At 49.8% G+C, this 112,888-nt stretch overlaps 3 protein-coding genes across 3 annotated transcripts in view; 2 read left to right on the top strand and 1 right to left on the bottom strand.

Annotated features, from left to right (window-relative positions):
- Positions 1-7,082: 7,082 nt before the first annotated feature.
- LOC137309261 (anion exchange protein 2-like) lies at positions 7,083-68,273 on the top strand. Its single transcript, XM_067977527.1, is given in 20 exon segments — positions 7,083-7,283; positions 17,591-17,727; positions 18,918-19,098; positions 20,117-20,252; positions 24,086-24,111; positions 24,114-24,160; positions 24,162-24,269; positions 26,745-26,850; positions 29,017-29,201; positions 31,458-31,674; positions 36,847-37,053; positions 39,378-39,526; positions 42,944-43,138; positions 43,945-44,169; positions 45,721-45,810; positions 46,925-47,091; positions 49,954-50,207; positions 52,426-52,595; positions 53,652-53,825; positions 57,855-68,273. Coding segments are annotated over 20 exon segments (3,054 nt in total). The 5' UTR covers positions 7,083-7,084; the 3' UTR covers positions 57,936-68,273.
- A 13,343-nt stretch (positions 68,274-81,616) lies between these two features.
- ubtfl (upstream binding transcription factor, like) overlaps positions 81,617-112,888 on the top strand; it is a 105,862-nt gene continuing 74,590 nt past the window's right edge. Inside the window, 7 exon segments of the mRNA XM_067977515.1 lie at positions 81,617-81,775; positions 83,012-83,170; positions 86,651-86,826; positions 88,984-89,067; positions 103,481-103,636; positions 105,136-105,200; positions 106,844-106,964. Of these exon segments, the coding sequence (XP_067833616.1) occupies positions 83,104-83,170; positions 86,651-86,826; positions 88,984-89,067; positions 103,481-103,636; positions 105,136-105,200; positions 106,844-106,964 (669 nt within the window). The 5' untranslated portion in view covers positions 81,617-81,775; positions 83,012-83,103.
- On the bottom strand, positions 81,736-83,105 carry LOC137305795 (proline-rich protein HaeIII subfamily 1-like). Its single transcript, XM_067974738.1, has 2 exons — positions 83,006-83,105; positions 81,736-82,889 (listed from the first exon to the last, which is right to left on the bottom strand). The coding sequence occupies exons 1-2, from the start codon at positions 83,103-83,105 to the stop codon at positions 81,736-81,738; spliced, it is 1,254 nt and encodes a 417-aa protein (XP_067830839.1).

Below are 112,888 nucleotides of genomic sequence, written 5' to 3'. Positions count from 1 at the left end.
TAGGGTGGGGGCCAGGGGTGGCGACGGCCGGTTGCAGCCTTTCCGGCTGGTGTTGGAGTGGTGCCCACTCCCGCAGCCTGTTTGTTGTGCGTGGGCCTGGACTCGGTGCTGTTCATACCGGAACACACGCCAGCTCCGTTTCTCATAAAGCACGCTCTCTTTCCCCCCCCCCCACAACTACCCCCCCCCTGATCCCCCAGGTGAAGCGATAAGACCACCGGTATCCCTCTGACTCTCTCTCTCTCTCTCTCTCTCTCTCTCTCTCTCTCTTTCCCTCTCCTCTTTGTCAATTATTCGCCCTTATGTACTATTGGTGCTCCCTTTATGTTGTTTAACCCCCTGGTTTTTGCCCCTTGCCCCTCATTCTGTGGTACGATAATTGACGTCTATCTGCCACCCTGTCTGAGAGGGTGTAGAACCCGGGGCAGTGCGATTTGTGCGTTGCTGGTATGTACAGGGGTGGTTCATGTAGAGCCTGGATAGAGAGGGGGTACCACAGCTGGATATGCTCGCCTCCCATCCGAGCACAAGTCACTGGGCAGGACCCTGACTCATTTCAGCTGAGGAGAGGGAGGGGCCCGTGGACAGGCGGGAGTCGGAGGAGAGGGAGGGGCCCGTGGACAGGCGGGAGTCGGAGGAGAGGGAGGGGCCCGTGAACAGGCGGGAGTCGGAGGAGAGGGAGGGGCCGGGCCCGTGGACAGGCGGGAGTCGGAGGAGAGGGAGGGGCCCGCGGACAGGCGGGAGTCAGAGGAGAGGGAGGGGCCCGCGGACAGGCGGGAGTCGGAGGAGAGGGAGGGGCCCATGAACAGGCGGGAGTCGGAGGAGAGGGAGGGGCCCGTGGACAGGCGGGAGTCGGAGGAGAGGGAGGGGCCCGTGAACAGGCGGGAGTCGGAGGAGAGGGAGGGGCCCGTGAACAGGCGGGAGTCGGAGGAGAGGGAGGGGCCCGTGAACAGGCGGGAGTCGGAGGAGAGGGAGGGGCCCGTGAACAGGCGGGAGTCGGAGGAGAGGGAGGGGCCTGTGAACAGGCGGGAGTCGGAGGAGAGGGAGGGGCCCGTGAACAGGCGGGAGTCGGAGGAGAGGGAGGGGCCTGTGAACAGGCGGGAGTCGAAGGAGAGGGAGGGGCCTGTGAACAGGCGGGAGTCGGAGGAGAGGGAGGGGCCCATGAACAGGCGGGAGTCGGAGGAGAGGGAGGGGCCCGTGAACAGGCGGGAGTCGGAGGAGAGGGAGGGGCCTGTGAACAGGCGGGAGTCGAAGGAGAGGGAGGGGCCTGTGAACAGGCGGGAGTCGGAGGAGAGGGAGGGGCCCATGAACAGGCGGGAGTCGGAGGAGAGGGAGGGGCCCGTGAACAGGCGGGAGTCGGAGGAGAGGGAGGGGCCCGTGAACAGGCGGGAGTCGGAGCGCGAGCGTCCGCAAGAGAGGAAAAAAAGCAAAGTGGGGTCAGCACAAGGGAAGGAGCTGATTGTTTTTTTTCAGGTCTTTAAGTTTATATGTATAAGGTTTATTTAATAATATAATAAATTGAGACATGGCAAGGAACCTCACTCCCGTGGAATGCATATCTTGTGCCATGTGGGAACTCCATGATGCTTCTCGTGTCCTGGACGGCCACAGGTGCAGGAGCTCGAGCTCTGGGTTTCGGAGCTGGAGCAGCGGCTGGCATCCCTGCAGTGCATCCGCGAGGCTGAGATCTACGTGGATCGCACGTTTCAGGGGGTGGTCACCCCACAGCTTAAGAGAGTGCAGGCAGAGAGGGACTGGTTGACTGCCAGACAGACAAGGAGGACCAGGCAGATAGTGCAGGAGTCCCCTGAGGGCATCTTGCTCTCTAACTGGTGAGGGAGAGGGTTCCCCTGGAGGATTCAGCCAGAGCCAAGACCATAGCACCATGGGTGGCTCAGCTGTACGGGGGGGGGGGGGGGGGGGAGGAGAAAGGTCAGGAGAGCAATAGTGATAGGGCATTCTTTAGACAGGTGTTTCTTCGGCCGCGGATGTGATTCCAGGATGGTATGTTGCCTCCCCGGTGCCAGGGTCAAGGATGTCACTGAGCAGCTGCAGAACATTCTGGAGGGGGAGGGTGAACAGCCAGAGGTCGTGGTCCATACCAATGACATAGTTAGAAAAAAGGATGAGGTCTTGCAGGCAGATTTTAAGGAGCTAGGAAAAGAATTAATAAGCAGGACCTCAAAGGTAGTAATCTCTGGATTACTGCCGGTGCCACGTGCTAGTGAGTATAGAAATAGGAGGATAGAACAGATAAATGCGTGGCTGGAGAGATGGTGCAGGAGGGAGGGCTTTAGATTCCTGGGGCATTGGGACTGGTTCTGGGGGAGGAGGGACCTGTACAGGCCGGACGGGTTGCACCTCAACAGGGCCGGGACCAATATCCTCACAGGGAGGTTTGCTAGTGCTGTTGGGGAGGGTTTAAACTCGCTTGGCAGGGGGATGGGACCCTGAGTGTAGATTCGGATGGGACAGAATCAGAACTGGAAATGGAAGGCAGAAAATTAGTAAGTGAGTTTGGAAGGCAGAGGAAAGAAAGGTTAAAAACTAGACAGTGTAGGAGTTTAGCAGTGCTTAATGGTATATACTTCAATGCAAGGAGTATAGTGAATAAGGCAGATAAGCTGAGGGCACAGATAGACACGTGGCAGTATGATATCTTTATTACAGAAACATGGCTTAAAGAGGGGCAGGAATGGCAGCTCAATGTTCCTGGGAACAGGGTTTTCGGACGAGATAGAGAGGGTGATAAAAAAGGAGGGGGGTGACAATATTGGTTAAAGAAACAATTACAGCTGTGAGGAGGGGATGATATGTTAGAAGGATCATCAAATGAGGCCATATGGGTTGAGCTAAAGAACAAAAAAGGGGCAGTCACACTACTGGGAGTGTACTATAGACCCCCAAACAGTCAGAGGGAGATAGAAGAACAAATATGTAGGCACATTTCTGAGAAGTGCAAAAACAATAGGACAGTAATAGGGGATTTCAACTACCCTAATATTAACTGGGATACAAACAGTGTGAAGGGTATAGAGGGCGCAGAATTCTTAAATTGCATTCAGAAGAACTTTTTTAGCCAGTATGTAGCAAGCCCAACAAGAGAGGGGGCAGCTCTGGATTTAGTTTTAGGGAATGAAGTTGGGCAGGTGGAAGGAGTATCAGTGGGAGAGCATTTTGGTGGTAGTGATCATAATTCAGTTAGATGTAGCATAGTTATGGAAAAGGACAAAGATAGAGCAGGAGTTAAAGTTCTCAATTGGGGAAAGGCCAATTTTACTGAGCTGAGAAATGATTTAGCAAAAGTGGACTGGAAACAGCTACTTGAAGGTAAATCAGTGTCAGAGCAGTGGGAGACATTCAAGGGGGAGATTCAAGGGGTTCAGAGTAAACATGTTCCCACAAAGAAAAAGGGTGGGACTGCCAAATCTAGAGACCCCTGGATGACAAGCAGCGTTCAGGGTAAGATAAGGCAAAAAAGGAAAGCTTATGTCAGACACCGAGAACTCAATACTACAGAAAGCTGAGAGGAGCATAGAAAGTGCAGGGGGGAAATTAAAAAGGAAATTAGGAAAGCAAAGAGAGGGCATGAAAAAATACTGACAAGTAAAATTAAGGGAAACTCAAAAATGTTTTATAAATACATAAAGAGCAAGAGGATAACTGAGGAAAGAGAAGGGCCTATTAGAGACCAAAAAGGTAACCTATGTGTGGAGGCGGAAGATGTGGGTCTGGTTCTTAATGAATACTTTGCGTCTGTCTTCACAAAAGAGGGGGACGATGCAGAGATTGTAGTTAAGGAGGAGGAGTGTGAAATATTGGATGGGATAAACATAGTGAGAGGGGAAGTATTAAGGGGATTAGCATTTTTGAAAGTAGGTAACTCACCAGGCCCAGACGAAATGTATCCCAGGCTGTTGAGAAGCAAGGGAGGAAATAGCGGAGGCTCTGACGTTGTATCGTTGTTTAAAAGGGGAGCGAGGGATAGACAGTAAGTATAGGCCAGTCAATCTAACCTAGGAGGGACAGTATTAATCGTTATTTAGAAAGGCACAGAGTAATCAAGGACGGTCAGCATGGATTTGTTAACTGACTAACTTGATGTGTCTGAGTAACTTGATTGAATTTTTTGAGGAGGTAACAAGGAGGGTCGATGAGGTTAGTGCATTTGATGTAGTGTACATGGATTTTAGCAAGGGTTTTGACAAGGTCCCACGTGGCAGACTGGTCAAAAAAGTAAAAGCCCATGGGATCCAAGGGAAAGTGGCAACTTGGATCCAACATTGGCTCAGTGGCAGGAAGCAAAGGGTAATGGTTGACGGGTGTTTTTGCGACTGGAAGGCTGTTTCCAGTGGGGTTCCGCAAGGATCAGTACTAGGTCCCTTGCTTTTCCTGGTATATACTAATGATTTGGACTTGAATGTGGGAGGCTTGATCAAGAAGTTTGCAGATTATGAAAAAATTGGACGTGTGGTTGATAGTGAGGAGGAAAGCTGCAGGAAGATTTCAAAGGACTGGTCAGGTGGGCAGAAAAGTGGCAAATAGAATTGAAGAGAAATTAAAGATAGTATTAAATCAAAGAAAGAGGCATATGAAGTTGCCAGAAAAAGCAGTAAGCCTGAGGATAGAAACAGAGAAAATAGGAGTAGGAGTGGGCCATTCGGCCCTTCGAGCCTGCTCCGTCATTCAATATGATCATGGCTGATCCTCCATCTCAATACCATATTCCCGCTCTCTCCCCATACCCCTTGATGCCTTTTGTGTCTCGAAATATATCGATCTCCTTCTTAAATATATTCAGTGACTTGACCTCCACTGCCTTCTGTGGTAGAGAATTCCACAGGTTCACCACCCTCTGAGTGAAGAAATTTCTCCTCAGCTCAGTCCTAAATGTCCTACCCTGTATCCTGAGACTGTGACCTCTCGTTCTGGATCCCCCACCCAGCCTCCCTGCATCCAGCCTGTCTAGCCCTGTTAAAATTTTATATGTTTCAATGAAATTCCCTCTCATTCTTCTAAACTCGAGTGAATACAGGCCGAGTCGACCCAATCTCTCCTCATACAACAGTCCTGCCATCCCAGGAATCAGTCTGGTCAACCTTCACTGCTCTCCCTCTATGGCAAGGATATCCTTTCTTAGGTAAGGAGACCAAAACTGCACACAATACTCCAGGTGTGGTCTCCCCAAGGCCCTGTATAACTGCAGTAAGACATCCTTGCTCCTGTACTCAAATCCTCTTGCAATGAAGGCCAACATACCATTTGCCTTCCTAACTGTTTGCTGCACCTGCATGTTTGCTTTCATTTACTGGTGTACAAGGACATCCAGGTCCCTTTGTACATCAACATTTCCCAATCTATCACCATTTAAATAATACTCTGCCTTTCTGTTTTTCCTTCCGAAGTGGATAACTTCACATTTATCCACATTATACTGCATCTGCCATGTATTTGCCCACTCACTCAACTTGTCTAAATCGCCTTGAAGCCTCTTTGCATCCTCCTCACAACTCACGATCCCACCTAGTTTTGTGTCATCAGCAAACTTGGAAATGTTACATTCTGTTCCCTCATCCAAATCATTGATGTATATTGTGAATAGCTGGGGCCCAAGCACTGATCCCTGCGGTACCCCACTAGTCGCTGCCTGCCACCCTGATCTCAGTCCTAAATGGCCGACCCCTTATTTTGAGACTGTGACCCCTGGTTCTAGACTCACCAGCCAGGGGAAACATCTACCCTGACGAGCACTGTAAGAATTTTGTATGTTTCAATGAGATCATCTCATTCTTCTAAACTCCAGAGAATACAGGCCTAGTCTACTCAATCTCTCCTCATACGACAATCCCGCCATACCAGGAATCAGTCTGGTGAACCTTCGTTGGGCTCCCTCTATGGCAAGTATATCCTCTCTTAGCCGCTTTATCCTTTACCCGCCTTGGTTCTGTAACCTTTAATACCCTTGCCTCACAAAAATCTTATCGATCTCCGTTTTGAAATTTTCAGTTGACCCCCAGCCTTAACAGCCTTTTGGGGAAGAAAGTTCCAGATTTCCATTACCCTTTGTGTGAATAAGTGCTTCCTGATTTCACTCCTAAACGGCCTAGCTCTAATTTTAAGGTTATGGCCTCCTTGCTCAGGACTCCCCCACCAGAGAAAATAGTTTCTCTCCATCTATCGTGACTTGGAGGGGAATTTGGAGGTGGTGGTGTTCCCATGCGTCCGCTGTTCTTGTTCTTCTAGGTGGTGGAGGTCGTGGGGTTTGCGGGGTGATGTGGGGTTTGGGAGGTGATGGCGGGGTGATGGGTTTGGGGGGTGATGTGGGGTTTGGGGGGTGATGTGGGGTTTGGGGGGTGATGTGGGGTTTGGGGGGTGATGTGGGGTTTGGGGGGTGATGTGGGGTTTGGGGGGGTGATATGGGGTTTGGGGGGTGATGTGGGGTTGGCGGGGTGATGTGGGGTTTGGGGGGTGATGTGGGGTTTGGGGGGTGATGTGGGGTTTGGGGGGTGATGTGGGGTTGGCGGGGTGATGTGGGGTTTGGGGGGTGATGTGGGGTTTGGGGGGTGATGGGGTTTGGGGGGTGATGTGGGGTTGGCGGGGTGATGTGGGGTTTGGGGGGTGATGGGGTTTGGGGGTGATGTGGGGTTTGGGGGGTGATGTGGGGTTTGGGGGGTGATGTGGGGTTTGGGGGTGATGTGGGGTTTGGGGGTGATGTGGGGGGTGGTTTGGGGGGTGATGGGGTTTGGGGGTGAAGGCGGGGTGACGGTGGGGTTTGGGGGGTGATGGGTTTGGGGGGTGATGGGGTTTGGGGGTGAAGGCGGGGTGACGGTGGGGTTTGAGGGGTGATGTGATGTCAAAGTGCTGTTAATGACGATGGGTGATGTTTGGGGGGTGATGGGTTTGGGGGGTGATGGGTTTGCGGGGTGATGGGGGGGTGATGTGGAGTTTGGAGGGTGATGGGGGGTTTGGGGGTGGTCTGGACACCTTGTGCTTCCAAGTGGTCAGCACATGGAAGGGGCCGTTTCAACGTTTGAAGTCGCTTCAGTGCTCTCTCTCTCTCTCTCCGTGTGTTTCCAGGGATGCGATGGCTGAAGCACCGAGCGCGTTGGAGGAGAACCGCGCCCTCCTAAAGACACCACTGGCGCATCGGAGCAGTTATGACCTGAAGGAGCGGCGGCGGATCGGGAGCCAGACCACGGTGAACGAGGCCAAGTTCCAAAAGATACCAACCGATGAGCTGGAGGCAGAAATGCTGGCAGTGGCCGACCTGGACTATATGAAAAGTAAGTGGTGGTGGCAGAGAGAGGCATTTAGACCAGGGATTGGAGGGCACGGAGTGGGGGGCACGGAGTGGCATTTACACCAGGGAGTTACAACAGGGAGTGGCATTTACACCAGGGAGTTACAACAGGGAGTGGCATTTACACCAGGGAGTTACAACAGGGAGTGGCATTTACACCAGGGAGTTGCAGCATGGAGTGGCATTTACACCAGGGAGTTGCAGCAGGGAGTGGCATTTACACCAGGGAGTTACAGCAGGGAGTGGCATTTACACCAGGGAGTTGCAGCAGGGAGTGGCATTTACACCAGGGAGTTACAGCATGGAGTGGCATTTACACCAGGGAGTTGCAGCAGGGAGTGGCATTTACACCAGGGAGTTACAGCAGGGAGTGGCATTTACAGTACTCAAGGTGGGTCTGACCAGAACTGGACTCAGTGCTCAAGCTTTTTAAAAAAATTTTATTTCAAAATATACTTTATTCCATAAAATTCAAGGATGCACACAGTTTACACACAGTTCAAATAAAGGACACAAAATGCAGCAAAGTAGTTCAAAGCAATCCAGTGCTGATTGTATACACTATCAACTCATTATTTTAATTTTAAAGCACCGTTTCGTGTTGACCACTGTCTGACGGCCTTGTGGTCAAAGGGGTTCCTCCTCAGGAACTTCTCCACCTGGGACAGGTTGGGTCGGGGGGAACGTTCCAGCTGGTTATGGGACGTCTTGCGCCTGCTCGGCCAGCGTGGCCAGACACAGCCTCCTCTGTGTCGGACAGGTAGAAACCCAGCACGTAGTGACACTTGGTGTTTGCGTACTGGGGCTCGACACACATCCTGAGGCAACCACACACAAAGATGGCCATCAGGATCAGAGCGGAGTTGGGGACGCTGTTCCCCCTCCCCCCTTTGTCTGGGGCTTGTACACGGTGACCCCGCGGACAGGTTCTACCTTGGACCTCCAGACAAAGTGGAAGATAGCTCGGGCGACTATGATGGCGGAGTTATGGGAAATGGCCAGACCCTAGCCATGTAGAGCAACACCGCGAGCACCTCGCACCTTATCACCAGGCTCCTGGAGAGGGAGCGCCCCACCCACATACCAAGCTTCTGCTTGGCCTTGGCGATCCGCTCCTCCCAGTTCTTTGTGCAGGCCAGGGGGCCGCCCGAACCAGATCTCCAGCACCTTCAGGTAGTCGGACCTGACGGTGAAGGGGACAAAGAACCAGATCTAACACCTGCCAAAGAACTTGGTCTCACTTTTACTTCGGTTTACTCTGACCCCCGAGGCCAGCTCGAAGCAGCCCCTCCAGCACCTTCAGTGCTCAAGGTTTTTTTTATTTCAAAATATACTTTATTTCATTGAACTGTGTGTATCCTTAAATTCTATGTAAATATCACAATTCAAAACCCAGTACAATTCAAACCAAAACACTACAGATCGTACACAAAGCGATCTCATTATTACAATTCAATCTACCCGACAATGTGGAAAATTGCCCAGGTATGTCCTGTCCACAAAAAGCAGGACAAATCCAATCCGGCCAATTACCGCCCCATCAGTCTACTCTCAATCATCAGCAAAGTGATGGAAGGTGTTGTCGACAGTCCTGTCAAGCGGCACTTACTCACCAATAACCTGCTCACCGATGCTCAGTTTGGGTTCCGCCAGGACCACTCGGCTCCAGACCTCATTACAGCCTTGGTCCAAACATGGACAAAAGAGCGGATTCCAGAGGTGAGGAGAGAGTGACTGCCCTTGACATCAGGGCAGCATTTGATCAAGTGTGGCACCAAGGAGCCCGAGTAAAATTGAAGTCAATGGGAATCAGGGGGAAAACTCTCCAGTGGCTGGAGTCATACCTAGCACAAAGGAAGATGGTAGTGGTTGTTGGAGGCCAATCATCTCAGCCCCAGGACATTGCTGCAGGAGTTTCTCAGGGCAGTGTCCTAGGCCCAACCAGCTTCAGCTGCTTCATCAATGACCTTCCCTCCATCATAAGGTCAAAAATGGGGATGTTCGCTGATGATTGCATAGTGTTCAGTTCCATTCGCAACCCCTCAGATAATGAAGCAGTCCGTGTCCGCATGCAGCAAGACCTGGACAACATCCAGGCTTGGGCCGATAAGTGGCAAGTAACATTCGCACCAGACAAGTGCCAGGCAATGACCATCTCCCACAAGAGAGAGTCTAACCACCTCCCCTTGACATTCAACCACATTACCATTGCCGAATCCCGCACCATCAATATCCTGGGGTCACCATTGACCAGAAACTTAACTGGACCAGCCATATAAATACTGTGGCTGCAAGAGCAGGTCAGAGGCTGGGTATTCTGCGGCGAGTGACTCACCTCCTGACTCCCCAAAGCCTTTCCACCATCTACAAAGCACAAGTCAGGAGTGTGATGGAATACTCTCCACTTGCTTGGATGAGTGCAGCTCCAACAACACTCAAGAAGCTCGACACCATCCAGGACAAAGCAGCCCGCTTGATTGGCACCCCATCCACCACCCTAAACATTCACTCCCTTCACCACCGACGCACAGTGGCTGCAGTGTGTACCATCCACAGGATGCACTGCAGCAACTCGCCAAGGCTTCTTCGACAGCACCTCCCAAACCCGCGACCTCTACCACCTAGAAGGACAAGAGCAGCAGGCACATGGGAACAACACCACCTGCACGTTCCCCTCCAAGTCACATAATATCCCACAACACCAGGTTATAGTCCACAGTTTTATTGGATATATATAAAACTGTTGGACTATAACCTGGTGTTGTAAGATTCCTTACATTTGTCCACCCCAGTCCATCACCGGCATCTCCACAACATAATATCCCGACTTGGAAATATATCGCCGTTCCTTCATTGTCGCTGGGTCAAAATCCTGGAACTCCCTTCCTAACAGCACTGTGGGAGAACCTTCACCACACGGACTGCAGTGGTTCAAGAAGGCGGCTCACCACCACCTTCTCAAGGGCAATTAGGGGATGGGCAATAAATGCCAGCCTCACCAGCGACGCCCACATCCCATGAACGAATAAAAAAAATCACAGTATTTCTTATGACGCATGGTGTACAATACAAGGTGGGATGGCCCTTTCCCCATAGATCCTTTGCGTAGGCCGCACCTCGCACACCTGGACCTTGGGGTGTGCCAGTCGGCAACACTCGGTCGTGGACAGCTCCTTCAGCTGGAAGACCAGCACGTTTCGGGCGGACCAAAGGGCCTCCCTCACCAAGTTTTTTTTTTCATAAGTTGATGGTCTGCGTCTGCTCAGCCAGCGTGGCCAGACCCAGCCTCCTCTTCAGTGCTTCAAGGTAGGTCGTGACCTCCTCCGACTTGTATCGTACCGTTTTAGCTCAGTGTAGCTGAGTATGTTTGAGTGTGCTTGCACACGCTGTGGGGCTCAGTTTGAGAGCAGATGTAGTCGATGATTTGACTGGGCTGCCCGGCAGTGAAGGGATCAGAGAGTTTTCACATTCTTGGCTGCTTTGTATTAGCACCGGAGCATCGTGGGTCATGTATAAAGTTTAAATCCCTGCTCCCATTAATTTGCATATATCCACAGTTACTGATACTGACACATCTTGATGTCTGATTTAGGGTTTATCGACCTACAAGGTACTGTCCCTAAAAACAGCCATCCCCAAACCTTCAGGCCTTTGACACTGAAACAGGACAGACCAGTAAAATCAGTAACCCACGCACCAATAGGCTGTGTGCTCCCTGCCTGAAAAATGAAAGACCTGCATTTACAAAGCACTTTTCATGACCTCAGGACGTCCCAAAGCGCTTCACAGCCAATTAAGTACTTTTGAAGCACAGTCATTGTTGTGGTGTAGGAATTTTGCACATAGCAAGGTTCCACAAACAGCTCAACTCCATTTACCCGCCTTTGCTCCATATCCCTGGATACCCTTACCCAACAAAAATCCATCGATCGCAGTCTTGAAAGCTCCAATTGACCCCCAGCATCCACATATTCGGGGGGTGGGGGGGCAGGGAGGGAGTTCCAGATTTCCACAACCCTTTGTGTGAAGAAATGCTTCCTGATTTCACCCCTGAACGGCCCAGTTCTAATTTTAAGGTTATGCCCCTTTGTTCTGGACTCCCCACCAGGGGAAATAGTTTCTATCTATCCTATCAACTCCTTTAATCACCTTAAACCTCTCAATTAGATCACTCAATCTTCTAAACTCAAGAGAATACAAGCTTAATCTATGTTCATAATTTCAGGGAGGGAGTTCCAGGGTTTTGAACCAGCGACAATGAAGGAACTGTGTCCAAGGAAATAGTTTCTATCCACCCCATCAAACCCTTTAATCATCTTAAACATCTCATTTAGATCACCCCTCAGCCTCCTAAACTCAAGGGAATACAAGCCAAGTTTATCCTACCTGGCTTCATAATTTAAACCTTTAAGCCCTCGTGAAATTGGCTTCAATAAATCTGGTCATTTGTGACACTCTTAATACACTTGGGGCCTCCATCCTGAGGGACCTACATTGGCTCCCGGTCCAGGATTTTAAAATTCTAATCCTTGTTTTCAAATTCCTCCATGGCCTCGCCCCTCCCTATCTCTGTAACCTCCTCCAGCCCTACAACCCTCCGAGATCTCTGCGTTCCTCCAATTCTGGTCTCATGCGCATCCCCGATTTTCATCACTCCACCATTGGCGGCCGTGCCTTCAGCTGCCTAGGCCCTAAGCTCTGGAATTCTCTCCCTAAACCTCTCCACCTCTCTCTCTCTTCCTTTAAGACGCTCCTTAAACCTACCTCTTTGACCAAGCTTTTGGTCACCTGTCCTAATATCTCCTTATGTGGCTCAGTGTCAAATTTTTGTTTGATATTCACTCCTGTGAAGCGCCTTGGGACGTTTTACTACGTTAAAGGTGCTATATAAATGCAAGTTGTAGTATTAAATATGGTGTTTGCCTTGCTGATTTTGGCGCGGTCAGAATGTGCTGAGGAATGTTCCCGGAGAAGGAACAGGGAGAAACTGGACACACCAGACATGGTCATTACAATGACAACAGCCTCGGGTGTCTGAACTGCAGCTGGGTGCTGTCCTCATCTTATCTCTAGTTAATTGGTGGCTTGTTACTGTGATGGTAATGTGCAAAGTCACAGTAAATCACAGGCACACTGATGCAATGGGCTCCTGTTGGAAGCAGTGCTGTAAGAGCGATTCCCATTGCCAGGCCTCTGAGGTGAGAGGAAACACGGTGGGCACTCTGGCGTATCAGCCTGGAGGTGACCTTATAGAGGGATACAAGATATGGTACACGCAAGGTAAACCTGGAATATTACTTTCAATTAAACCGCAGGAGTAGAACCAGTAAAAGGTCACTTTAGGACTGGTATCAGGAAGTTCTTCACATAGAGAGAGATCAAAGTGTGGAATAAACTCCCTGATAGAGGTGTGTGATCGGTCCAGTAGCCTGGAACCATGAAGGGATTTGATAGAGCAGGGACAGACTATTTCCTCTGGTCGGGGAATTGGTGATGAGGAGCCATCAATTTAAGATTGTCACTGAGAGTGAGGAGAGAGGTTAAGAGAGATTTCTTTCCACAGAGGGTTGTTGGAGCTCGGAATAATTTACCACAGGGAGAGACCATTGCATCTTTTAAGGGAAAACTGGGTAAATATTTAAAGCAGAGCGAGGAAGATAGAGGGCTATGGGGAGAGAGTGGGGCAGTGAGTGTAGTTGGGGATTGATACAGGACTATGGGGAGAGAGTGGGGCAGTGGGATTAGTTTGGGATTGATACAGTTCTATGGGGAGAGAGCGGGGCAGTGGGATTAGTTTGGGATTGATACAGGGCTATGGGGAGAGAGCAGGGCAGTGGGATTAGTTTGGGATTGATACAGGGTTATGGGGAGAGAGCGGGGCAGTGGGATTAGTTTGGGATTGATACAGGGCTATGGGGAGAGAGCGGGGCAGTGGGATTAGTTTGGGGATTGATACAGGGTTATGGGGAGAGAGTGGGGCAGTGGGATTAGTTTGGGATTGATACAGGGTTATGGGGAGAGAGTGGGGCAGTGGGATTAGTTTGGGATTGATACAGGGTTATGGGGAGAGAGTGGGGCAGTGGGATTAGTTTGGGATTGATACAGGACCGTGGGGCAGTGGGATTAGTTTGGGATTGATACAGGACCGTGGGGCAGTGGGATTAGTTTGGGATTGCTCTAGCGAGTGTCAGGTATGGCTCAGCGGGTAACACTCTGGCCTCTGAGTCAGAAGTCTGTGGATTCAGGTTCCATTTTAGTGATCTGAACCCATAATCCAGGCTGACACTCTGGTGCAGTACTGAGGGAGTGCTGCACTGTCGGAGGTGCCGTCTTTTGGACGAGACCTTAAACCGAGGTCGCATCTGCCCACTATTCGGAGAAGAGCAGGGGCGTTCTCCCCTGTGTCCTGGCCTATATTTATCCCTCAACCAACGTCACTAAAAGAAACCACATTATCTTGTCATTATCACATTGCTCTTTGTGGGATCTTGCTCTATGCTAATTGGCTGCCGGGTTTCCTACATTACAGCAGTGACTGTGCTTCAGAAGTACTGCATTGGCTGTAAAGCACTTTGGGACATCCCGAGGTCATGAAAGGTGCGATAGAAATACAAGTCCTTTTCCCTTTCAGATGGTCTCGTCCTGTGCTGTAACCTTCTCTGCTCCTGTAGGAGTGGGAAAGCCTGGATGATTTGATGTCGACCATAATACGGAATTGCTCCCAGGCCGATTCTACCAGGGTCCAGCCTTATAGTTTAACTGTTTGCCGCCGGCTGGTGTATTTACCATTAACCCCCCAGAGACCATTTCTTCAGCTGTGTCCAACTTGTCTCTTCCTTTAACCGCGCCCCACACCTTCCCCATTCTCCATCAGACCCTGGTTCTAACGACAGGTCATTGACCTGTCACATTAACTCGGTTTCTCTCTCCACAGGCGCTGCCTGACCTGCTGAATGTTTTTCCAGCATTTTCTCTTTTTTTTCCCCGTCCGATCCTTATTCTACCGCCTGACCTGCTCTCCCTCCCTTGCTGATTCAGCTCGCTGGTAGATGCATTTTAAATATGCTGCCATTCTCTCTCACTCAGTGCATTCCCCTCTCCCTCATTTAACAGTCTCTCTGGCTTGTTAACCAGTCCGACCTGTCTAACCTGATACCAGAATTGAGAGGTTATACCTATCAGGAAAGATTGAACAGGCTGGGGCTCTTTTCTTCAGAAAGGACAGACTGAGGGGTGACCTGATCGAGGTCTTTAGGATTATGAAAGTGTTTGATAGGATAGACGTAGAGAAGATGTTTCCACTTGTGGGGGAGACCAGAACTCGGGGCAATAAATATAAGATAGTCACTAATAAATCCAATAGGGAATTCAGGAGAAACTTCTTTACCCAGAGAGTGGTGAGAATGTGGAACTCGCTCCCACAAGGAGTAGTTGAGGCGAATAGTGTAGATACATTTAAGGGGAAGCTGGATAAACACATGAGGGAGAAAGGAATAGAAGGATATGCTGATAGGTGAGATGAAGAAGGGAGGGAGGAGGCTCGAGTGGAGCATAAACACCGGCATAGACCAGTTGGGCCGAATGGCCTGTTTCTGTGCTGTAAATTCTGTGTAATTCTTTGTAACTCCCCCCACATAACTCTACAGTGACTGCAGCAGATGATTTTATCTCCTGATTTATGCTGGTTTTGCATTTATTTAAGAGACTTGTAAGCTAGAAACTGTGTTGCATTGAAATTGGAGACCTACCGGTCAGACGTACTCGGATTGTCCTTTTTGTTATGAATAAAAGGAGGAGGGGTATGTGTATTGTGGGTTGGATCATTCTCAAAGTGTTAAGTACTTTGGGTTGTTGCAGTCTCCAGTGCGGGTCCGCTATCATTCAGTTATCACTTAACCCGGAGCTATCCATATCAAGGGGCTCCTGGACTGACCACACTCTGTGTGTCCGTGTTTCTGGACTGACCACGCTGTCTGTGTGTCCGTGTTTCTGGACTGACCACGCTCTGCGTGTTTGTGTTTCTGGACTCACCGCACTCTGTGTGTCCGTGTTTCTGGACTGACCACGCTGTCTGTGTGTCCGTGTTTCTGGACTGACCACGCTGTCTGTGTGTCCGTGTTTCTGGACTGACCACGCTCTGCGTGTTTGTGTTTCTGGACTCACCGCACTCTGTGTGTCCGTGTTCCTGGACTCACCGCACTCTGTGTGTTCCTGCTGCTTGCCGATTTCGACTGGACAGTTTGGGCTTTACTTCCTTGCTGCTGATTTGTCCTGGCTGTTTCCCTGTAGCCTGTGTGTCTCTGTCTCGCGATCAGTGTTTCTGCTGAGAAAGCAGGTGAGCAACTTCCTGCTCACATGGCACAGCATGTTCGGTTTGCTGTTTCCAGCTTGGTAGATTGCAGGTTGCTGCTCCTCTTGGGTGCAGTATTTTAAATGGAGATTTTAAAAACTGTTTTTGTTTTTAAGTGGACCTCTCACTGGCCTGTGGCTCTGTGAGCCCCCGATGCCCTTGTACATTACTCCATCTGAGCCCCGAACCCCAGCCTCTCCTCTCCCATAACGCACACGTACCCTCTCCAACAGATGCAGGAATCCAAGTCGAATATCCCCCTCCCCTAACCCAGGGGAAGCAACCACATTTGTACTACAGTGTCAGCTTGGCTCAGTGGGTAACATTCTCGCCTCTGAGTCAGAAGGTTGTGGGTTATATAACGCCCCACTCCAGAGAGTTAAGCCTATAATCCAGGCCGATACTCCCGGTGCAGTACTGAGGGAGTGCTGCACTGTCAGTAGGGCAAACTTTCAGATGAGATGTTAAACGGAGACCCTGTCTGTCTGATTAGGTAGAAGTTAAAAATCCCACGGCCACTATTTGAAAAAGAGCAGGGGAGTTCTCGGTGCCCAGGCCAATATTTATCTGATTTTTTGATTGTCTGTAAATTGCGTACATTACAACAGTGACTACACTTCAAAAGTACTTCATTGACTGTGAAGCACTTTGGGACGTCCTGAGGTCATGAAAGGTGCTTAACCCAGCATTTTAGTTTAAACTAAACTGTGGGAGTAGAACCAGGGGATGTAATTCAAACTTGTAGCTTTAGGACTGATATCAGAAGGTTCCTCTTCACGCAGAGAGAGTGATCAATGTGTGGAATAAATTCCCAGGTAGAGGAGGGGAGAGAAAAACCCTGGAATCATTTAAAAAAACAATTGTATGTTGCAATGGAGGGAGGCGGGGAGTTACGGGGTCTCTGGATGGCCGAACGTCCTTCCCCATCCAGAACTATCCCGCTGTATTTCCCTCCTTTCCAAGTTCAGCCTGATGACAAACATGGCCCCCTAGGGGAGAATGACTGATACCGATCACTGCCTGCAAACTGGTCAGCACTTTCCAATTGGAAACTGATTTCAACAGATTTTCTGTAAGTTTACAATACTGAATAGTTTCTGAGTAAAAGTCAAACTGTAAAGAATTAACAGTGTTGAGCATCATGTTCTAAATAAGCAATTGTAAACAGGAGTGTTATACCCAGTAACACAGTATGTTATTATATAATATATCCAGGAGTGTTATACCCAGTAACACAGTGTGTTATTGTATAATATATATACAGGAGTGTTATACCCAGTAACGCACGGTGTGTTATTGTATAATATATATATAGGAGTGTTATACCCAGTAACGCACGGTGTGTTATTGTATAGTATATGTACAGGAGTGTTATACCCAGTAACACAGTGTGTTATTATATAATATATATACAGGAGTGTTATACCCAGTAACACAGTGTGTTATTATATAATATATATACAGGAGTGTTATACCCAGTAACGCACGGTGTGTTATTGTATAGTATATGTACAGGAGTGTTATACCCAGTAACACACGGTGTGTTATTATATTATATAATATATATATATATATATATATATATAGCAGTGTTATACCCACGGTGTGTTACCTACAGGGAACCAGCCAGTAATGGCCCGTCTCTTGTCAATGTGTGACCGTACAGCTAGTTCGGATTTACTGACTAGGAAGGGCCTATCACTGGTCAGTAAGTGACCGTAAAACTAGTTCTGGATTACTGATCAGACAGGGCTTGTCAATGGTCGGTAAGTGACTGTATTACTAGTTCTGGATTACTAACTAGGAATTGGCCTGTCACAGGTCAGTCAGCAACTAATACTAGTTCTGGATTGCTGATCAGACATGTTAAGAGATTCCCTGACTGGTCAGCTAATGAAGAGGTTGGAAATTCCAGGTCTGACTCTTGCTTCTCTCCACAGGTCACCGGTTTGAGGACGTTCCCGGGGTCCGACGACACTTGGTCAGAAAAAGCACGAAGGGCACAATTGTACATGTGGGGAAGGACCAATCTGAGCTCTACCCCAGGGCCAAGAAGGCCGACCGCCAGCCACATGAGGTACGTTCCGATGCTTTTTATTTTCTCTCACAGTTTCGTTGCCCTCCTCTCCTGAAGGCGTTGCCCTCTTGCTTGGGGTACGATGCCAGGGCCCCCTCTCACCCTCTGCAGTCTCGCCCAAGCAGCATTCATTCATGTGTGATTGAGTTAGTGAGTATCAGTTGGCTATTTAGTCATGGGGGTAGGGAAATTGCTGCTGGGCCCAAACCTATCATCGTGCAGACTCCACCCACATGCAGTTTTCAATAGTGATTGGTTTAAAGCAATCAGGCGTGGAGCCCTGGCTGATCTTCCCTTACCTAAACCAAAGGTGCTGCACTGGAGATCAGCTAACTCTGCTCAGACCAGGGATCCAACCTGGGACTCCGCTGCTGCCTGTTGCTCAGCTACTTCCCGAGCTCAGTGACCCAACAGGGGACTTCAACCAGTTTCACTTAAAATGACAGCAGCTGAGCAGGCGGTGACGTTTGACTTGCAGTATCTGGTGGTGAGTTTATCGTGCAGGAGTAAACTCGCAATCCACTCCATTTATATTGAGGGGCAGAATCCAGAGCACTGACCAACGCACGTGCAAACCTGCACACGTGGACGACGCTTTGCAGTTGTAGCTTTTCATTTTCTGATCACTGATCAGCCCCGTGTCTGGTGACGGGCTGTACAGCAGGCTCAGCTCTCGGCCAGTCTCTGCCTGGTAAAATGGCGATATACAGTGTCCAGCCTCGTCAGCGTCGGCCACTGCGCCTTGAGGTGTATGGGACTGGTAAATGGTGGCTTCAGAGCAGACTCGATACAGTGGCAGTGCTCTCGTATAAATTCAGCATTAGGCTGTCACGATGGGGTAATGGGCTGTACACTTTAGCTGGGAGTGTACTGAGTTGTGTGCTTGAGTCGCTGACTGTGGGGTTGTGTCTTTGTATAGTTAACTGTGTGGTGTTGAGTTGTGTCTCTGGGTAACTGACAGGTGTTGAGTTGTGTCTTTGGGTAACTAATGGGGTGGGTATTGTGTCTTTGGGTAACTAATGGGGTGGGTATTGTGTCTGGGTAACTGACGGGAGGTATTGAGTTGCGATTTTGATAACTGATGGGGTGGCATTGTGTCTCTGGGTGATTATGGAGGTGTTGGATTGTGTTTTTGAGAGTAGGTGTGTGGTGACTGGGGTGTAATGGTTTCTCGCTGTATTTTTGCTCAGGTGTTTGTTGAACTGAACGAGTTGACAATGGACAAGAATCACGAGATGCAGTGGAAGGAGACGGCCAGGTGGATCAAGTTCGAGGAGGATGTGGAAGAGGAAACAGATCGCTGGGGAAAGCCGCATGTGGCTTCACTCAGCTTCCGCAGTTTGCTGGAGCTCAGGAAGACGCTGGCCCACGGTAAACACTCAGGGTCGACCCGATTAAACGGGAATTAAAAATGGAAAGTGCGGGGTCGATCGGCACCTGAATACCAAAGGTCAACACTTCGAGTGTAACCTTCGGGCCGTTTGTTTAAACAGGGAGATTCCCCCGATGGCTCAGGGAGTTTATCCAGTGAGTCGCTGTGTCACACAGACCAGGAACGGCTGGTTTAACACACTGTGTTGGGTTCTCTGCTCTCAGACGCAGTGATTGAGATCTCTGCACTTACCTCAACAACAGAATCCACTGACACTTGTAGGGGTGTCACGGAGTAAACCATCTCTCAGCTACAACTGGAGGGTGAGGTGGGGCAGTCTGCGACTAATTACTGATCCCAGCAGTGTGAGGGGGCTGGGTGAGGAGCTACAGGCAGCAGTATTGGGGTGCTGGTTGGGATTGATGGCACAGGTTGTATTGATGGAATTGTTTAGCATTAATGCCCAGCTCGGCTGCTGACACCTTAATAATTTGAACAGAAAAGGCAGGTGTTAAAATCTAACTAGTTAGAAGCTGAGCCCGGGGTGGGGGAGGGAAGAATGAAGATTATCTGTGCAGTTTAAGTATGGCCCAGAGCAAACTGCCTCATAATGAAACAGTTAGCACATTGGCCCAGGGGCAGCTGTGTTATTCAGACTGAGGGACCTGTCAGTGTGTGTCGGTCACTGTGTGTATTGTGCGTGAGGCTAGGCAGTGAGTGTTGGCCAGCTGTTCAACAAAGGAGGGCATCACAACCGAGCCTGCTCTTGCCTTTGCATTACATCTATATACAAACACACCTGTGCGGAGGCGCACAGCGCCATGATCGGGAGCAGGACCCCCTGCCGATTTTCCCCCTCTAGCCCAGGAGCACTATCCCATCTCTGGGTGAGATCACCCATCTCGGCACAGACTCGGGGATCAAGCGTGGCTCAGTACCGCAGTGGGCTTACCCACTCGAACTACCGGGGGGAAGCTGGAGCCCTCGCCGATCTAACTCTCGGTTGTCTCTGTGCAGGCACGGTACTCTTGGACTTAGACCAGAAGAGCTTGCCGGGAATAGCGCACCAAGTGGTCGAACAGATGATCATCTCCGACCAGATCAAAGCCGAGGACCGCGCCAACGTACTGCGGGCACTGCTCCTTAAACACAGGTACGGCGAGGGAGGTCCGCGGGAAAAGAACCGGGCAAGATGAGAATTGTTTTTTACGCAGCGAGTTGTTCTGATCTGGAATGCGCTGCCTGAAAGGCCGGTGGAAGCAGATTCAGTAATAACTTTCAAAAGGGAATTGGATAAATACTTGAAGGGGAAAAATTACAGGGCTCTGGGGAAAGGGCAGGGGAGTGGGACTAATCGGAGAGCTCTTTCAAAGAGCCAGCACAGGCTCGATTGGATGAATGGCCTCCTCCTGTGCTGTATGATTCTATGAAATCGGTGCCTACGCTTCGAGAGAGACCAACTTCACTTCCTTCACATATTTTGTAACAAAGAAATGTTTTAATGGTTTACAGATCAAGGCCGGCACTGGTATAAAAATTCCAAAAGGGAGGGGAGGGAAGAGGAGCAGACCCCAAGGTGGAGTTGGGAGAGAAGAGTTAGAAGAGGGGATTGAACATGGGGGACAGGAGCTGAGCTTGGAAGAGAGATCTTTAAAGTCCCCGAGGTGGCCAGATCTCCGGCTCTTCGTTAGGTGTCGCAAAATAAAGAAACCTTTCTTTTTGAATGTGACCTTGCCCCTCTCCTTATCTCTGTGACCTCCTCCAGCCCTAGAAACACCCCTCCTCCCCCCCCACCTCGAATTCTCCGATCCTCTGACCCGCCCTCTCGTACATTCCATCTCCATTCACTCCACCTACCAGTCATCTAGGCTCTGGAATTCCCTCCCGAGACCCCTCCACCTCCCACTCAACAACAACTTGCATTTATATAGCGCCTTTAATGTAATAACTTCGTACCACTCTCCTCTGGGTCAGAATGTCGTGGGTTCAAGTCCCACTCCAGAGTCTTGAGCTCAAAATCCAGGCCAACACTGCGGTGCAGTACTGAGGGAGTGCTGCACAGTCGGATGTGTACCGTCTTTCTGATGAGATGTTAAACCAAGGCCCCTTCTGCTCTTTCAGGTGGCCGTAAAAGATCCCATGGCACTATTTGAAGAAGAGCAAGGGAGTTCTCCCCTGGTGTGTTACTGAGCAGCACAGAGCAGGCAAACGCCTGCTTCAGTCCCGGCTCTGGAGTGAGTTTGGCTGACCGCGGTCTGGGCAATGCTCGGAACACTGGGTTCACTGGGCTAAGGGAGAAGATCACTGACACGGAATTATACGGCACAGAATGAGGTCACAGAGCCAATCGTGCCTGTGCCGGCTCTGTGAAAGAGCTATCCGATTAGTCCCGTTCCCCTGCTCTTTCCCCATAGTCCTGTAAATTTTTCCCCTTCAAGTATTTATCCAATTCCTTTTTGAAAGTTACTGTCGAATCTGCTTCCACCGCCCTTTCAGCCAGCTCATTCCAGATCAGAACAACTCACTGCCTGAAAAAAATTCTCCTCATCTCCGCCCTGTTTTTTTTTTTTTGCCAATGACCTTAATTCTGCGTCCTCCGGTTACCGAGCCGGTGAGACCTGCTGGAGAGGGTGGGCGTGGACATTCGGGTGGAGAGGGGGTCAGGCTCAGCTGCGATGCCCCACATGGTCAAATGGTCTTCAGACATACGCTGTGCGGGTTCATCTGATAAGTATGCCAGAGGGGGTTCGTAGGAACACAGGAGGAGGCCATTCAGCCCCTCGAGCCTGTTCCGCCTTTCAATTAGATCATGGCTGATCTGTATCTTAACTCCATTTACCCGCGTGGTTCCTAACCCTTAACACCCTGACCCAACAAAAAACCATCAATCTCAGTTTTGAATTTTTCAGTTGACCCCCAGCCTCGACAGCTTTTTGGGGGGAGAGAGTTCCAGATTCCCACTCCCCTTTGTGTGAAGAAGTGCTTCCTGACATTAGCAGGGCTATGGGGATAGGGCGGGGGAGTGGGTCTAGCTGGATTGCTCTTGCATAGAGCCGGCGCGGACTCGATGGGCCGAATGGTCTCCTTCCGTGCTGTAACCTTTCTATGATTCTATGACATCACCCCTGAACGGCCTGGCTCTAATTTTAAGGTCATGCCCCCTTGTTCTGGACTCGCCTACCAGAGGAAATAGTTTCTCTCTATCTCCCCTATCAAATCCTTCAATCACTAGATCACCCCTTAATCTTCTACACTCGAGGGAATACAAGCCCAGTCTATGCAACCTGTCCTCGTAATTTAACCCTTTAAGCCCCGGTATCATTCCGGTGAATCTGCACTGCACCCCCTCCAAGGCCAATCTGTCCTTCCTGAGGTGCGGGGCCCAGAACTGTCTCCAGATGTGGTCTGACCAGAGCTCTGGACAACTGGACCATCACTTCCTCCCCTTTGTATTCCAGCCCCCGAGATAAAGGCCAACATCCCATTCACCTTTCTAATTATTCTTTGTACCTGCCCACTAGTTTTTAGTGATTTCTGGACCCCTAAATCTCTCTGCTCCTCCACAGTTCCTGCTTCTCACCATTTAGAGAATATTCTGATTTGTCTTTCTTCGGTCCAAACTGGGTGACCTCACACTTTCCCCACATTAAACTCCATCTGCCCCAGTTTTCCCCACTCACTGAATCTATCGATGTCCCTTTGAAAGTTTCTGCTCCCATCTACACTGTTTACTGTGCCACCTAACTTAGTGTCGTCAGTAAACTGAGATACACCACTCTCTATTCCTTCATCCAAGTCACTTATCAATATAGTGAAAAGCTGTGGCCCCAGGACAGATCGCTGAGGGACGCCACTAGTCACATCCGGCCAATCAGAGTCTATCCCCACTCTCTGTCACCTACTAACCAATTCCCTCTCCAAGCCAACAGGTTGCCTCCAATTCCATCAGCTCTCATTTTTGTTAAGAGTCTCTTATGTGGAACTTTGTCAGATGTCTTCTGGAAGTCCATATAAATAACACCCAGAGACACTCCCTTATCAACCACGTTTGTGACCTCAAAAATTCAACTAAGTTTGTGAGAATGATTCACCCTTTACAAATCCATGCTGGCTCTCTCTGATTAGAGCTTATTTGTCCAAATGCTCATCTTTGCCAGTGCCCCAGCAGGATTCAGGTGTGATGGGGAGGGATATTGGAGACTATTCCAATGTTTTCCTGGCCAGCCCCTCATCTTCCACCTCCATAAACTTCAGCTCATGCAAAGCTTGCTGCCTGTATCCTAACTCGCACCAAGTCCCGCTCACCCTGTGCTCCCTGATCTTCATCAGCTCCTGGCCCAGGAATGCCTTGATTTTAAAAGTCTCTTTATGTTGTCAAATCCCTCCATGGCCTCGCCCCCCTCCCTATCTCTGTAATCTCCTCCAGCCCTACAACCCTCCGAGATCTCTGTGTTCCTCCATTTTACGGCCTCTTGCGCACTCCCCACTTACTGCGCTCCACCGTTGGCGGCCGTGCCTTCAGCTGCCTGGGCCCTAAGCTCTGGAATTCCCTCCCTAAACCTCTCCGCCTCTCTCTCCTCCTTGAAGACGCGCCTTAAAACCTGCCTCTTTGACCCCACCTGTCCTAATATCTCCTTTCGTGGTTTGGTGTCAAAGTCTGAGTGATAATCACTCCTGTGAAGCATCTTGGGGACTTTTCACTACGTAAAAGGCGCTATATAAATGCAAGTAGTTGTTGAAGGGAGAGTTGGGGTAACCTTTTCAACTGTGACAGTGTGTTAGTGTTGCACATGTGCTGGGCAGAATGAACTGACTTCAGTTCACCAGAAGAGCCGGGGAAGCTGTGGAGCCCTGCTCTCGACTATCCACTGGGAACATCCTCGTCGAGAAAGACAAGTGACTTTAAAACAGGGAGGGGGAGGCAGGGGGTGAGAAGGGGAGAAACCGAATGAAAAGACAAACTCTTCTCTTCTCTTGATTTTAAAGCCACCCCAATAAAGAAAAGGATTTCACGTTTCACGCAACATCTCGACAGCGAGTTTGGGCTCACTGCTGCCCCCACCATCACAGCCAGAACCATATTGCTCCGTCCTCCGAACCCTCGCTGACCCAGCCACTGATGGGGGAGAATCCTGATACCGAGACCAAAGTGACAGTGGACAGTGTCGAGGTCAGTAGGGGGTCACTGTTGCCTGGGTTGGCGCTTTTTTGGACTGCTCGTTGCTGTATCGAGGACTGATATTTCACGGGTTTAAGCTTGTGGTTAGTGGGACCACAGGGATTGAGAGGCGTCCTCGTATGGTCCAGAGATACCAGCTGGTGTGGCACTGAGCCCAGGGTTCATATCTTGGTCTGTGGCTCAATGCATCGACGTGGAGGCTGCGGTAAAGTCGATGGATAAAGGCTGCGACCCCTGGAGTGCAACGGGTCCGAACAGCTCCAGACTGGTCTCCCTCTCCCTCTCCCCCTCCTCTCACTCTCCCTCTCCGACCCGAAACGCAACGAGCACCGACCGAGAAAACGCATCAGCAATAGCCCAACGAACCCCCTCCAGAAACAGACACCAGCCCTCCGCTCTCGCCACGAAGCTCCACTCCCTCTCCCTCTCCCTCCTTCCCCCTCCGCGAAACAGCCACACAGAAAGCCCTCTCCCTCTCCCTCCCTCTCCCCCTCCACCTCCCTCTCCCAGCTCACCCCTCCCTCTCCCCTCCTCTCCCCTCCCTCTAACCCCTCCCTCTCCCCCTCCGCTCCCCCTCCCCTCCACTCCCTCTCCCCCTCCCTCTCCCTCCCTCCCTCTCCTCCTCCCTCTCCCCCTCCCCTCCCCCTCCCCTCCCCCTCCCCCTCCACCTCCTCCCCCTCCCTCTCCCCCTCTCCCCTCCCTCCCCTCCCCTCTCCCCTCCCTCCCTCCCTCCCTCCCTCCCTCTCCCCTCCCTCCCTCCCTCTCCCCTCCCTCCCTCCCTCTCCCCTCCCTCCCTCTCCCCTCCCTCCCCTCCTCCCTCTCCCCTCCCTCCCTCTCCCCTCCCCCTCCCCCTCCCTCTCCCTCCCTCTCCCCCTCCCCTCCCCCTCCCTCTCCCTCCCTCCCTCCCTCCTCTCCCTCCTCCCTCCCTCCCTCTCCCTCCCTCCCTCTCCCTCTCCCTCTCCCTCCCTCCCTCCTCCCCCTCCCTCCCTCTCCCCCTCCCTCTCTCCTCTCCCCTCCCTCCTTCCCTCTCCCCCTCCCTCTCTCCCTCTCCCCCTCCCTCCCTCCCTCTCCCCCTCCCTCTCCCCCTCCCTCTCCCCCTCCCTCCCTCCCTCTCCCTCTCCCCCTCCCTCCCTCTCCTCTCCCCCTCCCTCCCTCTCCCCTCTCCCCCTCCCCCTCCCTCTCCCCCTCCCTCTCTCCCTCTCCCCTCCCTCTCCCCCTCCCTCTCCCCCTCCCTCTCCCCCTCCCCCTCCCTCCCTCTCCCCCTCCCTCCCCCTCTCCCTCCCCCCCTCCCTCTCCCCCTCCTCCCTCTCCCCCTCCCCCTCCCTCCCTCTCCCCCTCCCTCCCTCCCTCAGCCTCCCCTGATAACCCATCAGTCTCTAACTGCTCTCCCTCCCTCAATCCCTCCCACCCACCCACCCTCCCTCCCTCCCTCCCACCCACCCTCCCTCCCTCCCTCTCCCCTCCCTCGCTCCCCCTCCCCTCCCTCGCTCCCCCTCCCCTCCCTCGCTCCCCCTCCCCTCCCTCGCTCCCCCCTCCCCTCCCTCGCTCCCCCTCCCCTCCCTCGCTCCCCCTCCCCTCCCTCGCTCCCCCTCCCCTCCCTCGCTCCCCCTCCCTCTCCCTCCTCTCTCTCCCTCCCTCCCCTCCCTCCCTCCCTCCCCCTCCCTCCCTCTCCCTCTCCCTCCCCCTCCCTCCCTCTCCCTCCCCCTCCCTCCCTCTCCCTCCCCCTCCCTCCCTCCCTCCCTCTCCCTCTCCCTCCCTCTCCCCCCCTCCCCTCCCCCTCCCTCCCCTCCCCTCCCCCTCCCCCCCTCTCCCCCTCCCCCTCCCCTCCCTCCCTCCTGATAATGTGTCGGTCTCTCTCTAACTCTCTCCCTTTGTCCATCTTCCACCCTCCTATCTCTTTCTCTCATGATAACATGTCAGTCTCTAACTGTAAATGGTCTCTCTCTCTCCCTCTCTCTCTCTCTCTCTCTCTCTCTCTCCCTCTCTCCGCCTACCCATTCTGTCTCCATCCCCTTCCCCCCCTCTATCTCCCCCTCTCCCAACACTCTCACCCCTCTCTCAACCCTCTCACTCCCTCCCTCTTTTCCCCCCTCCTTTTCCCCCCTCCCTTCATCCCTCTCTCACCCCTCCCTCCCCCTCTCTCACCCCTCCCTCCCCCTCTCTCACCCCTCCCTCCCCCTCTCTCACCCCTCTCTCACCCCTCCCTCCCCCTCTCTCACCCCTCCCTCCCCCTCTCCTCCCCTCTCCCTCCCCCTCTCCCTCCCCTCCCCTCTCCCTCCCCCTCCCCCTCTCCCCCCTCTCCCTCCCTCATCCCACTCTCCCCTCCCTCATCCCACTCTCCCCCCTCCCTCATCCCACTCTCCCCCCTCCCTCATCCCACTCTCCCCCTCCCCCCCCGGCGCGGGCCCTCGCCCTCCCGATTATCCATCGGTCTCTGCCTGTAACCCCTTTCTCCATCTCTTACAGAAAGAATGTCCACTGTCCACCGAGATGACCAGATCGAGGTCCAAACATGAGCTCAAACTCCTGGAGAAAATCCCGTGTAACGCAGAGGCCACGGTCGTCCTCGTAGGTGAGGAACACTGAACTTTCCAGCTTCCGTTTCTGACCATCTCTCTCTCTGACACTGCCTGGACTGCTGGCTTTTTCCAGCAACAGTGGTTTCGTGTTTTTAGTGAACATCCTTTGTTAGACGCCTTGGTCTGGAGCCACTGCCGATCGAAGCCACCGACCACAATCTTAACCTTCCGCTCCCATCACTTACATCACCTCTCGGGAGAGACTTTCAAAACTCTGGCTCTGGCAATATCTGCAAAGTGCACTGCGTAAAAACCTTGCCTGAGCGAGACTCAACCACACACACTGGGAACATAAGAGGACGCGTTTATACAACAGCGTTCACATCGCACAGTACTACCGACCAACCCTGACTACCGACTGACCGACCCTACCAACCAACCAACCCTGACTACCGACGGACCCTGACTACCGACGGACCCTGACTACCGACGGACCCTGACTACCGACGGACCCTGACTACCGACGGACCCTGACTACCGACGGACCCTGACTACCGACGGACCGACCGACCCTGACTACCGACGGACCGACCGACCCTGACTACCGACGGACCGACCGACCCTGACTACCGACCGACCCTACCGACCGACCGACCCTGCCTACTGACCGACCGACCCTGACTACCGACTGACCGACCGACCCTGACTACTGACCGACCGACCCTACCAACCAACCCTGACTACCGACCGACCCTACCGACCGACACCGACTACCGACTGACCGACCCTGACTACCGACTGACCCTGACTACCGACTGACTGACCGACCCTACCAACCAACCTTGACTACCGACTGACCCTGACTACCGACTGACTGACCCACCCTACCAACCAACCCTGACTACCGACCGACCCTACCAACCAACCCTGACTACCGACCGACCAACACTGACTACCGACTGACCGACCCTACCTACCGACCGACCCTGACTACCGACTGACCGACCGACCCTGACTACGAACCGACCCTGACTACCGACCGACCCTGTCTACTGACCGACCGACCCTGACTACTGACCGACCGACCCTACCAACCAACCCTGACTACCGACCGACCCTACCGACCGACACCGACTACCGACTGACCGACCCTGACTACCGACTGACCCTGACTACCGACTGACTGACCGACCCTACCAACCAACCTTGACTACCGACTGACCCTGACTACCGACTGACCGACCCTACCTACCGACCGACCCTGACTACCGATTGACCGACCGACCCTGACTACCGACCGACCCTGACTACCGACCGACCCTGACTACCGACCGACTGACCCTGCCTATCGACCGACCGACCCTGTCTACTGACCGACCGACCCTGCCGACCGACTGACACTGCCTATCAACCGACTGAGCGACCGACCTTGCCTACCTACTGACTGACCCTACCTACCGAGTGACTCTACTGACTGACCGGCCGACCCCATGCACCCACCGAACCTGCCCTGGGAGTGTTTGACGGGACAGTGTAGAGGGAGCTTTACTCTGTATCTACCCCTGTACCTGCCCTGGGAGTGTTTGATGGGACAGTGTAGAGGGAGCTTTACTCTGTATCTAATCCTGTACCTTTCCTGGGAGTGTTTGATGGGACAGTGTAGAGGGAGCTTTACTCTGTATCTAACCCTGTACCTGCCCTGGGAGTGTTTGATGGGACAGTGTAGAGGGAGCTTTACTCTGTATCTAACCTTGTACCTGCCCTGGGAGTGTTTGATGGGACAGTGTAGAGGGAGCTTTACTCTGTATCTAACCCTGTACCTGCCCTGTGAGTGTTTGATGGGACAGTGTAGAGGGAGCTTTACTCTGTATCTAACCCATGCTGTACCTGCCCTGGGAGTGTTTGATGGGACAGTGTAGAGGGAGCTTTACTCTGTATCTAACCCTGTACCTGCCCCTGGGAGTGTTTGATGGGACAGTGTAGAGGGAGCTTTACTCTGTATCTAACCCTGTACCTGCCCTGGGAGTGTTTGATGGGACAGTGTAGAGGGAGCTTTACTCTGTATCTAACCCATGCTGTACCTGCCCTGGGAGTGTTTGATGGGACAGTGTAGAGGGAGCTTTACTCTGTATCTAACCCGTTTCCTTTGCGCGTGTTGCTTTCCTGAACCCTTGAGGCACGTTGTGACAGTGAGAACGTCTCCTCTCCTTTCCCACCAGGCTGTGTCGAGTTCCTGGAACATCCGACCATAGCCTACGTGCGACTGCAGACGGCTGTGGAGCTGGAGTCGGTGCTGGAGGTTCCCGTCCCTGTCCGATTCCTCTTCATTCTGCTGGGACCGAGCACGAGCAACATGGACTACCACGAGATCGGGCGCTCCATCTCCACCCTCATGTCGGACAGGGTGAGGGCTTTGGCCAGTCCTGGGGAAGTCACAAGATTGAGGGAGGCCATTCACCCTGTCTTAATTCATCCGTTCAGAAAGATGCTGAAGTCTCCCCATTGCATGTTTAATGGTTCCAGGGATATAAGAGGCACTGGAGAAAGTTCAAAAATGATTTTCAAGGATGATACCAGAACTGAGAGGTTACACCGATCAGGAAAGATTGAACAGGCTGAGGGGTGACCTGATAGAGGTCTTGAAGATTATGAAAGGGTTTGATAGGGTAGACGTAGAGAAGATGTTTCCACTTGTGGGGGAGACCAGAACTCGGGGCATAAATATCAGATAATCACTAATAAATCCAATAGGGAATTCAGGAGAAACTTCTTTACCCAGAGAGTGGTGAGAATGTGGAACTCGCTCCCACAAGGAGTAGTTGAGGCGAATAGTGTAGATACATTTAAGGGGAAGCTGGATAAACACATGAGGGAGAAAGGAATAGAAGGATATGGTGATAGGGTGAGATGGAGTAGGGAGGGAGGAGGCTCGTGTGGAGCATAAACACCGGGATAGACCTGTTGGGCCGAATGGCCTGTTTCTGTGCTGTGCATTCGATGTAATTGTATGAGTTTATTCCACATGTCAATCGCTGTCTGTGTGAACAACGTTTTATTTGTTAGGATTGGGGTGACACTGGGAAACCCGCATCTATTGCCCATCCCCAGTTACCCCGAGGGCATTCGGAGCCTCCCACCCAGAGTGTGGGGCTGGGGTGAGGTGTGGGCCCAGACCGGGTCAGGGCGGCAGGTTCCCGTCCCCGGAGGACATTAGTGCCCCCCCCCCCCGCTATCTCCTCCTCCCCCCCCCCCCCCCCCCCCGCGCGCTCTCTCCTCCCCCCCCCCCCCCCCCCGTGCGCTCTCTCCTCCTTCCCCCCCCCCCCCCCCCCGTGCGCTCTCTCCTTCCCCCCCCCCCCCCCGCGCGCTCTCTCCTTCCCCCCCTCCCGAGTGCCTTCAGTCGGGGCAAAACCGGTGGGAGGTGCAGTCTGAACGAACGCGACTACAACTTCCACAGCTCACATCCCAGTCCAGTTTACTAATAAAATCAAATATACACCAGGTAAAAAGACAAACCACAGAACTGGAATCAGATAAAAGACACAACAGCTGGAAATACTCAGCAAGTCTGTCAGCATCTTAAAGGGAGACATAGCGGAGGGCCCTTCATCATTTAACATATGTCTCTGTCTCCTTATCTCTATCATTTTCTCTTTCTTTCCCATCCTTTCCCTCTCCTTCATCTCTACCTCTCCCTTTCTATATCTCTCTTTCTCTCTCTGTCTCTCTCATCTCTCTCTCTTCGTCTGTTAGGCTCTTCCTTTCTATCTACCTGTCTCTCTTTCTCTGTCTTTATCTCTCTCCTCATCAGTCTTTTTCTCTCTCCGTCTCTTGTTTCTTTCGTCTGCTTTTCATCCCCTGTCTGTCTCTTCCGCGCTCTCGCTCTCTCTTTCTCTCTCTGTCTCTCTCATCTGTCTCCCTTCCTCTGTCTGTTTTTTATTCGTTCATGGGATGTGGGCATCAGTGGCGAGGCCAACATTTATTGCTCATCCCTAATTGCCCTTGAGAAGGTGGTGGTGAGCTGCCTTAACATAAGAACATAAGAAATAGGAGCAGGAGTAGGCCAATCGGCCCCTCGAGCCTGCTCCGCCATTCAATAAGATCATGGCTGATCTGATCCTAACCTCAAATCTAAATTCATGTCCAATTTCCTGCCCGCTCCCCGTAACCCCTAATTCCCTTTACTTCTAGGAAACTGTCTATTTCTGTTTTAAATTTATTTAATGATGTAGCTTCCACAGCTTCCTGGGGCAGCAAATTCCACAGACCTACTACCCTCTGAGTGAAGAAGTTTCTCCTCATCTCAGTTTTGAAAGAGCAGCCCCTTATTCTAAGATTATGCCCCCTCGTTCTAGTTTCAACCGCTGCAGTCCGTGTGGTGACGGTTCTCCCTCAGTGCTGTTAGGAAGGGAGTTCCAGGATTTTGACCCAGCGACGATGAAGCAACGGCGATATATTTCCCTCCCTCTCTATCTACCGGTCTCTCTCTGCATCACAGTCTTTTTCTCTCTCCGTCTCTTGTTTCTCTCGTCTGTCTTTTTTCCTCTGTCTGTCTCTTCCACACTCTCGTGCTCTCTCTCGCTCTCTCACTCCCCGCCTCTATCCCCCTCCCTCCCCAATCCTTGTTTGTTTCTGCGAGCCTCACTCAGCTCTTGTTTTACAGAATTTTCACCGAGCTGCTTACCAGGCAGACGATCGTAGCGATTTGCTGAGTGCGATCAACGAGTTTCTGGACAGCAGTATAGTGGTCCCTCCATCTGACGTCCCTGGGGAAGAGCTGCTGCTGTCGGTCGCCCAGTTCCAGCGCAAGATGCTGAAGAAGAGACAGGCAAAAGAGGACAAGGTGCTGGCCAAGGAGATCAAGAGTCAAGAGGAGCGAGGTAGGCAGCCTGATGAAATTCATTAGCTGGACCGCTGAATGAAATCGCCCTTTAGTCAGGCGGGTAAGTCTCATTCACTTTCCTCAACAGCTTTCTCCCTTCCGGTGATCGAGACACTGACTCCTCACTGAGGTATCCATTCCCTGGGACCCTCACTGCCTCACTGGGATATCGATTCCCTGGGACCCTCAGTGCCTCACTGGGATATCCATTCCCTGGGATCCTCAGTGCCTCACTGGGACCCTCAATACCTCACTGGGATATCCATTCCCTGGGACCCTCACTGCCTCACTGGGATATCCATTCCCTGGGACCCTCAGTGCCTCACCGAGGTATCCATTCCCTGGGCCCCTCAGTGCCTCACCGAGGTATCCATTCCCTGGGCCTCTCAGTGCCTCACCGAGGTATCCATTCCCTGGGATCCTCAGTGCCTCACCGAGGTATCCATTCCCTGGGACCCTCAGTATCTCACTGGGACCCTCAGTATCTTACTGGGACCCTCAGTATCTCACTGGGACCCTCAGTACCTCACTGGGATATCCATTCCCTGGGACCCTCAGTACCTCACTGGGACCCTCACTGCCTCACTGAGATATCGATTCCCTGGGACCCTCAGTATCTCACTGGGATATCGGTTCCCTGGGATCCTCAGTATCTCACTGGGATCTCGATTCCCTGGGATCCTCAGTATCTCACTGGGATCTCGATTCCCTGGGATCCTCAGTATCTCACTGGGATATCGGTTCCCTGGGATCCTCAGTATCTCACTGGGATCCTCAGTATCTCACTGGGATCCTCAGTATCTCACTGGGATATCGGTTCCCTGGGATCCTCAGTATCTCACTGGGATATCGGTTCCCTGGGATCCTCAGTATCTCACTGGGATCCTCAGTATCTCACTGGGATATCGGTTCCCTGGGATCCTCAGTATCTCACTGGGATATCGGTTCCCTGGGAACCTCAGTGCCTCACTGGGATCTCGATTCCCTGGGAACCTCAGTATCTCACTGGGATATCGGTTCCCTGGGATCCTCAGTATCTCACTGGGATCTCGATTCCCTGGGATCCTCAGTATCTCACTGGGATCTCGGTTCCCTGGGATCCTCAGTATCTCACTGGGATCTCGATTCCCTGGGATCCTCAGTGCCTCACTGCCTCACTGAGATATCGATTCCCTGGGACCCTCAGTATCTCACTGGGATCTCGATTCCCTGGGATCCTCAGTGCCTCACTGGGATATCCATTCCCTGGGACCCTCAGTACCTCACCGAGGTATCCATTCCCTGGGACCCTCAGTACCTCACTGCCTCACTGAGATATCGATTCCCTGGGACCCTCAGTATCTCACTGGGATCTCGATTCCCCGGGATCCTCAGTATCTCACTGGGATCTCGATTCCCTGGGATCCTCAGTATCTCTCTGGGATATCGGTTCCCTGGGAACCTCAGTGCCTCACTGGGATATCGGTTCCCTGGGATCCTCAGTATCTCACTGGGATCTCGATTCCCTGGGATCCTCAGTATCTCACTGGGATATCGGTTCCCTGGGATCCTCAGTATCTCACTGGGATCTCGATTCCCTGGGATCCTCAGTATCTCACTGGGATCCTCAGTATCTCACTGGAATCTCGATATCCTGGGACCCTCAGTACCTCACTGGGATCCTCAGTATCTCACTGGAATCTCAATACCCTGGGACCCTCAGTATCTCACTGGGATATCGATTCCCTGGGACCCTCAGTATCTCACTGGGACCCTCAGTGCCTCACTGGAATCTCGATTCCTGGATACTGGGACCCTCCGATGATATCAGCATTCATGGAGTCATCTCCCGCATGTACAGTGATGATACCCAGCTCTACCTCCTTTAACTGCTACTGTGCTGTCAGATTGCTTGTCTGACATTGGCTCCCGGTCCTCCAAATTTAAAATTCTCATCCTCGTGTTGAAATCCCTTCATGGCCTATCCCCTCTCTATCTCTGTAACTTCCTCCAGCCCTACTACCGCTTCCCCAAACTCTCCATTCCTCGAACTCTGACCTCTTCTGCACCCCCTCCTCCCTTTGCCCCACCATTGGCGGCCGTGCCTTCAGCTACCTGGTTCCCACACCCTGGAGTTCCCTCCCTAAACCTCTCCACCTCTCTCCCTCCTCCTTTAAGACCCTCCTTAAAACCTACCTCTGACCAAGCTTTTCATCACCCCTCCTGACCTCTCGTTTGCCTCACCGTCCATTTTATCCATGTGCCTGAGTGAAGGCTGTTAATGGCCTTTAACCCTGGATGAGCCATAACTTCCTCCAACTCGACACTGGGAAAACTGAAGCCATTATCTTGGGCCCCAACACAGACTCTGCTTCCATGACATTGATTCCATCACCCATCCCTAATTTCCCTTGAGAAGGTGGTGGTGAGCCGCCTTCTTGAACCGCTGCAGTCCGTGTGGTGAAGGTTCTCCCACAGTGCTGTTAGGAAGGGAGTTCCAGGATTTTGACCCAGCGACGATGAAGGAACGGCGATATATTTCCAAGTGGGGATGGTGTGTGACTTGGAGGGGAACGTGCAGGTGGTGTTGTTCCCATGTGCCTGCTGCCCTTGCCCTTCTAGGTGGTAGAGGTCATGGGTTTGGGAGGTGCTGTCGAAGAAGCCTTGGCGATTTGCTGCAGTGGATATCCTGTGGATGGTGCACACTGCAGCCACAGTGCGCTGGTGGTGAAGGGAGTGAATGTTTAGGGTGGTGGATGGGGTGCCAATCAAGCGGGCTGCTTTGACCTGCATGGTGTTGAGCTTCTTAAGTGTTGTTGGAGCTGCACTCATCCAGGCAAGTGGAGAGTATTCCATCACACTCCTGACTTGTGCCTTGTAGATGGTGGAAAGGCTTTGGGGAGTCAGGAGGTGAGTCACTCGCCGCAGTATACCCAGCCTCTGACCTGCTCTTGTAGCCACAATATTTATATGGCTGGTCCAGTTAAGTTTCTGGTCAGTGGTGACCCCCAGGATGTTGATGGTGGGGGAGTGAATCGAATTGGCTGAAGACTGGCTTCTGTGATGGTGGGGATATCGGGAGGAGGCCGAGATGGATCATCCACTCGGTACTTCTGGCTGAAGATGGTTGCAAACGTTTCAGCCTTGTCTTTTGTGCTAGACTCCACCATCATTGGGGATGGGGGTGTTTACAGAGCCTCCTCCTCCTGTTAGTTGTTTAATTGTCCACCACCATTCACGACTTCAGAGCTTTGATCTGATCCGTTGGTTGTAGAATCGCTTAGCTCTGTCTATATCATGTTGCTTCCGCTGTTTAGCATGCATGTTGTCCTGAGTTGTAGCTTCACCAGGTTGGCACCTCATTTTTAGGTATGCCTGGTGCTGCTCCTGGCATGCTCTTCTACACTCCTCATTGAACCAGGGTTGATCCCCTGGCTTGTTGGTAATGGTAGAGTAAGGAATATGCCGGGCCATGAGGTTACAGATTGTGCTGGAATACAATTCTGCTGCTGCTGAAGGCCCATAGCGCCTCATGGATGCCCAGTTTTGAGCTGCTAGATCTGTTCTGAATCTTTCCGCCAGGACCACTCGGCTCCAGGCCTCATTACAGCCTTGGTCCAAACATGGACAAAAGAGCTGAATTCCAGAGGTGAGGTGAGAGTGACTGCCCTTGACATCAAGGCAGCATTTGACCGAGTGTGGCACCAAGGAGCCCTAGTAAAATTGAAGTCAATGGGAATCAGGAGGAAAACTCTCCAGTGGCTGGAGTCATACCTAGCACAAGGGAAGATGGTAGTGGTTGTTGGAGGCCAATCATCTCAGCCCCAGGACATTGCAGCAGGAGTTCCTCAAGGCAGTGTCCTAGGCCGAACCATCTTCAGCTGCTTCATCAATGACCTTCCCTCCATCAGAAATGACGGCTGCACAGTGTTCAGTTCCATTCCCAACCCCTCAGATAATGAAGCAGTCCGAGCCCGCATGCAGCAAGACCTGGACAACATCCAGGCTTGGACTGATAAGTGGCAAGTAACATTCGCGCCAGACAAGTGCCAGGCAATGACCATCTCCAACAAGAGAGAGTCTAACCACCTCCCCTTGACATTCAACGGCATTACCATCGCCGAATCCCCCACCATCAACATCCTGGGGGTCACCATTGACCAGAAACTTAACTGGACCAGCCATATAAATACTGTGGCTACAAGAGCAGGTCAGAGGCTGGGTATTCTGTGGCAAGTGACTCACCTCCTGACTCCCCAAAGCCTTTCCACCATCTACAAGGCACAAGTCAGGAGTGTGATGGAATACTCTCCACTTGCCTGGATGAGTACAGCTCCAACAACACTCAAGAAGCTCGACACCATCCAGGACAAAGCAGCCCGCTTGATTGGCACCCCATCCACCACCCTAAACATTCACTCCCTTCACCACCGGTGCACCGTGGCTGCAGTGTGTACCATCCACAGGATGCACTGCATCAACTCGCCAAGGCTTCTTCGACAGCACCTCCCAAGCCCACGACTTCTACCACCTAGATGGACAAGAGCAGCAGGCACATGGGAACAACACCACCTGCACGTTCCCCTCCAAGTCACACACCATCCCGACTTGGAAATATATCGCCGTTCCTTCATCCTACCAATACTGTCATGGACAGATGCATTTGCGACAGGTAGATTGGTGAGGACGAGACAAGTAAGTTTTTCCCTCGTGTTGGTTCGCTCCATTACTGATACTCTTATTTTAATTCTAGATTTTATTAATTGAATTTAAATTCCCCAGCTGCCGTGGCGGGATTTGAACTCATGACTCCGGATTATTAGTCCAGGCCTCTGGATTACTAGTCCATTAACATAACCACTATGCTATCGTACCCTAGTCCACTTGTGTGTGATGCCCCCCCATGGTAAAATAGTCTGCCTCTGCTCACTGTCTTGGCTCACAAATGAAGAGCGGCCAATTGAGCAAGGTATCTGAGGGTTGACGGTCAAACCATACCCCAGTGAGAGGAGGGGAGGAGGGGGAGAGAGAGGCAGGCGACAGAGGGTGAGGCGGGAGGGGGAGAAGGGCGGGCGGGCGGGTGGGGAACGAAGGGGAGGAGGTTCAAATGGGGAGCCATTAATCACGTTCTGCCTTGAACTGAATTTTCTAAACTGCTGTTTTCAGTGACTTTCGCTCTCGTTCCTCGCAGCGCTCCTGAAACCAAAGAAGCCGGACGAGGCGGACCCTCTGAGACGGACGGGCAAGCCGTTCGGGGGGGTGATCCGGGACGCACGCCGGAGATACCCCACGTACCTGAGTGACTTTAAGGATGCCCTGAACCCACAGTGTATGGCTGCCATCATCTTCATTTACTTCGCTTGTCTCTCCCCAGCCATCACCTTTGGGGGGTTACTCGGTAAGAGACCTCACCTCCGGTCACCTGTAGCTGCAGGTTTTGCTCACAGCTCGGAGGCACTGGAAAAAGTTTCATTTCTATCGGGCCTTTCACAACCTTAGGACATCCCAAAGTCCTTCACAACCAATGAAGTACTTTTGAAGTGTTGTAATGTAGGAAACGCGGCAGCCAATTTGCACACAGCAAAATCCCACAAATAACGATGAGATAATGACCAGATAATCTGTTTTAATGATGCTGGTTGAGTGATAAATATTGGCCAGGACACCGGGGAGAACTCCCCTGACTCCAGTCCCGCACTATGTGGTTGACTATCAATGCTCTCACAGCAACGAGAGATGGGCAGCCAACGTTGCCTTGCCAGTGTCAACCATGTACCAAGAACAAATAACAACAAATAAGGGAGTACCAATAGGCCAGCGGCCAGTTCGATGTTTAGTGGAAAGGGTTGCAGGAATGGTCGCCATCGACCTTACAGTGTGGTTAGAGAACGCAGAAAAAGCGAAAAGCCCCGAGGTGTGTCGTACAAGCACATCAATTTGGAATGTTTGCTGGGATCGTTGTACTCCTGCCCTGGATTGGGAGCGCACTGCTCCCAGGTATCCCTGTGGAAATCAGAGGAGTACAGGCTGTGATGGCGTCATTGTTGAATAGTCCTGTCCGCACTCACCGTCTGGGCTCACACATGAAGATGGGGTCACTAGGATGAGGAGCGTGAGGCAGGGCAAACACCCTGGGCCATCCTGATCTCAGCCCTTCCAATAATAATGGGCAGCTCACCCACTGCTCATAAAGTGGCATTGGTGTGTGGGTTTACTGCATAATATTTACCCGAGGGTGGGTGGTTACAGATTTACTGTATAATATTTACCTGAGGTTGGGTGATCATAGATATACTGTGTAATATTTACCTGAGGGTGGGTAATTATGAATTTACTGTATAATATTTACCCAGGTGGGTGAATATGGTTTTCAGTGTAATATTTACCCGAGGGTTGGTGATTATAGATTTACAGTGTAATATCTACCCGAGGGTGGGTGATTATGGGTTTACTGTGTAATATCTACCCGAGGGTGGGTGATTATGGGTTTACTGTGTAATAATTACCCGGGTGGGTGAATATGGTTTTCAGTGTAATATTTACCCGAGGGTTGGTGATTATGAATTTACTGTGTAATATTTACCCAAGGATGGGTGATTATGGGTTTACTGTATAATGTTTACCCAAGGGTGGGTGATTATAGATTTACAGTTTAATATTGTCCCAAGGGTGGGTGCTTATAGATTTACTGTATAATATTTACCCGAGGCTGGGTCATTATGAGTTTACTGTGTAATATTGTCCCAAAGATGGGGGATTTTGGATTTGCTGTGTAATATTTACCCGAGGGTAGGTGATTATGGGTTTACTGTGTAATATTTACCCGAGGGTGGGTGATTATGGGTTTACTGTGTAATATTTACCCGAGGGTGGGTGATTATAGATTTACTGTGTAATATTTACCCGAGGGTGGGTGATTGAGTTTACTGTGTAATATTTACCTGAGGGTGGGTGATTATGGGTTTACTGTGTAATATTTACCCGAGGGTGGGTGATTATAGATTTATTGTGTAATATTTACCCGAGGGTGGGTGATTATAGATTTACTGTGTAATATTTACCCGAGGGTGGGTGATTATTGATTTATTGTGTAATATTTACCCGAGGGTGGGTGATTATAGATTTACTGTGTAATATTTACCCGAGGGTGGGTGATTATTGATTTACTGTGTAATATTTACCCGAGGGTGGGTGATTATTGATTTACCGTGTAATATTTACCCGAGGGTGGGTGATTATTGATTTACCGTGTAATATTTACCCGAGGGTGGGTGATTATAGATTTACCGTGTAATATTTACCCGAGGGTGGGTGATTATAGATTTACCGTGTAATATTTACCCGAGGGTGGGTGATTATAGATTTACTGTGTAATATTTACCCGAGGGTGGATGATTATAGATTTACTGTGTAATATTTACCCGAAGGTGGGTGATTATTGATTTACTGTGTAATAATTACCCGAGGGTGGGTGATTATAGATTTACTGTGTAATATTTACCCGAGGGTGGGTGATTGAGTTTACTGTGTAATATTTACCCGAAGGTGGGCGATTATGGGTTTACTGTGTAATATTTACCCGAGGGTGGGTGATTATAGATTTACTGTGTAATATATACCCGAGGGTGGGTGATTATAGATTTACTGTGTAATATTTACCCGAGGGTGGGTGATTATGGGATTACTCTGTGAGGCAGTCATTGTTATCTTCTCATGTTTTAGGGGAAAAGACTATGGGTCTGATCGGTGTTTCCGAGCTCATCATTTCGACGGCCATACAAATGGTTATCTTCGGTTTGCTGGGGGCCCAACCGCTGCTCATTGTTGGGTTTTCTGGCCCATTGCTTGTCTTCGAAGAAGCTTTCTTTAAGGTGAGTGCGAGTCAAGAGTCCGATCTACGTGTTGCTGAAAACAGTTTTTTTCCATCCAGTTGATCAGTCCCTGAGCCAGCACACAATGTTACACCACTTCAGGATCCCCAATGCAATGGTGAGTACATGTGTCACACCAACAACCCTCTAATACCCCACCCTAGTGAGTACACGTGTGACACCAACAACCCTCTAATACCCCACCCTAGTGAGTACACGTGTCACACCAACAACCCTCTAATACCCCACCCTAGTGAGTACACGTGTCACACCAACAACCCTCTAATACCCCACCCTAGTGAGTGCACGTGTGACACCAACAACCCTCTAATACCCCACCCTAGTGAGTACACGTGTCACACCAACAACCCTCTAATACCCCACCCTAGTGAGTACACGTGTCACACCAACAGTCCTCCAGTACTGGTGCCTGGTAGTGTAGGCAGAGAGGGAGTAGGTGTGCTGTGGTACACGCAAACTCTCCTGCACATACCTGGTCCCACACACATGCACTCATAAATTCACACTTACTCCTAAACTCACTCCCAACAAATTCACGTAGGCACAGTGGCTGAAATGGCCTCATTATCTGCTTTAAAATTTACTTGTATACACACACACACACACACACACACACACACACACACACACACACACAAACTCTCGCACACGTACACGTTCCCAAACGCACTCACACGCATAAGTAAACTCTCTCACTCTGAAACTCACTCACACATTAATCACGCGGTGAGGGTTCCGCAGGCAGCAACTGCCGGGCATGACTCCACCCACCTAACTGTTCTTCATCAGTGTCAGCGGGCTATTCAACTACATGGGGCCATCACAACCAGCCCAATCCTGTCCTTGACTGATGGGCTCGCGCTCACAACCACACGTGCTCACTCGCACACTCACATCTGAAAGACGGCACCTCCAACAACGCAGCACTCCCTCAGTACAGCACTGGAGTGTCAGACTGGAACCCACAACCTCCTAACTCAGAGGCAAAAGGAGCATGTAAGCAAACGAGAGAGACCGTGCAAGCTCAACAGTCTGGAGTGAAAGCTAGATTAAAGGGTAAGACGGTACATGAGCAGTGGTGTTCATTTAGGGAGTTATTTTACAACTTTCAAAATAAATATATTCCACTGAGGAAAAAAGGGTGTAAAAGAAATGACAGCCATCCGTGGTTAAGTAAAGAAATTAAGGATAGTATCCGACTAAAAACAAGGACATATAAGGTAGCCAAACTTAGTGGGAGGATAGAAGATTGGGAATTCTTCAAAAGACAGCAAAAAGTAACGAAAGGATTGATTAAGAAAGGGAAGTTAGATTATGAAAAGAAATTAGCAAAAAATATAAAAACAGATAGCAAGAGTTTCTATAGTTATATAAAAAGAAAAAGGGTGGCTAAGGCAAACGTAGGTCCCTTAGAGGATGAGACCGGGAAATTAATGGTGGGAAACATGGAGATGGCAAAAATGCTGAACAAATATTTTGTTTCAGTCTTTACAGTAGAGGACACTAAGAATATCCCAATACTGGACAAACAGGGGACTCTACGGGGGGAGGAGCTAAATATGATTAAAATCACTCAGGAGATGGTACTCAGTAAAATAATGGGACTCAAAGCGGATAAATCCCCTGGACCTGATGGCTTCCATCCTAGGGTCTTGAGGGAAGTGGCAGTAGGGATTGTGGATGCTTTGGTGATAGTTTTCCAAAATTCCCTGGACTCAGGAGAGGTCCCGGCAGATTGGAAAACTGCTAATGTAACACCGTTATTTAAAAAGGGTAGTAGGCAGAAGGCTGGAAATTATAGGCCAGTTAGCTTAACATCTGTGGTGGGTAAAATTTTGGAGTCGATTATTAAGGAGACAGTAACGGAACATTTAGATAAGCATAATTTAATAGGACAAAGTCAGCATGGCTTTATGAAGGGGAAGTCATGTCTGACAAATTTGCTTGAGTTCTTTGAGGATATAACGTACAGGGTGGATAAAGGGGAACCAGTGGACATAGTGTATTTAGACTTCCAGAAGGCATTCGACAAGGTGCCACATAAAAGATTATTACTTAAGATAAAAAATCACGGGATTGGGGGTAACATTCTGGCATGGGTGGAGGATTGGTTATCGAACAGGAAGCAGAGAGTTGGGATAAATGGTTCATTTTCGGACTGGCAACCAGTAACCAGTGGTGTTCCACAGGGGTCGGTGCTGGGTCCCCAACTCTTTACAATCTATATTAACGATTTGGAGGAGGGGACCGAGTGCAACATATCAAAATTTGCAGATGATACAAAGATGGGAGGGAAAGTAGAGAGTGAGGACGACATAAAAAACCTGCAGGGGGATATAGACAGGCTGGGTGAGTGGGCGGAGATTTGGCAGATGCAATATAATATTGGAAAATGTGAGGTTATGCACTTTGGCAGGAAAAATCAGAGAGCAAGTTATTTTCTTAATGGCGAGAGACTGGAAAGTACTGCAGTACAAAGGGATCTGGGGGTCCTAGTGCAAGAAAATCAAAAAGTTGGTATGCAGGTGCAGCAGGTGATCAAGAAAGCCAATGGAATGTTGGCTTTTATTGCTAGGGGGATAGAATATAAAAACAAGGAGGTATTGCTGCAGTTATATAGGGTATTGGTGAGACCGCACCTGGAATACTGCATACAGTTTTGGTCTCCATACTTAAGAAAAGACATACTTGCTCTCGAGGCAGTACAAAGAAGGTTCACTCGGTTAATCCCGGGGATGAGGGGGCAGACCTATGAGGAGAGGTTGAGTAGATTGGGACTCTACTCATTGGAGTTCAGAAGAATGAGAGGCGATCTTATTGAAACATATAAGATTGTGAAGGGGCTTGATCGGGTGGATGCAGTAAGGATGTTCCCAAAGATGGGTGAAACTAGAACTAGGGGGCATAATCTTAGAATAAGGGGCTGCTCTTTCAAAACTGAGATGAGGAGAAACTTCTTCACTCAGAGGGTGGTAGGTCTGTGGAATTTGCTGCCCCAGGAAGCTGTGGAAGCTACATCATTAGATAAATTTAAAACAGAAATAGACAGTTTTCTAGAAGTAAAGGGAATTAGGGGTTATGGGGAGCGGGCAGGAAATTGGACATGAAGCTGAGTTCGGATCGGTCAATGCCCTGTGGGTGGCGGAGAGGGCCCAGGGGCTGTGTGGCCGGGTCCTGCTCCGACTTCTTGTGTTCTTCAGATTTGTGGTTGGGATCAGATCAGCCATGATCTTATTGAATGGCGGAGCAGGCTCGAGGGGCCGATTGGCCTACTCCTGCTCCAATTTCTTATGTTCTTATGCATCATTTGGTGATTCTCAACAGCTTCTCCTCTCTGTTCTGTTCCTTTTGTGGCATTAATGACAATCTGATGATCAACCACTTTCCTTCCTCCAGTTCTGTGACTCTAATGGCATGGACTACCTGACAGGCCGGGTATGGATTGGCTTCTGGCTCATTGCCATTGTGGTGCTGATCGTGGCTTTCGAAGGCTCCTTCTTGGTTCGATTCATTTCCAGATTCACCCAGGAAATCTTTGCTTTTCTCATCTCTCTGATATTTATTTATGAGACATTCTACAAGCTTGTAAAGGTAAGATACCTTGCCTGGGCGCTGGAGTAATAATCCCCTCTCCCCCGAAACCTGTAGTAATAATCCTCTCCCCTCACACCCAGGCACTGGAGTAATAATCCCCTCTCCCCCGAAACCTGCAGTAATAATCCTCTCCCCTCTCCCCCGAAACCTGCAGTAATAATCCTCTCCCCTCACACCCAGGCACTGGAGTAATAATCACCTCTTCACCCGAAACCTGCAATAATAACCCCCTCCCCTCACACCCAGGCACTGGAGTAATCGCTCTCCCCTGAAACCTGCAGTAATAATCCTCTCCCCTCACACCCAGGCACTGGAGTAATAATCACCTCTTCCCCCGAAACCTGCAGTCATAACCCCCTCCCCTCACACCCAGGCACTGGAGTGATAATCCGCTCTCCCCCGAAACCTGCAGTGATAATCCTCTCCCCTCTCCCCCGAAACCTGCAGTAATATTCCTCTCCCCTCTTCCCCCGAAACCTGCAGTAATTATCCTCTCCCCTCTCCCCCGAAACCTGCAGTAATATTCCTCTCCCCTCTTCCCCCGAAACCTGCAGTAATAATCCTCTCCCCTGAAACCTGCAGTAATAATCCTCTCCCCTCTCCCCTGCAACCTGCAGTAATAATCCTCTCCCCTCTCCCCTGAAACCTGCAGTAATAATCCTCTCCCCTCACACCCAAGCCCCTGGAGTAAGACTTTCAGAGGTTAGGCAGAGTTGGGTTTTTGGGGAGGTGGGGGTGTTGTGACAGGTGAGTTCTGCCCTTTGCCCTGAGTGACCCCTCCTCACCCACTCGTGTTTTTACAGATTTTCCAGGACCATCCTCTCCGGGGCTGTTCCAACGTTACAGAAAATGCAACAGTGCCATCCATCCTCTTACACAACGTAACCAACAGTACGGCAAACGCAGGGGCCCTGAAACGGATGGGAGAGCCCAACACAGCACTGCTGTCACTGGTGCTGATGGCTGGCACGTTCTTCATCGCCTTCTTCTTGCGAAAGTTTAAAAACAGCCGCTTCTTCCCCGGGAGAGTAAGTGTCGCTGGTGAGGGGCTGCCTTAAAAAAGAGCTTTCCTTTAAGCAAGACTGCTTTTGAGCCTCTTCCATCCTAGGAACAGGAGGAGCCTGTTCCGCCATTAGATTAGATCATGGCTGATCTGTATCTTAACTCCATGGTTAAGATTCCTTGGTTCCGTAACCCTTAATCCCCTGACCCAACAAACATCTATCAATCTCCACTTTGAAATTTTCAATTGACCCCCGGCCTCAACAGCTTTTTGGGGGAGAGAGTTCCAGATTTCCACTCCCCTTTGTGTAAAGAAATGCTTCCCGACATCACCCCTGAACGGCCCGGCTCTAATTTCACAGACTTAAATCTCAATCAATCAATTTCTCTCTCTTTCCACCTCCCCTCTCTCACTCCTCTATTTCTCTCTCTCCACCACTCCTTCCTCTCTCTCTCTCTCTCTCTCTCTCTCCCCCCATCCTCCTCACTCTTTCCCCCTCTCCCCACCCTCCTCACAGATTACACACTGTATTCACCAGCAGAAACTGAAAGTGTAAACCGGCTAGCTTTGGAATAACTTAGCCAGAAAGTGGATTTACCTCGAGAGGTTGTACAGTAGTGACTTTATTATTTTTCCATGAGGGAGGAGTATAGGAAATTGACTGTCCGCACTGTGAAAGCTGTATACTGTTCTTACACGCACTTTATATCAAATAAACCAGCTGTTGGCTTACGGCTGTGCTCCCCATCTCAATAGGGTGCTTTCCAGTCCACCTTACGTAAAGAGAGAGCAGTTCACGGCCTGTGATGTTGGTGTACAGAGTGCGGCTTTTATGTTACAATCCCCGAGTCAAAGAAATTGCATTTCTGTCGCACCTTTCACAATCCCAGTACGTCCCAAAGCACTTCACGCCCAATGAAGTGTAGCCACTGTTGTAATGTAGGGAATCGTGGCAGCCAATTTGCGCACAGCAAGATCTCACAAACAGCAATTAGATCAATGCCTATATAATCTGTTTCTGGCTAAATGCTGGCCAGGACATTGGGAGAACTCCCATGCTCCTCTTCGAATAGTGCCATGGGATGTTTTACGTCCACCCGAGAGGTGCCTCGGTCTAGCGTCTCATCCGAGAAACGGCATCTCCGACAGTGCAGCACTCGGTACTACACTGAGCTGTCAGCCTAAATAATGTCCACAAGTCTTTGGAGTGGGACTTGAACCCATGACCTTCCGACTCAGAGGCAAGAGTGCTACCACTGGGGTGCACTCCAGATTGTAAGGGACACAGGGCCCGCTTACAGGAGTGACTGATGACACTGAACCCCAGAGAATATCCAGTGTAAAAACTGACCAGAAGTGAGAATGCTTTGAGATAGCTGCCGCTGAGAGCACAAGTTTGATGCACCGGGCTAAAGAAATTGATGAAGGATCATCTCCCTGTTCCTTGTCACAGAGCTGGTCGCAGAGTGGGTGGGTTCTGTACAACGTAAGGCAAGCTGGAAAAAAAGGAGTAACTTTTATTTAACATTTAAAAATATTTTCAAACAATTAACGAGCCTTTGTGTGTATGTTTCAGATTCGCCGTGTGATCGGAGATTTTGGAGTTCCAATAGCTATCCTCATAATGGTCCTGGTCGACTATAGCATCCAGGAGACCTTCACCCAGGTGAGAGGCTCACTCTGCAGGTTCCCTTTACTGCTTTCATTTTCCCCAGTTAACCCCCCCCGGCTGCCCCAATCTTCTTCCTACAGCACTGGATACTCTCTGGGACCTCGTCCCCAGGTGGCTATTCGTATACTCTTGTAGCACAGAAGGAGGCCTTTCGGCCCATCGTGCCTGTGCCGGCTTTTTGAAAGAGCTATCCAGTTAGTCCCATTACCTTGTAAATTTTTCCCCTTCAAGTATTTATCCAATTCCCTTTTGAAAGTTATTATTGAATCTGCCTCCACTGCCCTTTCAGGCCTTCGTCGTTCATCATAAGAGGCAAGACATGGAATGGGCCGTGTCAGCGGAGCCCACTGTGTCCTCATCTGATGTCCACACCCCCACCCACCCACCCTCCACTGCCACCACTGGCCTCTCCGATGGGCAGGGAGTTTCCTATCAGTGAGAACTCTGATTTCTCTTCTCCCTTTAGCCCCAGCTTGGCTCAGTACACAAGGTGATGCCTTTACCCAACAAACCATTGGAAGTTCATTGGTCTGGATCACACTGTGTTCCTGGATCACCCCATTTTACATGGCTTGATGGGGTTTTTCTCCCTCAGTAATTGGGTTCGCTATAATCACGCTAGGCAACCCAGTCCACAGGTGTTGCTCTGAATTCAGTATTAAACTGGGAACCTCACTCAGAGCGGCCAAAGGATGGGTGATGTGGGGAAATGTCCCACTGGTGCGGTGGAGAGGGTGGGGCGCACTTCAGAGGTTGGGATCGAGGCTTCTGATTGGGGCAAGATCAAGCAGGCTGCCCAAACTGGGGCCTGCGCTCTAAGGATCCAGCACCTGAACACCAGGCCCAATCAGGCCCTTCTCTGCCTCTATATTCTTCAGGTTTTGTCCAGTTTTTATTTTGTGTGGCTGATCTTTTGTAAAAAAAAAGCTAGGAGTGTTTGATGGGACAGTGTAGAGGGAGCTTTACTCTGTATCTAACCCGTGCTGTACCTGCCCTGGGAGTGTTTGATGGGACAGTGACCTGAAGGGTGACTGTTACCCGCCCGTCACGCTGAGCTTTGTGTTGATCGGACGTAATACCCTCCCAACCGCCTGTATCTTTCTTTCAGAAACTGAGTGTTCCGACGGGCCTGTCTGTTACCTCCCCGGAGAAACGAGGTTGGTTCATTAATCCGCTGGGAAAGAACGGTGATTTCCCCATCTGGATGATGTTCGGCAGTGTGATTCCCGCTGTCCTCGTCTTCATCCTCATCTTCATGGAGACCATGATCACTACGTGAGTCCTTCATGACAACGAGTCGCACTCAGTGCTGAGTTACGATGGGTTTACGGTCTGGTCTTCAGCCCAACGGATAGAGACTGACCCAGGCTTTCACACCGCACCCTCATCCATATCTTTCTTACCTCCACACTCAATTATTCCAATGCTCTCCTGGCCTCCCATCTTCCACCCTCCATAAACTTGAGCTCATCCAAAACTCTGCTGCCCGTATTCTAACTCGCACCAAGTTCTGTTCTCTGTGTAGGGTGGATAGAGAGAAACTATTTCCGCTGGTTGGGGATTCTAGGAGTAGGGGGCACAGTCTAAAAATTAGAGCCAGATCTTTCAGGAGTGAGATTAGAAAACATTTCTACACACAAAGGGTGGTGGAAGTTTGGATCTCTCTTCCGCAAATGGCAATTGATACTAGCTCAATTGCTAAATTTAAATCTGAGATAGATAGCTTTTTGGCAACCAAAGGTATTAAGGGATATGGACCAACGGCAGGTATATGGAGTTAGATCACAGATCAGCCATGATCTTATCAAATGGTGGAACAGGCACGAGGGGCTGAATGGCCTACTCCTGTTCCGATGTTCCTATGTTCCATCGCCCCTGTGCTCACTGACCTACATTGGCTCCTGGTCCAGGAACACTTTCATTTTGAAATTCTCATCCTTGTTGTCAAATCCCTCCATGGCCTCGCCCCCTCCCTATCTCTGTTAGCTCCTCCAGCCCTACAACCCTCCGAGATCTCTGCGCTCCTCCAATTCTTGCCTCTTGCCCATCCCCAATTTTAATCACTCCACCATTGACGGCCGTGCTTCAGAATGTAAGAACATAAGAAATAGGAGCAGGAGTAGGCCACATGGCCCCTCGAGCCTGCTCCACCATTTAATCAAATCATGGCTGATCTTCGACATCAACTCCACTTTCCCACCCGGTCTTCATATCCCTTGATTCAGAAATCGGTCTATCTCAGCCTTGAATATATTCAACGACTGAACATCCACAGCCCTCTGGGGTAGAGAATTCCAAAGATTCACAACCCTCTGAGTGAAGAAGTTTCTCCTCATCTCAGTCTTAAATGGCCGACCACTTATCCTGCAACTCCTAGTTCTAGACTCTCCAGCCAGGAGAAACAGCCTCTCAGTATCTACCCTGTCAAGCCCCTTCATAATCTCATATGTTTCAATGAGATCCCCTCTCATTCTTCTAAACTCCAGAGAGTATGGGTCCATTCTACTCAACCTCTCCTCATAGAACAATCCTCTCATCCCAGGAATTAATCTAGTGAACCTTCGTTGCACCGCCTCTAAGGCAAGTATATCCTTCCACCAAAACTGTACACCGTACTCCAGGTGAGGTCTCACCAAAGCCCTGTACAATTGTAGTAAGACTTCCTTACTCTTGTACTCCAACCCTCTTGAAATAAAGGCCAACATGCCATTTGCTTTCCTAATTGCTTGCTGTACCTGCTTGCTAACTTTTTGTGTTTCTTGTACCAGGACACCCAAGTCTCTCTGAACACCAACATTTAGTAGTTGCTCACCATTTCAAAAGTATTCTGTTTTTCTATTCTTCCTACCAAAGTGAATAACCTCACATTTCCCCACATTATACTCCATCTGCCGCCTTCTTGCCCACTCACTTAACCTGTCTCTATCCCTTTGCAGACTCTTTGTGTCCTCCTCACAGCTTACTTTCCCACCTAGCTTTGTATCGTCAGCAAACTTGGATACATTACACTCGGTCCCTTCGTCTAAGTCTTTAATATCGATTGTAAATAGCTGAGGCCTGAGCACCGATCCTTGCAGCACCCCACTAGTTACAGCCTGCCAACCTGAGAATGACCCGTTTATCCCTACTGTCCATTAACCAATCCTCTATCCATGCTAATATGTTTCCCCCAACCTCATGAGCCCTTATCTTGTGTAACAACCTTTTATATGGCACCTTATCGAATGCCTTTTGAAAATCCAAATATACAACATCCAATGGTTCCCCTTTATCCACCCTGCTAGTTACACCCTCAAAAAACTCTAATAAATTTGTCAAACACCATTTCCCTTTCACAAAACCGTGTGGACTCTGCCTAATCATCTATGTGCCCTGTTATCACTTCCCTTCAGCTGCCTTGGCTCTAAACTCTGGAATTCCCTTCCTAAACCTCTCCGCCTCTCCACCTCTCTCTCCTCCTTTAAGACGTTCCTTAAAACCTACCTCTTTGACCAAGCTTTTGGTCACCTGACCTGATATCGCCTTATGTGGCTCAGTGTCAAAGTTTGTCTGATTTACACTCCTGTGAAGCGCCTTGGGACGTTTCACTACATTGAAGGCGCTGAATAAATGCTTGTTGATTCAGAGAAGAGCAGAGACCTTGGGCCCCATTCCCGTGTATGTTGATTGGGAGAGACTAATGCCGGACTCACCCCATGGTGTTGATGCCCTGGGCCCCCGTTCTCCGGCGAGCCCACTGAAGACCAGTCTGACCGATACTCTGTGTGTACTCAGTGGGCTTCAGGAGAGCCGAGGCAAATGGGGGCAAACAAAACAAAAGATTGTTCCCTTGGATTGCACCGTACATTTACACTGAATATAACTGGGTCTGGCTGGTTCTGTGTCTCCCTGCTCAGATCATCATCACTGTAAAGCAGCTGCTCCCTCAGTCTATGTGGGTCAGTGGTGTCTGAAGTGATACAGTGGGGGGGGGGGGGAGGGGGTGCGGGTCGCTAATGTGATAAGAGACTCTCTGGGGGGACGGGTGGGTTTGAGGTGATACAGGGGCCGGCCGGTGCAATGCTCTCCGCTGCTCCAGGGGGTTTACAATAACCCAACTCAATGTTTTCCCCCCCCTCCCCCACCTTTTCCCCGCAGGTTAATTATCAGTAAGAAGGAGAGGATGTTGACCAAAGGGTCCGGATTCCACCTGGACCTTCTGATCATTGTGGCGTCGGGGGGCGTAGCAGCCCTATTCGGTTTGCCCTGGCTCGCTGCAGCCACTGTACGGACCGTCACCCATGTAAACGCACTCACCGTCATGAGCAAATCAGTGGCGCCCGGTGACAAGCCAAAGATCGAGGAGGTGAAGGAGCAGCGGGTAACCGGGCTGGTGGTAGCGGTCTTGGTGGGTAAGTGACCATCTCAATCCATTCGCTCTTGCTCACCAACACCCACAAACACTCCACGGGTAAACCCACAAACCAGGGAAGGAACGTTGATCATGGGGCAGCAGAGGAATCGTTAACCCTTCGAATTCACATACATGCGGTATTACGTCATAGAATCATACAGCACAGGAGGAGGACGTTCGGCCCGTCGTGCCTGTGCCGGCTTTTTGAAAGAGCTATCCAATTTGTCCCACTCCCTCGCCCTTTCCCCGTAGCCCTGCAAATTTTTTCCTTTCAAGTACTTATCCAGTTCCCTTTTGAAGGCCATGATTGAATTTGCCTCCACCACCCCCTCGGGCAGTGCATTCCAGATCCTAACCACTCGCTGTGTGAAAAAGTTTTTCCTCATGTCACCTTTGATTCTTTTGCCAATCACCTTAAATCTATGTCCTTTGGTCCTTGATCCTTCCACCAATGGGAACAGTTTCTCTCTATCTACTCTGTCTGGACCCTTCATGATTTTGAACACCTCGATCAAATCTCCTCTCAATCCTCTCTGTTCCAAGGAGAACAACCCCAGCTTCTCCAGTCTATCCACGTAACTAAAGTCCCTCATCCCTGGAATCATTCTAGTAAATCTCTTCTGCACCCTCTCTAAGGCCTTCACATCCTTCCTGATGTGCAGTGCCCAGAACTGGACACAATACTCCAGTTGTGGTCGAACCAGTGTTTTGTAAAGGTTGATCATTACTTTCTTGCTTTTGTACTCTATGCCTCTATTTATAAAGCCCAGGATCCCGTATGCTTTTTTAACAGCCTTCTCAACCTGCCCTGCCACCTTCAACAATTTGTGCACATACACCCCCAGATCTCTCTGTTCCTGGACCCCTTATAGAGTTGTGCCCTCTAGTTTATATTGCCTCTCCTCGTTCTTCCTACCAAAATGTATCACTTCGCATTTTTCTGTGTTAAGTTTCATCTGCCATGTGTCTGCCCATTTCACCAGACTGTCTAACTCACTGCCTGAGAGGGTGGTAGAGGCAGAAACCCTCAACTCATTTAAAAAGTACCTGGATGTGCACCTGAGGTGCCGTAACCTGCAGGGCTACGGACCAAGTGAGAATAGGCTGGGTGGCTCATTTTCAGCCAGCCCAGACACAATGGGCCGAATGGCCACCTCCTGTGCTGTAAATTTTCTATGATTCTACGATTGATATAAATCAAGAAAAGCAGTGGTCCTAGTACCGACCCCTGGGGAACACCACTGTTTGAAAAACAACCGTTCACCACTACTCTGCTTCCTGTCACTTAGCCAATTCTGTATCCATGCTGCTACTGCCCCTTTATTCCATGGGCTTCAATTTTGATGACGAGCCTATTATGCGGCACTTTATCAAACGCCTTTTGAAACTCCATACACACCACATCGACTGCATTGCCCTCATCTACCCTTTCAGTTACCTCATCAAAAAACTCTTATCAAGTTAATTAAATACAATTTGCCTTTAACAAATCCGTGCTGGCTTTCCCTGTAACTGTTAATTATGTCCAGGATTATTGTTTACCATAGAATCATAGAAAATTTATGGTGCAGAAGGAGGCCATTCGGCCCATTGTGTCCACACAGGCTGAAAATGAGCCACCCAGTCTAATCCCACTTTCCAGCATTTGTTCCGTAGCCCTGCAGGTTTCGGCTCTTCAGGTGCACATCCAGGTACTTTTTAAATGAGTTGAGGGTTTCTGCCTCTCCCACCCTCTCAGGCAGTGAGTTCCAGACCCCCACCGCCCTCTGGGTGAAAATTTTTTCCTCAGTTCCCCTCTAATCCTTCTACCAATCACTTTAAATCTATGCCCCCCGGTTATTGACCTCTCTGCTAAGGGAAATAGGTCCTTCCTATCCACTCTATCTCGGCCCCTCATAATTTTATGCACCTCAATTAAATCACCCCTCAGCCTCCTCTGCTCCAAAGAAAACAACCCCAGCCTATCCAATCTTTCCTCATCGCTAAAATTCTCCAGTCCTGGCAACATCCTTGTAAATCTCCTCTGCACCTTCTCTAGTGCAATCACATCCTTCCTGTAATGTGGTGACCAGAACTGTACACAGTACTCAAGCTGTGGCCTAACCAGTGTTTTATACAGTTCCAGCATAACCTCCCTGCTCTTATATCTAAAAGTTTCCCCACCACCGAGGTTGAACTGACTGGCTATAATCAATGTGGGGCCTTCTGTTTTCTAGGCCTGTCTATTGTAATTGGCGACCTGCTACGAAAGATCCCACTGGCTGTGCTGTTTGGGATCTTCCTCTACATGGGCGTCACCTCATTGAACGGTATCGAGCTGTATGAGCGCATGCAGCTGCTGCTGATGCCTTCGAAACACCACCCGGATCACATGTACGTCCGGAAGGTGAGTCAAACTCCCGGGAAACTGAAATAAAAACAGAAAATGCTGGAGAAGCTCAGCAAATGAGGCAGCGTCTGTGGAAAGAAACGTTTCAGGTCGAAGATCTTTCGTCAGAACTCACACCAGGCTGAGAGTGCCCCTCCCCCGCCTCGCGCGCCCCTCCCCCGCCTCGCGCGCCCCTCCCCCGCCTCGCGCGCCCCTCCCCCGCCTCGCGCGCCCCTCCCCCGCCTCGCGCGCCCCTCCCCCGCCTCGCGCGCCCCTCCCCCGCCTCGCGCGCCCCTCCCCCGCCTCGCGCGCCCCTCCCCCGCCTCGCGCGCCCCTCCCCCGCCTCGCGCGCCCCCACCCCCCATGGTTCTGACGAAGGGTCTTCGACCTGAAACGTTAACTCTGTTTCTCCACAGACGCTGCCTCACTCGCTGAGCCTCTCCAGCATTTTCTGTTTTTATTTCAGATTTCCAGCATCCGCAGTATTTTGCTTTTGATCCTGGGAAACTGTGGTGACCCGTGAGAGAGGCCGGGGCGGGGGGGGAGATGGGGGTGTGTGAGGGGGGGTGGGGGTGGGGGTGTGTGTGAGGGGGGGGTAGATGAGCGTGTAAGGGGCGGGGGGAGATGAGCGTGTAAGGGGCGGGGGGAGATGAGTGTGTAAGGGGCGGGGGAGATGAGCGTGTAAGGGGCGGGAGATGAGCGTGTAAGGGGCGGGGGATGAGCGTGTAAGGGGCGGGGGGAGATGAGCGTGTAAGGGGCGGGGGAGATGAGCGTGTAAGGGGCGGGGGAGATGAGCGTGTAAGGGGCGGGGGAGATGAGCGTGTAAGGGGCGGGGGAGATGAGCGTGTAAGGGGTGGGGGGAGATGAGCGTGTAAGGGGCGGGGGGAGATGAGCGTGTAAGGGGCGGGGGGAGATGAGCGTGTAAGGGGCGGGGGAGATGAGCGTGTAAGGGGCGGGGGAGATGAGCGTGTAAGGGGCGGGGGGAGATGAGCGTGTAAGGGGCGGGGGAGATGAGCGTGTAAGGGGTTTGCACACTCGGCCTGTTGGACGTGTAACGGTGTTTCCCATTTGCAGGTGAAGACCCTTCGGATGCACTTGTTCACCATTATCCAAGTATTCTGCCTGGCAATTCTCTGGGCTGTCATGTCCACTGTTGCCTCTCTCGCTTTCCCCTTTGTGCTCATCTTGACTGTTCCTTTGAAGGTTTTCGCACTCACCAGAATCTTCACGGATCGAGAGATGCATTGTGTGAGTATTCTTCAGGGGAGCAGGATTTGGCACCCGATGAATCGTTCACTGAGTGTAACAGGGACACCATGAGGTATTTAGTGTCAAGTAACTTTCAGTGAGGCTCCCAGCACTACAGTCACAACCGATGCAACCTGGTTTAATTTCCAATCTACGGCGGCCCCTTTGCACAGTCCCCCCACAGCTCGCTAGTGTCAACAACAAACTGCATTTATTCAGCGCCTTTAATGTAGCAAAGCATCCCGAGGCGCTTCACAGGAGCGATTATCAGACAAAATGTGACACCGAGCCACGTAAGGAGATATTAGGACAGGTGACAGGTAGGTTTTAAGGAGCGTAATAGACCATAAGAGATAGGAGCAGGAGTAGGCCATTCGGCCCCTCGAGCCTGCTCCGCCATTTAACGAGATCATGGCTGATCTGATTTTTACCTCAGCTCCACTTTCCCGCCCTTTCCCCATATCCTTTGTCTCTCTTGCTGATGACTCAGCCTCCACAGCTTTTTGGGGTAAAGTCTTAAAGGAGGAGTGATGCGGAGAGGTAAGTCGAAGCATTCCCGGACCGGGAGCCAATGTAGGTCAGTGAGCACAGGGGTGAACGGGACTGGGATTTGGGACAGAGTTTTGGATGAGCTGAACTTTATGGAGGGTGGAAGATGGGAGGCCGGCCAGGAGATCATTGGAATAGTCAAGTCTGGAGGTAACAAAGACATGGGTGAGGGTTTCAGCAGCAGATGAGCTGAGGCAGGGGGCGGAGACACACAATGTCACGGAGGTGGAAGTAGGCGGTCTTGGTGATGGAGCGGATATGTGGTCGGAAGCTCATCTCAGGGCCAAATTCGCCAAGGTTGCGAACGGTCTGGTTCAGCCTCAGATAGTGCCCAGAGAGAGGGATGGAGTCAGTGGCGAGGGAACGGAGTGTGTGGTGGGGATCAAAGACAATGGCTTCAGTCTTCCCAACATTTAGTTGGAGGAAAATTTTGCTCTACTACTGGATGTCGGACAAACAGTGAGACAAATCAGAGAATGGAGGGGCGAGGGAGGTGGTGGTGAGGTAGAGCTGGGTGTCATCAGGGTACATGTAGAACCTGACGTATTTTTGGATGATGCCACCGAGGAGCGGCATGTAGATATAGGAACAGGAGTAGGCCATTCAGCCCCTCGTGCCTGCTCCGCCATTTGATAAGATCATGGCTGATCTGTGATCTAACTCCATATACCTGCCTTTGGCCCATATCCCTTAATACCTTTGGTTGCCAAAAAGCTACCCATCTCACATTTAAATTTAGCAATTGAGCTAGTATCAATTGCCGTTTGCGGAAGAGAGTTCCAAACTTCTACAACCCTTTGTGTGTAGAAATGTTTTCTAATCTCACTCCTGAAAGATGTGGCTCTAATTTTTAGACTGTGCCCCCTACTCCTAGAATCCCCAACCAGCGGAAATAGTTTCTCTCTATCCACCCCATCTGTTCCCCTTAATATCTTATAAACTTCGATCAGATCACCCCTTAACCTTCTAAACTCTAGAGAATACAACCCCAATTTGTGTAATCTCTCCTCGTAACTTAACCCTTGAAGTCCGGGTATCATTCCAGTAAACCTACGCTGCACTCCCTCCAAGGCCAATATGTCCTTCCGAAGGTGCGGTGCCCAGAACTGCTCACAGTACTCCAGGTGTGGTCTAACCAGGGTTTTGTGTAGCTGCAGCATAACTTCTGCCCCCTTGTACTCTAGTCCTCTAGATATAAAGGCCAACTTTCCATTAGCCTTATTGATTATTTTCTGCACCTGTTCATGACACTTCAATGATCTGTGTACCTGTACCCCTAAGTCCCTTTGGACGTCCACTGTTTTTAACTTTTTACCATTTAGAAAGTACCCTGTTCTATCCTTTTTTGATCCAAAGTGGATGACCTCACATTTGTCTAAATTGAATTCCATTTGCCACAGTTTTGCCCATTCACCTAATCTATCAATATCCCTTTGTAATTTTATGTTTTCATCTCCACTGCTTACAATGCCACCAATCTTTGTATCATCGGCAAACGTAGATATGAGACTTTCTATGCCTTCATCTAAGTCGTTAATAAATATTGTGAATAATTGAGGCCCCAAGACAGATCCCTGCGGGACTCCACTAGTCACATCCTGCCAATGTGAGTACCTTCCCATTATCCCTACTCCCTGTCGCCTTTCGCTCAGCCAACTTCCTAACCAAGTCCGTACTTTTCCCTCGATTCCATGGGCTTCTATCTTAGCTAACAGTCTCTTATGTGGGACCTTATCAAATGCCTTCTGGAAGTCCATATAAATAACATCCATTGACATTCCCCTGTCCACTACTTTAGTCACCTCTTCAAAAAATTCAATCAGATGAGATATAGGAGGGGGCCAAGGATAAATCCTTGGGAGACTCCAGAGGTGGAGGAGCAGGCAGAGAAGCCATTGCAGGTGATTCTCTGGCTACGACTGGATAGATAAAAATTGAACCAGGCAAGGCATTCCCACCCAGCTGGATGACGGAGGAGAGGCGTTGGAGGAGGATGGTGTGGTCAGCCACGTCAAAGGCTGCAGACAGGTCGGGAAGGGGGAGGAGGGTTAGTTTATCAGAGGCACAATTCAAATAGGATGGCATTTGGGACTTTGATAAGGGCTGTTTCCGGGGCAGGGGCGGAAACCTGATTGGAGGGATTCAAACATGGAGTTGCAGGAAAGATGGGCACGGATTTGGGAGGCCACACCACGTTCAAGGACTTTGGAGAGGAAACTCGCAACTCGCCAAGGCTTCTTCGACAGCACCTCCCAAACCCGCGACCTCTACCACCTAGAAGGACAAGAGCAGCAGGCACATGGGAACAACACCACCTGCACGTTCCCCTCCAAGTCACACACCATTCTGACTTGGAAATATATCGCCGTTCCTTCATTGTCGCTGGGTCAAAATCCTGGAACTCCCTTCCTAACAGCACTGTGGGAGAACCTTCACCACACGGACTGCAGCGGTTCAAGAAGGCGGCTCACCACCACCTTCTCAAGGGCAATTAGGGATGGGCAATAAATGCCGGCCTCGCCAGCGACGCCCACATCCCATGAATGAATGAAAGAAAGGGAGGCTGGAGATGGGGGGATAGTTTGCAAGAACAGAGGGGTCAAGGGTGGGTTTTTTGAGGAGGGGGTGATGGCACATTTGAAGGGGAGGGGGACAGTACCTGAGGAGAGGGAACCGTTAACAGTATCAGCTAACATGGGGGCCAGGAAGGGAAGTTGGGTGGTCAGCAGTTTGGTGAGAATAGGGTCGAGGGAGCAGGAGGTGGGTCTCATGGTGAAGATCAACTCGGAGAGGGCATGAGGGGAGATAGGAGAGAAACTAGAGAAAGATGCGAGTTCAGGGCTAGGTCAGGGGGGACCCGTAGGGAAAGTTTAGCTCGGTGGGCTGGGGGAAGCAGCAGACGCAGCTGAACGGATGGTCTCAACCTTAGTGACAAAGAAGTCCATGAGCTCCTCGCACTTGTTTTTGGAGGTGAGGGTGGAGGGGGCAGGGGAGAGGGGTTTAAGATGACAGTTTGTAGTGGAAAAGAGAAGCCGGGGGCTATCTTTGCATTCCAGGATGATCCTGAAATATTGGGCGGTTTTGGCAGAGGAGAGCAGGACTTTATGTGGTCCAGCGAGATCTGGCGATGAATGGCTAAACCAGTTGTCCATCATAAACAGTCTGCGTCCCTTGGACTTAAGGGAGCGGACAAGAGCATCAAAGGTGGATAATCCCCCACACCTCTCTAATGTCCAGTCCATACAGTCCCCCACACCTCTCTAATGTCCAGTCCCCCACACCTCTCTAATGTCCAGTCCTTACAATCCCCCACACCTCTCTAATGTCCAGTCCTTACAATCCCCCACACCTCTCTAATGCCCAGTCCATACAGTCCCCTCATCTGTGCAGTGCCCTGAGGTACGTTTGCTGTCAGGTATACCTCCTGTATTTGAACCTCTGCTTACCTTTCTGCCAACTCATCGTGTTTTCCTCCTACAGCTCGATGGTGACGATGCTCAGCCCACCTTTGACGAGAAGGAGGGTCTGGATGAGTACGATGAGCTTTCGATGCCAGTGTGAGTGGGCACTGAGGCCTTAGAGCAAACTGTAAACCCATCATGGCGCTGGTTGGGGGACGGAGGAGAGAGGGGGTGCAGCCAATCCTGGTGCCTAATCACCAACATCTGTCATCATCAATGTTCATCAACATGTCATTGTCAATGTTCATCTTCATCAACATCTGCCATTATCAACATCTGTCTTGATCAACTTTTCTTCATTGAGAGAAGAGGGACGAGCTGGGACCAAACTTTGTGGAGTTAGTACCAGTAGAAACCGTAGTTTACAGATCGGCCGTGGATTTAGGGACTGCTACTTTCAATGTCAACTTCATCAAAAGAGAAAGACCACGGGCAAAGCCATGCCCGTGTTCCAGAAGCTTCTGTGAAGGTTATTAACATACCAGAGACTGTCCATTCTCTTTAACTTCCTGCAGTGGTGTGAGGCTGGTCGAGAGTTGAGTTGGTTGTGTGTCAGGTCCTAGAGGTGTAGGCTGGATGTGTGATGGGCTGAGCCCGTTAGTTGCCCGAGAACATGGCCCATTACTGTCCTGTTAAAGACTCGAGTAGTTGAAGCACCTGCTCCCCACCTCTGCACGCAGTGAGTGGGGCCCCATTGTATTTCCGTGTTATTGTCAGATTGTCAGTCCAAGATTTCCCCACCCACACAAACACCGGTCTTAATTCAGTCGCTGATTGAGTTTGATTATAATTGGAGGATTGAATCCCAAGACTTGGCAGCAAACCCAAACCTGGGCCAAGGCCGGGGTCTGTTCAAACCCATAACGCCGCCTTGTCACGTCTCCAGCCTTGAGGATTTACAATTTCATACAATAAACTTCAGTTTACTGTTTGTAAACTTCCACTCAGGATCTGTACCGTCCAGTTGCAAACCAGCTGAGCGGCCTCCCTGCAAATGGCAGTTGGATCCCTCGCGGACTGAAGCTGCCCGATCAGCTGGTGTTCCTGGACATGAGGACAGCTCCGCCTGCTACTTGGCTCCAGGCTCTGATTTCAGGGACTGGGTGACATACGTCCAGACCACAATCAGATGCTGTCCTCTGCTGGCTGGAAGGGTTTGATGCGAAATGAATTTGGCCGTTTCAACCTAGTGCCTGGTATAGCTGGGAGAGGAAGCTTTACTCTGTATCTAACCCTGTACCTGCCCTGGGAGTGTTTGATGGGACAGTGTAGAGGGAGCTTTACTCTGTATCTAACCCTGTACCTGTCCTGGGAGCGTTTGATGGGACAGTGTAGAGGGAGCTTTACTCTGTATCTAACCCTGTACCTGCCCTGGGAGTGTTTGATGGGACAGTGTAGAGGGAGCTTTACTCTGTATCTAACCCGTGCTGTACCTGCCCTGGGAGTGTTTGATGGGACAGTGTAGAGGGAACTTTACTCTGTATCTAACCCATGCTACACCTGTCCTGGGAGTGTTTGATGGGACAGTGTAGAGGGTGCTTTACTCTGTATCTAACCCGTGCTGTACCTGCCCTGGGAGTGTTTGATGGGACAGTGTAGAGGGAGCTTTACTCTGTATCTAACCCGTGCTGTACCTGCCCTGGGAGTGTTTGATGGGACAGTGTAGAGGAAGCTTTACTCTGTATCTAACCCGTGCTGTACCTGCCCTGGGAGTGTTTGATGGGACAGTGTAGAGGAAGCTTTACTCTGTATCTAACCCTGTACCTGCCCTGGGAGTGTTTGATGGGACAGTGTAGAGGGAGCTTTACTCTGTATCTAACCTGTGCTGTACCTGCCCTGGGAGTGTTTGATGGGACAGTGTAGAGGGAGCTTTACTCTGTATCTAACCCTGTACCTGCCCTGGGAGTGTTTGATGGGACCATGCCTGCCTGTAATGGACAGTGTTCTAACCCTGGCACTAACCTCCCTCATCTCAATAAAGATTCAATCCACAAAAAAGTAAGAAAAAAAATCTTGATTCTCCAATTGTTGCTTTAAATCTCGACAAAATTCTGTTTGATTTGCATAATGAGTGAAGTTAATGAGGTGGAGAATCCTGGCCGGCCGACAGTGTAGAGGGAGCTTTACTCTGTATCTAACCCTGTACCTGCCCTGGGAGTGTTTGATGGGACAGTGTAGAGGGAGCTTTACTCTGTATCTAACCCTGTACCTGCCCTGGGAGTGTTTGACGGGACAGTGTAGAGGGAGCTTTACTCTATCTAACCCTGTACCTGCCCTGGGAGTGTTTGACGGGACAGTGTAGAGGGAGCTTTACTCTGTATCTAACCCTGTACCTGCCCTGGGAGTGTTTGATGGGACAGTGTAGAGGGAGCTTTACTCTGTATCTAACCCTGTACCTGCCCTGGGAGTGTTTGATGGGACAGTGTAGAGGGAGCTTTACTCTGTATCTAACCTGTGCTGTACCTGCCCTGGGAGTGTTTGATGGGACAGTGTAGAGGGAGCTTTACTCTGTATCTAACCCTGTACCTGCCCTGGGAGTGTTTGATGGGACCATGCCTGCCTGTAATGGACAGTGTTCTAACCCTGGCACTAACCTCCCTCATCTCAATAAAGATTCAATCCACAAAAAAAGTAAGAAAAAAAATCTTGATTCTCCAATTGTTGCTTTAAATCTCGACAAAATTCTGTTTGATTTGCATAATGAGTGAAGTTAATGAGGTGGAGAATCCTGGCCGGCCGACCCCTCGCTGGGTTTGCTGATCCAGAGCCGATTCAGGCTCTCCTGGTTGAATATCCGATACCCAAAGATGCGTCACATAATGACCAGAGTGACCTCACTGCGAGAACCAAATCCAGCCCCTCCGATTGGTGCCCTTCAATGGAAAACCATCCCAGTCAGATTTTTTGGAACCAAAAAAAAACTACTCATCACTTCAATAGTTTTGCATTTGAAATCTGCTGACCAGCGAACAAGGACCCGAGGGGCAGCCATTCGATCGGAGGAGGTCATGTGCAAACCTCGTGGCCTCGCTTCTGCTACCTGTGGCCACCAGTGAGTATATTCGTCGCGATCAGTTTGCCGGCAGTTGCTGTGTTTGAGTTTCCTGCAGTGGGCCCCACAATCAGCCCAGCTTTACATCACTGTGCTGCGTCCCCCCTGCGTGTCCTCACGTCTGTACAGCTCAGCAACACTTTATTATATTTTGTATTTATACAAACCAACGTCGATGACTTTAGATTTATAATTAAAACGCAATGTGATCTTTTTGTTATCCTGTATATTTGTACTGTAGGTGTTCACCATGAGTGACTTCTGTATAAAAATGATTTTGTAGTAGAAACAAAAATTGTATCGTTAATGAAGAGCCGCGTGTTTAGACTCCTGGCCAGGAGTCCATTTGATGTGTGTGTACAGAGGCCTGTCACTGTATAACACTGGGCTACAGTACTGGTTGGTACAGGTCTGTCACTGTATAGCACTGGGGTACAGGTCTGATACTGTATAAAACTGGGGTACAGTACTGGTGGGTACAGGTCTGTCACTAACAGGTACAGTACTGGTGGGTACAGGTCTGTCTCAAACAGGTACAGTACTGGTGGGTTCAGGTCTGTCTCAAACAGGTACAGTACTGGTGGGTTCAGGTCTGTCTCAAACAGGTACAGTACTGGTGGGTTCAGGTCTGTCTCAAACAGGTACAGTACTGGTGGGTTCAGGTCTGTCACTAACAGGTACAGTACTGGTGGGTTCAGGTCTGTCACTAACAGGTACAGTACTGGTGGGTACAGGTCTGTCACTAACAGGTACAGTACTGGTGGGTACAGGTCTGTCACTAACAGGTACAGTACTGGTGGGTACAGGTCTGTCACTAACAGGTACAGTACTGGTGGGTACAGGTCTGTCACTAACAGGTACAGTACTGGTGGGTACAGGTCTGTCACTAACAGGTACAGTACTGGTGGGTACAGGTCTGTCACTAACAGGTACAGTACTGGTGGATATAGATCTGTCACTGTATAACACGGTTACAGTACTGATGGGTACATGTCTGTCACTGTATAACAGTGGTACAGTACTACATAAGAACATAAGAAATAGGAGCAGGAGTAGGCCATTCGGCCCCTCGAGCCTGCTCCACCATTCAATCAGATCATGGCTGATCTTCAACCTCAACTCCACTTTCCCGCCCGATCCCCATATCCCTTGATTCCCCTAGAGTCCAGAAATCTATCGATCTCAGCCTTGAATATATTCAACGACTCAGCATCCACAGCCCTCTGGGGTAGAGAATTCCAAAGATTCACAACCCTCTGAGTGAAGAAATTCCTCCTCATCTCAGTCTTAAATGGCCGACCACTTATCCTGCAACTCCTAGTTCTAGACTCTCCAGCCAGGAGAAACAGCCTCTCAGCATCTACCCTGTCAAGCCCCCTCATAATCTTATATGTTTTAATGAGATCCCCTCTCATTCTTCTAAACTCCAGAGAGTATGGGCCCATTCTACTCAACCTCTCCTCATAGGACAACCCTCTCATCCCAGGAATTAATCTAGTGAACCTTCGTTGCACCCCCTCTAAGGCAAGTATATCCTTCCTTAGATAAGGAGACCAAAACTGTACACAGTACTCCAGGTGAGGTCTCACCAAAGCCCTGTACAATTGTAGTAAGACTCTTGTACTCCAACCCCCTTGCAATAAAGGCCAACAAGCCATTTGCCTTCCTAATTGCTTGCTGTACCTGCATGCTAACCTTTTGTGTTTCTTATACGAGGACACCCAAGTCTCTGAGCACCAACATTTAATAGTTTCTCACCATTTAAAAAATATTCTGTTTTTCTATTCTTCCTACCAAAGTGAATAACCTCACATTTCCCCACATTATACTCCATCTGCCGCCTTCTTGCCCACTCATTTAACCTGTCTATGTCCCTTTGCAGACTCTTCGTGTCCTCCTCACAGCTTACTTTCCCACCTCGCTTTGTATCGTCAGCAAACTTGGATACATTACACTCGGTCCCTTCGTCTAAGTCTTTAATATAGATTGTAAATAGCTGAGGCCCAAGCACTGATCCTTGCGGTACCCCACTAGTTACAGCCTGCCAACCTGAGAATGACCCGTTTATCCCTACTCTCTGTTTTCTGTCCATTAACCAATCCTCTATCCATGCTAATATATTACCCCCACCCCCATGAGCCCTTATCTTGTGTAACAACCTTTTATGTGGCACCTTATCGAATACCTTTTGAAAATCCAAATATACAACATCCATTGGTTCCCCTTTATCCACCCTGCTAGTTACAGCCTCAAAAAACTCCAATAGATTTGTCAAACACGATTTCTCTTTCATAAAACCATGTTGACTCTGCCTAATCATATTATGATTTTCTAAGTGCCCTGTTACCACTTCCTTAATAACGGTTTCCAGCATTTTCCCGATGACTGATGTCAGGCTAACTGGCCTGTAGTTCCCTGTTTTCTCTCTCCCTCCTTTCTTGAATAGCGGGGTTACATTTGCTACCTTCCAATCCACTGAAAAAATTCTAGAATCTCGGGAATTTTGGAAGATCACAACCAATGCATCCACTATCTCTGCAGCCACCTCTTTTAGAACCCTCGGATGTAGACCTTCAAGTCAGGGGGATTTATCAGCTTTTAGTCCCATTAGTTTCCCAAGTACTTTAAGTTCCTCACTCTCATTAGCCCCTTGGTTCCCCACTATTTCTGGTATGCTTTTAGTGTACTGGTGGATACAAGACTATCTCTGTATAACACGGGTGCAGGTCTGTCACTGTATAACACGGGTGCAGGTCTGTCACTGTATAACGGGTACAGTACCAGTAGGTTCAGGTCTATCACTATAACTGGCATTTGATAAAGTGCCACATAATAGGCTTGTCAGCAAAGTTAAAGCCCACGGAATAAAAGGGACAGTGGTAGCATGGATACAGAATTGGCTAAGTGACAGGAAACAGAGAGTAGTGGTGAACGGTTGTTTTTCGGACTGGAGGGAGGTGTACAGTGGTGTTCCCCAGGGGTCAGTGCTGGGACCACTGCTTTTCTTGATATATATTAATGACTTGGACTTGGGTGTACAGGGCACAATTTCAAAATTTGCAGATGACACAAAACTTGGAAGTGTAGTGAACAGTGAGGAGGATAGTGATAGACTTCAAGAGGATATAGATCAGACTGGTGGCATGGGTGGACACATGGCAGATGAAATTTAATACAGAGAAGTGTGAAGTGATACATTTCGGTCGGAAGAACGAGGAGAGGCAATATAAACTAGAGGGCACAACTCTAAAGGGGGTGCAGGAACAGAGAGATTTGGGGGTATATGTACACAAATCGTTGAAGGTGACAGGGCAGGTTGAGAAGGTGGTTAATAAAGCATACAGGATCCTGGGCTTTATAAATAGAGGCATAGAGTACAAAAGTATGGAATTATTATGAACCTTTGTAAAACACTGGTTCGACCACAACTGGAGTATTGTGTCCAATTCTGGGCACTTCAGAAAGGATGTGAAGGCCTTAGAGAGGGTGCAGAAGAGATTTACTAGAATGATTCCAGAGATAAGGGACTTTAGTTACGTGAATAGACTGGAGAAACTGGGATTGTTCTCCTTAGAGCAGCGATGATTAAGAGGAGATTTGATAGAGGTGTTCAAAATCATGAAGGGTCTAGACAGAGTAGATAGAGAGAAACTGTTCGCATTGGCGGAAGGGTCAAGAACCAGAGGACATAGATTTAAGATGATTGGCAAAAGAACCAAAGGCGACATGAGGAAACTTTTTTTATGCAGCAAGAAGTTTTGATTTGGAATGCACTGCCCGAGGGGGTGGTGGAGGCAGATTCAATCAGGGCCTTCAAAAGGGAACTGGATAAGTACTTGAAGGGAAAAAATTTGCAGGGCTACGGGGAAAGGGCGGGGGTGTGGGACTAACTGGATTGCTCTAGCAGAGAGCCGGCATGGGCTCGTTGGGCCGAATGGCCTCCTTCTGTGCTGTAACCTTTCTATGATTCTACAGTTCTGGTAGGTACAGGTCTGTCACTGTATAACACTGGGTTACAGTACTGGTGGGTACAGGCCTGTCTCTGTATAACACGGGTACAGTTCTGGTGGGTACAGGTCTGTCACTGTATAACACGGGTACAGTACTGGTGGGTACAGGTCTGTCACTATATAACACGGGTACAGTACTGGTGGGTACAGGTCTGTCCCTGTATAACACTGGGGCACAGTACTGGTGGGTACAGGTCTGTCACTGTATAACACTGGGGTACAGTACTGGTGGGTACAGGTCTGTCACTGTATAACACTGGGGCACAGTACTGGTGGGTACGGGTCTGTCACTGTATAACACTGGGGCACAGTACTGGTGGGTACGGGTCTGTCACTGTATAACACTGGGGCACAGTACTGGTGGGTACGGGTCTGTCACTGTATAACACTGGGGCACAGTACTGGTGGGTACGGGTCTGTCACTGTTAACACTGGGGCACAGTACTGGTGGGTACAGGGTCTGAGACCAGCAACAATTATGTGCACTTCTTCAAACAAAGGGGAGTGGGAATCTGGAACTCTCTCCCCCAAAAAGCTGTTGAGGCCGGGGGTCAATTGAAAATGTTAAATCTGAGACTGATAAGATTTTTGCTAGCCGAGGGTATTTAATGGTTACGGATAAATGGAGTTAAAATACAGATCAGCCATGTTCTAATTGAATGGCAGAACAGGCTGGAAGGGCTGAACGGCCTCCTGCTGTTTCTACGTGTCTGAGCTTTGTAAATCGAGGGCAGCCAGTGGTGCTGTGCGAGTTAGTTACAGCTTGGGAGAGGTTCCTGAGCGGTTATTAAATATGTAACAACATTCCCTTACTGCACAGAGTTCAGCAGACCCCAGCAATAGAAAGCGGCTTCAGGAAAGAAAGGGGTGGAAAGGGGAAAAATAATTGAATGCCTGTCGCACCCCCTCCCCAAGGGACCTTCCGCAGGGGGTGGATGGGTGGATCTTATTGCAGTCGGTGAATCGACCCACCCAATTCTGTATCTGGGATCAGGGTCAGTCATGCTGAAATTCATGAGACTGGGGCTGGGTCCAGTGCCCAGTCCCACACTGAGGGGAGAGGTGAACACAAAGCACATGTGGAAAAAGGTAGGATTTGCCACTTCTCCCCGCACGATTGAGGGGTCTCGGGGACATGGCGAAGATTTTAATTTAATTGCCGATCTCTCCCCGTTGTCGATTGTTTATCGGTGTGTCCATCAAACCCGGGCTGCTTTTAACCATCTATGTTCAAGGGTCTGAAGTGAGTCATCAGCTCGGGGCGGGGGGGGCACTGGAAATAAAATCGACCCAGGTTTGCTGCTGAGGTGCTCCCCCTCCCTCCAAATAAATCCCCTTTCCCCAGCAGTGTTGGAGCCGGCATTCGTTATCTTGATGTTTAGATCTCATTTTCTAATCAGTCGCAGTGGAGGAGAGTTTGGTTCAGTGATTCTGTTCTAACTCGCGATGACTCTCTCGTGCTTTCCCCCGACTCTGCACCCTCTCCCCATTCGCCCCACCATTGGCGGCCGTGCCTTTAACTGTCTCGGCCCTAAGCTCTGGAATTCCCTCACTAAATTTCTACCTCTCCTCCTTTAAGACCCTCCTTAAAACCTACCTCGGACCAAACTTTTGGTCACCCCTCCTAATATCTCCCTCTTTGGCTTGGTGTCGATTTTAGTCAGATTACGCTTCTGTGAAGTGCCTTGGGATATTTTTCAACGTTAAAGGCACTATATAAATGCAAATTGTTTGTAAATAGGATATGGCCCGATCACTGAATGTGCCTGCTGCTAGCTAGCAGTGGAAAATCATTACTGCACCAAGTTTCAATTTTATTATTGATGAGGTTGTCCCAATTTCGACCCCTGGGATTCTTCCTTGGGTTACTGAGTGAGTTTTACCTGCCCATACAGCTCGATCTGCGTGAAGCACCTCTGATTAACCTGGGTTTGTAAGCAGGAAGGCGGAGAGATCCCAAGAAAGGATCAACCAGTGCAGTACTGAGGGAGTGCTGCACCGTGGGAGGGTCAGTACTGAGGGAGTGCTGTACTGTCGGAGGGGCAGTACTGAGGGAGTGCTGCACCGTGGGAGGGTCAGTACTGAGGGAGTGCTGTACTGTCGGAGGGGCAGTACTGAGGGAGTGCTGTACTGTGGGAGGGGCAGTACTGAGGGAGTGCTGTACTGTCGGAGGGGCAGTACTGAGGGAGTGCTGTACTGTGGGAGGGGCAGTACTGAGGGAGTGCTGTACTGTCGGAGGGGCAGTACTGAGGGAGTGCTGTACTGTGGGAGGGGCAGTACTGAGGGAGTGCTGTACTGTCGGAGGGGCAGTACTGAGGGAGTGCTGCACTGTGGGAGGGTCAGTACTGAGGGAGTGCTGTACTGAGGGAGCGCTGTACCGTCGGAGGGGCAGTACTGAGGGAGCACTGCACTGTCGGAGGGGCAATGCTGAGGGAGTGCTGTACTGAGGGAGTGCTGCACTGTGGGAGGGGCAGTACTGAGGGAGTGCTGCACTGTGGGAGGGGCAGTACTGAGGGAGTGCTGTACTGTGGGAGGGTCAGTACTGAGGGAGTGCTGTACTGAGGGAGCGCTGTACTGTCGGAGGGGCAGTACTGAGGGAGTGCTGCACTGTGGGAGGGGCAGTACTGAGGGAGTGCTGTACTGAGGGAGCGCTGCACTGTCGGAGGGGCAGTACTGAGGGAGCACTGCACTGTCGGAGGGGCAATGCTGAGGGAGCACTGCACTGTCGGAGGGGCAATGCTGAGGGAGGGCTGCACTGTCGGAGGGTCAGTGCAGAGGGAGCGCGACACTGTCGGAGGGGCCATGCTGAGGGAGTGGTGCACTGTCGGAGAGTCGGTACTGAGGGAGTGCTGCCCTGTCGTAGGTGCCATCTTTCTGATAACGTTAAACCGAGGCCCTGTCTGCCCTCAGGCGGACGTAAAAGATCCAATGGCACTATTTCGAATAAGAGCAAGGGAGTTCTCCTGGTGTCTTGGGCCAATATTTATCCCTCAACCAACACTTAAAACAGATTATCTGCTCATCATCTCATTTTGTGGGACCTTGCTGTGTGCAAATTAGCTGCCGCATTTCCTACATTATAACTGACCACACTTCAAAAGAGCTTCACTGGCTGCAGAGCACTTTGGGATGTCCTGAGGTCATAAACGCGCTGTAGAAAGGCAGGTCTGTCTTAAACCTGCGGCAGATTAGAGACACAGTGACGTGACATCAGGCCTCAGCCAAAGGGGAACGATTGTCACTGTTCAGGCTGCGTTTCCACTGCAGGCTGTAATAAAGGGCAGATTCTGTTACTGCTTCAAGATTTATAATCACACTGTTCTCCGAACAGATCAGTTACTCGGATTGTAATTAATAAATCGTCTGTGAAACTCAATATTTCTGCTGACTGCTTTGTCCAAGAGTTAAAGTGTGGAAAAGTGGAATAAAATAATCGCTCTTTTCCTCAGTCTCTCCCACCGCCGCCCCCGTTCTACCAACACTTCAAGGTTTTGGGTCCCTGTCTGCGTACACAGGGCCCTGGACAACATCCAGGCTTGAGCTGATAAGTGGCAAGTAACAAGTGCCAGGCAATGATCATCTCCAACAAGAGAGAGTCCAAACACCTCCCCATGACATTCAACAACATCACCATCGCCAAATCCCCCACCATCAACATCCTGGGCCTCACCATTCAACTGGACCAGCCACATAAGTACTGTGGCTACAAGAGCAGGTCAGAGGCTGGGTATTCTGCGGCAAGTGACTCACCTCCTGACTCCCCAAAGCCTTTCCACCATCTACAAGGCACAAGTCAGGAGTGTGATGGAATACTCTCCACTTGCCTGGATGAGTGCAGCTCCAACAACACTCAAGAAGCTCGACACCATCCAGGACAAAGCAGCCCGCTTGATTGGCACCCCATCCACCACCCTAAATATTCACTCCCTTCACCACCGGCGCACAGTGGCTGCAGTGTGCACCATCCACAGGATGCATCGCAGCAACTCCCAAACCCACTATCTCCACCAGTTAGAAGGACAAGGGTAACAGGTGCATGAGAACACCATCATCTCCAAGTTTCCCTCCAAGTCACACACCATCCCGACTTGGAAATATATCGGCCGTTCTTTCATCATCACTGGGTCAAAATCCTGGAACTCCCTACCGAACAGCACTGTGGGAGAACCTTCACCACACGGACTGCAGTGGTTCAAGAAGATGGCTCACCACCACCTTCTCAAGGGCAATTAGGGATGGGCAATAAATGCTGCACTTACCAGAGATGCCCACATCCCAGAATGATTTTATTAAAATCACACAGGACTATACAATGGATTGTATGCATTATATATGATAATACTAGGCATTCCATGCATTATACTATAAGTTATACACATCCTATACAATTATGCAATGGACTATATGCATGATTATCTTATAGATTGTACACTATGAATATACCATAGATAATGCACATTTTATGTGATTGCACTAGATGGTACCCATTGTATATGATTACACTAGATTATAAACATATATAATTGTGCTATAGATTACACACATCATATGGACTATGGGTTGTACACATACATAATTACATGAGTATACACAGCACATGATTACACTATAGATTATGTGCATTGTATAAAATTACACTATAGATTATACATATATAGGATTACCCTGTACATTATACACATTATGTAGAATCATAGAATGATACAGCACAGAAGGGGGTCATTCAAGGTGACCAAGGTTGGGAGCTAAATATTCAGGGTTATTTAACATTAGGAAAAAAGGTGAAGGTGGTGGGGCAGCTCTGTTAATAAAGGATGAAATTGGTTTAATAGTGAGAAATGATCTTGGCTCAGAAGATCAAGATGTCGAATCAATTTGGGAGGAGGTAAGAAATAGCAAGGGAAAGAAATCACTGGTGGGAGTAGTATATAGGCCCCCTAACAGTAGCTACACAGTAGGGCAAAATATAAATCGGGAAATAAGGGAGGCTTGTAAAAAAGGTAATGCAATAATCATGGGCGATTTTAACTTTCACATAAATTGGACAAATCAAATTGACAAAAGTGGCCCTGAGGAGGAGTTCATAGAGTGCATTAGGGACTGTTTCTTAGACCAATACGTCGGGGAACCAACCAGGGAACAGGCCATTTTGGATCTGGTAATGGGTAACGAAACAGGATTAATTAATGATCTCACAGTAAAAGATCCCTTAGGAAGCAGTGATCATAACATGATAGAATTTCACATCCAGTTTGAGAGTGAGGATCTTGGGTCTGAAACTACTGTATTAAACTTAAATAAGGGCAATTATAAAGCAATGAGGGCGGAATTGGCTAAAGTGGACTGGGTAAACAGATTAGATGGGATGATGGTGGATAGGCAGTGGCAAACATTTAAAAAGATATTTTATGACTCACATCAAAAATATATCCCTGTGAGGAGGAAAGACTCCACAAAAAGGGTGAACCAACCATGATGTGGAGATGCCGGTGATGGACTGGGGTTGACAAATGTAAAGAATCTTACAACACCAGGTTATAGTCCAACAATTTTATTTGAAAATCACAAGCTTTCGGAGGCTTTCTCCTTCGTCAGGTGAATGTGGGAATCCTTGAACATTTCGCATTTATATTCAGAGAGCAATACCTGGTGATTACAGATAATCTTTCCAACTGCCCGTTGTCAAGGCAATCAAAGTGTTCAGACAGAGAGATGTTACCTACAGGACCACCGAATATACAAACGGCCAGAACACAAAACAGAGAGAGAGAGGGAGAAATATCCGAAAGGAAGAGAAAGACAGAGAATGACCCATTGTATTAAAAACAGATAACTTTTATTCGCTGGTGGGGTTACGTGTAGCGTGACATGAACCCAAGATCCCGGTTGAGGCCGTCCTCATGGGTGCGGAACTTGGCTATCAATTTCTGCTCAACGATTTTGCGTTGTCATGTGTCTCGAAGGCTGCCTTGGAGAACACTTACCCGAAGATCGGTGGCTGAATGTCCTTGACTGCTGAAGTGTTCCCCGACTGGGAGGGAACCCTCCTGTCTGGCAATTGTTGCACGGTGTCCGTTCATCCGTTGTCACAGTGTCTGCATGGTCTCGCCAATGTACCATGCTCCGCGGCATCCTTTCCTGCAACGTATGAGGTAGACAATGTTGGCCAAGTCACAGGAGTATGAACCATGCACCTGGTGGGTGGTGTCCTCTCGTGTGATGGTGGTATCTGTGTCGATGATCTGGCATGTCTTGCAGAGGTTACCGTGGCAGGGTTGTGTGGTGTCGTGGACGCTGTTCTCCTGAAAGCTGGGTAATTTGCTACGAACGATGGTCTGTTTGAGGTTGGGTGGCTGTTTAAAGGCGAGTAGTGGAGATGTGGGGATGGCCTTAGCGAGGTGTTCATCGTCATCGATGACATGTTGAAGGCTGCGGAGAACATGGCGTAGTTTCTCCGCTACGGGGAAGTACTGGACGACGAAGGGTACTCTGTTGGTTGCGTCCCGTGTTAGTCTTCTGAGGAGGTCTATGCGATTTTTCGCTGTGGCCCGTCGGAACTGTCGATCGACGAGTCGAGCGTCATATCCCGTTCTTACGAGGGCGTCTTTCAGCGTCTGTAGGTGTCCATCGCGTTCCTCCTCGTCTGAGCAGACCCTGTGTATTCGCAGGGCCTGTCCATAGGGGATGGCCTCTTTGACGTGGTTAGGGTGGAAGCTGGAAAAGTGGAGCATCGTGAGGTTGTCCGTGGGCTTGCGGTAGAGTGAGGTGCTGAGGTGCCCGTCTTTGATGGAGATTCGTGTGTCCAAGAAAGAAACCGATTCTGAGGAGTAGTCCATGGTGAGTTTGATGGAACTTGTTGATGTTATCGTGTAGTCTCTTCAGTGATTCTTCGCCGTGGGTCGATAGGAAGAAAATGTCGTCGATGTATCTGGTGTATAGTGTTGGTTGGAGGTCTTGTGCAGTGAAGAAGTCCTGCTCGAACTTGTGCATGAAAATGTTGGCGTATTGGGGTGCGAATTTGGTCCCCATGGCTGTTCCGTGTGTTTGGGTAAAGAACTGGTTATCGAAGGTGAAGACATTGTGATCCAGGATGAAGCGGATGAGTTGTAGGATGGCGTCTGGAGATTGGCTGTTGTTGAAAGACGCCCTCGTAAGAACGGGATATGACGCTCGACTCGTCGATCGACAGTTCCGACGGGCCACAGCGAAAAATCGCATAGACCTCCTCAGAAGACTAACACGGGACGCAACCAACAGAGTGCCCTTCGTCGTCCAGTACTTCCCCGGAGCGGAGAAACTACGCCATGTTCTCCGCAGCCTTCAACATGTCATCGATGACGACGAACACCTCGCTAAGGCCATCCCCACGCCTCCACTACTCGCCTTCAAACAGCCACCCAACCTCAAACAGACCATCGTACACAGCAAATTACCCAGCTTTCAGGAGAACAGCGTCCACGACACCACACAACCCTGCCACGGCAACCTCTGCAAGACATGCCAGATCATCGACACGGATACCACCATCACACGAGAGGACACCACCCACCAGGTGCATGGTTCATACTCCTGTGACTCGGCCAACGTTGTCTACCTCATACGTTGCAGGAAAGGATGCCCCAGAGCATGGTACATTGGCGAAACCATGCAGACACTGCGACAACGGATGAACGGACACCGTGCAACAATCGCCAGACAGGAGGGTTCCCTCCCAGTCGGGGAACACTTCAGCAGTCAAGGACATTCAGCCACCGAACTTCGGGTAAGCGTTCTCCAAGGCGGCCTTCGAGACACACGACAACGCAAAATCGTCGAGCAGAAATTGATAGCCAAGTTCCGCACCCATGAGGACGGCCTCAACCGGGATCTTGGGTTCATGTCACGCTACACGTAACCCCACCAGCGAATAAAAGTTATCTGTTTTTAATACAATGGGTCATTGTCTTTCTCTTCCTTTCGGATGTTTCTCCCTCTCTCTCTCTGTTTTGTGTTCTGGCCGTTTGTATATTCGGTGGTCCTGTAGGTAACACATCTCTGTCTGAACACTTTGATTGCCTTGACAACAGGCAGTAGGAAAGATTATCTGTAATCACCAGGTATTGTTCTCTGAATATAAATGCGAAACGTTCAAGGATTTCCACATTCACCTGATGAAGGAGAAAGCCTCCGAAAGCTTGTGATTTTCAAATAAAATTGTTGGACTATAACCTGGTGTTGTGAGATTCTTTACATTTGTAAACCAACCATGGCTAACTAAGGAAGTCAAGGATGGGATCAGGTTAAAAGAAAAAGCATGCAACATGGCAAAGATTACTGGTAAGTCCGAAGATTGGGAGAACTTTAAAAACCAGCAAAGGATGACTAAAAGAATAATAAAGAGGGAGAAAATAAATTATGAGAGTAAACTAGCAAGAAATATAAAAACTGACAGTAAAAGCTTCTACAAGTATATAAAAAGGAAGAGGGTAGCTAAAGTAAACATTGGTCCCTTAGAGGATAAGACTGGGGAAATAATAATGGAAAACAAGGAAATGGCAGAGGAATTGAACAGATATTTTGTATCTGTCTTCACAGTAGAAGACACTAATAACATACCAATAATAGTGGAAAATAAAGGGGCAAAGGGGAGGGAGGAACTAAAAACAATCACTATCACTAGAGAAAAAGTACGAGGTAAACTAATGGGTCTAAAGGCTGACAAGTCCCCTGGACCTGATGGCTTGCATCCGAGGGGCTTACAGGAAGTGGCTACAGAGATAGTGGATGCATTGGTTGTAATCTTCCAGAATTCACTAGATTCTGGAAAGGTCCCAGCGGATTGGAAAACTGTAAACGTAACACCCCTATTCAAGAAGGGAGTGAGACAGAAAGCAGGTAACTATAGACCAGTTAGCCTAACATCTGTCATTGGGAAAATGCTAGAATCCATTATTAAGGAAGTAGTTGCAGGACATTTGGAGACTCATAATACAATCAAGGAGAGTCAACATGGTTTTATGAAGGGGAAATTATGTCTGACAAATTTATTAGAGTTCTTTGAGGAAGTAACGGGCAGGGTGGATAAAGGGGAACCAATGGATGCAGTATATTTGGATTTCCAAAAGGTTGGGTCCATACTCATTGGAGTTTAGAAGAATGAGAGGAGATCTTATTGAAACATACAAGATTCTGAGGGGACTCGATAGGGTCGATGCTGAGAGGATGTTACCCCTCATGGGAGAATCTAAAACTAGGGGCATCGTCTCAGAATAAGGGGTCGCCCGTTTAACACGGAAATGAGGAGGAATTTCTTCTCCCAGAGGGTCGTGAATCTTTGGAATTCTTTACCCCAAAAAGCTGTGGAGGCCGAGTCATTGAATACATTCTAGGCTGAGTTAGACAAATTTTTGATCAGCAAGGGAGTCAAAAGATATGGGGAAAGGGCGGGAAAGTGGAGTTGAGTTAAAAATCAGATCAGCCATGATCTCATTGAATGGCGGAGCAGGCTTGAGGGGCCGAATGGCCTACTCCTGCTCCTATCTCTTATGGTCTTATGGTCATTCAGCCCATCGTGTCTGTACCGGCTCTGAAAGAGCTATCCGATTAGTTCCACTCCCCTGCTCTTTCCCCATAGCCCTGCAAATGTTTCCCCTTCAAGTATTTATCCAATTCCTTTTTGAAAGTTATTATTGAATCTGCTTCCACCGCCCTTTCAGGCAGCACATTCCAGATCATCATAACTCGCTGCGTAAAAAAATGTATTTCTCATGTCGCCTTTGGTTCTTTTGCCAATTACCTCACGTCTGTGTCCTCTGGTTACCGACCCTTCTGCCACTGGAAAAGGTTTCTCCTTATTTACTCTGTCAAAACCCTTCATGATTTTGGACACCTCAATCAAATCTCCCCTTAACTTTCTCCACATAACTGAAGTCCCTCATCCCTGGTACCATTCTAGTAAATCTCTTCTGCACCCTCTCTAAGGCCTTCACATCCTTCCTAAAGTGCGGTGCTAACATGTCTGTTATGTGGCACTTGTAGAATCGTACTCCAGCTGAGGCCTAACCAGTGTTTATAAAGGTTTAGCATAACTTCCTTGCTTTTGTACTCTGTGCCTCTATTAATAAAGCCCAGGATCCCATATGCTTTTTTAACAGCTTTCTCAACTTGTCCTGCCACCTTCAATGATTTGTGTACATTCACCCCCAGGTCTCTCTGTTCCTGCACCCCCTTTAAAATTGTACCATTTAGTTTATATTGCCTCTCCTCATTCTTCCTACCAAAATGTAGCATTTCACACTTCTCAGTGTTAAACTTCATCTGCCATGTGTCTGCCCAGTTCACCAGTCTGTCTCTGTCCTCCTGAAGTCTGTTACTATCCTCCTCATTGTTTACTACATTTCTGAGTTTTGTGTCATAGAATCATAGAATCATAGAAGTTACAACATGGAAACAGGCCCTTCGGCCCAACATGTCCATGTCGCCCAGTTTGTACCACTAAGCTAGTCCCAATTGCCTGCACTTGGCCCATATCCCTCGATACCCATCTTCCCCATGTAACTGTCCAAATGCTTTTTAAAAGACAAAATTGTACCCGCCTCTACTACTGCCTCTGGCAGCTCGTTCCAGACACTCACCACCCTTTGAGTGAAAAAAATTGCCCCTCTGGATCCTTTTGTATCTCTCCCCTCTCACCTTAAATCTGTGCCCCCTCGTTATAGACTCCCCTACCTTTGGGAAAAGATTTTGACTATCGACCTTATCTATGCCCCTCATTATTTTATAGACTTCTATAAGATCACCCCTTAACCTCCTACTCTCCAGGGAATAAAGTCCCAGTCTGTCTAACCTCTCCCTGTAAGTCAAACCATCAAGTCCCGGTAGCATCCTAGTAAATCTTTTCTGCACTCTTTCTAGTTTAATAATATCCTGTCTATAATAGGGTGACCAGAACTGTACACAGTACTCCAAGTGTGGCCTCACCAATGCCCTGTACAACTTCAACAAGACACTGAGAAGTGTCATCTGCGAACTTTGAAATTATCCCCTCTATACCCAAGTCCAGGTCATTAATATATATCAAAAAGAGCAGTGGTCCTAATACTGACCCCTGGGGAACACCACTGTATACTTCCCTCCAGTCTGAAAAACAACCGTTCACCACTACTAAGAACATAAGAACATAAGAAATAGGAGCAGGAGTAGGCCAATCGGCCCCTCGAGCCTGTTCCGCCATTCAATAAGATCATGGCTGCTTTCTGTCCCTTAGCCTATTTTGTATCCACACTGCCACTTGTCCCTTTAATCCCATGGGGTTCAATTTTGCTAACAAATCTGTTATGTGGCCCTTATAGAATCATAGAAGGTTACAGCACAGAAGGAGGCCATTCGGCCCATCGAGTCCGCACCGGCTCTATGCACAAACAATCCAGCTAGTCCCACGTCCCCGCCCTTTCCCCGTAGCCCTGCTAATTTTTTAGTTTCAAGTATTTATCCAGTTCCCTTTTGAAGGCCATGATTGAATCTGCCTCCACCACCCCCTCGGGCAGTGCATTCCAGATCCTAACCACTCACTGTGTAAAAAGGTTTTTCCTCATGTCACCTTTGGTTCTTTTGCCAATCACCGTAAATCTCTGTCCTCTGGTTCTTGATCTTTCTACCAATGGGAACAGTTTCTCTCTATCTACTCTGTCTAGACCCTTCATGATTTTGAATACCTCGATCAAATCTCCTCTCAACCGTCTCTGTTCCAAGGAGAACAACCCCAGCTTCTCCAGTCTATCCACGTAATTAAAGTCCCTCATCTCTGGAATCATTCTAGTAAATCTCTTCTGCACCCTCTCTAAGGCCTTCACATCCTTCCTAAAGTGCGGTGCCCAGAACTGGACACAATACTCCAGTTGTGGCCGAACCAGTGTTTTATAAAGTTTCATCATGATTTCCTTGCTTTTGTACTCAATGCCTCTATTTATAAAGCCCAGGATCCCGTATGCTTTTTTAACCACCTTCTCAACCTGCCCTGCCACCTTCAACGATTTGTGCACATAAACCCCCAGATCTCTCTGTTCCTATAACCCTTTTAGAATTGAGTCCTCCAGTTTATATTGCCTCTCCTCATTTTCCTACCGAAATGCATCACCTCGCATTTTTCTGCGTTAAATTTCATCTGCCACGTGTCCGCCTATTCCACCAGCCTGTCTATATCCTCTTGAGGTCTATCACTATCCTCCTCACTGTTCACTACACTTCCAAGTTTTGTGTCATCTGCAAATTTTGAAATTGTGCCCTGTACACCCAAATCCAAGTCATTAATATATATCAAGAAAAGCAGTGGTCCCAGCACTGACCCCTGGGGAACACCACTGTACACCACCCTCCAGTCCGAAAAACAACCGTTCACCACTACTCTCTGTTTCCTGTCCCTTTATCAAATGCTTTTTGAAAGTCCATTGCTAACAAATCTGTTATGTGGCCCTTATAGAATCACTCCCCTCATCAACCCTCTCCGTTACTTCATCAAAGAATTCAATCAAGTTAGTCGAACACAATTTTCCTTTAACAAATCCGTGCTGACTTTCATTTATTCGCCCAGACTTTTCCAAGTGCCAATTAATTTTGTTCCAGATTATTGACTTTAAAAGTTTCCCCACCACCGATTGGCCTGTAGTTGCCGGGTTTATCCCTCTCCTCTATTTTAAACCGGGATGTAACATTTCCAATCCTCCAATGATTACACTATAGACTATACGCATTATATATGATTACACTATAGACTATACGCATTATATATGATTACACTATAGACTATACGCATCATATATGATTACACTATAGACTATACGCATTATATATGATTACACTATAGACTATACGCATTATATATGATTACACTATAGACTATACGCATCATATATGATTACACTATGGACTATACGCATCATATATGATTACACTATAGACTATACGCATTATATATGATTACACTATAGACTATACGCATTATATATGATTACACTGTAGTATATATACATTATGTATGATTAGACTAAAGATTACACATGTATTTGATCATACTATAGATTGTACATATATATGATCACACTATAGATTGTAAGCATGTGATACACTATAGTTTACACATATGATCACACTATATACTGTACACATTATAAATGATTATACTACAGACTGTGCGCACTATATGTCGATTATTCATATTATGTATGTTTACACTATGGATCATGCACATTACACACAATTACATTGTGGCGTGTATGCATTATATATGATCAGACTATAGATTATAACGTCAATTATGATTAGACTATAGCTTACTCACACCTAGGATCGCACTATGGTTTATATACATTATATATAACGACACTATAGTTTATAGGCATTATATGTGATTATACTATAGATTATAAATGTTATATGTGATTGCACTGTAGCTTATACACATTATATATGATTACACCATAGATTATATACCTATGATACCACTATAGTTTATACACATGATTACACTACATATTATACACATTATAAATGATTATACTATAGATTATTCACATTATACGTGTATACTGTCGATTGTACATGTGAAGAACCTGTCTTAATTCCTTTTTGAAGCCCATTGTTTCCTGTCCATTATACGTGGTGGTGATCTGTTCCACAAACTTACCGCCCTTTTAGTAAAAAAAAGTTCCTCCTGCATTCCCTATTTTCTTTTGTTGTCCTTAATTTGTAAATATGACCCCTCATGCATAAATTCTGTACACAGAAGAAAAGCTTACTTAGATCCAATTTGTCCAAAGTTGTGCAGGAATACATTTCCACAGGTGCTGACCTCCCTCTGGTACCTCTCCCAACTAACCATTCGTCATTTGTGAGTCCAGACAACGTGTGCCCATAGGCTATTCCATCTTGGAGGGCATCACAGCCAAGCCCAATCCTGTATATTAATGATTTGGCCTTAAGTGTGGGGGGCATGATTAAGAAGTTTGCAGATGATACAAAAATTGGCCGTGTGGTTGATAGTGAGGAGGAAAGCTGTAGACTGCAGGAAGATATCAATGGACTGGTCAGGTGGGCAGAAAAGTGGTAAATGGAATTCAGTCCAGAGAAGTGTGAGGTAATGCATTTGGGGAGGGCAAACAAGGCAAGGGAGTACACAATAAATGGGAGGATACTGAGAGGTGTAGAGGAAGTGAGGGACCTTGGAGTGCATGTCCACAGATCCCTGAAGGTAGCAGGACAGGTAGATAAGGTGGTTAAGAAGACATATGGGATACTTTCCTTTATTAGCCGAGGCATAGAATATAAGAGCAGGGAGGTTATGCTGGAACTGTATAAAACACTAGTTGGGCCACAGCTTTAGTACTGTGTACAGTTCTGGTCACCACATTACAGGAAGGATGTGATTGCACTAGAGAGGGTGCAGAGGAGATTTACGAGGATGTTGCCAGGACTGGAGAATTTTAGCTATGAGGAAAGATTGGACAGGCTGGGGTTGTTTTCTTTGGAACAGAGGAAGCTGAGGGGAGATTTGATTGAGGTGTATAAAATTATGAGGGGCCTCGATAGAGTGGATAGGAAGGACCTATTTCCCTTAGCAGAGAGGTCAATAACCAGGGGCATAGATTTAAAGTGATTGGTAGAAGGATTAGAGGGGAGCTGAGGAGAATTTTTTCACCCAGAGGGTGGTGGGGGTCTGGAACTCACTGCCTGAGAGGGTGGGAGAGGCAGAAACCCTCAACTCATTTAAAAAGCACCTGAAGTGCTGTAACCTACAGGGCTGCGGACCAAGTGCTGGAAAGTGGGATTAGGCTGGGTGGCTCGTTTTTGGCTGGCGCGGACACGATGGGCCGAATGGCCTCCTTCTGTGCTGTATATTTTCTATGATTCGGCCCCTCGAGCCTGCTCCAACATTCAATCAGATCATGGCTGATCTTCAACATCAAATCCACTTTCCTGCCCGATCCCCATATCCCTTGATTTCCTTAATAGTCCAAAAATCTATCGATATCAGCCTTGAATATATTCAACGATTCAGCCTCCACAGCCCTCTGGGGTAGAGAATTCCAAAGATTCACAACCCTCTGAGTGAAGAAATTCCTCCTCATCTCAGTCTTAAATGTCCGATCCCTTATCCTGAGACTCTGCCCCCTGGTTCTAGACTCTCCAGCCAGGGGAAACAGCCTCTCAGCATCTACCCTGTCAACTCCCCTCAGAATCTTATATGTTTCAATGAGATCACCTCTCATTCTTCTAAACTCCGGAGAATATAGGTCTCAATCTACTCAATATCTCCTCATATAGATTATAAGTGTCATATATGATCACACTATAGATTATACGCTATATATATAGATGGCTACACTATAGTTCAAACACATTATATAAAATCATAGAAAATTTACGGCACAGGCCATTCGGCCCATTGTGTCTGCGCCGGCCAGAAATGAGTCGCCCGGCCTATATGTTGCCCCATAGATGATAAACATTCTATATGGTCTAACATCCTATAGACAGATTATTGATCAGCGAGGGAGTCGAAGGATATGGGGAAAGGGCGGGAAAGTGGAGCTGAGGTAAAAATCAGATCAGCCATGATCTCGTTAAATGGGGGAGCAGGCTCGAGGGGCCGAATGGCCTACTCTTGCTCCTATCTCTTATAGACACACTATAGATTATATATATTATATGTGTCTCTGCTATAGTTCAGTCACATTCTATATGTTGGCTGTAGATTATAGACATTATACCTGACCCCGGGTATATTACACTCAGTGTGGGGAACGGGCGGTACCGCGCGCGGCCACACTATAGATCCACAGATCCCTATAGATCCCACTATAGATCCACAGATCCTATAGATCCCACTATAGATCCACAGATCCCTTTAGATCCCACTATAGATCCCAGGATCCTATAGATCCCCCTATAGATCCACAGATCCTATAGATCCCACTATAGATCCCAGGATCCTAGAGATCCACAGATCCCTATAGATCCCACTATAGATACCAGGATCCTATAGATCCCACTATAGATCCCAGGATCCTATAGATCCCCCTATAGATCCACAGATCCTATAGATCCCACTATAGATCCCAGGATCCTATAGATCCCCCTATAGATCCACAGATCCTATAGATCCCACTATAGATCCCAGGATCCTAGAGATCCACAGATCCCTATAGATCCCACTATAGATACCAGGATCCTATAGATCCCACTATAGATCCCGGGATCCTATAGATCCCCCTATAGATCCACGGATCCTATAGATCCCACTATAGATCCCAGGATCCTATAGATCCCACTATAGATCCCAGGATCCTATAGATCCCCCTACAGATCCACAGATCCCTATAGATCCCACTATAGATCCCAGGATCCTATAGATCCCACTATAGATCCCAGGATCCTATAGATCCCCCTACAGATCCACAGATCCCTATAGATCCCACTATAGATCCCAGGATCCTATAGATCCCACTATAGATCCCAGGATCCTATAGATCCCCCTACAGATCCACAGATCCCTATAGATCCCACTATAGATCCCAGGATCCTATAGATCCCACTATAGATCCCAGGATCCTATAGATCCCCCTACAGATCCACAGATCCCTATAGATCCCACTATAGATCCCAGGATCCTATAGATCTATAGATCCCATAGGGTGAGACTGGGGTCGACCCGCCACCCCCGGCCTCGCTCCCGTGGATTGGTCGCCGCTGCCCGGAGCGGCCTGAAGCGGGCGGAGGGGGCGCGGGGATCGGGCCGGCGGCTCTGGGCGGAGCGGGAGCGGCGCGTCCAGTCCCGGCCCACAGGCGGCGGCTGCCGGTCGGTGTCAGTCGGCGCTCGGAGCTCGGGGCCTGCGGCCCAGGCAGGTGAGGAGCGGGAGAGGCCGGGGATGGGGTCCGGGGTCCGGGGATCGGGTGAGGCCGGGGATCGGGAGCGGGGTCCGGGGATCGGGAGCTGCGCGGTCCGAGGCCCCGGGAAGCCGCGGACTCCAGTCTTCTTTTTCCCCGGCGCCCAGGGGCCGGACTCGAGTACGGAGGAAGGCGGCGGCCCGCGGCCTCGGCTCTTTCCTGAGGGAGAGGCCGGCGTCCCGCTGCTGTTTCTGGGCCTCATGGTCCCCTGTTCCCCGGGGGTTCGGTCCCTGTTCCGGGGGTTCGGTCCCTGTTCCCCGGGGGGTTCGGTCCCTGTTCCCCGGGGGTTCGGTCCCTGTTCCCCGGGGGTTCGGTCCCTGTTCCGGGGGTTCGGTCCCTGTTCCCCGGGGGTTCGGTCCCTGTTCCCCGGGGGTTCGGTCCCTGTTCCCCGGGGGTTCGGTCCCTGTTCCCCGGGGGGTTCGGTCCCTGTTCCCGGGGGGTTCGGTCCCTGTTCCCGGGGGGTTCGGTCCCTGTTCCCCGGGGGTTCGGTCCCTGTTCCCGGGGGTTCGGTCCCTGTTCCCGGGGGTTCGGTCCCTGTTCCCCGGGGGGTTCGGTCCCTGTTCCCCGGGGGTTCGGTCCCTGTTCCCCGGGGGTTCGGTCCCTGTTCCCCGGGGGTTCGGTCCCTGTTCCCCGGGGGTTCGGTCCCTGTTCTGGGGTTCGGTCCCTGTTCCCCGGGGGTTCGGTCCCTGTTCCCCGGGGGTTCGGTCCCTGTTCTGGGGTTCGGTCCCTGTTCCCCGGGGGGTTCGGTCCCTGTTCTGGGGTTCGGTCCCTGTTCTGGGGTTCGGTCCCTGTTCCCCGGGGGTTCGGTCCCTGTTCTGGGGTTCGGTCCCTGTTCCCCGGGGGTTCGGTCCCTGTTCCCCGGGGGTTCGGTCCCTGTTCTGGGGTTCGGTCCCTGTTCCCCGGGGGTTCGGTCCCTGTTCCCCGGGGGTTCGGTCCCTGTCCCCCGGGGGTTCGGTCCCTGTCCCCCGGGGGTTCGGTCCCTGTTCCCCGGGGGTTCGGTCCCTGTTCCCCGGGGTTCGGTCCCTGTTCCCGGGCGATGTGCTGCAGGTTTCGTCGGCAGACCCAGTGGAACCTTCGTGGTCGGATTCCAGAACCGCCAGCGAGGCCCCCGGGTTATACTGTCGGTCGTGCGCTGTGCACCTACCCCTTTGCCGGCCCTGAGCTAAAATCGCTTTGTTCTGCCGTTACCTGCAGTTGAGACGCAGATTAGGTGAGGAGAGAGGAACCGGAGGGAACGGGCGGAACCGGAGGGAACGCGGGCGGAACCGGAGGGAACGCGGGCCACCATGAACGGAGCAGCAGTGGTTTCCACGTCCACGTCCGTTCAGACCATCACCATCAAGGAAGAGGCCGGTATGCTTCACGTCTCCTCATCACCAAGTTGGGCGGGGGCGGGGGGGTTAGATGTTTTTTCTGGAGTGGTTCCCCGTACGTGAGGGGGTGGGGAACAGAATGGGTCAGCGGTGCCGACTCCGTCCTTTCAAATCGGCTGGTGGGGGAGCGCCATGATTGAAATCGAGCCCGGACCGATGGGGTGACCGTCTCTGTCTGCTGACCCTGAACATCTCACAGGAAAGGAGTTTCGGGCAGTCTGAATGGACGCAAAGATGAACTAATTCGGGCATCTTGGAACTTTACAGCACAGAAGGAGGCCATTCAGCCCATTGCCCCGTGTACTCTCTCTGAAAGAGCTCTCCCCTCAGCCCCATTCCCCTGCCCTTTCCCCAATCAGCCAGTTCCCTTTTAAACTTTTCTTTTTCCAATATTTATCCATTTTTGTTTTAAAAGCGATCATGGATTCTCTGATATTTTGCGTTCAGTTCTGGGCACTGTACCTCAGGAAGGATAGATTGGCCTTGGAGGGGGTGCAGTGCAGATTCACCAGAATGATTCTGGTGGACAGGTTCCACAGACTGGGCTTGTATTCCCAGGGTGATCTAATCAAGCTGTTTAAGATGACTGAAGGAGGTGATAGGATTTACTCTGGTGGGGAGCCCAGAACAAGGGGGCAGAACCTTAAAATTAGAGCCAGGCCGTTCAGGGGTGATGTCAGGAAGCACTTCTTCACACAAAGGGGAGTGGGAATCAGAAACTCTCTCCCCCAAAAATCTGTGACTGTTGGGGGTCTGTTGAAAATTTCCAGCCTGAGACTGATAGATTTTTGTTGGGTATGTAAGAGTGACAGAACCACGGCGGTTAAATGGAGTTAAGATACAGACCAGCACGATCTAATAGAATGGTGGAACAGACTCGTGGGGCTGAATAAGAACATAAGAAATAGGAGCAGGAGTAGGCCATTCGGCCCCTCGAGCCTGCTCCGCCATTCAATCAGATCATGGCTGATCTTCGACCTCAACTCCACTTTCCCGCCCGATCCCCATATCCCTCAATTCCCCTGGAGTCCAAAAATCTATCCATCTCAGCCTTGAATATATTCAACGACTCAGCATCCACAGCCCTCTGGGGTAGAGAATTCCAAAGATTCACAACCCTCTGAGTGAAGAAATTCCTCCTCATCTCAGTCTTAAATGGTCGACCCCTTATCCTGAGACTATGCCCCCTAGTTCTAGGCTCTCCAGCCAGGGGAAACAATCTCTCAGCATCTACCCTGTCAAGCCCCCTCAGAATCTTACATACTTCAATGATTTTATTTTAAATTCACAAGCTTTCGGAGATTTTCTCCTTCCTCAGGCAAATGTTTCAAGATCTCCTTGAAATGTTTCAAGGAGATCTTGAAACATTTGCCTGAGGAAGGAGAAAATCTCCGAAAGCTTGTGAATTTAAAATAAAATTGCTGGACTATAACTTGGTGTTGTAAAATTGTTTACAATTGTCAACCCCAGTCCATCACCGGCATCTCCACATCATACTTCAATGAGATCAGCTCTCAACCCCAGAGAGTATAGGCCCATTCTACTCAACCTCTCCTCATAGGACAACCCTCTCCTCCCAGGAATCAATCTAATGAACCTTCGTTGCACCGCCTCTAAGGCAAGTATATCCTTCCTTAGATAAGGACACCAAAACTGTACACAGTACTCCAGGTGAGGTCTCACCAAAGCCCTGTACGACTGTAGTAAGACTTCCTTACTCTTGTACTCCAACCCTCTTGCAATAAAGGCCAACATATAATTTGCCTTCCTAATTGCCTGCTGTACCTGCATATTAACTTTTGGTGTTTCTTGTACCAGGACACCCAAATCTCTCTGAACACCAACATTTAATAGTTTTTCACCATATAAAAAATATTCTGTTTTTCTATTCTTCCTACCAAAGTGAATAACCTCACATTTCCCCACATTATATTCCATCTGCCACCTTCTTTCCCACTCACTTAACCTGTCTATATCCCTTTGCAGACTCTTTGTGTCCTCCTCACAGCTTACTTTCCCACCTAGCTTTGTATTGTCAGCAAACTTGGATACATTACACTCGGTCCCTTCATCTAAGTCTTTAATATAGATTGTAAATAGCTGAGGCCCAAGCACTGATCCCTGCGGCACCCCACTAGTTACAGCCTGCCAACCTGAAAATGACCCGTTTATCCCTACTCTCTGTTTTCTGTCCATTAACTAATCCTCTATCCATGCTAATATATTACCCCCAACCCCATGAGCCCTTATCTTGTGTAACAATCTTTTATGTGGCACCTTGTCGAATACCTTTTGAAAATCCAAATATACAACATCCACTGGTTCCCCTTTATCCACCCTGCTAGTTACATCCGCAAAAAACTAATAAATTTGTCAAACACCATTTCCCTTTCATAAAACCATGTTGACTCTGCCTAATCATATTATGATTTTCTAAGTGCCCTGTTACCACGTGCTTAATAATGGATTCCAGCATTTTCACGACGACTGATGTCAGGCTAACTGGCCTGTAATTCCCTGTTTTCTCTCTCCCTCCTTTCTTGAATAGCGGGGTTACATTTGCTTCCTTCCAATCCACTGGGACCGTTCCAGAATCTAGGGAATTTTGGAAGATCACAACCAATGCATCCACTATCTCTGCAGCCACCTCTTTTCGAACCCTCGGATGTCGGCCATCAGGTCCAGGGGATTTGTCGGCTTTTAGTCCCATTAGTCTCTCAAGTACTTTTTCTCTACTGATATTAATTGTTTTAAGTTCCTCACTCTCATTAGACCCTTGGTTCCCTGCTATTTCTGATTTGCTTTTTGTGTCTTCTACTGTGAAGACAGATACAAAATATTTGTTTAGCCCATCTGCCATTTCCTGATTCCCCATTATAATTTCTCCTGTCTCAGCCTCTAAGGGACCAATGTTTACTTTTGCTACTCTCTTCCTTTTTACATACTTGTAGAAACTCTTACAATCCATTTTTATATTTCTTGCTAGTTTACTCTCATATCTTTATCTCCCTCTTCATCAATTTTTTGGTCATCCTTTGCTGGTTTCTAAAACTCTCCCAATCCTCAGGTTTATTACTCTTCTTGTCAACACTATAGGCCTCTTCTTTCAATCTAATACTCTCCTTAACTTCTTTCGTTAGCCACGGGTGGATCACTTTTCCCCTGGAGTTTTTATTTCTCAATGGAATGTATATTTTTTGGGAATATTGAAATATTTCTTTTAATGTTCTCCATTACCCATCAAACCCTCTAATCTAACTTCCCAATCTATCTTAACCAACTCGCCCCTCATACCTACGTAATTGGCTTTATTTAAGTTTAAGACTCTAGTTTCTGACTTAAGTACGTCACTCTCGAACTCATTGTGACATTCTATCATATTATGATCACTCTGCCCCATGTCCTATGAGCGTGTGTGACTGCCAGACCAGACCGCTGATGGGTTCTGCAATTGTTTCAGATTTGTGGAGCAAAGAGGATCTACTGAGGCTGTTGGATCGAATAAAGAGCCTGATCCCAGAGGGAGACTGCATGAAGTACAAGACCACAGAGTCTCACTTCCACTGGGACAAAGTGGCGTTCGGAGCCTTCACCGGGGAAATGTGTCGACACAAGTGGCTGAAACTGTCCTGTGAGGTTTGTGGTGACGCAGAAAACAAGAGACATGGCAGGAGCAGGAACAGCTCATCGTCTTTCTCGGAGATAACCCACCCTCTCCCCAAATCCCTCAATCCCACCTACCCACCCTCTCCCCAAATCCCTCAATCCCACCTACCCACCCTCTCCCCAAATCCCTCAATCCCACCTACCCACCCTCTCCCCAAATCCCTCAATCCCACCTACCCACCCTCTCCCCAAATCCCTCAATCCCACCTACCCACCCTCTCCCCAAATCCCTCAATCCCACCTACCCACCCTCTCCCCATATCCCTCAATCCCACCTACCCACCCTCTCCCCAAATCCCTCAATCCCACCTACCCACCCTCTCCCCAAATCCCTCAATCCCACCTACCCACCCTCTCCCCAAATCCCTCAATCCCACCTATCCACCCTCTCCCCAAATCCCTCAATCCCACCTACCCACCCTCTCCCCAAATCCCTCAATCCCACCTACCCACCCTCTCCCCAAATCCCTCAATCCCACCTACCCATCCTCTCCCCAAATCCCTCAATCCCACCTACCCACCCTCTCCCCAAATCCCTCAATCCCACCTACCCACCCTCTCCCCAAATCCCTCAATCCCACCTACCCACCCTCTCCCCAAATCCCTCAATCCCACCGACCCACCCTCTCCCCAAATCCCTCAATCCCACCTACCCATCCTCTCCCCAAATCCCTCAATCCCACCTACCCACCCTCTCCCCATATCCCTCAATCCCACCTACCCACCCTCTCCCCATATCCCTCAACCCCACCTACCCACCCTCTCCCCAAATCCCTCAACCCCACCTACCCACCCTCTCCCCAAATCCCTCAACCCCACCTACCCACCCTCTCCCCAAATCCCTCAACCCTACCTACCCACCCTCTCCCCAAATCCCTCAACCCCACCTACCCACCCTCTCCCCAAATCCCTCAACCCCACCTACCCACCCTCTCCCCAAATCCCTCAACCCCACCTACCCACCCTCTCCCCAAATCCCTCAACCCCACCTACCCACCCTCTCCCCAAATCCCTCAATCCCACCTACCCGTCCTCTCCCCAAATCCCTCAACCCCACCTACCCGTCCTCTCCCCAAATCCCTCAATCCCACCTACCCACCCTCTCCCCAAATCCCTCAATCCCACCTACCCACCCTCTCCCCACATCCCTCCATCCCACCTCCCACCCTCTCCCCATATCCCTCAATCCCACCTACCCACCTTTTCACCATATCCCTCAACCCTATCTCATTGTCTCTGACCCCATTTACGTTCTCAGCTACAATGTCCTTCTGGTCATTTATTGCGCAACTCAATTACCCTTTGGGTGAAAAAGTTCCCCCGACTTCCCTTTTTATCGTTTGCTGGTGGAACCACTTCATGCTCAGTCATGTTTGTAGATTTTTTCTGTTGCATTATTGGTTTGAAGTTTGCAGTGCGCACTGAGCAATGCCTGTATCTCTCTCTCTGTCTCTGTCTGTCTTTCTGCCCTCTCTGTCTCTCTCTCTCACTCTGCCTGTCTCCTTCCCTCTCCCCTTTTCCCCTTCCTTTCGAAGCCTCTTCAGATCCTATCTCTTGGATCAGACCTTGTATTAGTGTCAACTGTGGCTCAGTGGTCTCACTCTCGCCTCCGAGTGAGAAGGTGATGGGTTTGAGTCCCACTCCAGAGACTAGGCCGACACTCCCGGTGCAGTACTGAGGGAGTGCTGCACTGTCAGAGGTGCTGCCATTCAAATGAGACATTAAACCGAGGCCCTGTCTGCCCTCTCAGGTGGACATTAAAGATCCCATGGGTACTATTTGAAGAAGAGCAGGGGGAGTTCTCCCAGGTGACCAAGGGCCAATATTTATCCCTCAACCAACGTCATTAAAACAGGTCATTATCATATTGCTGTTTGTGGGATCTTGCTGTGCGCAAATCGGCTGCCGTGTTTCCTACATCACAACAGTGACTACACTTCAAAAGTACTTCATTGGCTGCAAAGCACTTTGGGTCATCCTGAGGTCGTGATAGGTGCTATATAAATGCAAAGTTCCTTCTTGACTCACCTCTCCCATTACTGCTCATTGTCTGTTCCTTCCATGTGAGGGAGTTAATTTGTTAAAGGGGCTGTGTGAACGTGCTCGATTCCTCTCTCATTTCTTTAGATCAGAAAGTATCGTACACTGAGTGAGCTGCTCATCGACGCGGTGGAGTACGTGAAAAATCCTTACAAAGGCAAGAAACTGAAGGTAGGCTCGTCGGCCCAGGGCGAACAGCGAGGCCTGCTCACTGCTGCCATTTATTCAATTTGTTCTCAGGATGTGGGCGACATTGACAAGCCTGCATTTGGGACGGTGGTGTAGTCGTGATGTCACAGGACCAGTAACCCAGGGAACGGGAGTTCAAATCCCACCCTGGGCAGTTTTGAGGATTTGAATTCAGTTTAAATAAAAATCTGGAAATAAAATCTGGACTCAGTAAAAGTGACTGTGAAGCTGTTGGATTGTCGTAAAAACCCAACTGGTTCACTAATGTCCTTTGGGGAAGGAGACCTGCCGTCCTTACCCGGGTCTGGGCCTATAGGTGACTCCAGCCCCCGCACCAACCTGGTTGACTCTTAACTGCTCTCTGAAGTGACCCAGGAAGTTACTCAGTTTGTATCAAACTCGCTACCAGCGGTTCAAGAAGGCGGCTCACCACCACCTGCTCGGGGCAACTACGGACAGGCAGTAAATGCCGGCCTCGCCCACAACCTGAGATTGACTTTTTAAAAATTCCCTGTGGGACTGGAGTCAGGTGTGGGCCCAGTCCAGAACATTCCTGAACCGGTTGGGTTTTTCCGACAGTCGGCAGTTTTCACGGTCATTTTCCCTGGTGCCAGCCCAGGAATGTTTTAGTTTGATTTCACAAGTTGCCTCGGTGGGATTGGAACTCACATCCTCATGGTCGCTATTCCAGGACATTCTGCACACTTCAGACTCAATTTCAATGTCCTTGTCCTGTTCGGAATGTTTTGAAAACTGATCCACAGAAAGGATTTACAATTAAAGGGAAATAGGTGACTGTCAATGTTGTGTTTAAAGCAGAGTGTATTAACGCAAATTTTAAAAATGAGTCTGAGACATTAAGTAGCTAAGATACAAATGAGGTAACTTTGAGATTGTTCCCTTGTAGATTGTAAATAAGCAAATCATTAGCTTATGTCAGAAATCAAAAAACACCTGATAGCGCAGAGTACACTGTGAACGATGCCTGTAACCCTGATAGTGCAAGGTACACTGTGAACGATGCCTGTAACGCTGATAGTGCAGAGTACACTGTGAACGATGCCTGTAACCCTGGTAGTGCAGAGTACACTGTGAACGATGCCTGTAACGCTGATAGCGCAGAGTACACTGTCAACGATGCCTGTAACGCTGATAGCGCAGAGTACACTGTGAACGATGCCTGTAACGCTGATAGTGCAGAGTACACTGTGAACGATGCCTGTAACGCTGATAGTGCAGAGTACACTGTGAACGATGCCTGTGACCCTGACAGTGCAGGGTACACTGTGAACGATGCCTGTAACGCTGATAGTGCAGAGTACACTGTGAACGATGCCTGTAACGCTGATAGTGCAGAGTACACTGTGAACGATGCCTGTAACGCTGATAGTGCAGAGTACACTGTGAACGATGCCTGTAATGCTGATAGTGCAGAGTACACTGTGAACGATGCCTGTAACGCTGATAGCGCAGAGTACACTGTGAACGATGCCTGTAACGCTGATAGTGCAGAGTACACTGTGAACGATGCCTGTAACGCTGATAGCGCAGAGTACACTGTGAACGATGCCTGTAACCCTGACAGTGCAGGGTACATTGTGAACGATGACTGTAACGCTGATAGTGCAGAGTACACTGTGAACGATGCCTGTAACGCTGATAGTGCAGAGTACACTGTGAACGATGCCTGTAACCCTGATAGTGCAGAGTACACTGTGAACGATGCCTGTAACGCTGATAGCGCAGAGTACACTGTGAACGATGCCTGTAACGCTGATAGCGCAGAGTACACTGTGAACGATGCCTGTAACGCTGATAGTGCAGAGTACACTGTGAACGATGCCTGTAACCCTGATAGTGCAAGGTACACTGTGAACGATGCCTGTAACGCTGATAGTGCAGAGTACACTGTGAACGATGCCTGTAACGCTGATAGTGCAGAGTACACTGTGAACGATGCCTGTAACCCTGACAGTGCGGGGTACACTGTGAACGATGCCTGTAACCCTGATAGTGCAGAGTACACTGTGAACGATGCCTGTAACCCTGATAGCGCAGAGTACACTGTGAAGGATGCCTGTAACCCTGATAGTGCAGAGTACACTGTGAACGATGCCTGTAACCCTGATAGCGCAGAGTACACTGTGAACGATGCCTGTAACCCTGATAGTGCAGAGTACACTGTGAAGGATGCCTGTAACCCTGATAGTGCAGAGTACACTGTGAACGATGCCTGTAACCCTGATAGCGCAGAGTACACTGTGAACGATGCCTGTAACCCTGGTAGTGCAGAGGACACTGAACGATGCCTGTAACCCTGATAGTGCAGGGTACACTGTGAATGATGCCTGTAACCCTGATAGTGCAGGGTACACTGTGAGCGATGCCTGTATCTCTGATAGTGTACAGTTCACTGTGAGTGATACCTGTATCTCTGATGGTGCAGAGTACACTGTGAGCGATGCCTGTATCTCTGATAGTGTACAGTTCACTGTGAGTGATGCCTGTATCTCTGATGGTGCAGAGTACGCTGTGAACGATGCCTGTATCTCTGGTGCAGGGTACACTGTAAACGATGCCTGTATCTCTGATGGTGCAGAGTACACAGTGAACGATACCTGTATCTCTGATGGTGCAGAGTACACAGTGAACGATACCTGTATCTCTGATGATGCAGGGTACACTGTGAACGATGCCTGTAACCCTGATGGTGCAGGGTACACTGTGAACGATGCCTGTATCTCTGATGATGCAGGGTACACTGTGAACGATGCCTGTAACCCTGATGGTGTACAGTTCATTGTGAACGATGCCTGTATCTCTGATGGTGCAGAGTACACTGTGAGCGATGCCTGTATCTCTGATGGTGCAGAGTACACTGTGAACGATGCCTGTATCTCTGATGATGCAGGGTACACTGTGAACGATGCCTGTAACGCTGATAGCGCAGAGTACACTGTGAACGATGCCTGTAACGCTGATAGTGCAGAGTACACTGTGAACGATGCCTGTAACCCTGACAGTGCAGAGTACACTGTGAACGATGCCTGTAACGCTGATAGTGCAGAGTACACTGTGAACGATGCCTGTAACGCTGATAGTGCAGAGTACACTGTGAACGATGCCTGTAACGCTGATAGTGCAGAGTACACTGTGAACGATGCCTGTAACCCTGACAGTGCGGGGTACACTGTGAACGATGCCTGTAACCCTGATAGCGCAGAGTACACTGTGAACGATGCCTGTAACCCTGATAGCGCAGAGTACACTGTGAACGATGCCTGTAACCCTGATAGCGCAGAGTACACTGTGAACGATGCCTGTAACCCTGATAGTGCAGAGTACACTGTGAAGGATGCCTGTAACCCTGATAGTGCAGAGTACACTGTGAACGATGCCTGTAACCCTGATAGCGCAGAGTACACTGTGAACGATGCCTGTAACCCTGGTAGTGCAGAGTACACTGAACGATGCCTGTAACCCTGATAGTGCAGGGTACACTGTGAATGATGCCTGTAACCCTGATAGTGCAGGGTACACTGAGCGATGCCTGTATCTCTGATAGTGTACAGTTCACTGTGAGTGATACCTGTATCTCTGATGGTGCAGAGTACGCTGTGAACGATGCCTGTATCTCTGGTGCAGGGTACACTGTAAACGATGCCTGTATCTCTGATGGTGCAGAGTACACAGTGAACGATACCTGTATCTCTGATGGTGCAGAGTACACAGTGAACGATACCTGTATCTCTGATGTTGCAGGGTACACTGTGAACGATGCCTGTAACCCTGATGGTGCAGGGTACACTGTGAACGATGTCTGTATCTCTGATGATGCAGGGTACACTGTGAGCGATGCCTGTATCTCTGATGGTGCAGAGTACACTGTGAACGATGCCTGTATCTCTGATGATGCAGGGTACACTGTGAACGATGCCTGTATCTCTGATGATGCAGGGTACACTGTGAACGATGCCTGTAACCCTGATGGTGTACAGTTCATTGTGAACGATGCCTGTATCTCTGATGGTGCAGAGTACACTGTGAGCGATGCCTGTATCTCTGATGGTGCAGAGTACACTGTGAACGATGCCTGTATCTCTGATGGTGCAGAGTACACTGTGAACGATGCCTGTATCTCTGATGGTGCAGGGTACACTGTGAGCAATGCCTGTATCTCTGATAGTTTACAGTTCACTGTGAGCGATGTCTGTAACCCTGATGGTGTAGGGTACACTGTGAACGATGCCTGTAACCCTCATGGTGCAGAGTACACTGTGAACGATGCCTGTAACCCTGATGGTGCAAGGTACACTGTGAACGATGCCTGTAACCCTAATGGTGCAGAGTACACTGTGAACGATGCCTGTAACCCTGATGGTGCAGGGTACACTGTGAACGATGCCTGTATCTCTGATGGTGCAGGGTACACTGTGAACGATGCCTGTATTTCTCATGGTGCAGGGTACACTGTGAGCAATGCCTGTAACCCTGATGGTGCAGAGTACACAGTGAACGATGCCTGTATCTCTGATGGTGCAGAGTACACTGTGAGCAATGCCTGTAACCCTGATGGTGTACAGTTAATTGTGAATGATGCCTGTATTTCTCATGGTGCAGGGTACACTGTGAGCAATGCCTGTATCTCTGATGGTGCAGAGTACACAGTGAATGATGCCTGTATCTCTCATGGTGCAGAGTACACTGTGAGCAATGCCTGTAACCCTGATGGTGTACAGTTCATTGTGAACGATACCTGTATTTCTCATGGTGCAGGGTACACTGTGAGCAATGCCTGTATCTCTGATGGTGCAGAGTACACTGTGAGCGATGCCTGTATCTCTGATGGTGCAGAGTACACTGTGAACGATGCCTGTATCTCTGATGGTGCAGAGTACACTGTGAGCAATGCCTGTAACCCTGATGGTGTACAGTTCATTGTGAATGATGCCTGTATCTCTGATGGTGCAGAGCACACTGTGAGCAATGCCTGTAACCCTGATGGTGTACAGTTCATTGTGAACGATGCCTGTATTTCTCATGGTGCAGGGTACACTGTGAGCAATGCCTGTATCTCTGATGGTGCAGAGTACACAGTGAACGATGCCTGTATCTCTGATGGTGCAGAGTACACTGTGAGCAATGCCTGTAACCCTGATGGTGTACAGTTCATTGTGAACGATGCCTGTATTTCTCATGGTGCAGGGTACACTGTGAGCAATGCCTGTATCTCTCATGGTGCAGAGTACACTGTGAGCAATGCCTGTAACCCTGATGGTGTACAGTTCATTGTGAACGATGCCTGTATTTCTCATGGTGCAGGGTACACTGTGAGCGATGCCTGTATCTCTGATGGTGCAGAGTACACTGTGAACGATGCCTGTATCTCTGATGGTGCAGAGTACACTGTGAACGATGCCTGTATCTCTGATGGTGCAGGGTACACTGTGAACGATGTCTGTATCTCTGATAGTTTACAGTTCATTGCGAGCGATGCCTGTATCTCTGATGGTGCAGAGTACACTGTGAACGATGCCTGTAACCCTGATGGTGTACAGTTCATTGTGAACGATGCCTGTATCTCTGATGGTGCAGGGTACACTGTGAGCGATGCCTGTATCTCTGATGGTGCAGAGTACACTGTGAACGATGCCTGTAACGCTGATAGTGCAGAGTACACTGTGAACGATGCCTGTAACGCTGATAGTGCAGAGTACACTGTGAACGATGCCTGTAACCCTGATAGCGCAGAGTACACTGTGAACGATGCCTGTAACGCTGATAGCGCAGAGTACACTGTGAACGATGCCTGTAACGCTGATAGCGCAGAGTACACTGTGAACGATGCCTGTAACGCTGATAGCGCAGAGTACACTGTGAACGATGCCTGTAACGCTGATAGCGCAGAGTACACTGTGAACGATGCCTGTAACGCTGATAGTGCAGAGTACACTGTGAACGATGCCTGTAACGCTGATAGTGCAGAGTACACTGTGAACGATGCCTGTAACGCTGATAGTGCAGAGTACACTGTGAACGATGCCTGTAACGCTGATAGTGCAGAGTACACTGTGAACGATGCCTGTAACGCTGATAGCGCAGAGTACACTGTGAACGATGCCTGTAACCCTGATAGCGCAGAGTACACTGTGAACGATGCCTGTAACGCTGATAGCGCAGAGTACACTGTGAACGATGCCTGTAACCCTGATAGCGCAGAGTACACTGTGAAGGATGCCTGTAACCCTGGTAGTGCAGAGTACACTGTGAACGATGCCTGTAACCCTGATAGTGCAGGGTACACTGTGAACGATGCCTGTAACCCTGATAGTGCAGGGTACACTGTGAACGATGCCTGTAACGCTGATAGTGCAGAGTACACTGTGAACGATGCCTGTAACCCTGATAGTGCAAGGTACACTGTGAACGATGCCTGTAACGCTGATAGTGCAGAGTACACTGTGAACGATGCCTGTAACGCTGATAGTGCAGAGTACACTGTGAACGATGCCTGTAACGCTGATAGTGCAGAGTACACTGTGAACGATGCCTGTAACGCTGATAGTGCAGAGTACACTGTGAACGATGCCTGTAACCCTGACAGTGCGGGGTACACTGTGAACGATGCCTGTAACCCTGATAGTGCAGAGTACACTGTGAACGATGCCTGTAACCCTGATAGCGCAGAGTACACTGTGAAGGATGCCTGTAACCCTGATAGTGCAGAGTACACTGTGAACGATGCCTGTAACCCTGATAGCGCAGAGTACACTGTGAACGATGCCTGTAACCCTGATAGTGCAGAGTACACTGTGAAGGATGCCTGTAACCCTGATAGTGCAGAGTACACTGTGAACGATGCCTGTAACCCTGATAGCGCAGAGTACACTGTGAACGATGCCTGTAACCCTGGTAGTGCAGAGTACACTGAACGATGCCTGTAACCCTGATAGTGCAGGGTACACTGTGAATGATGCCTGTAACCCTGATAGTGCAGGGTACACTGTGAGCGATGCCTGTATCTCTGATAGTGTACAGTTCACTGTGAGTGATACCTGTATCTCTGATGGTGCAGAGTACGCTGTGAACGATGCCTGTATCTCTGGTGCAGGGTACACTGTAAACGATGCCTGTATCTCTGATGGTGCAGAGTACACAGTGAACGATACCTGTATCTCTGATGGTGCAGAGTACACAGTGAACGATACCTGTATCTCTGATGTTGCAGGGTACACTGTGAACGATGCCTGTAACCCTGATGGTGCAGGGTACACTGTGAACGATGCCTGTATCTCTGATGATGCAGGGTACACTGTGAGCGATGCCTGTATCTCTGATGGTGCAGAGTACACTGTGAACGATGCCTGTATCTCTGATGATGCAGGGTACACTGTGAACGATGCCTGTATCTCTGATGATGCAGGGTACACTGTGAACGATGCCTGTAACCCTGATGGTGTACAGTTCATTGTGAACGATGCCTGTATCTCTGATGGTGCAGAGTACACTGTGAGCGATGCCTGTATCTCTGATGGTGCAGAGTACACTGTGAACGATGCCTGTATCTCTGATGGTGCAGAGTACACTGTGAACGATGCCTGTATCTCTGATGGTGCAGGGTACACTGTGAGCAATGCCTGTATCTCTGATAGTTTACAGTTCACTGTGAGCGATGTCTGTAACCCTGATGGTGTAGGGTACACTGTGAACGATGCCTGTAACCCTCATGGTGCAGAGTACACTGTGAACGATGCCTGTAACCCTGATGGTGCAAGGTACACTGTGAACGATGCCTGTAACCCTAATGGTGCAGAGTACACTGTGAACGATGCCTGTAACCCTGATGGTGCAGGGTACACTGTGAACGATGCCTGTATCTCTGATGGTGCAGGGTACACTGTGAACAATGCCTGTATTTCTCATGGTGCAGGGTACACTGTGAGCAATGCCTGTAACCCTGATGGTGCAGAGTACACAGTGAACGATGCCTGTATCTCTGATGGTGCAGAGTACACTGTGAGCAATGCCTGTAACCCTGATGGTGTACAGTTAATTGTGAATGATGCCTGTATTTCTCATGGTGCAGGGTACACTGTGAGAAATGCCTGTATCTCTGATGGTGCAGAGTACACAGTGAATGATGCCTGTATCTCTCATGGTGCAGAGTACACTGTGAGCAATGCCTGTAACCCTGATGGTGTACAGTTCATTGTGAACGATACCTGTATTTCTCATGGTGCAGGGTACACTGTGAGCAATGCCTGTATCTCTGATGGTGCAGAGTACACTGTGAGCGATGCCTGTATCTCTGATGGTGCAGAGTACACTGTGAACGATGCCTGTATCTCTGATGGTGCAGAGTACACTGTGAGCAATGCCTGTAACCCTGATGGTGTACAGTTCATTGTGAATGATGCCTGTATCTCTGATGGTGCAGAGTACACTGTGAGCAATGCCTGTAACCCTGATGGTGTACAGTTCATTGTGAACGATGCCTGTATTTCTCATGGTGCAGGGTACACTGTGAGCAATGCCTGTATCTCTGATGGTGCAGAGTACACAGTGAACGATGCCTGTATCTCTGATGGTGCAGAGTACACTGTGAGCAATGCCTGTAACCCTGATGGTGTACAGTTCATTGTGAACGATGCCTGTATTTCTCATGGTGCAGGGTACACTGTGAGCAATGCCTGTATCTCTCATGGTGCAGAGTACACTGTGAGCAATGCCTGTAACCCTGATGGTGTACAGTTCATTGTGAACGATGCCTGTATTTCTCATGGTGCAGGGTACACTGTGAGCGATGCCTGTATCTCTGATGGTGCAGAGTACACTGTGAACGATGCCTGTATCTCTGATGGTGCAGAGTACACTGTGAACGATGCCTGTATCTCTGATGGTGCAGGGTACACTGTGAACGATGTCTGTATCTCTGATAGTTTACAGTTCATTGCGAGCGATGCCTGTATCTCTGATGGTGCAGAGTACACTGTGAACGATGCCTGTAACCCTGATGGTGTACAGTTCATTGTGAACGATGCCTGTATCTCTGATGGTGCAGGGTACACTGTGAGCGATGCCTGTATCTCTGATGGTGCAGAGTACACTGTGAACGATGCCTGTAACGCTGATAGTGCAGAGTACACTGTGAACGATGCCTGTAACGCTGATAGTGCAGAGTACACTGTGAACGATGCCTGTAACCCTGATAGCGCAGAGTACACTGTGAACGATGCCTGTAACGCTGATAGCGCAGAGTACACTGTGAACGATGCCTGTAACGCTGATAGCGCAGAGTACACTGTGAACGATGCCTGTAACGCTGATAGCGCAGAGTACACTGTGAACGATGCCTGTAACGCTGATAGAGCAGAGTACACTGTGAACGATGCCTGTAACGCTGATAGTGCAGAGTACACTGTGAACGATGCCTGTAACGCTGATAGTGCAGAGTACACTGTGAACGATGCCTGTAACGCTGATAGTGCAGAGTACACTGTGAACGATGCCTGTAACGCTGATAGCGCAGAGTACACTGTGAACGATGCCTGTAACCCTGATAGCGCAGAGTACACTGTGAACGATGCCTGTAACGCTGATAGCGCAGAGTACACTGTGAACGATGCCTATAACCCTGATAGCGCAGAGTACACTGTGAAGGATGCCTGTAACCCTGGTAGTGCAGAGTACACTGTGAACGATGCCTGTAACCCTGATAGTGCAGGGTACACTGTGAACGATGCCTGTAACCCTGATAGTGCAGGGTACACTGTGAACGATGCCTGTATCTCTGATAGTGCAGGGTACACTGTGAGCGATGCCTGTATCTCTGATAGTGTACAGTTCACTGTGAGTGATGCCTGTATCTCTGATGGTGCAGAGTACACTGTGAACGATGCCTGTAACCCTGATGGTGCAGAGTACGCTGTGAACGATGCCTGTATCTCTGATGGTGCAGGGTACACTGTAAATGATGCCTGTATCTCTGATGGTGCAGGGTGCACTGTGAACGATACCTGTATCTCTGATGGTGCAGGGTGCACTGTGAACGATGCCTGTATCTCTGATGATGCAGGGTACACTGTGAACGATGCCTGTAACCCTGATGGTGCAAGGTACACTGTGAGCGATGCCTGTATCTCTGATGGTGCAGAGTACACTGTGAACGATGCCTGTAACGCTGATAGTGCAGAGTACACTGTGAGCGATGCCTGTAACGCTGATAGTGCAGAGTACACTGTGAACGATGCCTGTAACGCTGATAGTGCAGAGTACACTGTGAACGATGCCTGTAACCCTGATAGCGCAGAGTACACTGTGAACGATGCCTGTAACGCTGATAGCGCAGAGTACACTGTGAACGATGCCTGTAACGCTGATAGCGCAGAGTACACTGTGAACGATGCCTGTAACGCTGATAGCGCAGAGTACACTGTGAACGATGCCTGTAACGCTGATAGTGCAGAGTACACTGTGAACGATGCCTGTAACGCTGATAGTGCAGAGTACACTGTGAACGATGCATGTAACGCTGATAGTGCAGAGTACACTGTGAACGATGCCTGTAACGCTGATAGTGCAGAGTACACTGTGAACGATGCCTGTAACCCTGATAGCGCAGAGTACACTGTGAACGATGCCTGTAACGCTGATAGTGCAGAGTACACTGTGAACGATGCCTGTAACCCTGATAGCGCAGAGTACACTGTGAAGGATGCCTGTAACCCTGGTAGTGCAGAGTACACTGTGAACGATGCCTGTAACCCTGATAGTGCAGGGTACACTGTGAACGATGCCTGTAACCCTGATAGTGCAGGGTACACTGTGAACGATGCCTGTATCTCTGATAGTGCAGGGTACACTGTGAGCGATGCCTGTATCTCTGATAGTGTACAGTTCACTGTGAGTGATGCCTGTATCTCTGATGGTGCAGAGTACACTGTGAACGATGCCTGTAACCCTGATGGTGCAGAGTACGCTGTGAACGATGCCTGTATCTCTGATGGTGCAGGGTACACTGTAAATGATGCCTGTATCTCTGATGGTGCAGAGTACACAGTGAACGATACCTGTATCTCTGATGGTGCAGGGTGCACTGTGAACGATGCCTGTATCTCTGATGATGCAGGGTACACTGTGAACGATGCCTGTAACCCTGATGGTGCAAGGTACACTGTGAACGATGCCTGTATCTCTGATGGTGCAGGGTACACTATGAACGATGCCTGTAACCCTGATGGTGCAAGGTACACTGTGAACGATGCCTGTATCTCTGATGGTGCAGGGTACACTGTGAACGATGCCTGTAACCCTGATGGTGTACAGTTCATTGTGAACGATGCCTGTATCTCTGATGGTGCAGAGTACACTGTGAGCGATGCCTGTATCTCTGATGGTGCAGGGTACACTGTGAGCAATGCCTGTATCTCTGATAGTTTACAGTTCACTGTGAGCGATGTCTGTAACCCTGATGGTGTACAGTTCATTGTGAACGATGCCTGTATCTCTGATGGTGCAGAGTACACTGTGAGCAATGCCTGTAACCCTGATGGTGCAGAGTACACTGTGAACGATGCCTGTAACCCTGATGGTGCAAGGTACACTGTGAACGATGCCTGTAACCCTAATGGTGCACAGTACACTGTGAACGATGCCTGTATCTCTGATGGTGCAGGATACACTGTGAACGATGCCTGTATTTCTCATGGTGCAGGGTACACTGTGCGCGATGCCTGTAACCCTGATGGTGCAGAGTACACAGTGAACGATGCCTGTATCTCTGATAGTTTACAGTTCACTGTGAGCGATGTCTGTAACCCTGATGGTGTACAGTTCATTGTGAACGATGCCTGTATCTCTGATGGTGCAGAGTACACTGTGAGCAATGCCTGTAACCCTGATGGTGTACAGTTAATTGTGAATGATGCCTGTATTTCTCATGGTGCAGGGTACACTGTGAGCAATGCCTGTATCTCTGATGGTGCAGAGTACACAGTGAATGATGTCTGTATCTCTCATGGTGCAGAGTACACTGTGAGCAATGCCTGTAACCCTGATGGTGTACAGTTCATTGTGAACGATGCCTGTATTTCTCATGGTGCAGGGTACACTGTGAGCGATGCCTGTATCTCTGATGGTGCAGAGTACACTGTGAACGATGCCTGTACCTCTGATGGTGCAGAGTACACTGTGAGCAATGCCTGTAACCCTGATGGTGTACAGTTCATTGTGAACGATGCCTGTATCTCTGATGGTGCAGAGTACACTGTGAGCAATGCCTGTAACCCTGATGGTGTACAGTTCATTGTGAACGATGCCTGTATTTCTCATGGTGCAGGGTACACTGAGCAATGCCTGTATCTCTGATGGTGCAGAGTACATAGTGAACGATGCCTGTATCTCTGATGGTGCAGAGTACACTGTGAGCAATGCCTGTAACCCTGATGGTGTACAGTTCATTGTGAACGATGCCTGTATTTCTCATGGTGCAGGGTACACTGTGAGCAATGCCTGTATCTCTGATGGTGCAGAGTACACTGTGAGCGATGCCTGTATCTCTCATGGTGCAGGGTACACTGTGAGCGATGCCTGTAACCCTGATGGTGCAGAGTACACAGTGAACGATGCCTGTATCTCTGATGGTGCAGAGTACACTGTGAGCAATGCCTGTAACCCTGATGGTGTACAGTTAATTGTGAATGATGCCTGTATTTCTCCTGGTGCAGGGTACACTGTGAGCAATGCCTGTATCTCTGATGGTGCAGAGTACACAGTGAATGATGCCTGTATCTCTCATGGTGCAGAGTACACTGTGAGCAATGCCTGTAACCCTGATGGTGTACAGTTCATTGTGAACGATACCTGTATCTCTGATGGTGCAGAGTACACTGTGAGCAATGCCTGTATCTCTGATGGTGCAGAGTACACTGTGAGCGATGCCTGTATCTCTGATGGTGCAGAGTACACTGTGAACGATGCCTGTATCTCTGATGGTGCAGAGTACACTGTGAGCAATGCCTGTAACCCTGATGGTGTACAGTTCATTGTGAACGATGCCTGTATCTCTGATGGTGCAGGGTACACTGTGAGCAATGCCTGTATCTCTGATGGTGCAGAGTACACAGTGAACGATGCCTGTATCTCTCATGGTGCAGAGTACACTGTGAGCAATGCCTGTAACCCTGATGGTGTACAGTTCATTGTGAACGATGCCTGTATCTCTGATGGTGCAGAGTACACTGTGAGCAATGCCTGTAACCCTGATGGTGTACAGTTCATTGTGAACGATGCCTGTATTTCTCATGGTGCAGGGTACACTGTGAGCAATGCCTGTATCTCTGATGGTGCAGAGTACACAGTGAACGATGCCTGTATCTCTCATGGTGCAGAGTACACTGTGAGCAATGCCTGTAACCCTGATGGTGTACAGTTCATTGTGAACGATGCCTGTATTTCTCATGGTGCAGGGTACACTGTGAGCAATGCCTGTATCTCTGATGGTGCAGAGTACACTGTGAACGATGCCTGTATCTCTGATGGTGCAGGGTACACTGTGAACGATGCCTGTATCTCTGATGGTGCAGAGTACACTGTGAACGATGCCTGTAACCCTGATGGTGTACAGTTCATTGTGAACGATGCCTGTATCTCTGATGGTGCAGAGTACACTGTGAGCGATGCCTGTATCTCTGATGGTGCAGCGTACACTGTGAACGATGCCTGTATCTCTGATGGTGCAGGGTACACTGTGAACGATGCCTGTATCTCTGATGGTGCAGGGTACACTGTGAGCAATGCCTGTATCTCTGATGGTGCAGAGTACACTGTGAACGATGCCCGTACCCCTGATGGTGCAGGGTACACTGTGAACGATGCCTGTATCTCTGATGGTGCAGGGTACACTGTGAACGATGCCTGTATCTCTGATGGTGCAGGGTACACTGTGAGCAATGCCTGTATCTCTGATGGTGCAGAGTACACTGTGAACGATGCCTGTAACCCTGATGGTGCAGGGTACACTGTGAACGATGCCTGTATCTCTGATGGTGCAGGGTACACTGTGAACGATGCCTGTATCTCTGATGGTGCAGGGTACACTGTGAACGATGCCTGTATCTCTAATGGTGCAGAGTACACTGTGAACGATGCCTGTATCTCTGATGGTGCAGGGTACACTGTGAACGATGCCTGTAACCCTGATGGTGCAGGGTACACCGTGAACGATGCCTGTAACCCTGATGGTGCAGAGTACACTGTGAGCAATGCCTGTATCTCTGATAGTTTACAGTTCACTGCGAGCGATGCCTGTATCTCTGATGGTGTAGTTTGTGTACATTGTGAGGACAAAATCACGACCGGCTTTGACGAATCTGTAAAATACTAGCCTTTATTTCAGACTCATCCTGATTTCCCGAAGAAGCCGCTGACTCCGTATTTCCGATTCTTCATGGAGAAAAGAGCCAAGTACGCCAAGATTCACCCGGAAATGAGTAACCTGGACCTCACTAAGATCCTCTCCAAGAAATACAAGGAGCTGCCGGAGAAGAAAAAGGTAAAAGGTGTCATTTAACTCCTTCCTGACCTGGGGCGGAGTGACTGACCCGGGGCGGGGCGGAGGGACGGACTGGGGCGGGGCGGAGGGACGGACTGACCTGGGGCGGAGGGACTGACCCGGGGCGGGGCGGAGGGACTGACCCCGGGCGGGGCGAAGGGACTGACCCAGGGCGGGGCGAAGGGACTGACCCGGGGCGGGGCGGAGGGACTGACCCGGGGCGGGGCGGAGGGACTGACCCGGGGCGGGGCGGAGGGACTGACCCGGGGCGGGGCGGAGGGACTGACCCGGGGCGGGGCGGAGGGACTGACCCGGGGCGGGGCGGAGGGACGGACTGACCCGGGGCGGGGCGGAGGGACGGACTGACCCGGGGCGGGGCGGAGGGACGGACTGACCCGGGGCGGGGCGGAGGGACGGACTGACCCGGGGCGGGGCGGAGGGACGGACTGACCCGGGGCGGGGCGGAGGGACTGACCCGCGGCGGGGCGGAGGGACGGACTGACCCGGGGCGGGGCGGAGGGACGGACTGACCCGGGGCGGGGCGGAGGGACTGACCCGCGGCGGGGCGGAGGGACTGACCCGGGGCGGGGCGGAGGGACGGACTGACCCGGGGCGGGGCGGAGGGACGGACTGACCCGGGGCGGAGGGACGGACCCGGGGCGGGGCGGAGGGACGGACTGACCCGGGGCGGGGCGGAGGGACGGACTGACCCGGGGCGGGGCGGAGGGACTGACCCGGGGCGGGGCGGAGGGACTGACCCGGGGCGGGGCGGAGGGACGGACTGACCCGGGGCGGAGGGACAGACCCGGGGCGGGGCGGAGGGACGGACTGACCTGGGGCGGGGCGGAGGGACTGACCTGGGGCGGGGCGGAGGGACGGACTGACCCGGGGCGGAGGGACGGACTGACCCGGGGCGGGGCGGAGGGACGGACTGACCCGGGGCGGGGCGGAGGGACGGACTGACCCGGGGCGGGGCGGAGGGACGGACTGACCCGGGGCAGAGGGACTGACCCGGGGCGGAGGGACTGACCCGGGGCGGGGCGGAGGGACGGACTGACCCGGGGCGGAGGGACTGACCCGGGGCGGAGGGACTGACCTGGGGCGGGGCGGAGGGACTGACCCGGGGCGGGACGGACTGACCCGGGGCGGAGGGACTGACCCGGGGCGGGGCGGAGGGACGGACTGACCCGGGGCGGGACGGACTGACCCGGGGCGGAGGGACTGACCCGGGGCGGGGCGGACGGCCCCAGGTCCCATTCCCCAGGCTGTGCTGAGCAGGCTGCCCCGCTCTCTGTTCGTACACTATGGTATCTCTCCCGTTCGATGCACCTCAGGACCTTACTCCCACCTGCAGGAGAGGAGCAGCCCCCTGAATACAAGAGAATAAAAGAATTTGTGTCTGAGGAAACGAGCCGGCTGGTGGTCTGGGTGTCAGCTGCTGCCTGCGGACGTTTCATTTCCACCGTTAACTCTGTTTCTCTTCTGATGCCCTCCCACAGCTCAAGTACATTCAGGACTTCCAGCAGGAGAAGGGGCATTTCGGGCAGGCGATGGCTAAATTCAGGTACCCCCCACCCTCCCCCGTCCTCCCTCCCTCCCCGGGGGCTCAGTCCAGGGAGTCACTAAAGGGAAAGGACCAGGCCCAGTGAGCGGGACACTGCGCCCGGCCTCACACTCCCGGGTTAGGGTGGGGGGGGGCTCGGTGTGTGGGGGAGGGGGGCTCGGTGTGTGGGGGAGGGGGGTCTCGGTGTGTGGGGGAGGGGGGTCTCGGTGTGTGGGGGAGGGGGGTCTCGGTGTGTGGGGGAGGGGGGTCTCGGTGTGTGGGGGAGGGGGGTCTCGGTGTGTGGGGGAGGGGGGTCTCGGTGTGTGGGGGAGGGGGGTCTCGGTGTGAGGGGGAGGGGGGTCTCGGTGTGTGGGGGAGGGGGGTCTCGGTGTGTCGGGGAGGGGGGTCTCGGTGTGTGGGGGAGGGGGGTCTCGGTGTGTGGGGGAGGGGGGTCTCGGTGTGTGGGGGAGGGGGGTCTCGGTGTGTGGGGGAGGGGGTTCTCGGTGTGTGGGGGAGGGGGGTCTCGGTGTGTGGGGGAGGGGGGTCTCGGTGTGTGGGGGAGGGGGGTCTCGGTGTGTGGGGGAGGGGGGTTCTCAGTTGGGGGGTGTGGTTATCTGATGAGATTGGGATCGGACTGTGCCGCGATGGCCCCGGCTGACACTCAGCGTCGAGGCTCGGGTGGAGATTGGCCGCTGGGGCAGCTGGTGAAGGGTCACTGGCCCCTGATGAACTCTCCCTCATCAGTAGGAAGAATAAGGAGGCCTCACACTGCTCGGATAATAAGAGTCTGAATGGGGTCGAGGAGCAGAGGGATCGGGGGGGTTACAGACACACAAATCACTAAAAGGAACGATGTAGACGGGAAAAAGCAAACCCAGCACTGGGGCTCGTTTCTAGACAGATAGAATTGAAAAGCAGGGAAGTTACGTTAAACTTATATAAAACCTTGGTTAGACCACACTTGGAGTATTGTGCACAGTTCTGGTCTCCATATTATAAAAAGGATATAGAGGCACTGGAGAAGGTGCAAAAAAGATTTACTGGGATGACACCAGAAATGAACTTATCAGGAAAGGCTGAACAAGCTGGGGCTCTTTTCTCTAGAAAAGAGAAGACCTGATCGAGATCTTTAAGATTATGAAAGGGTTTGATAGGGTAGACGTAGAGAAGATGGGGGGAGACCAGAACTCGGGGCCATAAATATAAGATAATCACTAATAATCCAATAGGGAATTCAGGAGAAACTTCTTTACCCAGAGAGTGGTGAGAATGTGGAACTCACTCCCACAAGGAGTGGTTGAGGTGAATAGTGTAGATACATTTAAGGGGAAGCTCGATAAACACATGAGGGAGAAAGGAATAGAAGGATATGGTGATAGGGTGAGATGAAGAGGGGAGGGAGGAGGCTCGTGTGGAGCATAAACACCGGCATAGACCTGTCCCCCAGTGAGAGTCAGTGTCTGTGGGACTGTCCCCCAGTGAGAGTCAGTGTCTGTGGAACTGTCCCCCAGTGAGAGTCAGTGTCTGTGGAACTGTACCCCAGTGTCTGTGGAACCCATACCCCGGGGACACTCGGTGCTTTCAGTAGTCGAGGGGAGAAAATGGCAAACTGATTCTAGGGGTTGAGAGTGATGGTAATATCGTGGATTGATCTCTATCCCCAGGGATGAACACCCGGAACTACTTGAAGAACAGAAAAAATCGGACGTTCCAGAAAAGCCAAAGTCCCCTCAGCAACTGTGGTATCTCCATGAGAAGAAGGCGTTTCTGAAAGTTCACCCGGAGGTAAACAGCGGGCACCACACGCAGAGTGACACATACCAACCTCCCAGCACCTGGGCAGTGCTGACAATGCAGGGTTTATTGCCCGCCCTGCGCTGCCCTCAGAAGGAGGCGGTGAGCCACTTTTTAAACCGCCCCGGGCTCCTTACGGTCATAGAATCATAGAAAGGTTCCAGCACAGAAGCAGGCCATTCGGCCCATTGAGCCTGTGCCAGCTCTCTGAAAGAGCAATCCAGCTAGTCCCACTCCCCCGCTCTTTCCACGTAGCCCTGCAAATTTTTCTCCATCAGGCCAGTATCTAATTCCTTTTTGAAAGCCACAATTGACCCTGTTTTCACCTCCCACTCAGGCAATGCATTGTTTTTACACAGTGGTTTGCTCGGGCATTGAGTATGTGGGACTGGAGTCACGTGTAGACCCAGGAAGGCCCAGAGTTTAAGGAGTTAGGAAAGAGATTAAGAAGCAGGACCTCAAAGGTGGTAATCACTGGATTACCCCCAGTGCCTCGCGTTAGTGAGTATAGAAATAGGAGGATAGAACAGATAAATGCGTAGCTGGAGAGATGGTGCAGGAGGGAGGGCTTTTGATTCCTGGGGCATTGGGACCTGTTCTGGGGGAGGTGGGACCTGTACAGGACGGACGGGTTGCACCTCAACAGGGCCGGGACCAATATCCTCGCGGGGAGGTTTGCTAGTGCTGTTGGGGAGGGTTTATACTAGCTTGGCAGGGGGATGGGAACCTGAGTGTACATAGGAACATAGGAACAGGAGTAGGCCATTCAGCCCCTCGTGCCTGCTCCGCCATTTGATAACATCATGGCTGATCTGTGATCTAACTCCATATACCTGCCTTTGGCCAATATCCCTTAATACCTTTGGTTGCCAAAAAGCTATCTATCTCAGATTTAAATTTAGCAATTGAGCTCGTATCAATTGCCGTTTGCGGAAGAGAGTTCCAAACTTCTACCACCCTTTGTGTGCAGAAATGTTTTCTAATCTCACTCCTGAAAGGTCTGGCTCTAATTTTTAGACTGTGCCCCCTACTCCTAGAATCCCCAACCAGCGGAAATAGTTTCTCTCTATCCACCCTATCCGTTCCCCTTAATATCTTATACACTTCGATCAGATCACCCCTTAACCTTCTAAACTCTAGAGAATACAACCCCAATTTGTGTAATCTCTCCTCGTAACTTAACCCTTGAAGTCCGGGTATCATTCTAGTAAACCTACGCTGCACTCCCTCCAAGGCCAATATGTCCTTCCGAAGGTGCGGTGCCCAGAACTGCTCACAGTACTCCAGGTGTGGTCTAACCAGGGTTTTGTATAGCTACATCCGAGTGTAGATTCGGATGGGACAGAATCAGAACTGGAGATAGAAGGCAGAGTATTAGTAAGTGAGTTAGGAAGGCAGAGGAAGCAAAGGTTAGAAAATAGACAGCAAGGGAGTTTGGCAGTGCTTAAATATATTTACCTCAGTACAAGGAGTATAGTGAATAAGGCAGATGAACTAAGGGCACAGACATGTGGCAGTATGATATCATAGCTATTACTGAAACATGGCTTAAAGAGGGGCAGGAATGGCCGCTCAATGTTCCTGGTAACAGGGTTTTTCAACACGATAGAGAGGGGGATAAAAAAGGAGGGGGGTGACAATTTTGGTTAAGGAAACAATTACAGCTGTGAGGAGGGGATGATATATTAGAAGGATCATCAAATGAGGCCATATGGGTTGAGCTAAGGAACAAAAAAGGGGCAGTCACACTACTGGGAGTGAAGGATAGACCCCCAAACAGTCAGAGGGAGATAGAGGAGCAAATATGTAGACAAATTTCTGAGAAGTGCAAAAACAATAGGACAGTAATAGGGGATTTCAACTACCCTAATATTAACTGGGACACAAACAGTGTGAAGGGTATAGAGGGCACAAAATTCTTAAATTGCATTCAGGAGAATTTTTTTAGCCAGGACATAGCAAGCCCAATAAGAGAGGGGGCAGCTCTATATTTAGTTTTAGGAAATGAAGAGGGGCGGGCGGAAGGAATATCAGTGGGAGAGCATTTTGTTGTTAGTGATCATAATTCAGTTAGATTTAGCATAGTTATAGAAAAGGACAAAGAACAGGAGTTAAAGTTTTCAATTGGGGAAAGGCCAATTTTACTGAGCTGAGAAGTGATTGAGCAGAAGTAAACTGGAAACAGCTACTTGAAGGTAAATCAGTGTCAGAGCAGTGGGAGATATTCAAGGGGGAGATTCAAGGGGTTCAGAGTAAACACGATCCCACAAAGAAAACGGGAGGGGCTGCCAAATCTAGAGCCCCCTGGATGACAAGGAGCATTCAGGATAAGATAAGGCAAGAAAAAGAAAACCTTTGATAGACACCGAGAACTGAATACTACGGAAAGCTTAGAGGAGTATACAAAGTGCAGGGTGAAGTTAAAAAGGAAATTAGGAAAGCAGAGAGAGGGCATGAAAAAATATTAGCAGGTAAAATCAAAGAAAACCCAAAGATGTTTTATAAATACATTAAGAGCAAGAGGATAACTAAGGAAAGAGAAGGGCCTATTAGAGACCAAAAAGGTAACGTGTGTGTGGAGGTGGAAGATGTTGTTATGGTTCTTAATGAATACTTTGCGTCTGTCTTCACAAAAGAGAGGGACGATGCAGAGATTGTAGTTAAGGAGGAGGAGTGTGAAATATTGGATGGGATAAACATAGTGAGAGAGGAAGTATTAAGGGGATTAGCATCTTTGAAAGTAGATAAATCACCAGGGCCGGATAAAACGTATCCCAGGCTGTTAAAAGAAGCAAGGGAGGAAATAGCAGAGACTTTAACAATCGTTTTCCAAACTTCACTGGATACAGGCGTTGTGCTGGAGGATTGGAGGACTGCTAACATTGTACCGTTGTTTAAAAAGGGAGTGAAGGATAGACCGAGTAATTACAGGCCAGTCAGTCTAACCTCGGTGGTGGGCAAATTATTGGAATCAATTCTGAGGGACAGGATAAACCGTCACTTAGAAAGGCACGGAGTAATCAAGGACAGTCAGCACGGATTTGTTAAGGGAAGGTCGTGTCTGACTAACTTGATTGAATTTTTCGAGGCGGTGACAAGGACGATCGATGAGGGTAGCACAATTGATGTCGTCTACATGGATTTTAGCAAGGCTTTTGACAAGGTCCCACATGGCAGATTGATCAAAAAAGTAAAAGCCCATGGGATCCAAGGGAATGTGGCAAATTGGATCCAAAATTGGCTCAGTGGCAGGAAGCAAAGGGTAATGGTCGATGGGTGTTTTTGCAACTGGAAGGCTGTTTCCAGTGGGGTTCCGCAAGGCTCAGTACTACGTCCCTTGCTTTTTGTGGTATACATTAATGATTTGGACTTAAATGTAGGGGGCATGATTAAGAAGTTTACAGATGATACAAAAATTGGCCGTGTGGTTGATAGTGAGGAGGAAGCTGTAGACTGCAGGAAGATATCAATGGACTGGTCAGGTGGGCAGAAAAGTGGCAAATGGAATTCAATCCAGAGAAGTGTGAGGTAATGCATTTGGGGAGAGCAAACAAGGCAAAGGAATACACAATAAATGGGAGGATACTGAGAGGTGTAGAGGAAGTGAGGGACCTTGGAGTGCATGTCCACAGATCCCTGAAGGTAGCAGGACAGGTAGATAAGGTGGTTAAGAAGGCATATGGAATACTTTCCTTGATTAGCCGAGGCACAGAATATAAGAGCAGGGAGGTTATGCTGGAACTGTATAAAACACTAGTTAGGCCACAGCTTGAGTACTGCGTACAGTTCTGGTCACCACATTACAGGAAGGATGTGATTGCACTAGAGAGGGTGCAGAGGAGATTTACGAGGATGTTGCCAGGACTGGAGAATTTTAGCTATGAGGAAAGATTGGACAGGCTGGGGTTGTTTTCCTTGGAACAGAGGAGGCTGAGGGGTGTCATAGAGTCATAGAGTTATACAGCACGGATAGAGGCCCTTCGGCCCATCGTGTCCACGCCGGCCATCAAGCCCAGTCTAATCTAATCCCATATTCCAGCATTTGGTCCGTAGCCTTGTATGCTATGGCATTTCAAGTGCTCATCCAAATGCTTCTTGAATGTTGTGAGGGTTCCTGCCTCCACAACCCTCTCAGGCAGTGAGTTCCAGACTCCAACCACCCTCTGGGTGAAAAAGTTCTTTCTCAAATCCCCTCTAAACCTCCCGCCTTTTACCTTGAATCTATGCCCCCTTGTTATAGAACCCTCAACGAAGGGAAAAAACTCCTTAGTATCCATCCTATCTGTGCCCCTCATAATTTTGTACACCTCAATCATGTCCCCCCTCAGCCTCCTCTGCTCCAAGGAAAATAAACCCAATCTTCCCAGTCTCTCTTCATAGCTGAAGCGCTCCAGCCCTGGTAACATCCTGGTGAATCTCCTCTGCACCCTCTCCAAAGCGATCACATCCTTCCTGTAGTGCGGCGACCAGAACTGCACACAGTACTCCAGCTGTGGCCTAACCAGTGTTTTATACAGCTCCATCATAACCTCCTTGCTCTTATATTCTATGCCTCGGCTAATAAAGGCGAGTATCCCATATGCCTTCTTTACCACCTTATCTACCTGTTCCGCCGCCTTCAGGGATCTGTGAACTTGCACACCAAGATCCCTCTGTCTTGCCAAGGGTCTTCCCATTCATTGTGTATTCCCTTGCCTTGTTAGTCCCTCCAAAGTGCATCACCTCGCACTTTTCCGGGTTAAATTCCATTTGCCACTGTTCCGCCCATCTGACCAACCCATCTATATCGTCCTGCAGACTGAGGCTATCCTCCTCACTATTTACCACCCTACCAATTTTTGTATCATCAGCGAACTTACTGATCATACCTTTTACATTCATATCCAAGTCGTTAATGTAGACCACAAACAGCAAGGGACCCAGCACCGATCCCTGTGGTACCCCACTGGCCACAGGCTTCCAGTCACAAAAACAACCTTCGACCATCACCCTCTGCCTTCTGCCACTAAGCCAGTTTTGTATCCAAAGTGCCAAGGCACCCTGGACTCCATGGGCTCGTACCTTCTTGACCAGTCTCCTGTGCGGGACTTTATCGAAGGTGATTTAATTGAGGTGTATAAAATGATGAGGGGTCTCGATAGAGTGGGTCGGAAGGACCTATTTCCCTTAGCAGAGGGGTCAATAACCAGGGGGCATAGATTTAAAGTGATTGGTGGAAGGATTAGAGGGGAGCTGAGGAGAAATGTTTTCACCCAGAGGGTGGTGGGGGTCTGGAACTCACTGCCTGAGAGGGTGGGAGAGGCAGAAACCCTCAACTCATTTAGAAAGTACCTGGATGTGCACCTGAAGTGCCGAAAACTACAGGGCTACGGAGCAAGTGCTGGAAAGTGGGATTAGGCTGGGGGGCTCTCTTCTCCCCGCTGCCACAGACACGATGGGCCAAATGGCCTCCTTCTGTGCCGTAAATTTTCTCTGAGTCTATGATTATAAGGCATTCGTGACCCACTCACATACACACACTCATACACTCATACACACTCACACTCACACACTCATATACACACTCTCACGCACTCATACACTCACACTCATATACACACTCTCACACACTCATACACTCACACTCATATACACACTCTCTCACACTCATATACACACTCTCACACACTCATACACTCACATACACACTCTTGCACACTCACATACACACTCTCGCACACTCATACACTCACGTACACACTCATACACACTCTCGCACACTCATACACTCACGTACACACTCTTGCACACTCATACACACTCACACACATTCATACACTCACATACACACTCATACACTCACACTCATACACTCACATACACACACACTCTCACACTCATACACTCACATACACACTCGCACACTCACATACACT

This window comes from Heptranchias perlo, chromosome 3, assembly GCF_035084215.1.
Source record: "Heptranchias perlo isolate sHepPer1 chromosome 3, sHepPer1.hap1, whole genome shotgun sequence".
Classification (NCBI taxonomy): Eukaryota; Metazoa; Chordata; class Chondrichthyes; order Hexanchiformes; family Hexanchidae; genus Heptranchias; species Heptranchias perlo.
The sequence above is the reverse complement of the archived record's forward strand: the minus strand, read 5'-3'. Positions and strand labels throughout refer to the sequence as shown.

Bases quoted from the DNA above. Each gene is read 5' to 3' on its own strand.
- LOC137305795 (XM_067974738.1), bottom strand. From the start codon at position 83,105: ATGGTGGCCCGCGTTCCCTCCGGTTCCGCCCGCGTTCCCTCCGGTTCC. The intron at 82,890-83,005 runs GTAACGGCAGAA...CCGACCACGAAG, and splicing joins AATCTGCGTCTCAACTGCAG to GTTCCACTGGGTCTGCCGAC.